This window comes from Nycticebus coucang, chromosome 8 (genome assembly GCF_027406575.1).
Source record: "Nycticebus coucang isolate mNycCou1 chromosome 8, mNycCou1.pri, whole genome shotgun sequence".
NCBI lineage: Eukaryota > Metazoa > Chordata > Mammalia > Primates > Lorisidae > Nycticebus > Nycticebus coucang.
In genome coordinates this window covers 83,924,718-84,068,896 of record NC_069787.1, presented here as the reverse complement: position 1 = coordinate 84,068,896, position 144,179 = coordinate 83,924,718, and the positions used below count along the sequence as shown (strand labels likewise).

At 39.2% G+C, this 144,179-nt stretch overlaps 1 protein-coding gene and 1 non-coding gene across 2 annotated transcripts; one reads left to right on the top strand and one right to left on the bottom strand.

The window, feature by feature from the left end:
• The first annotated feature begins 23,126 nt into the window (after positions 1–23,126).
• Positions 23,127–117,380, top strand: SCN11A (sodium voltage-gated channel alpha subunit 11). Its single transcript, XM_053599839.1, has 26 exons — positions 23,127–23,393; positions 26,786–26,904; positions 28,159–28,260; positions 40,297–40,425; positions 41,652–41,746; positions 43,398–43,574; positions 44,322–44,388; positions 48,029–48,173; positions 48,736–48,933; positions 49,776–49,949; positions 53,081–53,210; positions 54,332–54,570; positions 57,494–57,673; positions 59,633–59,998; positions 61,717–62,145; positions 76,859–76,957; positions 77,894–78,005; positions 80,050–80,204; positions 82,990–83,163; positions 84,458–84,559; positions 85,043–85,309; positions 85,912–85,965; positions 89,549–89,690; positions 107,885–107,985; positions 112,248–112,518; positions 115,831–117,380. The coding sequence occupies exons 1-26, from the start codon at positions 23,127–23,129 to the stop codon at positions 116,853–116,855; spliced, it is 5,319 nt and encodes a 1,772-aa protein (XP_053455814.1). The 3' UTR covers positions 116,856–117,380.
• LOC128592873 (U6 spliceosomal RNA) lies at positions 91,107–91,213 on the bottom strand. The gene has a single exon (XR_008382085.1). It is a non-coding gene; the product is annotated as a U6 spliceosomal RNA (small nuclear RNA).
• Positions 117,381–144,179: the final 26,799 nt, after the last annotated feature.

Sequence of the window (144,179 nt, the reverse complement as noted above, 5' to 3'; positions counted from 1 at the left end):
CTGGAGAGGTCTATTACAATGGTCTAGATGCCAGAGAACAATGGAGATTGGCAGTGAAGATGAAAACAAAGCACACCATGCAGACTTGGCAGAGAAATGATCATAATTTTGGTGTTTTATGAAGAGTAAAGTTTAAAAGTTCATGTAATTCTACTTTAAACTTTATTAGTTACATATCTATTTTTCCATGTGGAAGCCCTGCCTATTTGTCACAGCCTCATGCCAATGACATGGCAATGATTCGCAGAGAATGGGAAATGGCAGTATCTGGAGAACTCCAAAGATCTGCACAGCAATTGTGAGCAACACACCCAGCTGTGTTTCTGCTGCCAAGGAAGCAGTGGTGGTCTCACTGGAGACAAGTTACAGTATCTCTCATGCCACATAGTTAAATCAGAACACAGGTGTTAAGTAGGCAGAGAAAAGTTATGCCCACAAGGAATTGCAGGACTTTGCTATCTATGTCACAGAAATCTGGGAATCATTCATTCATTCACTCATTCATTCAGCAAATACTACTAAATGTCTACAGTGTATCATGCATCATGCTCAATTCTGGAATTTCAGTGGTGAGCAAAAGTTCAGGCATGGTCATAGCCCTGGAGGTATTTACAGAATCTAGAGGGAGAAACAGATTTTTTTTTTTCAAAGAACAGTAAGTATATTCTTTTTTTTATTATTAATATTAAATCATAGCTGTGTACATTAATGTGATCATGGGCACCATACACTGGTTTTATAAACAGTTTGACACATTTTCATTTTCATCACACTGGTTAACATTGGAGAAACAGATGTTGATCAATCCCATAAGCAAATGAAAAATGGCCACTGGAAAAAGTGCTATGAAGTAAAGACCCACAATGCTCTGAGACCAAGGGTTGGAGGATATGGCCCAGTTAGGAGGTTTTTGAAAGTTTCTGGAAGAATCTTATACTACAATTTGAAGGGGTAAAAGGAGGTAAGTAAGCAAAGATGTGGAGAAGAGGGTTCTAAGTGAGAGAATAGCATGTGCAAATGCCTTGTGGCTATAGAAGCTGTTGTGACTGGATCAAAAAAAGCAAAGGGCTGAGGAGAGGGGTCAAGGCCTGAGAAGCCAGGGCTAGACTACACTGGGCCTATGAACCGCATCAGGGGTTTTCTTTATCTTTGCTTATTATGTTTAAAATTTAATCACATCCTATTATCTCCTCTGTATTATTTTTAGCATTACTTCCTACTCTATTTATGACAAGTATTATCATGTGTAATAGATAGTAATGACATACAGAATTTTAAAAAATATATTTAAGATTAAAAATTAACTTGATGTAAATAAAAATAGTAAGTTAGTAGCCATACGGATGGTAGGCAGAACTGGCAAAAATTGCAAACCTCGCACAGAGATGCAATGGAATGCGTGTGGGTGCTGAAGGAAGTGGATCTGGAGGTGGACCCTAGCTACTTTACCACCAGAGGTGCTGTGGTCTTGGTGCTGAGTATCAGTTTTCTTGCCTGTAAAATGGGGATGATAGTATCTGCTTTAGTGGGTGGTTGTGATGAGTAATAAAATTTTGCAGATGGTTCTAATGGTGCTTAGCACATCATACACAGTGAATGTATGTGCTTCTAGGGAAAGTAATTTGCCAGAAGCATTGAGGAAAATTCTTGTGGTATTGGCAGTGGGAGGTTGAGGTTGGTTTGACTATTTAAAAATTCTTGGTAAGAAGTGATGCATATTTAATATAGGAAGGTGGCAAGAAGAGGAAGGTCCATGGAGGAGGTTAACTGGAGCTAATGCCTTCAAAGCTTATCTGCTGATTGATCAAAAGGTAGAGAGAAAAAACACCCACTGCAAGAAGAATTCAGAGAGTGAGTAAAGTGCAGAAGTGAAAATTCATAGGCATGTTTGGGGGAGTGGAGAGGATTCAGTTTTGGTCACAGTGAGACATAGGTCTAGAAAGGCAGGTGAGCTTAGGGCCATATTCTGCAGTTTTACCGGCAGGGCAGAGTTGTGATCAAAACAAGAGAAGAAACCAGCACTAACAGTGGTAATGATTTATATCTGTTAAGTACTTATGATGTGTCAGGCAATGTTCTAAAGGCTTTTAAGTATTAACTCTTCCTGCTTCTATCGAACTCGCCACTGCTTACAAGGTATTGTTTTCTACAATTCATAGATGAACAAACTCAGGAAGAGGGAGTTAAGCAGCTTGTTCAGGTTGTGTAACTTATCCAAGCTAATAGTTAATATTAGCTAGTAACTAAAAGTTAACGTTGATTTTTTTTTTTTTTTTTTGTAGAGACAGAGTCTCACTGTACCACCCTCGGGTAGAGTGCCGTGGCGTGACACGGCTCACAGCAACCTCTAACTCTTGGGCTTACGCGATTCTCTTGCCTCAGCCTCCCGAGCAGCTGGGACTACAGGCGCCCGCCACAACGCCCGGCTATTTTTTTGTTGCAGTTTGGCCGAGTCTGGGTTTGAACCCACCACCCTCGGCATACGGGGCTGGCGCCCTACTCACTGAGCCACAGGCGCCGCCCGAGTTAACATTGATTAATAGACTTAATCCGAAGTCTTCTGAGAAGCTACAGTGTGGGGCGGGGGTGGGGCGATGGTGGGAGAGGAGGAGTCTGTAGGCAGGCCGACCAAGGCAGAAACCACCGCAACATTCCAGTCAGATTGCTAGAGCTGGAGTAGGCTGGTAGAGTCAAAAACCTACTCTTCTTTTCTTCTTGTTTTGAGTGATCACAATCTACTCAGCAACAATTGTTTCTTGCATGTTTTCTTTTGGGCAGAATTCTCCAAATCCACTGTAAAAGGTCTGATTAAGAGGGTCCTCAGGGAAATTTTCTAGAGGTTTGATTCTCACTGTGAGTTAAAACCACTTCTCTTGAATAATCCACACTCTGGGCAGTACTGGATATTGAATATTTTCCCCATCACTTCTAGTTCTACATGTAATAATAAATGACTACCTTCTGAGGAGGAAGGTTCTTATTAAGTAAAAGGCCTGTCAATACTTTGAGAGTTTATATGGATTTAAACGTGAACTGGGCTTTGCTAGAGCAACTGAAGAAAGCTGAATTGCTTAGTGTGAAGGACAAGAAGAATTAGGGACTGAGAATTAGGGACCTTGGGTGCAAGTGAGGGTGAGAGGGGAAGGAAGAAGGAGAGCCTTGGGGCTATGGAGTGAGTGACCAAAGAACTGTGAAGATCAGTAATGTGCAATGTTTGCTTTGAAATGGTTTGTATTTTTGTAACGAAAGTAAAGTACACAGTAAAATCCGCTTTATTCACTGGGTTTTTTCCTCTACTCAGTACACTGCACATTTTTTAAGTGTGTGAAAGCTGAGAAACAATCCTTATAAATATGGGAACTTGATTTTTGACAGTATATATATTTCTGTTCTTTGATTTTTAATATTTCTGTCTTATATTTTAACTGTGTCTATGAGCATGTAACTGGATTTTAATTTTCAATCTAATATATATATTAATAAAAACATTCGTTGAAACTGGAGAGTCCAGTCTATTTAACTTTATAGTGATTGCTGATATATTAATATATAACTATGGTATCTTATGTTTTCTTTCTATACTATATTTTCTGTTTATAATTTTTTCAAACAATCTCCACTTTTTTTCTTTTAAAAAAATTGTGGTAAATACAGCTAACATAAAATTTATCATCTTAACCATTTTTAATATTCAATACTATTAAGTACTTTCACATGGTTGTGAGACCAATTTCCAGAAATCTTCCATTACTATGTATCTACCTAGAAGAAAAGAAATTATTTTACTATAATGAGTTTTTGCACTAGAACGTTCATTGCAGCTCAGTTCACAATTTCCAAGATGTGGAATCAACCTAAATGCCTATAAAAACATGAATGAGTTAATAAACTGTGCTATATGCATACCATGGAATACTATTCAGCCATAAAAAGATAGAGACTTTACATCTTTTGCATTTACCTGGATGGAGTTAAGAACATTCTCATTAGTAAAGTATCAAAAGAATGGAACGGCAAGTATCCATGCATGCAATGCTAACATGAAATGAATAGATAAGCAACTACACCCCCCACTAGAGAGAAAAACACAATTAAATTCAAGTGGGAGGGAAGGGCAAGGAGGGAAAGGGAAGATAGGAGGAGGGTGGGGGATTGGTAAACTCTCACCTAATGGGTACAATGTAAGAGTATACAGTATACGCCTTGGGTGAAGGGCTGAACTATGACTTGAACTTTACCTAACGAATGTAAACAATATAACCTAATCATTTGTACCCTCATATTAATATAAAATAAAATTAAATTAATATAATGAGAAAGAACTTTTAAAATGTTCTTATTTTTCACTTTTGATATTTTGTCCCGGATTTTAGTTTCAATAACAAGAATTATTCAGGTCATTTAACTCTTTATATAGCTAGATGTGTACTCTGGGATTTTTTTTTTTTTTTTTGTAGAGACAGAGATTCACTTTATTGCCCTCGGTAGAGTGCTGTGGCATCACACAGCTCACAGCAACTTCCAACTCCTGGGCTTAGACGATTCTCCTGCCTCAGCCTCCCGAGTAGCTGGGACTACAGGCACCCGCCACAATGCCCGGCTATTTTTTTGTTGCAGTTTGGCCGGGGCTGTGTTTGAACCCGCCACCCTCGGTATATGGGGCCGGCGCCCTGCTCACTGAGCCACAGGCGCCGCCTGACTCTGGGATTTTTTTTAAAGCACCACAGTTTCTCAGCATAAAAATCATTATCTCATATTCCTTTCTTTGTTAGCATTTCTGTTTTGTTCTATATTTATGTATATGTATACATATATATGTAATCTACAGACATCACATATATATTGTGTTGGTGTTAACTTCTGAGTGTAAGAAGAGATTGTGGTTCTTTTATTAACAGACTTGTGAAAAAACCTTTTCTCTTGAGATAACATTTCTATACTCAAAAGCTTCATTCAAAGGAGTATAGCAATTAAAAATCTTTTCTTGTGATACAATTGAGGTTGAGAATAGTCTAAAAACATAAAATTAAATAAAAATTTAATTGCATTTTTAAAAATGTGACATAGTCTTTAAATTTACCTGTGGTATATCTTAGAATTTTCTTTTTCTATTTCTATGATTGTTTTTATAATGACTTTGATAATATTTGTTAAACTCTCTTATAGACAAGCAGACCTCAACATTTCAATGCAGGATTTTTCCTATATAATTTAGCTAAAACTTTCCTAGCCTTGTTAAATAGTTCTCAGGTGAACATAACATGGTGCAATCCTGGTCTGAACAACAGTTCTGTATGTTCTTAAATTTCTTTCTTTGCTCATGATATTATCTGGCTCACTGGGCCTGCATCTCCTCCCTTTGGCCACAGGATTATTAATAATATACCAAACTCTAACAGATTCATTGTCTTAAATTGTCACAATGATTTTTTTCCCCCTATGTAGCCCACAAGGAGTTCAATATGCTTGTATTTGTCTTCCCAAGTGCGTGAAAGTAGAAACTGTATCTTACTCATTTCTGTGTCTCCTCTTTGACCTCCTTCCCACTAAATGGTTTATAATTTAGTGCTAACTCAATATATACATATACACACAGAGGGTGCCAAAAATGTATTCACATTTTAAGAAAGACAAAAACTGTATTAAAATTATAATACCCAAGTCACTTTTGACTTCTGCAATTATAAGCGATAAAAGATACAATATAACAAACATTTTCAGTATATATTATTACAATTTTAACAGTTCCTTTCTTTTTTTATTAGATCATAACTGTATATTACTGCATTTGTGGGGTACAATCGGCTGACTCTATATACAACCTAGAATGTTCACATCATGGGACCTCACCTATATTCTTAAAATGTGTATATTTTTTGGGCACACTCTGTATGTGTGTGTGTGTGTGTATGTGTGTGTATGGAAAAATAGGGGGAAAAGTCACAATCCATGTTTTTGCAGAGAGGTTAAATCTGCTGTTGAGGCTGCCTGGCTTTCTTTTAGGGTGTGAGACATCCGAGCAGGGCTCAGGTGGGCCTGGTTGGTGTTCAGAGCCTGGTGCATCATTTAGGTGCTGTCAGGCTACTTGGCCCATCTCTCAGATTCTCTCTCCCTTAGGCCACCTGGCTACTAAGGCTCTGGTCCCCTAGTAGGCTACTCAAGCCTGCTAGGAGACCAGAGTGTAGATAAATGGGACCTGGCCACTGCAGGAGTCCAGGGAGTAGGTGATGGCTTGCCAGCTCTTTTTGTAGGCTGTGTGGTCCTAGAGAAGCTACAGGCCTGAGCTTCTAGGAGGCTCCCATCCCCAACCCCCATTTAGGCAGCTGCAGCTCAGAGACTCTTCTCTGCAGCATTTTGTTCCCTCCAATTAACTGTGCATAACAACGAGTGAAACCAAGTGATTTAAGTAATAATTTATCATATTCAGTTCACCATTAACAGCCATCTAGTGTTTCCTTTGCCCTTTTAAATGAGTCTTTGTTCTAATGCTTGGCACTTCTGTGTATTCTGCAAGCTTTTAGTGAGTGCCTCCTCTCTCTCCCTCCCTCCTTCTTACCCTCTCTGCCTCCCTCCTTCCTCCTGCCTTCCTTGAGCTCTGAAGCACAAGTGTCTTTCTGGAAGCTGCAGAGCCATCTTCCATCTAACATATTTTGCCCCAGTTAATAGGGAATTGATCGTTAATACATGAGCATGAACTCCAGGCTGGGTATTGGGAGATACAGGGAAGAGGAGACAGTCTTTGCCTTGGACCAACTTTCAGCCTCACTGGGAGGTGAGGCTCACCTAGCATGAAACAGGCCAAGGAACCAGGAACAGGCAGTGCAGTCAGTATACGTGGCCCTGTTGTTAGGGCCCCACGTAGGCCAGATCTTGCAGTGAGAAAGGCTCAGTTCTCAATGTTGGTGTGAGATTGGGGAAGAAGAAATAGAGAGGGCAGCTCATGCAGGGGCGTGGTGGGAGTTCAGGGGTGGATTTTGGAATAAGCCCACAGGGCAAGAGGGCAGGTGAGGTCAGGATAGGGAGGTGAGCCTTAACCAGGCCAGGGTTCGGTGAGGAAAGTCCTTTACCTGCCTGCTTGCTACTTTGTCTCCTCTGTGGGATCAACTGGCCTGTAAGCTTTTCTTTCTTAACCCCATGGTTTCTGGAGTGCAAGGAGCTCAACTTTCCAGAGGAAATTAGGAGGTGACCCCAGCCAGGTCTGCTTCTTTCACATCTTTCTGCTGGTCCCTGTGCATGTGTATGTAAATGTCTGAGTGAGGGGGAGTGCACGTCATGTGTGTATAAGTGTATGAGTGAGGGTGAGTGCACACGTGGGCTCTCAGGGGCCCAGGTCAGACTCTCAGGTTTCTAGATTTGGGGCTGGGGTGGTATAATAGGACCACAGCAGTAGGGACTATAGCTTTGAGTTGCTGAGGCCATGAGACCCTGGGCCCTCTTCAGGGGCCATGGTAGCAGCTTTGCCCCCACCTCAAGGCCTTCTGGGTTCCCTGATGGTGGACCTTCAGAAGGCCTTCAGAGTGGTTGAGAGAGTACCCACTTTTTGATCAAGGCCCCACAGCCCCTGTGTCTTCTCAGAAGGCAACACCATGCTGGTTGTTGTGAAGAAGGAGTCCTGCTTGCCTTCCAAGGAGCTGAGAGGCTAATAGTCTGCATTTCCCAGGCCTCAGATCACATAACCCAAGAGAGTAGGCTGAGGTGGGATAGCCTGCAGAGGCACCCCAACATGACAATCTTCAGCTGTCTATAAGCAAATGCACATACACACAAACCCCTCAGTGTCTCTTGAGTACAGTGGCTTAAAAACCAGGCCCCAAGAAAAAATATTAACTAAGATTTTCAGGATCTGTTTTTAATTTCCAAAAGTAAGTATAAAATCAATAGCAAACTAACAAAAAACAGTGTTCCCTTTAATTCCAAATTATGGCCATTCGATGAACTGAAGATAAATTTCTTAACTAAAATTTGTTTTGGAGAGGGTATATATTTGAAAGAAATACTCAGATGAATTGCTTGAGATGGATGGTACAATCCCAAAGCCATGCATAAAAAAAGAAGAGGGGGAGCATCTTTAAAACTGCCATGCTCACATTGTTGTAAGAAATTTGTCTCATTCTTGAGAGGAAAGATGATAGGAAGTTGACGTGAATAGAGAGACTAAGAGTCAAGTAATGTTAAGGAAGAGCAAGAGAGATACCCCTTCGTGCTATGGGTTGTACAGTAGAAACTCCCTCTGTTGTTCCCCTCCCCATAGAAACATTACTGAGATCTACATTGCCCACTAATGCTTTCCTGAGAGAAGGCTGTCTTAAAGGCCAGAAGCCAGGGGCTGCAGGAGGGATAGAGGTGACAGAAGAGAGACAGTTGAAAGGGAACATTCTGTAGATAACCACAGGGTCAGGCATTCCTGGGAGTTTTAATTGGGTCACCTGACAGGGGAGGTAGTTGGAGGCTTTGTGTTCACAATTTTAGAAGACAGAGAACTTAGTCTCATTAAGATCAAACTTTGGTGTTAAGCAGTTAACCCAAGGTTGTGTGAGGAGCTGATCCTGTGACACCCAATCATCCTGCTTCTGAACTTGAACATCAGTTATCAAACATTGTCTCTCTTCCTACGTACATTGTAAATTCATCTCCAGATGCTTTTAAAATTGCTTCAGAATACCAATATCCACTTCTGCCTGGTCATTAAAAAACAAAGAAAGAAAGCTGGAATGACTGCACAAGTGGGGCATCTTGAGGCAATTCAGCCTCAACTCTCCCTGAGACACCAACCTGCAGCCCCTGGGTCCTGGGGCCTAAAGAAGCAGCTTCCCAGCCAGCTCAGATGTGTGTGTTTCTTCCTGTCTCTGTAGTTCAACTCCAATTGCTTGGCTGGGTGTGTTCCTTCAGGAGAGACCCTGCAGATATGTTGATGTGATGGCAGGCCACTGGGATTTTATTCACTGCTGAGACCTGTTCCTCCTTTTTCCAAACTGGAGGGTGCTGCTCCTTTAAGACCTTTCCTTACCATTTCCTCATCCTTCCTCCCCAGTCACTGCAAACCAACTCCAGAATAATGAAGCAAGGGTAAATTGAGAAAATATTTGAAACCTATTAAGTGTGGCAACAAGTTTATCGTGACTCTTAAGTTAATTATATCCTTTTTGACTTCCAGCCAGTCCCTTCTCTGAGCTTGCATGTAGACTTGGCCACCTCTCCCAGCTTCAGCCTGGCAGCTTGCCTGCCAGCCTTTTCCTTCCCGCCCTTCTCCAGCCGCATCTTCCTTGCTCCCTCCTGCACTGTAAGTCAGCACTCCGTGGTACTACTACTTGCTAAGGCTTCAATGTGGCAGGGGCTGTGGAGGGTATTAAGAACGGAGTACATGGGTATTTGTACACATGTGTGGTGTAGGGACATGGTGCCTAGTGGGAGGCCACACATGTAAACACTAACTCTAACCACAGCTGTGTGTTTTTATGTTGACGTGTACTTTACAGTTTACAATGTGTTATGCCCTGATTGTTTACTGTCATGAATACCTTACAGAGTAGATGGTATCCGTGCTATTTTCTGGATGAAGAAACTGAGGCTTAAATTTAAAAGGTGATCTCACAGCTATTAGATGGGAGTACAAATTGGGCTTCAAGGCCAGGTTTTTGATTTTAAGTTGTGAGTGTGTGTGTTTCACCTCTATGTTATACTGATTTTCAAATACAAATAAAATTGTACATTTGTCTAACACTTTAGACTGCACAGAGGGAAGAATATGCATATTGCCTCATTCAATCCTTAAGACATTGGGCTGTGTTGCCACCCCCATTCAGGATTTCTTTAGGGATCACTTCTTCCTGATCTATAGGCAGGCTGGCTGTGGGTCTCGCCGACCTCTGTTGGTTTGTTCAGAGTCAGGCCCCTGAGCCTGGGGGGCTTACGCAGTCCCTTTCTAGGAATTTTGTATATGGGAATGAAAGAGATCAGCATGTCAATGGTTGAGAGTAACCATTTTTTGTCTAGTTTACTGGGATCAGAGAAAAGCAGTGTATAGGAGAAACAGAACGTCCTGAATTCTGCAGGTCTCAGTCTTTGCTTATACTAGCTGGGGTTAGGATTTTATTACTTGCAACCAAAACAATCCTTAAAAATATATATTTGAAATTGGAAGCAGAGGGAACTAAATACATGGTGTAGGTATAAGGAATCAACAATAGACATCAGAGGATGGAGAAATTTTCTCTCTTGCATTGCAGGAGATCTCATGAGCTGTCAATAATCTGTATGCTAAGTACCTGCGTGAATGTGCAGCCCTTTGAAGGGGAAAAAAAGAATATAGGGAAATCATCTTTTTGGAAGTTTCTGAGAATAGTAGCTGATTTTGATAACTCTGCCGCATTCCTGCAGCCCACCTTTGATTTCAGCTAAAGCTGTGCCGGACAGTTTCCTTACATACAAACAGCACCCTACCTCAAGGATCATCTGCCTTGCTTCTCAGCTTTTCTATATCAGTGCTTTCTCCAAAGCTTTGGGAATTCTCTCAGCCCATAAGCAAGCATGGCTCTAGGATTTGGAGATGGAAGGGATATTAACTTCCCAGACTTCAGGATCTGCTTCTAAGATGACTTACATACATAGCTGATGAGCTGGTGCTGGTTATTAGTGAAAGGCCTCAGATCCTCCTCATGTGGGATCTCCACAGGGCTGACTGAGTGTACAGAATGGAAATTCTTGGAGAGCAAGACAAATCCACAATGTCTTTTCTAACTGAGCCTCAGAAATTACACCATGTCACTTCTACAATATCCTGTTGGTTACACAGGTCAGCCATGTTCAAATTGGGATAGAACTACACAAGAACATGAATATCAAGAGACAAGGATCATTGGACCACTTCAGAGGTTGGTTTCCATGGCACCCCTGCCAGTAGAGGATGCAAGCCAGTGGATAAATGCCTCAGCATCCTAACACTCAAGTACTACATGCTCCATATTTCCTCAGAGGGGTCTCAGAGGGGCTGAGCCAGAGTTAGTCATAATAGTGATTATCTCTAGTGCACACCCTTTGATTGCTTTTCTTTCTTTTGAGACTTCCATTCCTCATTCCCTTACTCCTGTTTCCTGTGATCACCTCCCAAATAAACTCCTGCACTAAGTGCTTGTCTAATGCTTTTGGGGGACCCAAACAAAAATGCAAAAGTAGCAGCTAAAATAATCTTGAAATGGGGTAGAACAGATTATGCATAGCACAATTGGAGCATTGATGTTGATTATATAGAGGGATCTCACAGAGCTGAGAAAGGCTTCACAGAAACAGCAGGAATTGGAAGTTGGGAAAGGCAGTGAGAAAAAAGGCAAGAGGAGAGCTTTGTAGTTTTCACCATATTCAGAGTGGGAAAGGGCTGGTCATGCTCTCTCTTCTGGAGACAGAAGAGTGAGATGTGGCTGGGACAGAGGTGGTCAGTGCATGGGACAGTCTACCAGGAGGGGACCGGAACTGACTTTCTACTTGGAAGGCCTTCATGTCAGGTGAGGTGAGAGAAGAGAAGGGCTTGTACCCTGTGAGACTGGCTGGAATGAAAGATGGAGTGAAGAGCAAGACCATACAATGGTCTTACAGGGATCTGCAAGTATTCCTTCCTAGGACCAAACATCTAGGATTGAGGGGCCAGAGCTGGGCTCAGAAAGGACTGTGAGGAGGTTAGCAACTCTTATGTTTATTCATAAATAATCATTAAGTACCTATTAAGTAAGATGCACTGTTGTAAGCATGGGACACAAAAATGGACAAAATCATGAAACTCTGTGTCTTTGATGAATATGTTTTCTATAAGAATCTACCTTGGAGTCTCCATTTGAACCCTGAGAACAAGTGCTTCCTAGAAATGGATTCTGTACTTTTTCAGAACTATGTCCCCAGAATAAATCACAGAAAGTTCTCCCTGGTTTGTTCACTCCAAGTTTTCCCACAAAATAGCTATGTTTACTTTGGTGTTCATCTTTTCTGCTGTGGCAGACTTCCTCCTTCACCATTGCCCATTAACATCTGCTTATTTGCTTAGATATCTCATTGTCAGGGAACTGTCAGTAGTGGCGCAAGTTAGGGAAGAGGAAGATGGTGGTTATGCATAAAGCAATCAAAAGCTTAGGATGGTGCCAATGCTGACTGTTGTGTGTCTCGATGCAAATTCAAATCCAAACTCCTTAGTATTCAAGGCCATGCAAAGGATACTTTCACCTTAGCCTCTTCTTCAATGCACTTCCCCTTGCCAATGCTCCCCCCTCATGGAACCACTTGAGATCATCTACACATGTCCAGTATTTCCAGGTCAGTATGTACTAGCTCCTGTTTTTTCCTGGAAAGCTCATCTCTAAACAAGTTCTTATTCTAAGCCTCAGTTCAAATTCCACCCTTTCTTGGAAGCCAGCATAGAATGAGCTGGTTCCTGTTCCATGCTGTGAAAGCTCTTGCTGGCAGCTCGTGTGTGCTCCACAGCATGTTTTATAGTTCCTTTTACACCTTTCTTTCACATACAGCAGACTGTATGCTCTTCAAGGGCTCAGGTCTTATTTTTATATTTTCAGGACTTAGCACAGTAGTCTGTAGAAGTGGAGGCTTGATGTAATATTGATAAATGAATAGATAGCAAGATGTGGCTGCTAAAGTTGATGGGCCTTACCCATCACCTAATGTCACTTATTAGGTTAGAAAAATAATACTTGCAAAGAGTATTTATTTTAAAAGACAGGGCTTTTTAAGGTAATGGATATAGAGGCTTTGTGCCTTTTCAAATGCATAGGTGTTTTTATTAATGTAAAAAATGCTTATTAACTCTAATGACGTCTATCATTCTTTGGTTTTCTCTTATTCTGAGAGCCACCCTTAAATCAGACAAGGCCTTAGAATTGCTGATCCCTCCTTTAAAAAGACAGGTCATAGACTGGGTGCCAGGCCAGGTGCAGATGGTGATCCCACGTCTGTGGTTTCAGTTCCTCTCCATGGGATCTGGGTGATAGGTGAGGAGAGAGAGAAAAGCTACCAGACATTTTTCCTCTTAAAAATCAACAGATACTGGGCAGTGCCTGTGGCTCAAAGGAGTAGGGCACCAGCCCCATATCCCCGAGGTGGTGGGTTCAAACCCAGCCCCAGCCAGAAACTGCAAAAAAAAAAAAAAAAAAATCAACAGATACTCAAATCTGGCATTTGCTATCACCACAATTATTCCTTAATAGTAAGGGTAGAAAGAATTCTCTCATTTTACATGGAGAAAATGAAAGCTCAGAGAAATTAAGTGATCCATTCAATATCACACAGTTTATAAATGGTGGAGATGAAACTGGTATTCAGTGTCCCTTCTGAAAAGGCAGAAAGTTGCCTGTGATTCCCTGTCCATGCTCGTTTAGTGGTCTACTTCTTACCTCTTGCCTTCTGGTAAACACTCATACTGTTCCCTTTCTCTCAGTTGGTTGTCAGTTGTTGTCTCCTGAAGGTGACAGTGGCTGACAACAGTTTATGATGTGTTACTTTCCAGAGAGCTTTAAATTTTCCCGGGGAATTAAAAAACCCATAGTTTATTTTGGAAAGATCTGGATTTGTGGCAGATCCACTGTGGAGTTGCTTTGGTGCCCAAAGTGTCTTCTTGGTACTGCTATGGCCACCACGTAAGCAAGTATGTTATTTTCCTAGGACTGATCGTTAGTGTCATTGGCATGGAGAAAACTTAAGGAAAAGATGCTGAGTGGGTGCCTGGGGAGCAATTTCATGTTGTGTGGGCCTTGGTAGGTCCTAGGGGCCAGGCCCCAGAGCCCCTGGGTTAGGTGGCCTACAGGTTCAGCTGAATGCAGAAGCGCAGCATGGCTGCTCAGATAGACTTTTCTGTCACCACTTGGATGAGGCCAAAGAAAAAAACAACCTGTTTTTTTATTAATGATGCTTTCTGCAGAGTTAGATTAAGCACTGATTAAAGGCAGCTGCTTCCAAAGTATAAATGTAAGTACCCTCTCAGTCACTTCTCCAGTTACAGGGTTTCCTACACGATTCTTTAAAATCACTTTGGCTGTCTTCCCGTTTGCCGTCCTCCACGCTCTCCACCCAGCTTCTAAGCTGCCCCTCCCAGAAGGGCTCCAGTCAGCTGCCAGGAGCAGGAGCTCGGACGCCGGTGAGAGACTGGCTCCATAGAGAGCTTCTCGAGATAATCACTACAGCTGCTGTTAGGAGCTGCCTCACCAACCAGAAAGGTAAGTCCTCTGGGCTGGGGGCAGCCCTGCTTTGTTCTTTCAAGCCTGGGACCTGCCACTGTGGAACTTGTTTTGTTTTGTTTTTCATCAGGCTGGAATACAGGCCGCTTATGATGATTTCCTGCTCATAGTAGAGACAGAGACCAGGTAGGAAATATGTGCATGGCTCAGGTGATGGGGTACCTTGGGTGGCTCTCCCTACTTTCAAATAGGCTGAGAGGTCACAGGAACACAGGGACAGGAGATGGCTGGTTGGCTGGCTTGATAGGTGCAACCCCGGACCTTGTGCCAGCAATTAAACTTTTCTAGAAAAGATGTCCTCAAATCTTGTCTCCATCTGAAGTATAGTACAATTCCTCTAACATTGTCTGAAACCAATTAACTTAATCAGAAATTGTTGAACAGTTTTTTACTGAAGATCTAGCAAACTAATCTTGGGGTTGGCTTTGGATAGAGATCAATTGTGTTAAAATCTGATCATGTTCATTTGCTTTCATGAGATCTATAAAGGGGAAGGGAATGTTATTTTTTTGTAACCCACATTAATAAACATGGCTTATGTGTCACCAAAGTTAAAAACTTGTTCACATCACTACTCAAAGTGAAGGCAATCCAAAGGCACAGATACTGTTGGGCTGTCTGGTGTGGGTGGTGGGCAGACGTGTCATCATGGAGCCTGCAGAATGTTTGTGGGACTATCGTGTGGATAGGAAGGTGCCCGGGAGGCTGAGGTCTGGGAGGCCTGTCACACACAGTGAGGCTGCCATGACGCAGCCCAACCCAGGTGGAAGCTGTATGGCTTTCTCTTTCTTCTGCCATCTCTTTGGGGGATGTCTTAGCTTTAAGTTTGGAGTGGTAGGCAAGTAGGTGGAATTGCATGGTGGCTGAAGAGGATGACGCCTGGAACATGTTTGCTTCAGTTTGAGATTTTCGGGCACTTATGAGATCGCAGGCAAGTTTCAATTTCTCTAAGCCCTCATGCCTTCTTTTGTTTTGTTTTATAAAATGGGGATGATAGAATAATGCCCACCTGTGGATTTCTTGGGAAGTTATGAGAGATGATTCATTTAAAGCATTGGATGCCATGTGGAGCCCATAGCTCACAACTCTTATTACCCTCAGTGTGAATCTTTGGCATGCCGGGTTGTATGGGCCGGATCCACTCTGAAGTGCTCTGGGTGAGCAGATGCAGGCCTTTTGTGACTTTCCTTACTGGTTAGGGTAAAGCACAGGGTCGGAGAAAAAAAATAGAGAGAAACATTAGTCGAGGAAGGTAGAAGGTTAAAATCTCTGCCTTTTAAGAGAAGGTCACAAATAATTCTCACCTTAATTCCAGATGAACATTTCTTTCAGAAATTTTATTTATCTCATGAGATTGTTTCAAGGATTAAATGATATAATGTATGTTAATGCACGCACATTTTTACCTGGAGCAGGATTGTAGTTCTCTTTTTTTTTTTTTTTTATTGTTGGGGATTCATCGAGAGTACAATAAGCCAGGTTACACTGATTGCAATTGTTAGGTAAAGTCCCACTTGCAATCATGTCTTGCCCCCATAAAGTGTGACACACACCAGGGCCCCACTCCCCTCCCTCCGTCCCTCTTTCTGCTTCCCCCCCCCATAACCTTAATTGTCATTAATTGTCCTCATACCAAAATTGAGTATATAGGAGTCATGCTTCTCCATTCTTGTGATGCTTTACTAAGAATAATGTCTTCCACGTCCATCCAGGTTAATACGAAGGATGTAAAGTCTCCATTTTTTTTAATGGCTGAATAGTATTCCATGGTATACATATACCACAGCTTGTTAATCCATTCTTGGGTTGGTGGGCATTTAGGCTGTTTCCACATTTTGGCGATTGTAAATTGAGCTGCAATAAACAGTCTAGTACAAGTGTCCTTATGATAAAAGGATTTCTTTCCTTCTGGGTAGATGCCCAGTAATGGGATTGCAGGATCAAATGGGAGGTCTAGCTTGAGTGCTTTGAGGTTTCTCTATACTTCCTTCCAGAGGGATTGTAGTTTTCAACATTACTTTTGAGATGCAGCTCTTCAGTTTTTTCCATCATTTGTAACAAATTTTAATATGTGCAGTTTCAGGGGTTGTCAGTTTTAGTTTGTATCATTAATTTTTATCAAGTCTCTTTTCCTCAAGAACCCAGGCAAAATATCCCCCAGGATCAAAGTGTCTAGTTTCTTTATTAAATGGTAGCCATTGTGAGAATGTTTGTGATACAAGGTTAAGTGAAAAGATCACCATATAAAATTGCTGACATAAGATAATGACAGCCATGCAAAATATATGCACAGAAAGACTACTGACAAGAAATACACCAAAATGTTAAAGCTTGCATGTGTTAGGTGGCTAAGGCTTATGTGGTATCATTTCCCTTTCTTGTTTTCTAAATTGTATTTAATGGATGACTCTATCAGCCAGGGCCACAGCAGGAAACAGATGGCGCATTCAAATTGGGTGTTTTGAGGATATTTTATTAAGGGGACTTTTTGCAAAGGCATGGGCAGAGTTCACTAACAGAAACAGGTGATGGTATAGTTCTCAGGTTGGTGAGAGGGGGATCCCATCACACCCCATATATGAAGGGGCAAAGGAGGGAGGTGAAGCAGAAACAGGGAGAGAGCCATGTGGATGGGTCACCTCACAGCAGCTGTGGCCATGGCCACCACTGGGGAGAGAGCTGGGGAAGAAATTTCTGATGTTGCTCTCCCACCACAGGCTGGGGCTTCCCACAGGCCAGCACTAACTAGAAGCCAGAGTACAAGGGATCCCCCTGAGGGGCTCCACGTGGGTTGGCTTTGTGGGCACTGAGCAGGGTGGACGAGGGTGGAGGTGAGCTGGAGGGCACAGTGAGGCTGTATGACTTTTCTGATTATGGGAAAATTCACACATAAGAGCCAAAAGCCCTTGTGCCACCCTCAGTGCTTTCCCACTGCACTGTCTCCTCCCAGCTAAAGGACTTGGAGTCCTCATAAACATGCCCTCCTCTGGGCTCCCACAGTGCTCCATGCTTACCCCTGGTACAGCCATACACATTTGTGGTTTCAGCATTGATTGTGGGTCCAAACACATATACTACTTGGTTCTGGAGAATAGTTGCTGCAAAATCATTATATCATAAAGCTTTTCTTTTTATTAGTTTTAAATTTTAATGATCATTCTATAGATAAAACAGAATTAATTATACCTGTAGAGTACAAATGCTATAAATATCGTAAAATGTTATTGCAAGTGGATTCCCCACAGACTGTAAGAACGTGGAGGGCTGGGAGGGTGTTTTATATCCCTTTGCCCAGCACATGAATGAGTGAGTGATGGGAGTTCAGATCTGAATCCTCCTAGGAAGCTTATAGATTGGAAGTAAGGCCTGGAGCACCCTAATCTTAACTGTGAGTGAATCCCTCAGGAGCTTGGGGTCTCTTCTTAGGGAAGTGAGGTCCTGGTCCTCTTTCCCAGATGAGTGTTCATTTTCTGTCCATTTAGTGGGAGTGGGTCTGGGAGGCTGCGGAGGGTGCCTGGTCCTCACAGGAGCGGGGGCACATCCTTACCGGACTGGCAGCCCCTACCTTACTGCCCCTCACTCATGCAGGTCTTCCTTGTGGCTCTCCCAGGCTCTGTGACTTCCCCATGCCAAATCATAGGTAACATGTCACTTCCCTCTGGGTGCAGGGCTGCAAATGGAGATCACGCTTGTTTCTTTTATGAGTCAAGGGGATTTAGAGCCTGTCATTGTGCCTGATATTTTGTCTATTTTGAATCAGAAGATGTTTTGAGGCCCTAAATGATTTTCACAATCCTTTTGTAAAACCTATAAAGGTAACATAAACACACAATTCAAATAGCTCTGTAGGAGAAAATGGTGGGAAGGATTTGACAGGAAAAATAAAATGCGCCCACCTTCATCTCTATGCCTAATCTCAGTTTTAACTATTTCGGTTTTCAATTCTTATGGCCCTTGTCTCTCTAACTTTATTTTGTTTTTAATTTTTAGAAAAGTTTTACTTTATTTTTAATTGACAAATAACAATTATATATATTTATAGCAGTCTTTCTAACCTTAAATTTGCTTTCACTGCTATTTTTTGAGTTATCGAGTAGAAATTGTTGAATGTCCCTATGGATAATAAGAAATTTAACTTAATTCTGACAGTAACCCTTTTGTCCTCCACATGTTTCTTCCAGTTTTTATCATCTATATTTTTAATTTGGTTTTGCACTTGATTACTTATATATAATTTTCAGGGATAAACTTATTCTCATATTGCTCCACCCATCAAACTTTCATAAAATATCTTGACTCCCCAAGTGTTTTAAGGTGAGGAAATTGGTGTCCCTGAGTTTCCCTCTATTTTTCTCCTTAACCTCAGCTTGCAATAACATTTTATGATATTTATAGCATTTGTCTTCTACAAGTCTAATTAATTCAGTTTTAGCTATAGAATGATCATTAACATTAAAAACTAGTAAGTAGATGACCTTTATAATATAATGACTTTGTAGCAACTATTCTCCAGAACCAAGTACTATATGTGTTTGGACCCACAGTCAAGGGAGGGACTCTGATGTCACAGACCTGCTACTGCACTATGGCTAATGTTCTAAGTGTCAAGGTCAAATCCATTCTTCTTTTCTTATTCTTATATTCTGTCAACTGCACAAATCATTTAGTTGGGTCCATATGTAAACCATAGCTTTTGAGACTATTTTGTTTAATGGCATTTCTAATTATTATTATTATTATTTTAAAAAACAGTTTCTTAATCGGGTTAGTTGTTACATAGAATTTTCTTTATACTATAAAGATTTTTCCAGGATTCTCTGATTTCTAATTCTACTTGGACTAATTGTTTTTTACATTCAACCACCTTGGAACTTCTTGGTGCACTCTTAAGTTAAACACACTATGTTTTGAAATTCTGTGCATCCTCCTTTTTTTGAATTTTCTTTTCATTGTTTGGGAGCATATACTTAAGTAATTTTTTTTGGTAAAGAATTTTTTAGCGTCTGAAATTTTTTCCTTTATATTTGATTGCTAGTAGGACTTGGGAAATAATTGCATATAGCCAATTTAGTTTTTTTTGAGACAGAGTCTCACTATGTCTCCCTTGGTAGAGTGCTGTGGCGTCACAGCTCACAGCAACCTAAAACTCTTGGGCTTAAGCGATTCTCTTGCCTCAGCCTCCCAAGTAGCTGGGACTACAGGTGCCCACCACAACACCTGGCTGTTTTTTTTAGAGACAGAGCCTCAAGCTGTCACTTTTGGTAGAGTGCTGTGGCATTACAGCTCACAGCAACTTCTAGCTCTTGGGCTTAGGCGGTTCCCTTGCCTCAGCCTCCTGAGTAGCTGGGACTACAGGTGCCTGCCACAATGCCCGGCTATTTTTTTGTTGCAGTTGTCACTGTTGCTTAGCTGGCCCAGGCCGGGTTGGAACCCGCCAGCCTGGGTGCATGTGGCTGGTGCCATAACTACTGTTCTACGGGCGCTGAGCCACCAATTTAGTTTTTTAATCAATTTTCTAGCAATGCAATCTATTTCCTATAGAGAAAATTTTCAAAATTAAATATTTTCTGTATAAATTTCACAATAAATATTTGAGTCATTTCGAATTTTACCAATTATAGTATGTACCATGTTGATTTTCTGTTAATTTATTAAGTTTATTAATTTTGTGGATGAAGCCTCTAGCTCCACAGTCCAATTTTCTTGAGTTTACTATATATATATTTTTGACACACAGTATCATTCTGTTGCCCTGGGTAGCGTGCCATGGCATCATAGCTTACAGCAACCTCAAACTCTTGGGTTTAGGCAATCCTCTTGCTTCAGCCTCCCAAGTAGATGACACAACAGGCACCCGCCATGATTCCTGGCTACCTTTTATATTTTTAGTAGAGCCAGGGTCTCGCTGGCTGGTCTGGAACTCCATGGCTGGGGAGATCTACTTGCCTCAGCCTCCTAGAGTGCTGGAATTACAGGCATTAGCCACTGTGCCCAGCTCTGAGTTTACTATTATTAAAGAATACTTGATCCTTCCATTATGTTTTTCTAGTTAATAAGCAAATTTTACTGCATGTGATTTTATTTTGTTGGATTTACTTGAGTTAATAATTTTCATTAAGTCCTCTCTTTCTGAGCTAAGTTTTGCAGTTTTCAATGTTACTTTAAGATGTGACTTTTCGGTTTTTCCATCATTTATAACAAACTTTAATATGTGTACTTTTGGGGTTGTCAGTTTTAGTTTGTGTGATTTATTTTATCAAGTTTCTTTACCTGGAGAACCCAGGCAAAAATATCCAGGGTCAGAACACAGGATCAAAGTGTCCAGATTCTTTTTTGATAGTCATATTATAATGACAGCAGCCCTCCATTGGGTTCCTTGCTATAACTTAGCATAGGGTCCAATTTTTGCCATCCAGAGTCTTTCTTAGCTCATCTATTTTGTAGAATTAATTGGAATCTATATGCTGTTGACTGCAAAAGATGTAATCCCTTTCTTAAATGTCTTTTGTGAGTTCTAGAGACAAATGCAGTAGAGCCTCATTATATGCTTATTTTATTTATACAAATTGAATTATATATGTTGATGAGCGGGAGAGAGGGTGGGGGTATGGGCAATTCCACCTTCCAGGCCCATCAATAATGAGTTTGAACTTGAATGAATGCAGAACAGAATGCAGTGAATCTGCACTCACATTTGGTTTTAGATGACCTGTGGCTTTCACAGTATTAGCATCACATTGCCATAAATATCACATATTTAAAAATACATACATTGCCTTTATTAGGGCCTTTAAACACACAAGCCAGCAACCTTGTTTGGGGTATAACTAAAGAAAGACTGCCTGTTTCTGGCACTGAAAGAAAAGCTTGCTGTAATGAACTCTTTGAGAAATGAAATGAAATACTTTGTTAGTGTGGTCTCCTCCTAAGGGACTCTCAAGAGAAATTTTGTTGACATTTTTCTTCTTTCATACTCTTTTTAGAACCTGACATGTGTACACTATGATTTCCTTGTATTCAAGTGCCTTGTTGTTCTTTACACTTGCAGGTCTCCCAAGCAGGGTCAACTCCTTGTGCTATGAACTGAGTTTGTTCTCACTCGGTGTCCTCCTTCCCTTCTGCTTTCTAGCTCAGTTAGTGGAATCACAGTTCTCCCAGCTGCCTGAGCCAGGAACCTTGGTAAGGACCATCTAGTAACTCAAATCCATCCATTTCCCTACAGCACCTTTGCAGTTCAATGGGCTGCACAGTTTCCAGCTTCATTTCTCTGATGTTCCTCCTTTTCTTCTCCCCTTCACCCTCATGTGTAAAGCCCTATCAATTTCCAGTAGTTAGAGGTTTGTTTTTTCTTTTTAACAAACCTGATAGTATTGCTTTTCTGCAATTATGATAATAATAGTAGTAATAAAAACCCCAACCTTTAGTAACTCCCCATTACCCTCAGAGAAGTCTGTGGTCTTTACCAAGTATACAGGCCTGCACGTGCTCTCTTTCTGCAGACTAGAGCCTTATGTGGCTATTGCACTCCACGAAATCTCCATCCTGGCAAACAGAACTAGTTGCTGGACATCATATTCTTTCTCACCTAAGAATCCCTGTATAATATTTGCTCTCCCTTTAACACCCTAATGTCCCAATTTTTCCCCTTAAGTCTCCTTCAGCTTTCAACTTAGATATTGAAACTTTAGAAGACCACCCTTTTTTTGTTTTGTTCTTCAGAATAATTATTTATTTATTTTTTGTAATTTTTATATATTTTTTTCATGTGTACATTACTGCATTTATGGGGTACAGTGTGCTGATTATAGAAGACTATCCTTGATTTTCCAGATGTGGTTAGAGATACCCATCTCATGCACAGACATAGCACTCTCTACTTCTCTCTATAGGAATACTTGTTCTATTGTAATTTCTTGTCTCTGCCTTCTCTACTACACCAGGACAGAATAAATGTAGGACTAGGGACTTTGGGGTTTTCTCACCATTAGTTCCTAGCACCTATGGCTAGAAAGACACTGGGCACATAGCCGTTGAATAAACAAACCAGTGGTATTCCCATTGGATTCCTCCCTGTAATTCCCCGGAGGGATGTGAGAGTCAATCCTAGATTAGCATTCAGTAAAAAAAAAAAAAAAAAAAAAAAGGAAGAGGATGCCTGTCATGGGGAATAAAGGTATTCAACCTGAACTGCTTTTTCTGAGTCTAGTTTTAACCCTGGGACTACAGAGAAAGTCCCTGCAGAAGCCATCATCCTATAATGGAGTGACCCTGTTACCTTTGGCAAATCCTTTCTGCTTTCTTGAGGTCCTGGAAGTAAGGGAGCTGTCATGGGACCATAGGTGTTAGTATCAATGTTTATGCCTATGTTTGTGGATCTTTTGTTTCCATTCCATCATGTTTTAAGACCCATGCACTTAACAGTTTTGCTTTTGCAACCCATAGCTATGGCCCATTTGATTCCCTATTCCTTTCCCTTCTATTTGCATCATGGCGTCCACTTGTCCGCAGGCCCCACTCACTGCAGGCCCCACTCAGCAGTTTAGCCAGGTTAGCCATATCATTTTGCTTGATGCTTGAGTCTCAGTTTTAGAGAATGGGTTTCCTCTGCTCACTTATTTCTGAACTCAACTTGCCACCTCACCATACAGTCTCCAGGAACAATGCCCTGCTTTGGTCTTGTCTATACCAAAAGTCCCTGCTACCCCCAGAGTGGTAGTCACCTCTTCTGACCTGCCCACTGCCAGTCAGCTCCCCACCCCCTCACCTCAGCCTCTACTCTTGCAGATGCCTGTTCACACCATCCTTTGAGAGTATAACCCCAGTCAGCCTGCTTTCTTCTTATCTACCATCTGAGAGCTCTCTGAGGATCTGTGGCTTGTCTCTGTCCTAAGGGTGAAGATGGATGACAGGTGCTACCCAGTGATCTTCCCAGATGCACGCAATTTCCGCCCCTTCACTTCTGATTCTCTGGCTGCAATTGAGAAGCGGATCACCATCCAAAAGGAGAAAAAAAAAACTAAGGAGAAAACAGGGGACGAACCCCCACCTCGGCCTCAGCTTGACCTGCGGGCCTCAAGGAAGTTGCCCAAGCTCTATGGTGACATTCCCTGTGAGCTGATAGCAAAGCCCCTGGAAGACTTGGATCCATTCTACAGAAATCATAAGGTGCTGGGATGTTCTAACCATGCAGTTATAACTGGTGTTACAGATTTTCCAACCCTGGGGTTTGCAGAGGGCAGGCTGTATCTTTCCTTTGCGCTCACCTCCTGTTATTGCCTTCACAGTCTTGAGAACCTCTCTGTCTCAGTTTCTCTCTGCAGTGCATGTATTGAGAAAGAAGGACAAAGAACCACAGACAGATTAAAAGGAGAACAGAGAAAACACAAATGGTATCTGGAGAGGGAACTGTACTAGCAGTCCCAGAAGTTAGGTATAGACCATTTCAAGAGATTTGCTAATTTATGGCTCTGGACCAGTCATTTCACAAACCTTCATTTTCTTAATTTGAGAAATGATAATAATGCCTGATGTTCCCACCCTATGGCATAGACATGCTAAGAAAGCACCATAACTGTAAAGCACTATGCTGTCCAGAAATGCTCATTTCAGCAATAAGATATTACCTTAAAAAGCTCTTTGACAATAGGCTTCTTAGGCTATTAAATAAAATTAATGAAGGTCAAATGAATACTTGATACATAGTAGGAGCTCAATAACTAAAGTCTAAGAAAATGATAACCAAGCAGATTGTATATAAATGCACATGCAGATTATATGTAAATCCAATGTGCTTATGTGAAACCTTGCTGTTTCATCTACCAGGATGTAGTTTTTCCAGGGAAATTCTAGTAAAATTTCCTTAAGAAGGCTTCTGACTATAAAAATGTGAACTTTGGGCTCTTCTGATAGCCTCTCTAGAGCCTAGGGCTGTGAGCACAGTTTTTTGCAGACTATCCCCTTTCTAGAAAGGCTCAGAAGACCTTGCCATCATCATCTCACTGTGCGATCCAGCAGATGATGCATACCCCACCCCCTTGTCAGATTGAGGCTGGGGGTGGAGGAAAGGGAAGCCTTAGAAATTATGGGGTGCTGAGAGAATATTTTGTTAGCAACTGTGAATAACTGACTTCACAAAGAAAGGTTGCTTAGTTTGCATGTCTTTAAATTTAGAGAGACTTAGGGTTACCAGGACAAATGAAAACCATGTGCAGAGAGGAAAGTAGAGTGCAAGTAGAAAAGACAGACAAGGGGAAGAGAAATGACAGAGCAAAACACTGTAACATTTCTCCTTCTCTTGATGCCCCCAAATTCCAGGGGCTTGTTGGAAATGAGTTAACTGCTGGAGGTCTCCCTTTGCCTTAATGCTGCATAGGAGACTCATGAGTCAGGCATCATCTTGGTGTGCTGCAGACAGTCCTGGGAAGAAAGGCTCTATTCCAGCCTAGGGGGATATTCTAGGACCACCTCTTTTCACCCCTTCCCTTTAAGACATGACATTTGTTAAGAGCTCTGCACACCCATGATCTCACATGGCCAGTGCTCTTGACAGTCATGTGAGGTATGTGTAGTCATACTTAGCACTTCACCTTACAGATGAGGAAACCAAAGCCTGGGGAGATGGGGAGTTTGTTTATGCCTACTCAAATAGCCAGTGAGTGGTGGAGCAACACAAGGGCTTTTTCTATAGTTCCAGCCCATGTCCTCTTAAGAGGGTCCTGTTTTTTTTTTTTTTTTTTTTGTAGAGACAGAGTCTCGTTTTATGGCCCTCGGTAGAGTGCCATGGCCTCACACAGCTCACAGCAACCTCCAACTCCTGGGCTTAAGCGATTCTCTTGCCTCAGCCTCCCGAGTAGCTGGGACTACAGGCGCCCGCCGCAATGCCCGGCTATTTTTTGGTTGCAGTTTGGCCGGGGCCGGGTTTGAACCCGCCACTCTCGGTATATGGGGCCGGCGCCCTACCGACTGAGCCACAGGCGCCGCCCAAGAGGGTCCTGTTTTGAAGAGCAATCAGTAAAAGGAGTGAAGTTGTGTCAGCAAGCAGGCAGAAGGAACCAGTACCTACCATTTTAATCATTAAAGCCCTGGCAAGTATAGTTAAATACACCATTAGTTAAAATATTTACAGCATTAAGAAGAAGCATCAATAAAATATCAAAACCAAAGGGCACAGAAGCAAAGTTATATCATGCCACCTATCAATCTGGGGTGACTCACTCAAAGAGAGGTTTGCTTCTGTCCTAAAATTCTCTGTCTATTCAAAGGAAGGGCACAGCATCCCTGAAGCAGGTGTTAGACTCCTGGAATCATAGCTTTTAAAGAGCTCTGCATCTTGTTTCATTGCTTTGGAGGCAAAGGAAAATATCCTAGTCCACTATTTTCCCTTCTACTATTTTCCCTTACAAGGCCAGTAAGTTCCAGCAACTCAACTAAAAGAAGGTTAAAGGCTGGCAGTGGCTGAAATACTAGAACCTGAGTCAAGGCAGAACTTGCTCAGGTGTCTTTGATTCTGGGAGCCAAGGGCTGTCTTGGTCAAGTACTACTTTTTGTAAATCTGAAAGGAGTTGTGAGATGAGAGACAGGAGTGAACCTCATTCTGTGAAGGCTTTTGTAATTGATGGATTTGGGAATACATAAGGGGACAGTCTGATTAGAATTAACTGGAAAGAGGGAAGTCTTCAGTGTTGATGTGAGTGACAGGTTGTTGTCCAGGGGCTGCTTCTTTCCCAGAGCCCAGGAAGGCTAGAAGGAAATGAGATAGGTACAGTGTTCTTCAATAGGGCTCAACCGGGAACTTTGGGTGGGACAAGGTACCATTTGCAGGTCTGTTCTGGGTTTGGCATCCCTGGACCTTCCCACTAAAAGCTGGTAGAGCCCCCAGTCATTGTGACAGATGACCCAAACACTCATGGACATTTCCAAATGCCTTCTGTAGGGGCAGCATCCTCCTCTACCAGCAGTTAAGACCAACAGGCAGATTTGCCTCCATGCCCATGGTGAGAATGGGAGAGCAAGTCTGGGAACCTTGGTGACCTTTTTTTTTAAAGATCATCAAGGTTGGAATTTATTGGTTATTTTATGCTCAGATCAGAGGCACAACAAAATGGACTCTCTTAAATTAAGGTCACTTAGTATTCTGAGATTCATTACAAACTTTTCATTAATAATCAACTTTCTCTTCAAATTCTCTTCTAATATTGGTCTCTGCAGATACATACCATGGAGTACAATATTAGGGGTTTTGCTTTCCCCAATTACTACTCTATACTTCTATTTTTGGTATTTTTAGAGCTTCTATTTCCTATCTCTGGTTCCTCCAGAGTATCCCATCAGGTGAATAGACCACAGCCTAACACTTATCTTGAGGGGCTATATGAGGGTTCTACTGGTCTCCAGAGTCACAGGTAACTGATCAGAAAGACTCTGAAATTAGAAGCAGTGGTTCTCATAAGCCAAATCAGGCCTCAACCCATGGTCCTACTGAACTTTTGCTAAATGAATTGATGATAAATATTGTTTTGTCACTGCATTTAATTCCTATTGTGTTTGATTTTTTGCAGACATTTATGGTTCTGAACAAAAAAAGAACAATCTACCGCTTCAGCGCCAAGCGTGCCTTGTTCATTTTGGGGCCTTTCAATTCAATCAGAAGTTTTGCCATTAGAATCTCGGTCCATTCATATCCTTTTATTGAACCTTTTGCTAAGTCCAGGTTAAGGGAAAAGTGTACGAGATCTAGGGTGTTCACATGTTTGTTGAGTGGAGGCAAATAGCTCATTATTTCCATATATATTGGCCAAGTGCCTATGGCTGCATGGCAGGAACAATGTTGGATTCTGGGTGTGAACAAGATGTGGGGGGTGGGTCCTGCCCTGGGGTCCTGGGGCTCAGAAAGAGATAGACCAAAAGGCAGGCAATTTCTTTACTGAGGTCAGTAGTACGGAAGTGGCCACATGGAGAGGTACTGCTGTGCTTTAGAGGCATCAAGGGTGGCTTCTTGATGGAAAGAACATGTAGTTGACACCCAAACATGGGTTGCAAACTGGCAATCCATGCACCACATTTAGCTGATAAATCTATTGTGTTGGACCTACATAGTATTTAACACTTTTCAGAAACATTTTCTAACATGGATACTCTAGATTTCCAGCTTTTCTTGAAAAATGGAACCTCTGGCAAGAGTAGGCCATATTCCTATGTGGCAAAAATTGGTGTAGTGAGAAACTGATACCTTCTCTAGAAGGAGGGTGTAAATTCTGCTTCACTTCATCTATACCCCTCCTGTGGCCCAACAGCAGCCCATTGTACCCTTTATGAGACTTTCCAGGCTCTTAAGACTTAGATTTTTGAAGCTCAGTCTAAAAGGATAAAGGCAGATAGGAATTTTTCAAACATTTCTGATATATGCAAAGGGTGGAGGAGATATTTGGCAGTTTTAGACAGGGGAGGAGAAAAAGACATGGATTGGTAGACATAAAATACTGATGAGAATGGTGATGAATAACTATTTAGGTAAGGGTTCCCTAGAAATAGAGCCTGAGATGGAGATTCTTATTTAGGTGATTTAATGGAGGAGCATCCTGTGGTGAAGGAGACAGGAAAGAGGTTGGGCAAAAGGCAGAGCCAAGCAAGGATGTGGTCTCAGCTGGGTCTGTGTCAGCATGTTCCCACGGCTAACTCTGGATCGTGCATTGTCTAATTTTCAAGCAAGGGTCTGAGTCAGCCAGACATGAGGAAGAGGGAGTGTAGCTCTCCAGGTGAGGAGGCTGACATTCAGAGAAGACAGAGGAGGAGATAGTTCTCAGCCAACACTTACAGTCAGGGGATAGATGCACCTACAGAAAAGGGGACCTGGAGGGGCGCCCACAGCCTTCACCACAATACAATGACACATGCCACATGCAGTGTATCTGCCTTAACGGATGCTGGCCACATTGTTCAGCATGTTCATCATCTGCACCGTTATCATCAACTGTGTGTTCATGGCGAGATGTGGTAGTAAGGACAATAATAGCACAGAAACTCACAGTGCTGAGTAAGTGTTTTCCCTTAACTCACCTGTGCTAAGGTTCTCAACAAAAACAACTAAAAGAGTTATGATTACAATAGAGTTTATAGAAAGAGAGAAAGAAGTCACTAATAATCCCAATTCCCCAATACTAATGACGGCAGAGTCAGTTTTATTTTCGTACGTATTTTAACAATTGTCTTTAGAAGTTTTTTAAAATTACATTTATAATAAACACATAAGATTTTAGGTTTAGATTTAAGTAGTTCTTTTTGTGTTTATATAAGAATTGATTTTGATGGCTATACAATATTTTATCAGAATAAACCATTATATTCTTATCTAATATTTTAGTAACATAAATGGCATTGTCACAAGTATCTTTTGGCATAAAGCTATTTTTAAATTATTATTTTGTCAGGATAGATTCTTAAAAATGGAATTCCTAGATCAAAAAATGCATTTTAATGCTTTAAAAATATATATAGATAAAATATTTTTCAAAAAGCTTTTATCATTTTACTTTGCTACCAGCAGTATATTTTAATAACTAATCATATTTTATTTTTGCCAACATTAAATTTTTTCTCTAATTTATGGAATTAACATATTTAAATTTCTTTAATTTCCAGATGGCTTAGACTTTTTTTTATGGTTTTGCATGTGAATTGTGTATTCCCATCTCTGCCCATGTATTGTTCTTATTTATTTCCTGATCAGTTTGAATGAATTCTTTATATATTTAAAGTATTAATGTTTTGTCATTTTAATTGGCTTTCAAGACATACAAGTTCATTTTTTAACTCAGAAAGCTTTATAGATTGGTAAATATTTTCCTCTATATCTAGTTTTTCTACTGTAACATATTTACTACTTTAATCTTTCAGGAATAGATTAAATAATAAATTCAGCAAGTAGATCTTTTTTTTTATCACATACTTAAATGTATGGTGAATATTTTCTGTATGATGAAAATCATTGCAATCAACATTTAAACCATTTCTATTACCACAAAAAATTTCCTCATGCCTCTTTAGAGTCAATACCCTGACCCCCATTCCTAGCCCCAGGCAAAAACTGATTTGCTTCTGTCATTCTAGACTAGATTGCCCTTTCTAGAATGTTATATATATGGAATCATATCATATGTATTATGCCACACTTTTGTGTCTGGTTTCTTTCACTTAGCATAATGCTTTGAGATGCACCCATGTTGTTGTGTATGTCACTAATTATTTTTCCTTTTTGTTGCTGAGAAAAAACAGCAAAAAAAAAATATATTATATATAATATATCTATATCTATATATTATATATAGATATATATTATCTATATCTATATTATATATATATATATATATATATATATATATATATATATATATATATATATGGCACTGTGATTTTTTCAGGAGACAGCATAGCCAGGAACCTCCATGGTCATTATTCCAAACTTAGTTACTTTTGGTGATCACCTGATTGTTTTCTCTGCATTCAGATCCTGTCAGGTTGGAATCTTAAAGCTCACAAGAATCTTTCAGGGGCAGGTCTCACAGTGCCTCCCTGACTCCAGTTCCCCTGGGGTACAGGAGTGCCTCAGCCTGTCCCAAGAGTAGAGTTCTGATCCCAGCAGGCAGAATTAAGATGGCCATCCTTTAGGCCCCTGCAAAGATCTTCTACTGCCCTTCCCACAGTGACAGCCACCTGGCCTCCGCAACCTTCTCAGTATGGCTGCCTCACCAGCCACCAAACCTATGGCAAGTCCACTCTAACTGCCATTCAAATCTGGTTGCTGTGTACTGTTCAAGTCCACCCACTCTTCCAAGCTTTCCACTCAATGCACGGCTTCCCCCAACAACTGAAAACTCCAGAAAGGCTTCGTCCCATCCTGGGCCTCTGTGGGCAGTCCGCTGATAAAAGCCAGTTGCAATCGCTTGCCTAATTCATTAGATTTCCACAGCTCTAGATCATATGCTGTATCCAGCTCACCATCTCCTCACTGTTTACTTTGATTTTAATTTGCTCTTCTGTTTCTAGCTTTTTAGGTAGAAGCTTAAAAAGTTGGTTTACGTCTTTCTTCTTATACAATTGTATAAAGCTATAAATTTTTGTCTAAGAACTGTTTTAGTTGCATCCTACAGATTTCAATACATTTTGTTTTGTGATTTTATTACCTTTCAGTTAAAAATATTTCCTACTAATTCCTCATGATTTCTTCTTTGTTTCATGTGTTATTCAAAAGTATGTTTTTAAAATTTCCAAATGTTTCATGTTTCTCTACTTGTCAGATTTTTATTGATTTTTAATTTAATTTAGTTCTGGTTAAAGAATATATTCTGTAGAATTCTAATTTTTCAAATCAAGTCTCATTGTTTTAGAGTCTTTCTTGGGAAAAGTTTCACATACATTTGAAACAATAACTGTATTCTGCAGTTATTAGGTATGATATTCTATAAACAGGTTAAGGTGGCTGACATTATTTAGGTCTTTTATATCTATACCAATTTTTTACCTACTGCTTTTAGGAATTACTGAAAGAGAGGCTTGAAATATCCAGCTATGATTGTGAATTTGTCTATTTTTTTCACTCTTTCTGAAAAATTTTGCTTTGTGCATTTTGAAGCACTATTATTAGGCACATACAGACTCACAATTATTGCACTTTCCTGAATGTATATATTCTTTCATCATTATTAAATGTCTTTTTTGTCTCTAGTTATACTCATTTTAAGGTTTGTTGATTTTTTTGTTTTTTTTTGTCTTTACTTTGATCTTTTTTTTTTTTTTATTGTTGGGGATTCATTGAGGGTACAGAGAACCAGGTTATGCTGATTGCATAACCCTTATAATTGTGTCCTGCCCCTAAGAGGTGTGTCACATACCACTTAAAGTTTGTTTTGTCTGATACTAATATAATCACTTCAGCTTTCTTTTGCTCTTTATTTGTACGATATATCTTTTCTCATCCCTTTACTCTCAAACTGTTTATGTCTTTGAACTTATAGTGTGTCTCTTATAAAACAGCATATAGTTAGTTGGGTTTTGATTTTTATGCAATCTATCAATCCAATATCTTTGCCTTTTGATGGAATGTTTAGTCCATTTAGATTTTATATATATATATACATACCTTAATAGTTAGATTTAAGCCTATCATTTTTTATTTTTTTTTATTTATCTCATCCTATTTCCTTTGCTACTTCATTGATCTTTCATTGCTGCCTCCTTTTTTTTAATCAGGTATAGCTTAGTATTTCACTTCAATCCTCTACTGGCTTTTTAGATTTAAACTTGTGCATTAATTTTTAGTGGTTGCCCAGGAATTAATATATGTATTCTTAATTTATCATAATACACTTAGAGTTAATATTGAATCATCTCAGGTAAAATACAAATTCTTGTCACAGTTTTCTTTTCTGTTTGTTATGTTGTCATTTACTCATATCAACATACACAACAAACTCAACAACATCATTTATAACTTTTGCTTTACATGGAAACTTGTCTTTTAAAGACATCTCTTCCTATGGATCAAAGTTAATCTTTCTTTCAACCTGAACAACTTTCTTTCATATTTCTTGTGGTTCAGTTATTTGGCAACACATTCCCAATTTATATTGATCTGAAATGCCTTTATTTTATATTAATTTTTGAGCAATAGCTTCATTATAAATAGAATTTATAATGTTTCACATTTTTTTTGGCACTTTGTCATTCCCTTATTTTCTAACCCCCATTGTTTATCTGTCTCCACTTGCTTACAGGATTTCCTCCCTAGATTTCTAATTGCTTTGCCAGCTTTGAACCCCATCCTCTGCCATCTTAAATCTTCAGGGCTGAAGCCACTTACCAATGTTGAGGTGTGAGGAGGAATTTGGAAAACATTCTCAGACCAAAAATGTTAAACATTCTCACAATTCTTATACATCACATTACTTTCCTTTAAAATGAATCTCTGCTTCAGTTTCTGCCTCCTTTTGTTTATTTTCCAGGGTCTTTCAATAGCTGTCCATATATATTTTGCTCACTTTAATACTCATTATCATAGAAGAGTTTGCCCAACTGCTTTATACCTCCATCACCGGAAGCAGTTGTCAATTGTCTCTTTAATTTTGCTTTGGGTGATTTTTTTCTCATGTAGTAAAATTTAACAAACTTTCTCCTTTTGCCTGTGGATTTTGATTTGTAGTTAAAAAGACTTTCTCTATCCTTAAATTTTTAAAGAATGTTCCCACATTTTCTTATAGGGCTTTTATGGTTTCTTTTTTAAAAAAACTTAAATCTTGACAGCAACCAAAGCAAATACACAACTATCAGAATGGGAAAACATATTTGCATATTATGAATTGGACAAATCTTGCTAACTAGAATCTACAAAGAACTCAAATTAAGCAACAACCACCACCACCACCACCACCACAACAACAACAAAACCAACAATCCCCTCTATCAATAGGCAAGAGAGATGAATAGAATCTTCTCTAAAGAAGACAGATGAATGGCTAACAAACATATGAAAAAATGTTCGTTGTCCCTAATTATCAGAGAAATGCAAATCAACCCAGAGATATCACCTAACCCCAGTGAGAAAAGCCCGCATCACAAAGCTGCAGATGCTGGTATGGTTTTGGAAAGAAGGGAACACTTTTGCACTGCTGGTTGGACTGCAAACTAATACAATCCTTTTGGAAGGAAGTATGGAGAATCCTCAACAAACTCAACCTAGACCTCCCATTTGATCCTGCAATCCTATTACCGGGCATCTACTCAGAAGAAAAAAAATCATTTTATCATAAGGACATTTGCACTAGACTGTTATTGCAGCTCAATTTACAATTGCCAGATTGTGGAAACAACCTAAATGACTACCAATCCAGGAATGGATTAACAAGCTGTGGTATATGTATACCATATAATACTATACGGCTACTAAAAAGGATGGTGGCTTTACATCTTTTGTATTAATTTGGATGGAATTGAAATACATTTTTCTTAGTAAAGCATCATAAGAATGGAGAAGCAAGAATCCCATATACTCAATTTTGATATGAGGACAATTGATGCTAGTACATTGTAAGGGGAGGAGGAATGGGAGAGAAGAGAGAGAAAAGGAGGGAGGGGAATGTGAGGCCATGGTGTGTGACTCATCTCTCAGGGGCAGGACACTATTAATAGAGGGAATTCACCCAGCAAATGAAAGCAGTATAACCTGGCTCATTGTACCCTCAATGATTCCCCAACAATTACAAAAAAAAAAAAAAAGAACAAAACAAAAACCTTAAATATGTAATTAATTGGAATTTATCCAATTATAGAAAGTGATAAGTAGATCAACCTTCAAATTTCCATTTCAGATGTTTTTTTCCATGCCTTAACACCATCTATTAAGTAGCCCACCTTCTCTGACTCAAAATGTTACTCATGTATTTGGATCTATTTCTGGATTTTCTCTTCTGTTCCAATGTCTGAACTTTCTTATACTAGAACCATACTTTTTTTATCAAGGTATTTTATGTTGTAACATGTAGAAGTGCTGGAGACTTCATGTCATTTTTCCTTCTTTGAAGAAGTTTTTCAGCTCCTGTTGGTTTAATTTTCCACATGAATTTTATAATCAGCTTAATTAGTTTTACTGAAATAATGATAAAATTTATAAATTATCCTAGAGGGAACTGGAATCTTTATGATGTTGGAAATCATTGAGCTCATGCTATGTCTTTCATTTGTTAAAATCTTCTTTGTCCTTCAGAATTGCTTTAACGGTTTCTTCATATAGATCACCCACACTTCTTGTCAAATTTATGTTTGTGGATTTTATTATTTTTAGTTGCCATTATAAATGTAATCTTTTATTATATCTTGTAACTAATTGCTGCTGTTATATAAAACTATTGATATACATCAATATTATATATAAACATTATATACATATAATATTTTTGTGCTATCTTTGATAAAATTTGTTGTTAACGTTATGTTTCTTCTCTTGATGATTTGCACGGCTTCTCATCTTTTCCATGTCTTGAAATGTTTTCTGTGTTATGGAAATGAACCATTCTGGCAAGGAAAGGAAAGGAGAGAGAGGAAAAGGAAAGGAAAAGAGAGAGAATATTATCCAGTAAAATCATTTATATAATTCATATCTGAAAATATTTTTCTGGGGATGGAGTATGGTATAAGGAATTACATAGAGGAATGAAAAAATTTATTAATAACTTGTTAAATTTTTCCTTGGTAATTGATCCTCTTTAGTTTTAAGATTCTTCCGAGGCTGTGTGGTGGCTTAACCCCGTAATTCCAGCACTCTGGGAAGCTAAGGTGGTAGGATTGTTTGAGTTCAGTTCGAGACCACCCTCAGCAAGAGCAAGACCACAACCCTGTTGCTACTAAAAATAGAAAACATTAACCTGGCCTTGTGGTGGGTGCCTATAGTCCCAGATACTTGGGAGGCTGAGGCAAGAGGATCACTTGAGCTCAAGAGTTTGAAGTTGCTATGATCCATGATGATGCCATGGTACTCAATCCAGGGTGACAGAGTAAGACTGTCTCAAAATATTTTTTTTTTAATATTTTTGCATATCTTTTTCCTCGTTTATCATTTCATTCATATGTTTTCTTTTGTGTGTTTGGTTATGTTATTCTAAATCTCTCTCTTAAATTTCTACTTTTTTACAAGTGTAAAACAGAGATTGTTTCTTTTTTATTAAATCATAAAGAGTATATCATGTGTACATTAATGCATTTATGGGGTATAATGTGCTGATTTTATGTCTGAACACAATAATGACATGAAGTAAGTAAATGAGGTGAGGGATATATTAACCAGTAAGCATTCCAAATTAAATTTCTATTTTATTTCATAATCTTTTTCTTTTACCTTCTTTTATTTCCTTCATCATATATTCATTAGGACTTACCACTTTGTAAATTTAGAATTTGAATGTTTAGTTCATGCATTTTCCTTCATTTGGTAAATAATGAAAATATTTAAAGGGTCAATGCTTATGGCTAGAACTTCCCCTATGCTTTATAAATTTTGTGCAGAATTTCAATTATTAATACTTTCTAAATGTCTTTTGTGTTCTGTTTCTCCTTTCTCCTAGACTGTGTCTTGCAGACTCCTTTTTAAGGATCCTTTTTAAGGGTATTAATAGTAGTGTTCCTGGTGTTGTACTTAGCAAATTCTGAGTATTGTACTAACTCTCCTGCATTAGTTACCCTTGCAGCTATATATTTCCTTTTAGATACTCTAGTAATTCAGAGACCCACTCAGGCTTAGGCAGATTAAAGAAGCTTCTTGTGAGTGGAATGGCTCATCTAACATTTATTAAAAGTGGGGCAGCTTTGGTGCCCATAGCACAGTGGATATGGTGCCAGCCACATACACTGAGGCTAGCAGGTTCAAATCCTGGCCCAGGCCAGCTAAAACAACAACAACTGCTTCAAAAAATAGCCAGCTGTCATGGTGGGTGCCTGTATCCCAGCTACTTGAGAGACTGAGAATTGCTTAAGCCCAAGAGTTTGAAGTTGCTGTGAGCTGTGATGCCACAGCACTCTACTGAAGGTGACATAGTGACGAGACTCTGTCTCAAAAAAAAAAAAGTGACTAGGGCAATGACTCATTTACTCTCTCTCCGTTTGAGGGACTTGGGCACACAGATAAGAAAGTACTCATGCTAGGGGTGTGAAGGCAGGAGCTTGTGTCTCTAGTAGAGAAGGACCAAAGAATCCCAGACCTTGAAAGAATTAATTTGGGAATGCAACACCAGGAAAGTGGCTCTGTGAGGAAGCATGGATGCTCCAGGGAGAGTTGAGTTGATGACACTTACCTTTGCAATCTGGGTGAACCTCATTCTCATTATGCTTCTTTAGAAAATTCTTTTATTTTCAGATCATTCCACAGATTTTCACTGCAACTTTGAGAAGGTGGTCTCCAGTAACTTCCACATTACATTTTTCCTGGAAATATTCTCCAAATTATAGACTATGTCTGTATTACTTTACTTTGTTCTAGTGGTTTCTGGGAAATGGGTTAGAGATCAGGCTTTGGAAATTGCTCTTTCTTTTATTACAAGTTCTGATCTGGTCCATTTGTCTCTAGAAAATTCTTTTCCCTGCTGGGTGGGATCTTTGTAGGAATGGCCCCTCTCAGTTGCTGCCTGGAATCTGGAACCTGGTTAAGGCTAGCCAGCTTAGAGGATGTGCCTTGAGGAGGGCATGCATAACACAGGGAATGGAAACTCTCCTGGCAGCATCACTGGGGAATGTGGTCTCCTCTTTGGAGATTTGGCTGTTGTATGCAGAGCTAATTGAGAATGCAGGGGCTGATGCTCATTGCTCCCTGGAAGCCTTTATGATTAGTAGGGCAGGACCTGTGGAGGAGAAAGATCAGTAGTGGTTTGCCCTGCCCAGCACTTGTGGTGAGATGCAATGGGTCTTCTCTCTCTATTATGGGAAGAAGTAGCCCAGTTGGAAGCTGTTTGCTTTAAGGCCATTTTCATTACTAAAAGACCCATAAAGCAGAGATAGAAAAGAACACTTTTCTAGGCTATAGGAAAGCATAAAGGCAAGCGTAAAGTGAGGGAAAGCTATTGCTTTCCTCTGGAGGTGTTTGGACAGGCAGTTAGGCAGTGAACATATGAAAGTGGGAATGAGAGGAGGCTGTTGAAAATGTCCTCAGATAAAGAGGCATACAGCTTCCTTCTAGTGGGCATGGCTCCACTTTATATCAGATGTCATCTTGGTCTGTCTGTCCCACCATTGGCCAGATTTCCACTGGAAAATAGAGAATGAGGGGGTCAGAGGTGGGAAGCTAGATGATCAAGCAGGAATGGCAGCCAGGTTCTGCTGTCTCATTCAGTGGAACTCTAGATAAAGACTTGCAAAATCCCACAAACCTGCAATTACAGCCTTTTATCAAAGTACCTATAACTTTATAATTTATTCCTAGGTTTAAAAGATAGTATTTCAGAACAGATATTATTTAATCTGATGGGCTAACTTATCACCTAGAAGGAGAGCAGCCCAGAAAAAGCTTGAAGCAAAGACAGGCTCTTGCTTGTGGCAGTCGCATGACCATTTCTATTATTGAACTTGGCTTTTTGAGGGTTTTTCAGGTTCCCAAGATCTTGTTTTTTTAGCTTTGGGCACTAATAGTGGCTGGATAGTGTATCAGAAAAGGTCCACTTCTTTTACTCTGAACCAACTGCTTGTAAAGCTGAATTAATTGATTCAATCCCAGATGTGTGTGGTGTGTGTATGTTTGTGCAAACCCAGTATTTTTGACAACTTGGGATTATGAAAAAATATATAAGCTAAATTTTTGGAGAGGGAAAAGGAAAAAGGAAAATGAATGAGAGAATTTTTAGTCTTGCAATAACAGAATACCACAGACTGAGTAACCGATAAAGAACAGAAATGTATTATAACAGTTCTGGAGGCTGAGAAATCCCAAGTTGAGGGACAGTTTTCTGGTAAGGGCCTTCTGTGTGTCATCCCATGGCAGAAGATAGAAGGGTAGCAAAGCACATCAAGACAGCAAGAGCAGAGGAACCTGAACTTGCATTTTATCAGAAACCCACTCTTGAGATAAGGGCATTGACTAATCCATTCACCAGAAAAGAGCCTTCATGGCTTAATCACCTTTTAAGGGTCCCATATCTTAATACTATCACAATGACAATGAAGCTTCAACATAAACTTTGAAGAGGACATTCAAATTATAGCAAGGATTGTGGGGCCTTGGTGTGTGTCACACTTTATGGGGGCAAGACATGATTGCAAGAGGGACTTTACCTAACAATTGCAATCAGTGTAACCCTCAATGAATGCCCAACAATAAAAAAAAAAAATTATAGCAAGGATAAACATGATATAAGAGTCAGGGAAGAAAAAGGAAAACCAGTTCTTTTTTCTTTTTTTTTGTAGAGACAGAGTCTCACTGTACCGCCCTTGGTAGAGTGCCATGTTATCACGCGGCTCACAGCAACCTCTAACCCTTGGGCTTACGTGATTCTCTTGCCTCAGCCTCCCGAGTAGCTGGGACTACAGGCGCCCGCCACAATGCCCAGCTATTTTTTTGTTGCAGTTTGGCCGGGGCTGGGTTTGAACCTGCCACCCTCAGCATATGGGGCCGGCGCCCTGCTCACTGAGCCACAGGCGCTGCCCGGAAAACCAGTTCTTAAAAGTGCAGTAAAATACATATAACAAAAAATGCACCATCTTAAGTTCAGTGGAATTAGGTACACTCATATTGTTGCACAACATCACCACTGTCCATCTCTAGAACTCTTTTCATCTTGCAAAACTAAACTCTGTATGTATGAAACACTAATTTCCCATTTCCCTCTTCCCTTTAGCCCTGTCTCCTATAAGTGGAACCATACGTAGCTGTATTTTGGTGACTGGCTTATTTCACTTAGCACAATGACTGGAAGGTTTATTCATGTTGTAGAATGGGACAATTTTTCTTTCCTTTTTAAGACTGATTAATATTTCATCATAAGTATATACCACATTTTCTTCACCCATTCATCTGTCAAAGGCCAATGGGTTGCTTCCACCTGTTAGCTATTGTGAATAATGCTACTATGAACATGGATGTGCAAATATCTCTTCAGGACCCTGCTTTCAATTCTTTTGTATATATACATAAAAGTGGATTTGCAGGATCATATTGCAGGTCTATTTTTAATTTGGGGGCGGGAGTCTCCATACTGTTTTTAATAGGCCTTATACCATTTCACAATAGTGTACCAGCCTTCCAGTTTCTACACATCTTCACCAATGCTTGTTATTATTATTTTTTTATGTAGCCATTCTGACAGCTATTATAAGGTCATTCACTGTGGTTTGGATTTACTTTCTCTTATGATTAGTGATGTTGAGTATTTTTTCATGTGCTTATTGGTAATTTGTATATTATCTTTGGAGAAATGACTACTTAAGTCATTTTGCCATTTTTATTTGGTTATTTAATCTTTTATTGTCAAGGTATAGGAGTTCTTTATGTATTTTATATATTAATATCTTGCCGGATGTATGCTCTGAAAATATTTTCTTACGTTCATGTTTTTAATCCATAATGAGTTAATTTTTATATATGTTGTAAGATAAGGTGCTAACTTCATTTCTTTGCCACGTGGATATACAATTTTCTCAACACCACTTGTCAAAAGGTTGTCCTTATTTCATTGAATAGTCTTGGCCTTGTTGAAAATCATTTGACCATAGGAGTGAAAGTTTATCTGTGGGCTTTCTGTTATATTCTATTGGTTATATGTCCATCTTGATTTTAGTGCTACACAGTTTTGATTATGAAGCTTTGTAATGTAAGTTTTGATATCAGGAAGTATGAGTACTCCAACTTGGTTCTTTGTTTTCAAGATTATTTTGGCTATTCTGGGTCCCTTGGAAGTCCCAGTTTAGAATGAATTTTTATATTTTTGTAAAAAATCCCTTTGGGAGTTTGATAGGGATTGCACTGAATCTGTAGATCACTTTGGGTAATAAATCTTAAAAATATTAAATTTTCCAGCCTATGAACAAAGAACCTGGAAAGATCCAGGTTTTGCCTTATAATTTACTCTCTTTATTGTTCCTCAGAGTGATAGCACTGGAATGGTGGTGACAAAGTATAACCTCCAGTTGTAAGGCCTTATGTTTGCTGAAACTACTCTGAAGAATATGGCTCTAGTTGTTTATCTATTGGTTTTATATTAGTATTGAGTACATTGGATACTTGCTTTTCCATTCCTGTGAGGCGTAACTAAGAGGACTTCATCCTCTTATATCCATCTGAAAAAAAAAAAAAAAGAATATGGCCATAGGCTAGGTCTTAAAAATCAGCTTTATGACTTTATCTATGGGTCTGTATTTTGGAAATGCTAAATATTAGAACTTGCTTAAAGAACTTGCCTTTATGAACTCCAGCTTACTGAAGATTACAGTGTTAAATATCACACTGAAATGTAATATAATATCAAGGCCAGATATGACAAAAGGGCTCTTTGCTTTTCACATCATTTATAATGTTCTTTTTTCTTCTGAATGATTTTCTTTGTAGGTTTGTCTTCACTGGGATTTATATTTTTGAAGCTCTGATAAAAATATTAGCAAGAGGTTTTATTCTGGATGAATTCTCTTTCCTTCGAGATCCATGGAACTGGCTGGACTCCATTGTCATTGGAACAGCGTAAGAATTGAAGAGACTTGGGACGGGAAAGAAGCCTTTTTCTTCCATCAGGGCTCTGTGTGTCTGTGTGAGTGGTTGAGTGTGGCCTCGTAAAGATTAGAGTTCTGAGTGCTGTGTTGGTTGGCTCTGAATAAGACCACGTAGCTAACAGTCCAGAGGCCTCCATGCACAAACCCATTTCTAAGTCAATACTTGTGCTTTCATTCTTTAAGCCATTTATTTACCAATATTGAGCAATTATGGGCCAGGCTCTGTGCAAGATACAGGGGTTGTGACAATGAAAAAAAAAAAAGACATAGCTCTCAACCTCATGAAGCTCACAGTTGAGAGAGGAAAAGATATTATAATATGGTATGGAAGAGTAGCTGAATAGGGGGTGCTGTCATGAGCATGTAGAAGAAACAAAGGAGTATAAAGAAATCTCTGGCTACTGCAAGGTCACAAAGATTTATAGTTTTGGCTTTTACGTTTAAGTCCATGGTCTATTTTGAGTTAATTATTGTGTATGGTGTGAGGTAGGGATTGAAGTTCATCCTGAAGGAAAAGACACTAATTTGGCATATGTATCATGGGATGGAGTCAGTAAAATAAAAAGCCAGGAAAGTAATGGTCTATTACTAGCACAGCTATAATAAGTAATTATCATTACTTAATTTGTGCAAGGCATTGTGTTAAGCACTTTGTATATGTTTTCCTAATATCCACATAAGCCTTTGGAGGTAGGTGCTATTAATTTTCAAGTTTTACATTTGAAGTTCAATGGTTGTGTCCTCTTGGTTATTGAAAGATGGTGTAATGCAGTGGTTGAGAATGTGGGTTCTGAAGCCAGACTGGCTGGGTTCACATACAGGGTTGGCTACATAGTGGCTGGAAGACCTTAGCAAGTACAATGGGGCCTGGAACCTGAAAGCTAGTAAATAAATGTTTGGGAGGATTTCTATTATCTATGGATATAGCCATAATTGCATGGATTGTTCCAAGGAATCCTCATCTGTGCCTACATATAAAGATTAGCTGAGAATAGCCTCTTGTGTTATGCATGGTCCATATCAATGGGCAGTGATATTGCCAGATCCTGAGAAGAAGGTGAGGCTGCAGACTTGACCTAGGTGGATGCAGGCCTCAGGCTGAGTTTATTCATGTCCCTTGAATGGACATGTGTGGAGATGTGTGGTGCAGCTGCAGGACTGAGCAATCTTAGGCTTTCACTATGCTTTGTCTTGTAGGATTGTATCATATTTTCCAAGTATCAGCATCAACCTTTCCTCACTGCGTAGCTTCCGAGTGCTCAGAGCTTTGAAGGCCATTTCAGTAGTTTCAGGTAAGTCATTTGTAACTTTCAACACTCGCTCTCAGCTGAAGACAGGGTTATTTTATATTTAATTTTTTTTTTTCAAAATGTAGTTATGGAAACCAAAAACAAACAAACCCTACTCTGTACATTTACTTGGTGGTTCAAACAATAGTTACAGAGCATCTAATATGTCCAGGCACTGTGATCACTGCTTGGAATCTGTAAGTGAGCAAGCAGACAAAAACCCCTGTCCTCACTGAGTTGACCTTATAGGATGGGATGGGGAGATGGACACAAAGCAATAACTATGATAAATAATTATTGTGTGGCAAGTAAGAAAATACTATATTCCATGAAAAATAAAAAGGAAAGCAGACACCCTGAGGATAGGAAGTCACAGGGGCTATAGGAATCAGGTGGCAATTTTAAATAGAGTTATCAAGGCAGGTGTCATTGAGAAGGAGAGGTGAGCAAAGATTTGAAGGTAGTGAGGGAGTGGCACAATCAATATATGGGAAAAAGTGTTCTGAACATAGGAAACAGCCAGTGCAGAGACTGGGGGAAAGCAGTGATGGTGATGAGGCCAGAATGGGGGCAGTGAAGGGCCAGAAGATGGAGGTGAGACATTTTATGTAGAATTTATCCCACCTTCTGGTTTGGCTTTGGTTAGACATGCAGTGAATGTCCCAGTTCAGCCTCCAGCTTCCTTCCCATGTGACATCATGCTGTGTGAGGGAAGTTTTTCCCACCAAGGGCTTGGCCTCTCACCGATGCTGTCATGTGCTCTCATCTTTACCTTCAAGCTTATCATTCACAGTCTACACTGATTGATTGGAATTTTGTCCCTTAGAATCATTCCACACATTACAATTCACATCTGGGAATTCCAAGCCCATGTTCAATGACATCATGTTGGTAGCTTGAAATCTACCATGGCCATGAGAGAGCATCAGATAGATCCTTGTTCAGCAAACAAGAAAACTATAAACAGTAGTTTATAACATCTACCAGCATAGATCCTTGGCCAGCAAACAAGAAAACTATAAACAGTACAAATTAAGGCTTTCTTCACTCTACCCCCTTGAAGAGCCAATTTAAATCATTTACCAGGATACCACAAGATTATGCCCTTCTTATTTTGTAATATTGGCAGTTTAACAGTGTGCCATGGACATAGTAGGTTCTTAATAAATATTTCTTAGAGAAGTGAAGGGAAAGAAAAACATCCATTTGTAATCCCGATAATCTGAGTTTCCCCCCTAGATACCCTTATTTCTTGGAAAGCTCCTTCTTCTGTCCTTGCACATCCCAATTTGGCTGTGTCTCATGGCACCAAATGTGCCTTGATAATAGATTGGTAACTACTAAATTTTAAATATAGGTCTATCTCATTTCCTAGTATGGCCTCAGCTGTCGTTAAGTTTTGCCTTGTAGCTTGTGTGGCATGTTTCCACTCACTTGCTCCTCAGAGTGGTCCTAAAGCAGGCATAGGGCAGAGGGAAGAGGTCAAGTCTCAGAGTCTGATGACACACGGCTTCTAAAGCAGAGTTTTAACAAGAATTCAAGGTGCCAGAATCCTAGGCTAGGCCAGTTTCCTATTACTCCCTCCTTGCTCCCAGCCTATGCCTAGCTGTAGTGGGGATGGGCTTCCCTCCACACCTGTCTTCCTCCTCCCCAGGTCTGAAGGTTATTGTTGGAGCCTTGCTGCGTTCTGTGAAGAAACTTGTCAATGTGATGATCCTCACCCTCTTCTGCCTTAGCATCTTTGCCCTGATAGCTCAGCAGCTCTTCATGGGAGGCCTGAACCAGAAATGTATCAAGAAAGACTGTGATAGAAATAACAGTAAAGCTAACGGTAAATACCCTGCTGTTCACTCCTGGGCACGTGTGTGGTTCACATTGACTTACCTCCTCTTACTCTGATACTGCCTGCATGCCTGCATTGGGAGCAAAGGAGGACTTTACCTATCCTGGGTGCACATGTGAGCAAGGCATTCTCAGAGGACTGCCTCATTTTTTAGGTTTCCATGGAGAATGAAAAGCCTGAAGCCGCATCCACAAAAGCGCTTTCTGTTCCCAACCTTTGCCATATAGATCTCAGGCTACTTCTTTGTAATACCTTGCACATGCGTTTAGAATGCCTGGATTTCACCAAAGAGAACCAGCAACTTCCCAGTTCCATTCCTCAAATATTTTTTCTAATGACGCCTCTTTCTGTGCCCACCCTTTCCACACTGAGATAAAACCTACCCCTATTTCATGTGTCCCACATTTCATGTGACTACACTCTCTGTGTGTCTGTTGTGGGCTGAGTCTGTGTCCTGCTTCCTCCAGGGATAGTTTCCAGTTCAGTATTATGTACCAAGAGGCAGGGTGGTGGTGGCAGTGTTACTGTTTCCTCCTCCCATTTCTCCTTTCTTCTTCCTTTCCCTCCTTTTCTCTTGCTCCTTTCTGAGGGCTTTAACCCCAGTTTCTCTCTGGACACCCACTCAGATCATTTTAGAGGATGCAGAACCAGTCTGTTTTCAAGGATACGTTGGCATATTCTATTTAATTTCAGTGTTGTTTTAAAATCTGAATTTATGACTCTTTCTACTCTCAGAATCTTGCTTTGAAAAGAAAGAAAATTCCACTGAATTCAAAATGTGTGGCACCTGGATGGGTAGCAGGTAAGAGACTTATATTCTCCATTTTTCCCCCAGCAGAGTGCCTCTAGACCTTTTGGAATGATGTGGAAAAACAGTCTTCATATAATCACTGGTGGAAGCAATGATAATTGTTCTCACACAGTTTACTAATTGGGTCATGTGTCTAAGCAAGTTTGGACTTGTCAAATTAAATTCAAAATTATTTTCAAGTGTTCAGAGCAGCTTTTATCCTTAGTTATATTGAAGTAGTAGCTTATAGGAAACATACTGAAAAATTAGTGATTTTCCAACTTTATGGAATGAGTATTCAAGACTTTCAAAGGTGAGAAGTGACGTTAGACTGAGAGCCCCAGGAGGCCCTTGTTTCCTGGTCTATGACATCAACCTATTGCAAGATCCCTAAGCATGCTTCTCTCTGCTGATCACCACTGCCTCTAACTAGATACACACTTGTATGTGCATTCATACACACCCCCAGCAGGTAGGCCTTTGGTCCTGTGGGGAAAGATTCTTTCTTCTAGGATATCAGCATTCTCTGTGGTGAAATATTCAATTCAGCAAAGATTTATTGAGTGTATTTCAAGTTCAGATAATATGCAAGGCACTCTGATAAAATACATTACGTTCACTTCTCAATAACAAATAGATATCAAGAGCCTACAGTATGTCCAACTGTGAGTTAGAGCCAAGGAATGAAATTATGAACAAGGCAGCTCCACACTTGTGAAACTAATATCTTTCAGGGAAGATGGGCAGAGAGGAAATACAGTTATGTGCTGCATAATGATATTTAGGTCTATGATGGACCATATATATAACAGTGGTCCCACAAGATTATAATAAGTATTGTATATTATTATAATTTTTACTGCTCATTTTTTACATTTAAATACACAGATACTTACCATTGTGTAACAGTTGCCTACAGTATTTGGTACAGTACTATGATGGCAAGAAGCTCAGTGGCTTTTTGGGGCAGAAAGACAGGAGAGGAGGCAGGAGTAGAGACAGGAGTCAACTATGCAGTCTATCAGTCCATCAGTGCTAGAAAATTTGGCCTTAATCATAATGAACACAGGAAACATGGAAAGCTTTTAATGCAGGGAAATGACTAGGGGATACTAGAATTTTTGAAAAATCATGTGTGGTTGCTGTGTAGAGAATGGATGGATAGATGAGGAAGCCACTTATGAGACTGTGTTAATACAGGTGAGAACTCTGAAGCTATATAGTAGTGATATAGAAAAATGGGTGGATAAATTCTAGAGCCATTTAGGAGATAGAAAGAATAGGACTTGTAGACTGAAGAGGGATGTTGAAGTTACTTGCATGTACAAATGCATGTGTGAGTGAGTAGGTGGGAAGTCAACGGGAGAGAAAACTGTAATAGGAATTTCTCATTTTGGTATGAGTGACTGTGATGGGAATGCTGGAAGAGAGGGTTAATTAGCTATATAAGCTGATGAGAAGGTGCATCCAGAGAGGAGGAGATTGAACAAAATGGGCTTATATTTTGAATGATAAACAGGAAAGAAGGGAGACAAGTTATGGCAGGTCTATTCTCAACAGGCTCCTGAAAGTTGGAAGGCACTGGGACTTTACAGAATTTTCTTGAGATCTGGGGGAAGAAGGCAAAATGACTGCCCTTCTCCTCACTTACCCCAAAGAAAAGACCACCACTCACCAAGTCCCACACTGCCCACCAGACAGATCCCCATCAGCTTGTCAGGAGTCTTGATTAGTGCCACTGAATATCCCAGACTCACCAGGCTTACAGAAGCCTTTGCTAGTATAAAGGATACCAAGATAACAGAAAAAGTGGCCACGAGCAAAACCACAATAATTCAGAGAACCAAAATGGCTTTAAAAACTTTAACTTGTGTCATTAGTGAAACCAAAAGAGATATGGCATACAAAAAATACCTCGTTATGAAAAAAGAACTGTCATAAAACAAGAAAGATTTACTAGAACTTAAACTTGATTACAAAAATTCAATAATAGAACTGAAAGATAAAGCTGAGAAAATAGCCCAGAAAGTACTAAAGACAAAGACAGAAAATACAAGAATAAATAACAATCTAGTAGTTCCAATTTTTGACTAACTAGAAATTCAAGAAAGAAGGCTCAGGAAAAAAAAAAAAAAAGAAAGAAAAGAAAGGAAATCAGTGAAGAAATGTTATATAGAACCTCCCTGGAACTAAGCATGCAAGTTCCTCAATGCCTCGTAAACTGCCCAATGCAATGAATAAAAAAAGACAATGCCAAATAGATTATCATGGTATTTCAAAACTAAAATTAAAGGAGAAAAGAAACTCACCCACAAAGGAGCAAAGATCAAAAATTGCATCAGAATTCTCAATAGCAACTCAGGATAATAGCTGAGCAGTGCCTTCAGAGTTCTAAATGAAAAATTATTTTCAACCCAAAATTCTGTTTTTGGTTAAGCTATCAATTTATTGAGAAGGTGAATAAAGATATATTCATGTATGCAAAGATCACTCAATCTTCTTAAGAAACTATTGGAGAGATGCTCCAGAAAAATGAAGTAAAACTAGAAAAGGGCAACAAGCAAAAGCCAAGAAAAAAAGTCCCCAATCCAGGAGGACCATTGGTGGAGGTAACCACGTTTTTCTATAAAGAGTGATGTGAATAGTGATGAAGTGGTATAAGATGTGGGAGAGCTAACCCTCATCTACCATAAAGGGGAGTTAATCAACAAGGACTACGACTGACGAATTGAATATCAATGTAAGCACCGTATTTAGAGATACTGATATAAATGAGTTAAAAGTTGTTGAATTTAGGGTACATAAAGAATAATAAAATTATTTCATTACAAGATTTTTGGTGCACATAATTTTAAAACTCTGTGCACATATTACTTTGATTAACATACTATATTTATTAAAAACTAACAGTACATACCCTTAGTATACCCTATAGATACACTCAATGATATGTGCTTTAGTAATATAGGCAAAGACCTACATTCAAAGATACCCATTGCCCAAAAGTTTGTAAGAACAAAGGGCTGTTAATCACTGAAAGCTAAATATTCATCATTAGCTGAGCAGTTAAATAAATCATAGAAGTGAAGGCATGAGAGTAAATGAGATATCTCCTTGAATGTTGATATGAAATGACCTTTAAGCTATATTGTCCCACAGAAAGAGCAAGATGCCAGAGATTGCTCAAGGGATGCTCCCATTTGTGTTTTATAAAAGATGTATATAAATAGATATGTGCTTCTATAGTCATAGAAAATTTTTAGAAAGTTACAAAAGTAACTGTTACCTCTAGGAAGTGGAGCCAAGGGACTGGGGAGAGAAGGAGACTTATGATTTGTTGTGTGAGCTGTTGTAGTGTCAATTGTTCACTGGGTAATTGCTTTTAATTTTTCAGTGAAGAACTTGCTAATGAATTTATTAATGAATTAATGAATTTATTAATCAATCCATTGGAAAACTACCCCATTAGGGTCCACATTAAGGTCTGGGCTGGGAGGTTTGGCAGACAAGGGAATGGTCAGTCTAGAGATATTTCTTTCAGGAGGCTTCTAGTGTGAGTCCATAGTCCTGAAGAACCAGGCTAATGGGGAAAAAAGGGAAGCTGGGCCATGGGGTATGTAATTCTTTCTGTTTGCTTGTTTCCAATATCTAGAAATGCCTGTTCCGAGCAATTTGAATGCAGACACACCGACTATAATCCTGACTATAATTATACGAATTTTGACCACTTTGGCTGGTCTTTTCTTGGCATGTTCCGGCTTATTACCCAAGATTCGTGGGAGAAGCTTTATCAACAGGTTATCTATTTAGAGTCTCTCCTTTTTTCCCCCTTCTTCCTTTTCCTTCCCTCTATCATTTACCTATTTATCTATCATTTATTTATAACCTACTGTCTATCCTCCATTTTTGTAATCTCTGTTTCATCTTTAGCAGTGGTATTATTAAATTATGTTAGAAACTTTAAGAAAATTATAAATGTGATATTTGGAAGAAGGGTACAAAAACATTCTTCTTCTTATAAATAGTACCATTCTCCAGATGGCCTACTTCTGAAGTTTCACCACCAGCACTATCTCTCTTGCCTTAAATTTAAAAAAATGCAAATACCCTTGAGAAAGTCAGAGATAGTAAAGTCCCCCAAACTTCCACATGACACTATGGATGGCATCTCACCACTGAGAGACAGGGCATCAGGAGTCCTTGAGGAGCTGGGAGGCTGTAGACAATGCTGTGGTCCGTTGAGTCAACTAGTGCTGGGGGAAGACCAATTGTCTGCTCCTGTGCAATCCTGGCTTGAGGTGACAGTCACCACTCTGTGGATTAAAGCTTCAGATGAAGCACATGCTCTGTCTCTTGCAGACCCTGCGCACCTGTGGGCTCTATTCAGTCTTTTTTTTTGTGGTGGTCATCTTCCTGGGCTCATTCTACCTGATTAACTTAACCCTGGCTGTCGTCACCATGTCTTATGAGGAGCAGAACAGAAATGTAGCTGCAGAGACAGAGGCCAAGGAAAAGATGTTTCAGGAAGCCCAGCAGCTGCTAAAGGAGGAGAAGGAGGTAGGAATGTGGGGTCAGACAGTGGGTTCTGCTTGAGGGGGGGGGGGAGGATCTCCAGGTGGCCTGGAGTTCAAGTTGCCACCTGGAGCTTGGTCTCAGTGCTTCCTCTACTGGTGCTCTCCTGAGAATTTTAGCCCACTGTTGATTGGCTGTGCTGCTATCTCTCACACAGCCATCCAGGCACAGGGCTCTTTGAGAACAGGGAACATTTCTGAAGCCTGGGCCTTTTGGACATGTCCCACAATACTGACTAGAGGATGTAACTTACATATATGTAAATCCAGACTCTGATCCAGGCTTTCTTGTGGAAATCTGGAGAAATTTGTGTTTAGGACCTTTGCTTGAGGGGAGCCCTAGGGCAACAACCATGATCATCTTTCCCTCCCTGAAATCCCTGTCATATTTGTTAGGCCATTTTAATAGATTTTTTTTACATTTTTCAAGCTTAATTTTAAGACTTTCAGGTCAGGGACTGTGTTTTATACTCTTTCTCATTTTCAATAGGGATTTATCAGAGGGAAGTTTACCATAAGTGCTTAATATCTGTATCATGAATAAATGCATGAACATACTAGATACTGTGCTAAGGTGTAGTGATACAGAGAGATAAAAGACAGTCAATACTGCCTTTGATGGCTACAATCTCTGTGCAAAAGCAGATATGCTTCCCCCCACCCCCCCACATATGTAGTGACAGAGCTAGCATATTCCAGTTAGATGATGGGAAACCTAAATGGTACAATGCTACTAGAAGACAGGAGAGTTCCTGCATTGTAAGGTCAGGGTCATTTGCAATGCTTTATGAGGAGGTATAATCTGTTTGCTTTTGTTCACTTTATAAGGCTCTGGTTGCCATGGGAATTGACAGAAGTTCACTTAATTCTCTTGAAGCATCATTGTTTTCCCCTCAAAAGAGAAAGCTCTTTGGTTATAAGAAAAGGAAGTCCTTCTTTTTGAAAGAGTCTGGGAAAAATCAGCCTCTAGGATCAGATTCGGATGAAGATTGCTCAAAAAGGGTGAGTCTTATTCAAGGGAGTAAGGGTACCACAGTGCTGTTCAGGCGGTCCAGTTGCCAATACAATTGAAAGCATTCATTCATTCATTTACTTATTTATCCATTCATCCATTTGCACATATGTGCATCCTATGTCTATTCAATTACCTATTTATCTATAAGCATTTATTTCAAGTGTCAGTGTTTACTACCTGCTTGGCATTAGGACAGGTATTGGGGATACATGGTTCCTATACCACAGAGTTTATTTACAATTGATGATGAAGATACACTTACAGGGAGGCAGTTATAATGCAGAGTAATGACTGACGTGATGACCGCTGTGGGAGAACAGAGGAGGAGTGCCGTGTCAGTGTGTGTTCCTTCTGAAGCAAACATTGATGTGCAAGTAGATTATTTGGGAAGCAGTTCCAGAAAGCACTGAGAGGGGAGAGAGAAGTGATTTGTAGAAGGGAAAGTGCTCCATCAAGCCTGTTACCACTGAATGTAGTTGGAGTTCAATCCCTCTGGTGTAAGGGTACTGGACACACACACACACACACACACACACACACACGAACTTTGGTTCATCATTGGTTAAAGATTACTCGGTGCTAGAGAAAACCAGTTCCCTGTATTTCTAACTTGCATTCATTAGGGAAGATTTGGACGGTTGTCTGCTTCAGACAACCAACTTAGACTTGCTAGGGGCTGGGGGGAATCAGTGGATCAGAAAAGGGTTTCCAGAAGAAGCAGTCCATAAACTGAAAGGATGAATACACCTGGCAAAAGGAAGAATGGAGCATCATTGTAGAGGGAACAGCATGTGCAAAGGCTTGGAAGCAACGGTGAGCAGAAAAACACGACCCATTAGAAAACTTGCGTGTGTGTGTGTGTGTGTGTGAGAGAGAGAGAGATATGAAGTTGGGGGAGGGTGGGTGGCAAGAAGCTGTAGTGGTAAGATGGTGTGATCACAAAAGGTCTTCAAAACCAAGCTAAAGAATTCACCCATTGCATTGCTGGCAAGAGGTAAGCAGCATTGAAAGGTTTAAGCAAGAGATAGATATGACCAGATTTACATTTTTGAAATCCTGGCTGCACCAAAGAGAGGAGATTGGAGGATTGGCAAGACTAGAAGCAACCAATTAAGAGGTTATTACAGTAACTTGAGTAAGAGGTAGCCATGGCTTAAACCAGGGTTAAGGGAAGAAAAGAGATTAATAGAGTGCAATGAACAATAGGAGATTAAAATTTGACAATTGAATTGATGTTGAGGGTGGGGATGATTCCTGGTGTCTGACAGAGGTAGCTGACTTGATGGAGGGTAATTTTCTCAGACAATTGAAAGCATTGAAGAAAGGAACATGTTTTGAGGTGGGAAAGATAGCCATTTAGTTTTAGATGTGCCAATTTTGAGGTGCCCATGGGACATCCGAGTGGGAATGTTGAGTGGGCAGTGTGACATGCAGAAATGAAGCCATGGGTGGGGCACAGTAGAACAAGTTATTCTTATCATTAAGGCAGGAATGTTCAGACATGTTTTAATTGTAAAGAGAAAATTCAGAGGGAGGAAGATGTTAAAGATAAAGGCCAGGGAAGGATGGCAAGAGCTAATTTCCTGAGAAAGAAAGGAGATGAGGGTGGCACCTGTGGCTCAGTGAGTGGGGCGCTGACCCCATATGCCGAGGGTGGCGGGTTCAAACCCAGCCCCAGCCAAACTGCAACAAAAAAATAGCCGGGCGTTGTGGCAGGCGCCTGTAGTCCCAGCTGCTCGGGAGCCTGAGGCAAGAGAATCGCGGAAGCCCAAGAGCTGGAGGTTGCTGTGAGTCCTGTGACGTCATGGCACTCTATTGAGGGCGGTAAAGTGAGACTCTGTCTCTACAAAAAAAAAAAAAGAAAGAAAAAAAGAAAGAAGGACTCCCATCCAAGTACTAACCAGGCCCGACCCTGCTTAGCTTCCGAGATCAGACGAGATCGGGCGCGTTCAGGGTATGGTTATGGGGGGGAAGCAGAAAGAGGGAAGGAGGGAGGGGGGTGGGGTCTTGGTGTGTGTCACACATTATGGGGTCAAGACATGATTGCAAGAGGGACTTTACCTAACAATTGCAATCAGTGTAACCTGGCTTATTGTACCCTCAATGAATCCCCAACAATAAAAAAAAAAAAAAAAGAAAGAAGGAGATGAAGTGGGTACAAGGGGAGTATACATGCTTGATAATGGTGTGGGGAAAGGGATAGGGACCTTTGCAGAGTTAAATTGAAGCATCGCATCCTCTGTTACCGTCAGTTCTCTGCTGTAGTGATGGGGACAGGTCTCATGATTGAGAGACCACAGCACAATGAAGAGACTGCAGATATTTCTTTTGCTGTTTTAAAAGTTTTTCCTCACTTTACAAAATAGTAGGCAAAGTCCCAGGTACTTCATACAAAATGTCTTTTCTTTTTTACTAGAATAAGGAATTGTTATGGAAAAGCTACACAGATTAGCATATAATAAAGGGATAGTTCCCTTTGGGCTATGATTGGTCAGAACCTTAGGGAAATAAGCCATTATGTCCAGCTGTCTAGAGAGCTAAAGATTTATGCCCTTTAATCTCCAGTGACTTTAGAATTGTAGGTAAAGTAAGAATCAGTATGCCCTTGGATATAACCTGAAGGTGTGCTTGGGATTTAGTATATAGATTTTGCGATTTTGGTATTTTTGTTACTGAATCTTTTAAAATCTGTGTAGGCAATTGTTCAAGGCACTTCATTATCTGGCCCCAATTCACTTTTCTAAATTTGTTCTCCACTTCTGCCCTTTGCAAACATTATTTCCAAATTAGACTTTTAATTGCTTTCGTATCCTAGCCACCAGTCACTACTTTTTGCAAAATATTGTTCACTCTTTGTTGACAATGAATAAAGCAAATTTTTGTAGGGCAGACTCTTGAAATGTGCATGTAAAATAAATTTGAATGACCAAATAATATTTCTCTTATCTGTTAAATGTGAAACAAGAAACTTGAACATTTGTCATGCTGTAAGGGTGAGTAGACCTTTATAAATTGTTGAGTTCCTTAATTGCATGTGGCATTGAAACAAAGTAGTTTGTGTAGTTTTGAAGAGAGACAGCCCCTATCTTTAGAACATCCATCATGCCTTCTCTTATAGCCACATGTCCTAGAGCAAACCAAACGACTGTCTCAGAATCTGTCATTGGACCACTTTGATGAACACAGCGACCCCTTACAAAGGCAGAGGGCACTGAGTGCTGTTAGCATCCTTACCATCACCATGCGGGGTAAGTTCTGCCTCCCAGGACAAGAGAAAGCCTAATTTCAATGATGTCCTTCCATTCTCTCTTTCTCTGGCCTTCCAGAAACTTTCTGCCATGAAGGCTTTTTTTTGGAACCAACCCATTGTGCTGTCCTACAAAGTTACATCCTATGCCTCTGGAGCATGTCAGCTAAGTGGCTTACAAGATACTGAGCTTTCCCTAGGGACTCTGAGTTGGCATTTGGCTAGTAGTATGAACTGGCTAGACTTGGGCTTCAGGGATGTTGGATGAGAAGCATAGATAGGACCTCATAACCAGGCCAGGCATTCACAGGTATTCACAGCATTCACAGCATGTCTGAGTGACAGCAACTGCCAGCCCAAGAAGAGAAGACTTATATGTCTCCAGGAGGTGGCAGCTATCATCAAAATTACAGTCAGGAATCTGGTTGGGTGACAGAGGACCTCTGTAGACAGACTAGAACTATCTGATGGGCCAGATCAATAGGGCACCAACTAAGGGCCTGATGTTCAGGGGCAGGAGAAAGACCCTGCAAGGGTGAAGTCAGTGGGTCCCTTAGCACTCATGAACCTGTTGCATCACCTCACTTGCCCTGTGTATGTCCCTGGAATGGTTCCAGGGAACTCAGTTGGGCAGCTGCTTTATGGCCTGAACTCAGCCAGCTGATGGAGTACCTTTTATTGTTTTGGTACTTACAGATCGCTCTGCCTGACTATCTCTCCTTCCCCTAAGTCCTGGCTGCCCTTTATGCCCTTTACAGCCATCTCCATGGTCTATCTTAAGTGGACATAGCTTGGGTCTGCATCTATCTTATGGGTTCACAGACAGCTAGTGTTGACTTCTACATCTATATCTCAAATGTTCAGTCCAGCTCAGGGATGCTCAACACAACTGTAAAGATATAATGTACTTGACTATACCGTGTGCTAATTGTATGTTGGACATTGTCTCTTCTGCATTGTGATTGGTGGAAAAACCTTTCTGGCTACACAAGTCAGTGCCCTTCTCAAGTGATCATGTGTTGCAAGAAACCCTAGGGAAGTGGGAGGAAGGAAAGCCTCAGGCAAAGAGCAGCTAGACTGGTTCATAGCTAACTCCTCAGCTACTTTTTCATTCTCCTCTAGAACAAGAAAAGTCACAGGAACCTTGCCTTCCATGTGGGAAAAACCTTGCATCCAAATACCTTGTGTGGGAATGTAGCCCCCAGTGGCTATGCATTAAGAAGGTCCTGAGAATTGTGATGACTGACCCCTTTACTGAGCTGGCCATCACCATCTGCATTATAATCAACACTGTCTTTTTGGCCATGGAGCATGACAATATGGACAACAATTTTGAGACTATCTTGAATACAGGGAATATGGTAACAGGCTTTTAAAAAAATATAAAACCGTTTTTGGTTTGTTTTTATTTTTAATTATTATGGTTACATAATAGTTGTTTATATTTATGTGGTGCATGCAATATGTTGGCACGGGCATACAATGTGTAATGATCACATCGGGGTGAATAGGATGGGATATCCATCACCCATGCATTTATCATTTTTTTGTTTTAGGAACATTCCAATTCCATCCTTGTAGTTATTTTAAAATACATGATAACCCATGGTTGACTGTAGATACCCTGTTGTGCTATTAAATATTAGATCTTGTTCATTCTAACTGTATTTTTACACCCATTAAGCATTTCCACTTTATTCCTTTGTCCTTGCTAACCTTCCTAGCCCCTGGTAAACTTCATTTCTACCTCTATGACATGCAGCCAGTTCCTCCTACCAGGTCAGGGTCTTTTGGGCTCCAGGCCGGTGTATTCAGCTATCCTCTGCTGAAATATTCCAGAAATGAGCTGCAACATTGTTTCAGTTGGAGGCAGAATGCTGTGTCCACAGGGGCAGGGTCCTGCATTAATGGAGTCAGCTCATTTCACCTTTTAGTACACCCCGTGGAATGTGGTACTGGATTAGTTCCAGAGAGAACCCAGAGGCATTGCCCTGGACAGAACTTCTCAATTGCAAAGGTGGTCTGTCAATCACTTTAGCTGCTGGTCTAACAATAGGAAATGAGAAAAGCCCCCATCTTAGATTTCATACTGACTAGGCATCTTAATGTTGAGGTAAAGCTGCATTTTCCATTTGGAAGCTGACTGATTAAATGACATTTGTCTTTACTCTCTCCAGGAGCAGAGGGAGCCAAAGGAACATTGTTGTTTTCCAAGTACACAGGCAGGAGCTGCACCCTAGCTTCTAAAAATTGATAGGAAGCATGTAGTACTATCCACACAGCTTGCGTATCCATTTCATGTGCCCCATTTCCCTGGACATGCAATACAAAAAAAAAAGCAGCCACCTCATCTATTGCTTCCATGGTGGTAGTGGTGGGGGAGGCCTTGCAATGTTAAGTTCCAAGAAACACATCCAAACCTCCCACCTCTGGATGGACGAGAATAAGCCTCTTTATGGAGTTCTGTGGGACTGTACTAGGAAATGGACTCTTCAGGCTAAAGGATTGCTCAAATCAGGACAATACATTGGGCTCCCAAGAACCAATAAATAGAAATTGGATTGCATTGGTAAAACCAATTGTCCCAAGGTATCTAGGGATTCTGGAGAGCTAGATAACAAAAATGTAAAGGAGACAAAAGGAGGAGTAGTGAGTTAAAGGGGGAAGAAATTAGTCCACAATTATGTAGGTCAGGCACCACTGTATGCTTTTAGGTACTGGTGGTGACATTGAGCAGGGGTAGACAGTGTTTAAAGACAGAGTATGGAGATAAACTTGAATTTTCTTTGTCACTGTGATTTCTTTTTATTTGTCTATCTTGGATTTATCTTTGCCTACTCTTTTATTTATTGATTTTATTTCTGAATATTAGGGGGTACATGTGCTTTGTTTACATACATAGTTTTTTCCATAAATTGAGTAAAGGTTTCAAGAGTATCCCCCACCTAGACAGTGTGCATCATACCCAATAGATGTGGATTTACTTACACATTCTCCTCCCTCTTCCAGCTTGATTTTCATTGAGATTTACTCCTGTAAGTGCACTTAAATGTTGATCAATCAGATCTAACCTGGTATTGAATACATGTATTTGGTTCTCCATTCCTATTCTTTTATTTTTAATTTGTGTCATTTTATTTTAGGCATGTTTCTTATAAATCACTAAATAATTTATAAAAACAAATAAACTATTACTTTTAACAAAAGGGTTTAATCATTTAGAGTTTTTCCCTCCAGAACCCTAGTGGATAGTCTTGAAACTGACAATATTTTTAAAGGTTTTAACCCTTATAAGATTACTTTATTATTTTCATATTTTTACTTTTAAAATTTCTGTTTGTATATGTGTATGGGTTTGTGTGTATATGTGTGACAGAGAATGTGCTATTTGCTATGAAGAAATGATTTGCTTTATTTTTTGCAAAGATGTGGGAGAGATTTAGTTTTTAATTTGGATACTACTTATTCAACATTTTTACAAATGTCTTAAGCCTGTATTTATTTAATTTATCTAAAACAAAGGCAAAACCTCTTTTGCCCATGGAAAACACAACATTAAGCCATTTTGTAATTCTTGCTTCTCCTTTTTATTCTTTGTTATTTTCTTCTGGAGTTATGAACTCTGCATTTTGAATGAGTTTTTAGAATTATGTACTGATTCACTAATCCTCCTTTCAACCATAAGCAATCTCGGGCTCATCTCATGTACTGAGTTGCTCAAAGACATTTTTCTGTCTCTGGCAGTGTTTTCTAATTCTTTAATATGAGCCCCTTTTGTGTATTATTATTTTCTTATCAAAGTGCTGAGAAGGAGTGGTTAGGTAAACTTCTCCTGATTCCTGGTTGATGAAGGATATTTATCCTTATTTTCAGCATTGTTGTGTACCCTCCTTTACCCCCATTTTGGGGTTTTAACTTGTATTTTAAGTGAATTCAGAAGAAGAATTACCTGACACCTTCTGTCACTCTGACACCTACCAAAAAGCCAATTTTGCTTTCTTTTCAACAGAATGGGAAATAATACTTACTTTACAACCCGAGGTCTTTGAGCTTGAGAACACTGGGTTGGGCACCATGGAGGGGTTGGAAAGAGAAGCAAAGACTCAGTGAGGTTCATGTTGCAGCAGGAAATGTCTCTGTTGTATGGACTTTGGGATATAGAGTATCAACCATGAGAATACTTTTCATTTCTTTGTAACCTCTGTAATTCCCTTGAATCATTTTTAAAAATGGGTTTCCAGGAGAGGTAGCTTCCTTTTCTCATTCTTCTTTGTCCCACTGTAGGTTTTCACTGGCATTTTCATAGCAGAAATGTGCCTAAAAATTATTGCACTCGATCCCTACCATTACTTTCGCAGAGGCTGGAACATTTTTGACAGCATTGTGGCTATTCTGAGTTTTGCAGATGTGATGATCAATAAATGTTCAAAACCAAAATGGCAATTCTTGCGTTCCTTCAGAGTGGTAAGGCACCTTCTTATTTTACTGCATAACTTAGCTGTACAAATTTGAAAACAGTCTTGGGAGAGTTCAATTGCTATCTTGGACTAAACTTCAATTCATCTTACTTAACCCCCGAGCCAAAACTGTATTTCCTCCTCTTCCCACCCAGGTCTTTATTAGTTTCAGGAGTTCCAAGGGTGTTTTCTCTTGACTGAACCTTTGAGCACCCTCCCACACACACCCCCATAGATGACCCTTTAGGCAACCAGATGCCAAATTGTGTCTCCCAGTATCAGGACTCTCTGTCTTGCTTTGTGCACAATCCCTACAACACTGTCCAACCCCATGGAGCTCTGAGGCAGGGACCTTCACACTGGGTCCTCCTGGGGAGGTGAAGACTATAAAGCCCATGAGAAGAAGAGTGCTGCTAGCAAGTGCGCGCGACAACAAGGTCCCTTTTCACTGCTGCCAGGGGCACATTCCTGTTCCGTAGTTTTACTGTCTATTTGGAGGCATCTGGCAACCTTTGCAGAGTATCTAATATGGGTCAACATGAGGAAATATACAAAGGTAAAGAAGTCACCATCTTCAGGGAATTTGCAGCGAAAGGCTATATAAGACTGAACCAGAAGTGACCATAATGCACAGTAAAGTGTGACAGAGCCAGAAGAGGTGTAGATAGAAAACTACAGAGAAATCACATCTAAAGGGGTATTGGGAAACCTCTAAAGTGGGCTTTTGTCGTCTTTAAAAGATACTTATTTGGGGGGTGGCATGGATGACCGTTAGAATTTCTAAGCCTATAGACAAGACAGTCACTTGATTTAGTAACACTGCTCAAAGTCAGGTATTATTAGGCCTCTCTAATAATGCTTTATTGGTCCCCAGGTGAGCAAAATTGTATTTGCTTTACCATTATTTACACTTACCACAGCCATATTCTTTGTTCTTCTGCAGGGAACTCTGTGGCATTGTCTGTATATAAGAATACAGCCATGATTTCTTCCTAAGATTTCCCTAGTTCCTTTCTGAGGAACAGTTTTTCTCTTTAGGCATAAGTCTTATTGGCCTACAATATTTCTATCCCAAAATAGTTAATTCTTAACAGGATTATGCTTCATGGTGAAATCATCAGTTTACATTGAAAGCTACTACAAGAAACAACCTTAAAGCTAGTTGCTGTGTTTTCTCTAAGGTTGTTATTTTTTATGGTCTATGGGGTTCCATGAATGAAGAATGAAATTTCTCTTACTTGTCTTAAATAGCTATTTACCCTTCTTCTCCCAGATAAAAAAGTCACATTACTCTCATCATTGTTAAAAGGCTTAGATTCAAACTTTCAGCCTAAATTATATAATGCAGAAGTTAGCAAACTTCTTCCGTAATGGTCCAGATACTAAATATTTTCAGCCTTTGGTCTATAGTCTCTATTATAATTATTAGGCTTTACTATTCAGCATTAAAGTGATTGGAAAATCAACTATACTGGCTATGTTCTATTAAAACTTTATCGATGGACACTGAAATTTGAATTTAATGTGATTTTCACATGTCATGAAATATCCTTCTTTCGATTATTTTTCAACTACTTATATAAAAACCATTCTTATATTCATAAGGATATACAAAAAAAGTCAATGGGCTGGATTTGGTACTCAAGCCAGGGTTTGCTAACCTCTAACACATTATATAGAATGAAACATTCATTTTGTATGTATGCTCAATCACTAGGCTAATCACAAAGTCTTTATCATTAAAAAAATATAAGAATAAAATATTTCCACTTTTAAATCAAAAAGTAGATAGAGGGGAGTATGAGATTGGGACAGGGAATTGGGGACTATGTTCAAGATGGATCTTGCCTTGACAAGAGGTTTGAAAAGTGTTGTTTGGGAATATACCATTTGCTTTATAGATGAGACGATGGCGTTTTTCCTTAACTGACTTTTCTTTAATTTTGTTTGCTGTCTATTTTTACAGCTGAGGATTTTCAAGTTAGCCAAATCCTGGCCAACTTTAAACACACTAATTAAGATAATTGCCCACTCTGTTGGAGCCCTTGGAAACCTGACTGTGGTCCTAGCCATTGTGATCTTTATTTTCTCAGTAGTTGGCATGCAGCTTTTTGGCTCTACATTCAAGTCCATAAAGAGTGAAGAACCCTGTGACACTACAGACTCGTGCCGACGGCGCTGGCACATGGGGGATTTCTACCACTCTTTTCTGGTGGTGTTCCGCATCCTTTGTGGGGAATGGATTGAAAACATGTGGGAATGTATGCAAGCAGATGGAATACCATTGTGCATTATTGTCTTTGTGTCGATTATGGTGATAGGAAAACTTGTGGTAAGTTTATTAGATTCCCCCCCCAAAAAAAAAAATTCCTCAGCTTCTTTTGCAACACTTCACTGGTAAATGTTATTATTCTAAATATAATGCTAAACAAACATTTTAAATATCCATTTGAATTTAGTTAGAGGAAAGTGTGATGAGCATGAAACAAAATCTTCATGGCACATTTGACAGTGTTTCACATATGCTCTTTTTCAAAGCAAGAATTATTCCCAAGTTTTTGCAGTGTACATCTCTTTGCATGTAAAGAGAAGAACTAGCTTTGAGGATCCCTTGAGCTCAGGAGTTTGAGACCAGCCTGAGCAAGATTAAGAGCAAGACCCATCTTTACTAAAAATGGAAAAAAAAAATTAGCCAGTGTTGTGGTTTGTGTCCATAGTCCTAGCTGCTTGGGAGGCTGAGGCAGGAGGATCACTTAAACCCAGGAGTCTAAGGTTGCCATCAGCTAGGCTGATGCCATTGCACCCTAGCTTGGGCAACAAGTGAGACTCTGTCTCCAAAGGAGAAAGAGAGAGACCATCCTAAAACAAAACCAACATTGAGGAAACTAGAATAGAAAGAGGAAACAAACATGTCTTGATGTCATAATTGGTTCTATGTTCTATCTCCAAATTTCTTGTTATGCTATTGTGTAAGCTAGGTTGAGTCTGTTACTTGAAGCTAGAAGCACAGATATTTATGGAGAGTCTAATTAAGTGAACACTAGTGAAGATATGATGAGACAGAAGACACACAGGATGTGTGAGCACAAGATCTTCAGGATCAAGTTGGAGCTATTGTGAAAATATAATTAACTATCTACATATGATGGCTTTACCCTAAGTACCTAATAAATGGTATATGTAGACAGTAAATGATACAAAAGTTCAGAAGAGCAGGACATCACTACAGGGCATGAGAGGACGGCATTGGGAAAGGATGTGTGGAAGATGTGTATGTAATAAGACCACTTAAAAGGCAAGGAGGACTTAGACAAACAGAGGAGAACTTGAGTGAAGATCCAGAGATGGGAATTCTCATGGAACTGTGAGTCACAGTTCTCACCAATGGCTGTCTATCTTTGAGCTCGTAAGAACCACAAATAAAAGAATTTGAGATTAAGATAATGAATTGGAGGGTAAGAGTAACAAAAAACACCTAAGAAGGAAGTTGTTGAAATGATCTGAATTTAAAGCAGTAAGTGCTTCAACAGAAGAGTTGCAGATTGGTCCAAACCCCTCTGGCTCAGCCCCAATACCTCATGAAGGTTAAGGCAACAGGAGCTAAAGAAACTGTACAAAGTGTAACAGTTTAAATTCCTGTTTGAACTGTGCAAACAGGAGAGGACTGTACAACAGTCTTGGATATCAGATCCTTTTACCTGTGGACAATTCCAGTAATAATCCAAGCTATGATCCAGCTGAGTCCCACGGAATGCACACTCTTAATTTTGCCCCAGGATTATCCTGCTTTGTTTTACTCTGGCCAGGACCTACACATGCATCTTGTTTATACATAAACTGGATTTGGCTGTTTACACCTCTAACTTAAATTTTTCTTTTGTTCTATCTTATTATCTCTACCCCCTTCCTCAATCTTCTCTTATTTATTTTAAAGATGAACTTTCTTGGGAGACAGTAGAACATAGAACTCTCATACGATTATGTTTTCTGGAAATCCACTGTATCCTTTGCTAATTTTTTCATTTTCTTTGTTACCCAATCCATTCCCAGGTACTCAACCTTTTCATTGCCTTACTGCTCAATTCCTTTAGCAACGAGGAGAGAGATGGCAACTTAGAAGGAGAAGCCAGGAAAACTAAAGTCCACTTAGCCCTCCTTCGGTTCCATAAGGCTTTTTGTTTTGTGATACACACTTTTGCGCGTTTCTGTCGAAGGTGGTGCAGGACACAAAACTCACCAAAACAAAAAGAGATGAGAAGAGGTCCTGTTAAAGAGATCAGAGATGTCATTCCTCTGGTCACAGAGATGAAAAAGATCCCAGAGACCCAGGAATTTGGTATACTAACTTCTGCACCAAGGACCTTGGGCATTGGGCATGATCGTACTTGGTTGGCCCCACTTGCAGAGGAAGAAGTTGATGTTGAATCTCCTAGTGAAGAAAATGCACAGCCCATCACACAACCTAAGGCTGAAAGACAGGTATGAAGATTTATACATAGACTTAGAGCTTATACATAGTACAAAGCTAGAGTTACCACAGGGCAATGGATGTTATCGTCATCTATTCAAGCTTCCCTAACAAACTACCATAGACTGGGTAGCTTCTAAATAACAGAAATTTATTTTTCACAGTTGTGGAGGCTGGGAAGTTCAAGGTTAAGGGCCCTGCAGATTTGATGTCTGGTGAGGGCTTGCTTCCTGGTTCACAGATGGCGTCTTCTTGCTGTGTCTTTACATAGTGAGCAAACAAGCTCCGTTGGATCTCTTTATAAGGACACTAATCTCATTCATGAAGGCTCTGCTTTTATGACCTGATCATCTTTTGAGGGCTCCACCTCTTAATATTATTACCTTGGAGATTAGAATTTCAACATATGAATTTACGGGGGCAGGGCACAAACATTCAGACTATAATAGATGCATTACATAAACAACTGAGATCTTCATTTTGTCCTGGAGACAGCAAATACTTGGCCTTTATTTTTTTATACATTCAGCCATCTTATGTCTTTTGAGTGGGGAGTTCAATCCATTCACATTTATTAGACAGTGTCTCTGTTTTCCTATTGTGTAAAACTTTATTGTTCTGTTTTACCTCTTGAGCCCGTTTGGTGACTGGGCTCCAATCTTCAGTTTTTGGGGGTTTTTACACTGGTGAGAGTCTATTGTGCTGATCCATGTATAATGCGGGTCTGAGTACTTCCTGCAAGGCAGGTCTGGACTTGGCAATTTCCTTCAGCATTTGCTCATCTGGAAAAGACTTAAGACTTAATTTCTCCATCAATGTGAAAGTTAGTTTTGCAGGATACAAAATTCCACATTGGCTGTTGTTTTATTTAAGAGGACTGAAGATGGAGGCCCATTGCCTTCTGGCTTGTAAGGTTTCTACTGTGAAGTCTCCTGTTATCATGATAGGTTTTCCCTTATAAGTCAGTTGTTTCTTATATCTAGCTGCTCGTAGAATTTTTCTTTAACTTTGATTGGCCAGACTGAGTACTATGTGTCTTGGAGATGTCCTATAAATCTCTTCAGAGTTTGATGATCATCTTAATGTCTGGATGTCTGGATCTCTGGTGATACTGGGGGGAAATTTCCCACAATAATTCCCCCAAATGGATTTTCCATGCTTTCAGCACTTCTCCCTCAGGGATACCTATGATTTCTTTGTTGCTCAGTTCACATAGCTCCGTATCACTCTAAGTGATTGCTCCATTGTGGTTGTTCTCTTCTCTGCCTTATTATATGATTGGGTTAGCTTGAGAGCCTCATCATCAAACCCTGAGATTCTTTCTTTTACTTGGTTTATTTTGTTGCTGAAACTCTCTGCTGCATTTTGAAAATCTCTGAATGACTCTTTCATTTAAGTTCTGTTTTATCCCTTCTAATTTTGTGAACCCGTTTAGTGACTTTTTCTTTAATTTCCTGAAAATTTTTGGCTTTTTTTTGAGACAGTCTCACTATGTCGCCTTCAGTAGGTGCCATGGGGTCACAGCTCACAGCAATCTTAAACTCTTAGGCTTAAGTGATTCTCTTGCCTCAGCCGCCCAAGTAGCCGGGACTCACAGGTGCCTGCCAAAACGCCTGGCTATTTTTTTATTATTGTTGTTGTTTAGTAGCCCCTGGCTCGGTTCAAACCCACCAGCCCTGGTGCCTATGGCTGGCGCCCTAACCACTGAGAGTGGGTGCAGAACTGCTTTTTTGGCTTTTTGTTTTCAGCTTTCTCTCCAATTCCATTTATCTTATTTGTCATTGATATTCTGAATTCAGTTTTCTGTCATTTTAACAATTTCCTTGTAGTTGGAGTTTATTGTTGTACCTCTATTGTGATCTCTTGGAGGTGTTGATCTCTTTTGATTTTGGGGGTTTCTTCTCATCTGAAGTCTCTTTTTTCAATTTTGGGTTAATAGGTTTGTAGGCCTCTGGTTGTAGGATATTCAAGCTTAGAGCTAGACGAGACTCTCTTCACTGAGGTTGGTGTTGTGGGGATTGCTCTGTCAAGGGTCTCCCCACTGCACATCTTTTTTTTTTTCTTTAGCACTTTGAATATATCATGCCATTTTGTTTGTTTGTTTGTTTTAAACTTTATTCAAATTAATATGAGGGTAAAATTTTTAGGTCGCATTGTTCTCACTTCTAGGGTAAAGTTCCATTTGTAGAAGAGCCCCTCACCCAGGGGGCATGTTATACACCCTCACAATGTGCACATTAAGTGAGATCCCACCTCACACCCTCCCTCCTTCTGCCATACATCCTCCCCCCGCACCCCTCCCACTTCCCTCTATTCCTGAACTGGACTATGATAGTGAGTCATTGTTCTTATGAACATGTAATTGTTTATATATTGATTTTATATTAGCATAGAGTACATTGGATATTTATTTTTCTGTTATTGAGACACTTTACTAAGAAGAATGTATTTCAACTTCATCCAGGTAAGTGTGAAAGATGTAAAGTCTCCATCTTGTTTAATGGCTGAATAATATTCCATGGTGTACATATACTACAGTTTGTTGATCCATTCATGAGTTGATGGGCACTTAGGTTGCTTCCACGACTTGGCAATTATAAATTAAGCCACAATAGTCTAGTGCAAATGTCTTTGCAGTAAAATGATTTTTGTTCTTCTGGGTAGATACCTTGTAATGTGATTGCAGGGCCAAATGGAAGGTCTACTTTTAGATCTTTGAGGATTCTCCATACTTCTTTCCAAAAAGGCTGTATTAGTTTGCAATCCCACCAGCAGTGTAGAAGTGTTCCTTTGTCTCCACGTCCACACCAGTATCTGTTGTTTTGGGACTTCATGATGTGGGCTAATCTTGCTGGGGTTAGATGGCATCTTAGAGTGGTTTTGATTTGCACTTCTCTGATGATTAAAGGTGATGAGCATTTTTTCATGTGTTTGTTGGCAATTTGTCTGTCCTTGGAGAAATTTCTGTTCAAATCTCTTGCCCACTTAGAGAGACAGTTGTTTGCACTTTTCTTATTGTTTAATTTGAGTTCTCTACAGATTCTAGTTATCAGGTCTTTGCCAGATTCATAACATATAAAACTCTTCTTCCATTCTGAGGGCTGTATGTTTGCTCTGTTTATGGTACTCTTAGCTGTGCAAAAGTTTTTTAGCTTGATCAAGTCCTAGTTATTTGTTTTTGGTGTTGCTGCAATTACTGGGGGGAGGGGATGGGGTGGTGTCTTCTTTATAAAATTTTTTCCCAGGCCAATATCTTCAAGTGTTTTCCCCACACTCTCTTCTAGAATTTTTATTGTTTTGTGTCCTAAATTTAAATCTTTTATCCAAAAAGAATAGATTTTTGTGAATGGTGAGAAGTGTGGGTCCAGTTTCAGTCTTCTACATGTAGACAGCCAGTTCTCCCAGCACCATTTGTTAAATAAGGATCCTTTTCCCCAGTGCATGTTTTTTTGGGCTTATCAAAGATTAAATGATGATATGTGCCTGGGTTTATCTCTAGATTCTCTATACTATTCCATAGACCTATGTCGCTATTTTTGTGCCAGTACCATGCTGTTTTGATCACTATAGCCTTGTAATATAATCTGAAGTCTGGCAGCATGATGCCTCCAGATTTGCTTTTATTTCTAAGAACTGTATTTGCTATTCAGAATCTTTTCTGGTTCCATATGAATTGAAGTACTATTTTTTCCAGATCTTTAAAGTATTGTATTGGTGCTTGAATGGGAATTACATTAAATCTACAGATTGCTTTGTTAATTCTTCCCAGCCATGAGCATAGTATGTTCTTCCATTTGTTGACATCTTCTATTATTTCCTTTCTCAAAGTTTCATCATTCTCTGTGTAGAGATCTTTCATGTTCTTTGTTAGATATATTCCCAGGTATTTCATCTTCTTTGGTACTATTGTAAAAGGAATAGAGTCTTTGATTTCGTTCTCATCTTGACAATTATTGGCGTATATGAAGGCTACTGATTTGTGGGTATTGATTTTGTAAACTGAGACGCTGTTATTTTCCTTGATCACTTCTAAGAGATTTGTAGTTGAATCCCTGGGTTTTTTCAGGTATAAGATCATGTTATCTGTGAAGATACCTTCTCTGTACCCATTTGGATTTCTTTGATCTCCTTCTCTTGCCTGATTGCGATGGCTAGGACTTCCAACACTATGTCAAATAGCAATGGAGATGGTGGGCATCCTTCTCTGGTTCCAGGTTTGTGTGGGATTGCTTACAGTTTTACTCCATTCAATATGATATTGGCCAGGAGTTTGCTCTAGATAACCTCTATCAGTTTAAGGAGTGTTCCTTCTAAGCCTATTTTCTTGACAGTTTTTATCATGAAAGGATGCTGGATATTGTCAAAAGCCTTTTTTGCATCAATTAAAAGAATCATATGGTCTTCAGTTTTGATTCTATTTATGTAGCGTACTATATTTATAGATTTGTGTATGTTGAACCAACCTTGTGTCTCTGGGACAAAACCCAGTTGATCATGGTGTATAACCTTTTTAATGTGTTGTTGTATTCTGTTTTCTGATATCTTGTTGAATATTTTTGCATCAATATTCATTAATGATATTTTTCTATAGTTTTCTTTTTCTGTTGGATCCTTTCCTGGTTTGTGGATCAGGGTGATATTTGCTTTATAGATGTGTTGGGGAGGAGTCCTTCCTTCTCTATATTTTGAAAAAAATTATGCATTATAGGAACCAGTTCCTCTGTGAAGATTTGATAGAATTCTGGTGTGAAACCATCTGGTCCAGCAATTTTCTTTTTTGGGGAGATTTTGTATAATTGATGCTATTTCAGTATTTGACATTGGTCTATTCAAGATTTCTAAATCTTTCTGGCTGAGTTTTAGAAGGCATTGTGCTTTGAGATATTGTTCCATCTCTTCTACATTTTCATATTTCTGGGAATCAAGTTTTTTATAGTAATTGTTGAGAATCTTTTATATTTCTGTGGTGTCTGTTGTTATTTCCCCTTTATAATTTCTGATCTTGTTTTTATTAGAGATCTTGTTTTTATGTTTCTGGTTAGTCTAGCCAAGGGTTTATCAATTTTATTAATCTTTTCAAAGAACCAACTTTTTGCTTCACTGACCTTCTGAATAATTCTTTGTTTTTTAATTTCATTTAGTTCTGCTCTAATTTTGGTTATTTCTTTTCTTCTGCTAGGTTTGGGATTAGATTGTTTTTCCTTTTCCAGTCACTTGAGATAGCCCATTAGGTTGTTGACTTGCTCTCTTTCTGTTTTCTTGATGAAGGTATCTAATGCTATTAATTTCCCTCCAAGGACTGCCTTTGAAGTATCCCACAGATTTTGATAGTTTGTGTCTTCATTATTGTTTCATTTTAGAAATCTAATGATCTCATCTATGACCCAGCTATAATTTAGCATAAGATTATTTAGTTTCCATGATTTTATTTGAGTATGAATATTTCTGTTGCTGTTGAGTTCAACTTTTATTCCATGATTGTTTGAGAAGATACAGGGCATAATTTCTATTCCTTTGAATTTGTTAAGTATAGCCATATGTCCTAAAATATGATCAATTTTGGAAGATGATCTATCAGCTGATGAGAAGAATATGTATTCAGTTTTGTTAGGATAAAGTGTTCTATAAATATCTGTAAGTCAATTTGTTCTAGGGTCTTGTTTAAGTTCTTTATTTATTTGTTTAGTTTCTGCTTGGAGGATCTGTCCAATACAGCCAATGGGATGTTAAAATCTTCAACTATTATAGTGTGGCAAGATATCATATTGTTCAGATCAGTTAGGGTTTGTTTTATATATTCAGGAGCATTCAGATAGGGTGCATAGATGTTAACTATTGAAATTTTTTCTTTCCTTTGACCAGTATATAGTGTCAATCTTTGTTTTTAATTATTTTTGTTGGTTTGAATTCCATTGTATCGGCATACAAGATTGCAACCCCAGTTTTTTTCTGCTTTCTGTTTGCCTGGAATACCATTGCCCATCCTGTCTCCCTGAGTCTTGTTTTATCTTTTGAGGTAAGGTGCATTTCTTATAGGCAACAGATATCTGGCCTGAGTTTTTCTATCCAGTTGGCCAGCCTATACCTCTTTAAAGAAGAGTTCAAACCATTCACATTAATTGAGAGAATTGGTAGATGTGGCAGAGTTTTGGTCATCTTGTTTTTCAGAAGTCCAGATCTTTATTTTATGCCTCTCACTGTTGTGGAAGCTAGGCTTTGTTCTTTAATTTCTGGATAGGTTTACTTTGATGGTGTATTCTCCTGTTGATTGTTATGAAGAATGGGTCTGAGTATTTCCTGTACAGCTGGTCAAGTCATGGCAAATTTCCTCAGCATGTGGATGTCAGTGAAGTATTTGATTTATCCATCACAAATGAAACTCAGTTTAGCAGGGTATAAGATCCTGGGCTGGAAATTGTTTTGTTTAGAAGGTTAAAGGTAGGCAGAGCAAGATGGCAGCCAAGTAATAGCTTCTTTGCAACTGTGAGCAGTGAGACTGGGGAGAGAAGACTCCAGGCACCTCTGGATTGTGAGCTCTTCCCTTTGAGGATGCAGAAAGTCAGTGAGAGGCTTCTGGATCCCAGGAGGAGGACAAAAGCAGTAGAGAAGTGATAAGTGGTTACAAATGGGTTGCTGTAGCTGTAACTACAACAGTAGTGAGATTGCAGGCAGGGAAAGCCTTCCCTGTGGGTTGTTTTGTTAGTTTGCACTTGTTCACACAGTTGAATTACCTTGGGAGAACTTGGACAAGAGTGTGGGTGACTTCAAGCATTGTCTGGCACACAGGATTGAGCCACTGGGCAGAAACGGAGCTAATATTATTTGGCTGTAGGCCGTGTGTGCAGCCATTGTGGGGGAACTGCCCATGTAGGCTCCACCCTTAGGATCACAGAGCAAGGGTCAGGCTGGGAGACCTTGGGCAAGTGATCTAGTGACTGTGAGCAGTGTCAAAAGCCGGGACTGAGACACTGGGGAAGAGTGGAACTTTCAGTGTTTGGCAGTGGGAGGGCTGCCTTGCAGCTTGGCCCTCAGGGGCATAGAGTGAGGCTAGTTTTGGTGTATTGGATAAGAGGGCAGCCACTTCAGGAGAGATCCTAGTAACACGTGCTTTCCTGAAAAAGCTTCTGCTTAGCCAAGGTTAATGGTTTAAAGCAGGCGTCCTCAAACTGCGGCCCGCGGGCCACATGAAGCGGTATGAATTGTATTTGTTCTCGTTTTGTTTTTTACTTCAAAATAAGATATGTGCAGTGTGCATAGGAATTTATTCATAGTTTTTTTTTTTTTAACTATAGTCCGTCCCTCCAACAGGCTGAGGGACAGTGAATTGGCCCCGTGTTTAAAAGTTTGAGAACTCCTGGTTTAAAGTGTCTTTTAAGCGTGTTGAAGAGAGATTCAGGCTGTCAATCCTGCAGGGTTTGAGGGCAAAATAGTCAGCAAGGCTGCCAATCTCCATCTCCTACAGCTGTATCAGCATTGTGATTAGCATCTCATACCCCAGAAGATGAACTGTAGCCCAGACAATATTTAGCAAGATATATACACTGCTTTGTTTTGGGATTTGGTTTTATTATTATTATTATTTCAACTTTTCCCCTCTAGATTTTTCTTTCTTTCTTCATTTATCCAGTGTAAATATAATTTACATTGTTACTTTCTTTAATAATAAGAACTTCATTTTTGCTAGTGTTTCTGCCCATTATTTGGTTTCCCCCCAATTTTATCCTGTAAGGTTTTCTGTTTGTTTGTTTTGGTTGGATTTATACTATTTTTGTTTTTCTTCTCTATTCAGTAGAGGTGGAGTACCATGTCAGCTCAGGCTGGCAAAGAGCTGCTGCCTCCAAGGGAACCAACCACCCAACCCTGCAGCCCCAGAAGTTAGGGGTCTTAAGGTGTGGGTTGAAATACTCTACTGTACACTTTGTTACTCCTGTCTTTCTATTTCTGTGCCTCTCTTCTTTTTGTCAACATTCCTTTTTACTCACCCCTTCTAATTCTTTTTTTTACTTTTTATTTATTATTTTAATTAAAAAATTGTTTTCTTAATTAAATCATAGCTGTGTACAATAATGCAATCATGAGGTGTAATGTGCTGGTTCCATATACAGTCTGAAATTTTTTCACTGAACTGGTTAACATAGCCTTCATGGCATTTTCTTAATTATTGTGTTCAAACATGTATATTCTACACTTAGTAAACTTCACCTGCACCAATCCAAGATGCACCATAAGTGTGGACCCACCAATCATCCTCCCTTCACCCTTCCTCCCCCTCTTTTCCCCTCCCTTGCCCCTTCCTGGAATTCTTGTACTGACATTGGGTTATAGCCTTTGTATGAAAACTATAAATTAGTTTCAGATTAGAGCTGAGTACATTGGGTACTTTTTCTTCCATTCTTTGGATACCTTGCTAAGAAGAATATTTTCCACCTTCATCCATGTAAACATGAAGGAGGTAATAGTCTCCATCTTTCTTTACGTCTGCATAATATTCCATGGTGCACAAATACCACAATTTATTAATCCATTCATGAGTCGATGAGCATTTGGATTTTTTCCATGACTTAGCAATTATGAATTAGGCTGCAATAAACATTCTGGTACAAATATCTTTGTTATAGTGCAACTTTTGGTCTTTTGGATATATACCTAGTAGAGGAATTATAGGATCGAATGGCAGAACTATTTTTAGATCTCTAAGTATTTTCCAAAGATCTTTCCAAAAGGACTGTATTAGTTTGCATTCCCACCAGCAGTGCAGAAATGTTCCCTTTTCTCTACATCCGCACCAACATCTCTAGTTTGGGGATTTTGTGATGTGGGCTAATCTTACTGGAGTTAGATGATACCACAAAGTGGTTTTGATTTGCATTTCTCTGATGATTAAGGATGATGAGCATTTTTTCATGTGTCTGTAGGCCATGCACCTGTCTTCTTCAGAGAAGTTTCTCTTCAAGTCCTTTGCCCAGCTTGAGATGGGATCACTTGTTCTTTTCTTACTAATACGTTTTAGTTCCCTTGGATTCTGGTTATTAAACCTTTGTTGGAGACATATCCTACAAATATATTCTCCCATTCTGAGGGCTGTTTGCTTGCTTTACTTACTGTGTTCTTGGCTGTGCAGAAGCTTTTTAGTTTCATCAGGTCCCAGTAATGTATTTTTAATGCTGCTTCAATTGCCCAGGGAGTCCTCCTCATAAAATATTCATCCAGGCCAATTCCTTCAAGAGTTTTCCCTGCACTTTCTCCTACTATTTTTATAGTCTCATGTCTTAAGTTTAAATCTTTAATCAGCGAGAGTCTATTTTAGTTCAAGGTGAAAGGTGTGGGTCCAGTTTCAGTCTTCTACAGGTGGTCAGCCAGTTCACCCATCACCATTTGTTAAATAGGGAATCTTTTTCCCATTGAATGTTTTTAATTGGCTTGTCAAAGATCAAATAACAGTAAGTATCTGGGTTCATTTCCTGGTTCTCTATTCTGTTCCATACATGTACCTCTCTGTTTTTGTGCCAGTACCATGACGTTTTGATCACTATCAATTTATAGTATAGTCTGAGGTCTGGTAGCGTGATTCCTCCTGCTTTGTTTTTATTTCTGAGTAATGTCTTGGCTATTCGAGGTTTTTTCTGACTCCTTATAAAACGATGTATTATTTTTTTGATATCTTTAAAGTATAACAATGGAGCTTTAACAGGGATTGCATTAAAATTGTATATTGCTTTGGGTAGTATAGACATTTTGACAATGTTGATTCTTTCCAGTCATGAGCATGGTATCTTTTCCCATTTGTTAACATCTTCAGCTATTTCTTTTCTTAGAGTTTCATAGTTCTCCATAGAGATCTTTCATGTCCTTTGTTAGATAAACTTCCAAATATTTCATCTTATTTGGTGCCACTGTAAATTGAATAGAGTCCTTGATTGTTTTTTCAGCTTGGCTATTGTTGGTATATATATAAAGGCTACAGATTTATAGGTGTTGATTTTGTATCCTGAGATGCTGCTGTATTCCTTGATCACTTCTAAGAGTTTTGTAGTAGAATCCCTGGTGTTTTCCAGATATACAATCATATCATCTGCGAAGAGCGAATGTTTGATCTCTTCTGACCTGATATGGATACACTGATCGCCTTTTCTTCCCTAATTGCAATGGCTAAAACTTCCATTACAATGTTAAAGAGCAGTGGAGACAATGGGCAACCTTGCCTGGTTTCTGATCTAAGTGGAAATGATTTCAATTTAACTCCATTCAATACAATATTGGCTGTGGGTTTGCTGTAGATGGCCTCTATCAGTTTAAGAAATGTCCCTTCTATACCAATTTTCTTAAGTGTTTTGATCATGAAGGGATGCTGTATATTATCAAAAGCTTTTTCTGCATCAATTGAGAGAATCATATGGTCTTTGCTTTTTAATTTGCTTATGTGCTGAATTATATTTATACATTTACATATATTGAACCAGCCTTGAGATCCTGGTATAAAACCCACTTGGTCATGATGTATAATTTGTTTGATGTGTTGCTGGATTCTGTTTGTTAGGATCTTGTTGAATATTTTTGCATCTATATTCATTAGTGATATTGGTCTATAATTTTCTTTTATTGTTGGGTCTTTTCCTGGTTTAGGGATCAGGGTGATGTTTGCTTCATAGAATGTGTTGGGTAGTGTTCCTTCTTTTTCTATATTGGAACAGGTTGAGTAATATAGGTACTAATTCCTCTTTGAAGGTTTGGTAGAATTCTGACGTGAAGCCATCTGGTCCAGGGCTTTTCTTTTTAGGGAGATTTTGTATGGTTGATGCTATTTCAGAACTTGATATAGGCCTGTTCAACATTTCCACTTGATTCTGGCTAAGTCTTGGAAAGTGACGTGCTTCCAAGTATTGGTCAAGTTCCTTCAGATTTTCATATTTCTGAGCATAACGTTTCCTGTAATAAGGATTTTTTTAATTTCTGAGGAGTCTGTTGTTATTTCGTCTTTGTCATTTCTGATTGATGAAATTAGAGATTTTACTCTTTATTTCCTGGTTAAGTTAGCCAAAGGTTTATCTATTTTATTGACCTTTTCAAAAAGCCAGCTTTTTGATTTATTGATCTGTTGTATAATTCTTTTGTTTTCAATTTCATTTAATTCTACTCTAATTTTGGTTATTTCTTTTCTTCTACTGGGTTTGGAGTTGAAATATTCTTCCTTTTCCAGTTGCTTGAGATGTCCCATTAAGTTGTTAACTTCCTCTCTTTCTGTTCTCTTGAAGAAGGCTTGCAGTGCTATAAATTTACCTCTTACGACTGCCTTTGTGGTATCCCAGAGGTTCTGATAATTTGTGTCTTCATTGTCATTTTGTTCCAAAAAGTTGTTTATTTTTTTCTTAATCTCGTCTATGACCCAGCTATCATTCAGCATAAGGTTATTTAGTTTCCATGTTTTTGTATGAGTATGCAGGTTCTTGTTGTTACTGAGTTCAACTTTTATTCCATGATGGTCTGAGAAGATGCAAGGAATAATTTCTATTGTTTTAAATTTGCTGAGGTTAGATTTGTGACTTAAGATGTGATCAATTTTGGAGTATGTTCCGTGGGCTTTTGAGAAGTATGTATATTCAGTTTGTTGGGATGAAACGTTCTATAGATGTCTGCTAAATCCAAATGTTGGATGGTTAGGTTTAAATCTAAAATTTCTTTGTTCAGCTTCTTATTGGAGGATTGATCCAACACTGCCGAGGGAGTGTGGAAATCTCCGACTATTATGGAGCTGTATAAAATCAAGTTGCTCATGTCTGTTAGAGTTTCTCTTATAAATTGAGGTGCATTCTGGTTGGGTGCATAAATATTAATAATTGAAATCTCATCATATTGAGTATTACCCTTAACAAATATGAAGTGATCATTCTTATCCTTCCTTACTTTTGTTGGTTTAAAGCCTACTGTGTTCACAAATAGAACTGCAATGCCTGCTTTTTTCTGATTACCATTTACCTGAAATATGGGTGACCATTCTTTCACCCTGAGTCTGTATTTATCTTTTAAGGTAAGATGTGATTCTTGTATGCAGCAAATATCTGGCCTGAGTTTTTGTATCCAGTCAGCTAACACGTGCCTCTTTAGAGGACAGTTTAAGCCGTTCACATTAATGGAGAATATTGATAAGTCTGGTAAAATTTTGGGTATCGAGTTTTTTGAAAGTCCAGTGGACATTTTTAATCCTTTCACCATTGTGGAAGTTGGAGTTTGATCAAAAGTTTCTGAGTGAGCTTACTTTTGTGGTAGAGGATTGGGTTTGTCATTATGGAGGATAGGTCTGAGGATATCCTGAAGAGCTGGTTTGGTTATGGCAAATTTCTTCAACATGTGAATGTCATTGAAGTATTTAATTTCTCCATTATAAATGAAACTCAGTTTAGCTGGATACAGAATCTGGGGTTGAAAGTTATTTTGCTTTAGGAGATTAAAAGTCGATGACCACCCTCTTCTGGCTTGAGAAGATTCAGCAGAGAGATCTGTAGTCATTCAAATATTCTTCCCTTTGTAGGTAATGGATTTCTTACGTCTGGCTGCTTTCAGAATTTTCTCCTTCATATTAACTTTAGTGAAGTTAATTATGATATGCCTAGGGGATGTCTTATTCGGATTGTGTCATGCTGGGTTTCTGAAACTGTCTGCTATCTGAATTTCAGAATCTCTAGGCATGTCTGGAAAATTCTCTTTCATAATTTCATGGAGAAGGGCCTCTGTGCCTTGCGAGGCCACTTCATCACTTTCAGGGATTCCAATGAGGTGGATATTAGCCTTCTTCGAATTATCCCAGAGCTCTCTGAGAGAACAATCCATTTTTGCTCTCCATTTCTCTTCCTCTTTGAGAGTTTGGGAGCATTCAAAAGCTTTGTCTTCAGTGTCAGAAATCCTTTCTTCTGCTTGCTGTACTCTGTTACTGAGGGCTTCTACTGTATTCTTCAGATCTTTGAAGACTGAAAATTCTTGCTTTAGTGCATCAAAATCTTTGGTGGTTTTGTCTTTAAATTTGTTAAATTCTTGAGACAACTTTTGAATTTCTCCTCGAATGTCTAATTCCGACTTTTGAATTGCTCCTCGAATTTCTAATTCCAAATTTTCCTCCATTCTATTAATCTTGTTTGCAATCCAAATTCTGAATTCGATTTCTGACATCTTGGCCAGCTGTTTATATTTACATATGCCATATTTTCCCTTGCGGGGGTTGATCTATTCTGGTTATTCATGTTACCAGAGTTTTTCCACTTACTCAGTTCCATCATTATTTTACATCATTTGACTTTTCCCCTGGAGCTTTGTCGAGGACCTGTACAGTGCCAAGGCCTGAGAAACTGGAGACCTGTTTGGTGTGGTGGGGCTAAGTGGTTTTGTCTTGTTTTCAGCTGGTCTCTGTTCAAACCTAGTGAAACAGTTACTCTGGGTTGAAGTCTCAGCTGTGGATAAATACCAGCAATTAAGTCTCCCTGCCCCCCACAGGCAACAATTGGAAAAGGAAAATCAAACCTTCCTACAACCACACACCCAGGGCACCACTTGAATAGTCCTCAGGTGATTGGCTCAGTTCAAAGCTCTAAATCAATTGTCTCAGTCAACACCTGTCTCAGATGGGAGAGTTTAAAATGTCTCTGGCAACTGGATCGCAGGTGTCTGGTGACAGCTCAGATATGGCTTGTTCTGGTGCTCCGTGGAGTCAGGAGGAATCACCCAGCAAATAGATTAGTCTGGGAAGGTTGATGCCTCCTTCCCGACCTTGCACCTCTGTCACACCCAGTCACTGATAGCCCCGCAGGGCTGTGACCCAGTTCCCTCTAGTGAATAGATACTCCAGGAGTTTGCACCTGCCTGAATCACAAGGAAATCTATTTCTGCTCAGCCAGGCCACTGTGCTTTGCTCCTGTCCACCAGGGGGAGGTGAGGCCTGACAACCTCGGGTGCTTGATGGAGGCTGGGGTGTGTTCACTCAGTTCCAGCTCCACCCCTGATTGATGTTACTGACAGAACGAACTACTTTGTGGGAATTTGTTTCTGTCCCTGCTAAATTCCCCTGCAGAAGAGAACCTGTTTTGAGTTCCCAGAACCTGCGCCTCAGGCCCTGTCTTTGCTCCTGCAGGTTTGTATTCGAAGCACAGTTAGGTGTCAGTTCTAGCTTCCTGACTTCCTTTGTCTATAGGCTGACGATCCCCTGAGGGTCAGGTGCGTCTTAGGCTCAGTAAAGTGGTCCTCTGGGTCAGCCCCGCCCTGGGAATTTCCCAGCTCTGTGCATGCATTTTCTAGTCCCTGCACTCCACCCAGGCCGGTACCACCACAGGCAAACCCTTTACTCACAGGGCCTGCGTTTCAGTCCCAGATCTGTTCCATGGTGGTTACCACCTGAGAAGATGCCTGGTCTCCTCTGAATGCCCAGGGAGACAGGGGGTGTGGCTTCGGAATATCTGAGGGTGACCCCTATTGTTGCCAAAAATGGCTGCTGCTCTGTGCCTCGGGGCACCGCCGCTCTGGTGTGGTTCCCTCTCAGATGACGGTCCTCTCCTCACTCCTGTGCTGCAGAATCAGCACTAACCAGCTGCAGATCACTTTTTATAAAGAAAAGAAAAAGAGTAATACTGTCACAAACTATTCTCATGCCAAACAGAAAACCAAATATAATTCAAACTTATTTTATCTCAAGTGTGATTTCCCAAAGGAATATTAATTCTATTCTGGGATTCTCTGTGTTAGGCTTATGAACTCCATCAGGAGACCAAGAAATCTGCCAGCCCAGGAGTTCAAAGTGTGGAAATTGACATGTTCCCTGAATTTGAACAGAATCCCCAAAAGGTAATTTTTGTAGGAAAAGAATGTGTCTCATCCACACACCTCCAGGATAGCCATTATAAATATCACATTGATGCAGAAAAAATGGCCAGAATTGAGTCTTAAGCAAAGGTATAGGCCAGTTTTCTCAACTTTACTACTATGATAGGAGTTAATTGTTGTGTAGGCTTTTCTGTGAATTGTAGAATGTGTAGCAGCATCTTTAGCCTCTGCCTACTAGATTCCAGTAGCATCCCCCCAGTTATGATAATCAAAAATGTCTTTATACATGGCCAGTATGTCTCCTGGAGAACAAAATCAATGAGAGCCACTGGTTTACGGTTAGTATTCTAGGAGTTGAGATCGATGAAAAATTACACTATCTGGGGAGAAAGGGAGAGCAGAGAGTGAAAGAAGGAGGGAGGGGTGGGAAAAGGAAGAGCAGAGAGAGGCAAGGAGGGAGGGGATGGGACCTTGGTGTGTGCCACACCTTTTGAGGGCAAGACACGATTGTAAGAGGAACCTTATCTAACAAATGCAATCAATGTAACCTGGTTTCTTGTACTCTCAATGAATTGCCATCAATTAAAGAAAAAAAGAAAAGAAAAATTACACTATCTATAAACTAGCCTTTACTTCTTCACCACCTTGTTTCCATAATTGGTGTTAGAAAGCCCATGGTTATGAACTTTAGGAAGAAAAGAGTTAAGGAACTGTGTCATCATATGCTTTGTTCTTATTCATCCAAGAGAGTAGTTAGAGAACTCTCTTCTGAAGTTAGGCTTGCTATAGCATGTAGAAAGGGACTGAACAGAAGGGGTGGTTCCTTGGTACCCCTTATAACTAGAAGCCTTTGCATAGTTGGTTTCAACCCTGACAAATCAGACAATGAGGAATTAAGTATGACCATAGTGAGAGTCTTGATAAATGACACACATTTTCTTTTTTTCTGATATACAGAAGTCTGATGCCACCAGTATACTATCAGAATGTAGCACCATCGATCTGCAGTATCAATTTCAGTTACCAGAAGTGGTTCCCAAAAGGGAACCAGAGAGATGTTTGCCCAAAGGTAAGTGGCAGCATGCCTGCATCTAATTCACAAAATGTTTGGATGAGATTTTAGTTCTTTGAAACTCTGTGGTTTTGTAAATACTTCTTTCTATTTGTGCTAGTGACAAAAGCAAAGAGAAGGCATCTATAAATTCCTGGGGTCATTGTCAGATCCAGGCAGAAGGGATTTTGGGAAATCATTGATTTAATAGGCTATACTCATGCAGCCCAGCAAGCAGAATAAATATTCTAGAAAACTTGCCTAGAAATTCCACTGGACCAACATGTCTGCTACATGTATAATCCCCAGTACATCCACTATCAGGACGTATTTGAGGTCATAGGCCAAGAGAAGAGCTTGGCTATTGTAATCAGAATCTTTGGCTCAGGAGCTAGACTGCCTGAGCTTAAATTCTGGCCTCTCCACTTATGAGTTGTGTGACTTGTTCAATTTAGTTGACCTCTCTCTGCCTCGTTTATAAAATGAGGATAATAATAGTACATATGGCAAAGGGTTGTTATGGGTATTAAATGAGTGAATATAAATCACCTAGAAGAGTATCAGGTATATAATAAGCAATACATGCACCCCTTCCTAATTCCTTGAGTGGATATAGTGGCTTCTTTCTATGGGCCTTCCTTATGTTTTGCATTCATCATGAAGAATTTATTTATATCTGTCTTCCCCATGAGGTTCTTTAAAACAAAGGCAGTGATTTCATCAACATTGTATCTCTGGTGGGAGAATAGAATCTGATGCAGGTAATGGGCTCAACAAATATTCATAAATAAATAAGTGACTTAACAAATTAATAAAGTAATCTAAGAATTAAAAATTGCTGACTTGTAGTATATTCTTTCTTGCAAAATAGACATATTAATATGCTTGTGACAATGAATGTGCTACTGTCTTTGAAAAAAATGTTTGTCTCAATTTGAAATAATAAAAGATTCACCTGAGACAAAAAGAAATTGCTCTACACGTTTAGGACTAACCTATGCCTAGAAAGAACCTAAAGACTGAGTTTCAAACTCATAATCCAAGTTGTTTGACAGCCCCAAAGCTAGATAAAGGACAGACTAAGGATTTTTAATAGATTAAAGTTCTCCTGATTTACATTTTGACTCGCCCTGGAGGTATACAATATAGGTGTCAACCATGGAGATGGAGAAGAAAGGAGGATTTCTTGAAGAAGGGACAAGTAAGGAAAAATAGTCTTTTTGGAAGATGAACCTATTAATGTTCTGAAAGATGGAAGGAGAAAGGGGATAAAGGAGAGTTTATAGTTCACTTAGGAAGATGAGGAAAGGAGTGAATTGCTGTCACCACTATGAAGTAAGGATCAGCAGAATTTAGAGAAGAGGAAACAGAGAGTAGATGAGAAGGATGATGAGGTTCATGCTGAAGGCTTATGTGTGCTGAGAACAAATGCTCAGCTATTTGTAAACATCCTGATAATTGACCAAATTTTTTCATGAAGCTTAGGTGGCTCACAAAGCTTGTGGCTATTCTCCTCATTCCCCCAAATTCTTTAGACAAAATCTATTTACTATTAATGAAAAAAATGTGGCATGGAAGACAACCACAAAACCTTGGTGACATACAATAAAATAACATGTGCCTGTGTGATTCAGCTGATCTAGGTGAGTGATCTCTGCTAGCCTCAACTGGCTTTAGAGTGGTGTTGTTGCCTGGGAGTCAACTTATAAAGCCTGGGCCCAACTGGGCAGCTTGACTGTGCTCCATATGATTATCATTCTTTTCCCAGAACCATGAGGCTAGCCGGAATGGTTAGCATCTCCCTTGAGAGGTTGCAAGGGAGCACGTGAAACTTGCAAGGCTTTTCAAGGCCTGGGCTCAGAACTGGCACTCTGAGATTTCCACTCCACTCTGCTGGCCAAAGCAAGTCACATGGCTGAGCCAGGATTTAAGGTTTTAGAAATCTACTCTACTTCTCCCATTAAAGAGCAGTCACATGCAAGGGACATGAACATAGGAAGGAGCAAAGTGTGGGAGTATTATTACAGATACTAATAATATTGCTATTGTTGATTGCTTTCAGGCCTGGGTTGCTCCTTTCCATGTTGTAGAATGGAAAAGACAAAGTCCTCCTGCATCACTTGGTGGAACCTGCGGAAAACCTGCTACCAAATCGTGAAACACAGTTGGTTTGAGAGCTTTATTATCTTTGTGATTCTTCTGAGCAGTGGGACACTGGTAAATCATCATGGTATCGTGGGGATGTTGGGCATCAGGGCAGCTGGGGGAGCCACATTCTGACTTTATCCCTTACAGAGTGCCATGGATGTACAAGACCAGGTGAAAGTGGGATCTTCTTGTTGTTTCTCTCACCGGGTGGGGATTTGCACAACTTTTGGAGTCATGCTCAACCCTCAAGCCAAAGATGTGTTATGTGGAAGAGTAACCCAACCCAGAGCTTCAAAGTGGCCACTATGGTCTGGTCCTTGAGCCCAGGCCCATTACTCTACCCCTCATTCTTGGAAGATTTTTAGACGTTTTCATCGTATGCTACATATTTCCTCCTCTAGGCAGCAATCCTCATACTGTCCTTTTTCCTGAAGACCACAGTGCTGCTTTCTAAAACATAAAATATTAGGGGAGATGGCTACAGGATCCAGATTAAGATATGATAAGTTGCTTTGGTATTTTCCATCACTCATGATCCCTTAATACGAAAGATAATGAGATACCTCTGAACATGTATGGTCCTTCTGGATTGAAGTGTGGTGTGAATCCCAGTGATGTTTGTAAACAACTCTCAACCCAACAGCTTCCACTCCCATAGAGTCATTAATTCCTTGCCCCCTATCCACACCTTCTGGTCTTTCTTGCCCCATTTACCCTCCTTTCTTGGAGGACAGTATCTTTCCTCTTACTTCCTACGTATGTTTTCCCTCCCTTTCCTCTCTCCTTCCCTTTTACCTGTGCCTTTCCTTATAATGGTCGTAAGTAATTTGGAACTAAACTTACTTGCTATTTGTTATGTCAAATGAGTTCACCTTTATTATTGCACAAAATGTCACTAGGAAATGGAAGGGATGGGACATGTTTTGCTCTCCCACACCCATACCTTTTGGTTTGTGCTTTACACTTCTGCAATCTCTAGGTGAAAGATGAATATATACCAGATCCACTGGGGATTGTGATCAACATAGACCTCCATTTATCTACTTACTGCAATATAAATTATTACTCAAACAGAAAAGAAAATTTCTCTAAAACATCCAGATTAATTTTTAGTGCTAGTCTTGGGTCTAGGTTTACCTATAATCTTCTGGTGATTATGTTTTCACTGACCATCTACTTTTATTCAAGTGGTAGGGTTTCTTTTATTCATTCCACAAATGGTACTTTTGATAGTTAGTGGGAAAGCAGTGGTGTTGTCAAAAGGCCACATGCAAATGCTCCATGGTGCCGTAAAGAGATAATTTATAGCCAGAGATACAGCAGAGAGCACACACAATCCTGGTTCACATCTGCCTTCAGAAAAGCAAGTGTAGGCTGGGCAGAGCGAGACTGAAAACACAATGCAGAAGGTGCCAAGAGAGGGACCTAGCCCCTGTACATATTTGTAGAGAATTGAGGACAAGAGACATCTAGTCTTTGACACTGGTAGGTAGTCTATGGACCAGTAGCATCAGCATCACCAGAAAGAGTCTTAGAAATGCAGTTTTACATTGTAATAAGTTCCCTAGGTGATTTGGGCTCGTTAGAGTTTGAGAAGCTCTGGTCTAGGCAACTATGCAATAATGGGAGCTTCCTGGGTCAGAAAATGGCCTAGTTACAAAGCAGAATTTTCTGAAACTCAGTTGCTGATATCAGTCTGCTCATCCCTTGAGCTAACACAGACTTGCTGAGTCAGCTTACTGCCAAGCTTCCAAAATAAGGGAGGAAATATACAGCGAATATCATTCTAATTTGTCTTTCCTTAAGAGGTAAACAAAACAACAAGTCTTTCACCTCCACGAGCTTAGAGTTGAGTAGAAAAGATAGATGGAGCAATTATAGACCAAGATAGAGTAGGAAGTTAAATGATATACTCAGAGAAACAGGGGGTAGCATGGGGGCCTGTAGGGTGCATCTAACCCAGTCCTTGGTTAGGTTTCCTACAGCAGATATCAGCTAGGCTGAGATCTTAAGGTTAAAGAGGAGCTGACAGGGCAGAGAAGGAGATAGTGGGCCTTCTCCAGCAAAATCCCACTTGGCAGTTACAAGTGAGACTGTTTTTCTTTTTTTTCCAGGGATGTGGGGCTGCAAGCTTACCATGGTACCTGAGAGAAGGGCTGATTTCTTTCCTGCCTTCAGTGTTGCCCTAAATGTTTGGGCCAATTAAGTGCCAGACATTCTCCCTTTCTTTCGTCTCAGCAGCCCATAATGCTCAAAAGGACAGATTATACCCTAGTTCTATAGACCCGACCCTGAATAATCACCCATACTTTGGGTGAGGTAAATGTTTGGATAGAGCATGAAAAAGGGTCTCTCTGAAATTCAGGATGTCTCTTTTTCATAATCATACTTAATGAATGTTTAATAGTACAAGTAATTTTCACTGGGTGCTCGAGCCCAGAGCTTCCCAAATTTGATATGTCACGGTGTACATACAAAATGATAATATCTGTAGGGAATTCTGGGTTGAGGGGATGAGGCTATTTGTGGCAGGAGATGATGGGCCTTGTGGTTGGAAGAATCTAAAGTATAGGCTAAGGCATTTGGGCTCAGTGCTGTAAGCAATGGAAAGGCATTGAATAGAGCTGCTATGGCAGCTGGGAGAATGAAAATAGAATTTTCGTTTTCCATTTTCATTTGCTCAAGGAATTGGTTCCATTGGAAAAGTTCAGCCTTCTTATCTTTTGAGGAAAACCTCATCACCAAGAGAGATACTAGTTTTTATTCATACAAGGAAGAAAAGTAAAAAGTGAAGTGAACAAGGAGTTCTTTATAAATAATCAACTCAGCCTATGGCTATGTTTTACCATTTCAGGTATTTGAAGATGTTTACCTTAAAGAACGACCCCAAATCCAAGCACTACTAAATTGTACTGACAAAATTTTCACACATATTTTTATTCTGGAGATGGGTCTGAAATGGGTAGCCTTTGGATTTACAAAGTATTTCACCAGTGCCTGGTGCTGGCTCGACTTTATCATTGTGATTGTAAGTTTACCATTTCTGTGTCCCATACAGGCCAGGGTGGGGATGGGGAAGGGGATGTCTCATGAAAGCTGTTTTCCTGAGTGTCTCAGATAGATGCTGCTTTAAAATGTTTTTCTTGTTGTCATTGCTCCTTCACAGTACTTGTAATTATTAGTAGTTATTGTTTGTCCAGCAGCATCTAGCCTTTCCCATGTCCTACCCTTCATACACTGCACTTCACATGCTCACCACCCAATCTTTCCCACGATAGCAGCTATGTCCAGCTGAAACTGACCTTTTTCAAGTTGAACATCTAATAACTCTCCATACCTAATAAAAGTGGCTAAAGATCTGCAAAGAGTGGTCTTCAACTTAAGTGCAGAATATTGTTAGGTTTTTTTTTTTTTTTTGGCCGGGGATGGGTTTGAACCCACCACCTCCGGCATATGGGACCGGCGCCCTACTCCTTGAGCCACAGGCGCCGCCCATATTGTTAGGTTTTAATTTCACATACTTAACAAAACTTTCCAATCCTCAGTCCTGTCCTACTCGTGACAAGTATTTTGGGAGAAAAAAATGCATGTAATTCTCCTAAAAGGAGCTGTGTGAATGAGGAGAAATATTAGCAAGTACATAATTAATTTTTCTTTGTTAATTTTTATTTTGATATCATTCCAAGCTTAACAAAAATATTGCAAGAACTAGCACAAAGTAATCCTCATACTCTTCCCCATATTCACCAACTAATTACCATATCACCCCTCGTTTTCTTTCACTCTGTCTTTTTTAATCTAAACTGCTTGAGATTAAGTTGCAAGTGTGTGTGATTCCTAGTAAGGAAATGTCTCACATATTCACAATCAATGGTTGAAATTAGAAAATTTAACATTGATTCAATACTGAAATCCACATTCATTTTCAAATTTTGACAATTGTCACAAGGTTCTTTATGGCTAATTCTCTCCATCCATCCATCCTTTCCCCACACACCAGTCCAGGTTCCAGTTCAACATCCCATTCTGCATATCATTGTCATGTCTCTTTGGTTTCCTTTAATTGACAACAATTTCTCATCTTTTCTTTGTCTTTCATGAAACAGACAATGATAATGCATTGTTCTTACCTTAATGGGCAGTGGATTTGCCAGGCAAGGAGAAAAATAGACCCTCCATCTGTTCTCCCCCTTCTAGCAGGGTCTGATTTGTTAATATGAGCTCAGTGCATTCTGCCTCTCAGAAAGAGGGCTCCTCAACCCCTCACTGGCTTTCCCAGACACCAAGTCAGGTGTACTACCTGTGACCTCTCTTCCCACCAGGTCTCTGTGCCCAGTCTCATTGACTTAAAGGGGCTGAGGTCCTTCCGGACTCTACGAGCACTGAGGCCTCTTCGAGCACTATCCCAGTTTGAAGGAATGAAGGTATATTCTCCAGGGGTATGGGTGGAAGTTCAGCTAACAGGGAAAGGCAGAGAGGACAGCTGCTCTACTTAGGCTGGAATTTTCTTAAATTGCCAAGCTTTTCTGGGCTGCTTCTCACCCAGCCCAATGCTTAGAATTTGAGAGATAGAGAAAAGTCTAATACACTTTCTGTCCGGAAAGAGCTTCTGTGACATCTGTGAAGAGCTCTGGCTTCCCCATCAGAATCCTAGGGCAGGTGCTGCATAAGTCTCTAACACCATCTTCACCGGGCACTTCGTAAGTTGTCCTTGATGGCAACAGAAAGGATCCATTAGGTATTGAGCTGACAGCAGGGTTTGTCGTGGGTTGGGGGTCTGGGGTGTGGACAATAAAGATCGAGCTGTAAGAAATCTAGCCCTAAACATCAGGCCCATTCTGGGAAGATGAAGAGCGTGTTGAGTCCTACCCATCTGTTACATTTTTCTTCCACTTTGTTTCTTTAAGGTGGTGGTCAATGCTCTCATTGGTGCCATACCTGCTATTCTGAATGTTTTACTTGTCTGCCTCATTTTCTGGCTCATATTTTGTATCCTGGGAGTAAACTTCTTTTCTGGAAAATTTGGAAGATGCCTTAATGTAACAAATACAAATGCAGTGAATTTTTCTATTATTGCTGACAAAAATCAATGTGAGAGCCACAATTACACCTGGTACAATTTGGAAGTCAACTTTGACAATGTGGGGAATGCTTACCTGGCTCTGTTGCAGGTGGTAAGTTATGCTGTCAGTACGCTTTTCACTTTGAGGAGAGAAAACTTGAAAGAATAATAAATCATTTATCAGCCAGTAAAAATGCAGTGATTCCACTGAGATAATGGAATCAAATCCTAATTCCTCATGTTGGAGCCAGTGCCTTCTAGAATTGTCCCCTACTGAGCTGCACCACCTAGTAATACTCCTATAAAGACCTGTATATACCACTTTGTCCTTTATGGAATCTTGCTCGCTCTTGAGAGCTCCAGCCAGAGAGAAGTGGAGCTTCAGATGGTCATGACATTTTGAGCAATTCCTTGTTCAAACCACAGTTGCCAGGTCTCCAGTAACTTCTGTCAGTGGAAATTTATTTTATTTTTAAATTTTTTTATATCATGCAAGTGGAGAAGAAAAATATTAAGATATGTATCCTAGAAGCAAAAAAAGACACATATCCTAGAGTTCCCTTGTACCATTCTTTTATTTGAATACTCAGTCTTGGAAGCTTGGAACATCATCTTATAGACATAAGCCCACTGGGCCTTGCCTGCTTTTGCATAGCAGGTGTCTATGTATGGCAAGTCTACAGTTGTGCTTATGTTTATTTGCATTTGTTGCAGGCAACATTTAAAGGATGGATGGATATTATGTATGCAGCTGTCGATTCCAAAGAGGTGAGTCTGTGTTCCATCATGTTTTAGGGTGTTAGGGTCAAATTAGGAATATCATGGCTACATGGAAGTCCATAATTTCCTACATCATAGTGTCAGTGACCAGGGTTCTCCGCCTTGTTTTCCTTAGGACAAAACACTATGAAATACCACTGCCTAATAAAAGGGTTCTTATGCATCCTCTAGTGAACATCTGACACCCCAGTATTCTCTAAAGTCCAGTCCTCTTACTCTATGGTGGACAAACCATTCTTGTAAAAGATAGGGTCAAAGTAACAGAAGCATAGGATGCCTTCATTTTCCTCTTACTTCTTCTCCAAATTGCTAGAAAGATAGAAACCAAATTTCAAGGAGTGCTTGTTTTAGACTGTGAGAAAACCTTAAGACTGGACTAAATATGAGCAAGAGAGACCCTCCCATGGCTCCAGCCTCCCTGGAGACTAGAAGGGTTTCTAGTGATTGCCAACCATTGAATTCTAGTTGAAGAAAAAATAATTATAAATTCCCAAAGTTGAAAAAGTATTCAGGAATCTAGTCAAGGTTTTATTTTTCAGCTGATAGAATTGAAGAATAGAAACGTAAGAGAGTTGCCCAAAGCCGTAGAGTGATCAGATGGTTGAGTCAGGAATGGGATCAATGGGGAAAAGAAAATATTTACTTTTTCCTATCATAGCACATGTGTCTTGTTCTGTTTGGGAGTCTACACAGTCAATGCCTAAAACATGATGTGTTCAGTACATATGAGTTGGTACAGACTGAGTATCCCTTATCCAAAATGCTTGGGACCAGGCTTTGGATTTTAGATTTTTTCAGATTTTGCAATATTTGCATAATAGTTTCCAGTTGAGCATCACTAACAATAAAATCCAAAATCCTAAATGCTTTAGTGAGCATCATATGGATGCTCAAAAAGTTTTAGATTTTGGAGCATTTTGGATTTTGAATTTTTGGATTAGGGATGCTCAACCTGTAGTAGCAATAGAGGTGGTCTGAGTGTTCCAGCCCTCACTTAGAAATGAGAATGAGTCTTTATTGCTATTCTCGTTCTCATTATGAAGTCACTGTCATCACGAGTTAACATCTCTAGGTATGTTAATGAAGTCAAGTTTCTGGAAAGGCAAAGATAATAGTAGATACCTGTTTATAACTATTATAATTTATATTTTAATATTTACATATTCAATGAATATATCATTATGTAATGATATATAATATAATTTTATAATTATAACTTAAAACAAATGAAATATTAAAAAATATTAATGTACTCATTTCTTTTGTTTTTTTGAGTACATGACCTTCACCCTGGTTTGACTTAGGCATCCATCTGCCTTGAGATAGAGTTGGGGTACAGAAGGAAAGCTTTGTAGATGTATGGTAGATCAGGTGGGTGGCTTACATATGAGGTCAGACAATGAAGTTTGTGAACTCATCCCCTCAAAAGTGCTACATACCTCATTGGCTATCACTATGGTCATCTTTGAAGTACTCTCCTTGCAAAGCTATGCACTGACACCAGCACCTAGTTCACCCTTCAAAGCACTTTTTCTAGGATGAGATTGTGAGCTTAATTGTCAGATCTCATATGCTACTGTAGTGAGTGATAGGCAGGTAAAGGTGTGTGGAGGGGTGCCTATTTTGATGCTCATCCTAGTATGTGCTAGCTATTGTATGTTAGCTTCTCACATGATATCCCTTCTCTGTGTAGCCACAGAGAACCCTGATGGCCTCAAATGATGCTGTGACTGGTGAAACTGTGAGCCATTCTCCTTCTCAACTCTATTTTCCCTCAAGTACTGACTTATGACATATTCTCTGCTTGGACCCTGGCCCAGGAGTCTACTCCTATCCCTTGCTATGAGGCCCACCATGGCATGTCTATGGCTGTCAACTCCAGCCCCTTACGTCAGCCTGCCTTCCCAATATATCCCAGGCCTTGCCAGCAGCAGTTTCTTCCCAGAAAACACGGAAGCAAAGCAAGAAACACCCTCTTTGCCTTCCATGTTCCCCTCAATTTACTGGACTCCAATTACCCTCTCCAGACCCAAAGAGGGAGAATCAGAACACATATCTTATAGTTCTGATTTTTTTAATGGGGTACAATGTGCTGGCTTTATATACAATTTGAAATACAACAAACTGGTTAACATAGCCTTCACTGCACTTTGTTAATTATTGTGTTAAGACATTTATACTCTCCACTTAGTAGATTTGATAATGTACCCTTGTAAAATGCACCATAGGTGTGGAGGATGGGTGGAAGGAGGGTAATTGATTGGATTATAGCTCTGATTTTTTGTCTTTCTGGTTTTTTGCCCCCAAATGCCCTAGGGATAAATGGGGGGGATTTTGTATTTTCCTTTTCTGTATGAACTTCTCTTCCATAAACTCTTCCCCTTCAAGTCCTTCATATACCAAAGAGAGACACAAAGGAATATAAACATTCTTATATATCAAAGCAACAACCTAACTTGCAAGACTCATAGCCCACTGAGAGATCTTATTTTAAATGTCTGGTGGTAGATACTAATTCTTTTCCGTACTAATACCTATCTTTTGTCCAATTTTTAAATTTTTGGATTAGGGATGCTCAACTGATAGTAGCAGTAGAGATGGTACAAGTAGTGTTATAGCAGCACTGAGGAATGAGAATGCATCTTTATGGCTATTATTTCAAAGGACAGGCATTAGTATAGAAAGGATTCCTCATGCCAGCTGGGACTAAGGTCAGATACTCTTCATGGCAATAGAGAGAGATAATACTTTCAGATAATTACCTCCATTACACTAGTCTATATGATGGGTATTGAATAGCAAATATCATGAATACGTTCAAGATATAATAGAACTATTAATGCTCAAACCTGTATCTCTGATATCACTGGGGAAAGAAAAGTGAAATCTCTCCATCTTCCCCAAAACACATAAAGCCAAAAGGGATCTCAGCTGCTTTTGAACATACCTTGAGCTAGGAAACAGTGGTTATAGTCAATTTGTGTACATTTTGGAGACTAATAATTTATTCATGGATTTAATCTATGTATATTGAGAGTCTATATACCAGAAGGAATTCTAGGCATTAGGAATTCAAGAGTGAGAGAATATAATAACAAATTAAATAGAACAGTGCTCTCTGTATGGAAGATGTAGTAGTTAAACAATGAGTAGTGGTTTAGTCACCTCTTCTCGGGGTGAATGTGCCCCTTCTCTGGTGGCCTCACCTTCAGTCTGGCTACCTGCAATTACAAACCCATGCAGACATCCTATATAGATGACTTTTTCACAAAACAAATGTGATCATGCCACTCCTCTCATGCAATCCCTCAATGATTTTCCACTGATAAGATGATAAAGAACAATTCTCTACCACCCCAAATCCCCACCACATGGTACCACTCAAACCAAGCTAGAGAAACTAAAAGATGCTCCTATCCCTTCACTCAGACCCATGGCTGTTGGGAGGAGGCTATGCAGCCAATGTTTCTCAGGCTGCTGAGAAACACTTCGATCTTCTAAATAAGGCAATTAGGTAATTCTTTATTCTCCAGTAACTTTTTTTTTCTCTTATTAAAAAAATCCATAACAGAAAGGACAACAGCCAAAATTTGAGAATAATTCACTCATGTACCTTTACTTCGTGGTTTTTATCATCTTTGGCTCATTCTTCACTCTGAATCTCTTTATTGGTGTTATTATTGACAACTTCAACCAACAACAGAAAAAGATAAGTATGCATGTGGTCTTGATTTGATAATTTCATCTCTGTTCTCCAAAGGACTTTAATGAATCATAACTCTGGTCTAGATTGTTGTACAAAGTAGCCTTTATGATCTGCATGAGAACAAAGCAGCCTACCACTTCTGTCCTGAGAAGATCCTCAGAAATGAGGCTGAAAGGGCATTGAAAACATCCAGGTTTTATTAGGTCATTATTTTCACTGTCTTACTCTCTTAATTAATGGACATTGCTATTGTTGAGATTAAGCCTGATAATTAAACTCTAATAGAATAGCCACCACTAGTATTAGCATTTATGAAACTATACTTATATTTTAATAACATTTCAAGTGTATTTTGATATCCATTATGAAAATAATGGATTCTCCTCTTTCAGTAAACTTGAATCCTAGCTCCCAATGCCCAAGCCTCAACAGATCTTGGAAAGATGATTGAAGAAGAGGCTAGGCTGCGGGGGTTATAATACATTACACTAAACAGATACTTATTTTGATAACTCTAAAATCCATAAGAGCTCTGTAGTAAATATGGAAATTTAAAGAAGATAAAAACAAAATTAAAAGCACCTTAAGGCAACCATCAAAAGATAACCTCTTTAGACAGTGCCTCTTATTGTGTTAGTACAATTACCTCTAGGCACGTTTCAACAAGGTACAAACTCCTTTTACAAGGAGGGGATCACCTTATGTTTTTAATTTTGTAGTTTATGAGCTCAGTAATTATGACCCTATGTTATAAAATCATCCTTATTATAAGAATTTTTAGGGCTCACTCTTAAGAACTGAGATAGCTTCCTAAAACGTGTAAAGGAAAATGATCAGAGAAAGAAGGGAGCCAAAGAGAAAGGTACCAGGGTTTGACCAAAGTGCCAGTCTGCTCCACCCAGAGAAGCACACTTTGTGAGAACCAATGAAAGGAGCCTGAGATCCTGGAACCTATTCTCTATGAATTCATGGCACAACTGGCATATAGCATAGCACACAGGAGAACCAAGAGAACCAGGTGAGCAGAAGCATAAGGTTCTGGAACCTATTCCTCATTAATTCATGGCATAATAGTCAGAGCAAGCTTTGCCACGTTCAATGGAAAGGTGTCTCTGTGAGCTGCTGGAAACTTTTCTCTATGAATTCATGGCATAATAGGTATTAAAAACAAAAGGCTACTGTAAAAATAAATAAATAACAAATAAATAGCCAGGAGTGCAGTGCTAGTTGCATGCTTAATTGTATATGAAACTTGCCAATGGTTTTCCAAAGTAACTGTACCATGTTACGTTCCCACTAGTAATTTTGAGTGATTAAATTTCTCTATATCTTCAAAAAAAAAAAAGAATTTTTAGGGCTGAATTATACCCCATGTTACAGATAGACCACAATTTATAATGATTATTCTTTTCTTTTTTTTTTTTTAAATATGGAACACTTCACGAATTTGTGTGTCACCCTTGCGCAGGGGTCATGCTAATCTTCTCTGTATCATTCCAATTTTAGTATATGTGCTGCTGAAGCGAGCATGATTATTCTCTTCTTTTTGGATATTTAAATTGTTTCTAAATTTCTTGCTCTTCTGAAACAGTGAACGTTCTTTTCTTTTTTTCTTTTTTTTTAACTAACAATTTCCATTTTATTTATTTATTTATTTTTCTTTTATTTTAAATTAAATCATAGCTGTGTACGTTGACATAATCATAGGGCATCATTCACTAGCTTCACAGACCATTTACCAAGTTTCACATATACCCTTGCAAGATGCACTGCTGGTATAATCCCACCAATCCCCTTCCCTCTACCCACCTCCCTCCTCCCTCCCCTCCCTTTCCCCCTTCCCCCTATTCTTAGTTTGTAACTGGGTTATAGCTTTCATGTGAAAACCCTAAATTAGTTTCATAGCAGGGCTGAGTACATTGGGTACTTTTTCTTCCATTCTTGAGATACTTTACTAAGAAGAGTATGTCCAACTCCATCCATGTAAACATGAGAGAGGTAAAGTCTCCATCTTTCTTTAAGGCTGCATAATATTCCATGGTGTTCATATACCACAATTTATTAATACATTTGTTGATTGATGGGCACTTGGGCTTCTTCCATGACTTAGCAATTATGAATTGGGCTGCAATAAACATTCTGGTACAAATATCTCTGTTATGATGTGATTTTTTGGTCTTCTGGGTATATGCCCAGTAGAGGGATTACAGCATTGAATGGCAGATCTATTTTTAGATCTCTAAGTGTTCTCCATATCTCTTTCCAAAAGGAATGTATTAATTTGCATTCCCACCAGCAGTGCAAAAGTGTTCCCTTTTCTCCACATCCACGCCAACATCTCTGGTCTTGGGATTTTGTGATATAGGCTAGTCTCACTGGAGTTAGATGATATCTCAAAGTAGTTTTGATTTGCATTTCTCTGATGATTAAAGATGATGAGCATTTTTTCATATGTCTGAAGGCTGCACACCTGTCTTCTTCAGAGAAGTTTCTCTTCAAATCCCTTCCCCAGCCTGCGATGGGATCCCTTGTTCTATTCTTGCTAATGCATTTGAGTTCTCTGTGGAATCTAGTTATTAAACCTTTGTTGGAGACATAACCTGCAAATATCTTCTCCCATTCTGAGGGCTGTTTGCTTGCTTTACTTACTGTATTCTTGGCTGTGCAGAAGCTTTTTAGTTTGATCAGGTCCCAGTAGTGTAGTTTTGAAGCTGCTTCAATTGCCCGGGGGGTCCTCCTTATAAAATACTCACCCAGACCGATTTCTTCAAGGGTTTTCCCTGCACTATCCTCTAGTATCTTTATAGTTTCATGTCTTAAGTTTAAATCTTTGATCCAGTGAGAGTCTATCTTAGTTAATGGTGAAAGGTGTGGGTCCAGTTTCAGTCTTCAAAGAGGACTACAAAGGTTGCCAGCCAGTTCACCCAGCACCATTTGTTAAATAGGGAATCTTTTCCCCACTGAATGTTTTTAATTGGCTTGTCAAAGATCAAATAACGGTAAGTAGCTGGATTCATCTCTTGGTTCTCTATTCTGTTCCAGACATCTACTTCTCTGTTTTTGTGCCAATACCATGCTGTTTTGATCACTATCGATTTGTAGTATAGTCTGAGTTCTGGTAACGTAATTCCTCCTGCTTTGTTTTTATTTCTGAGTAATGTCTTGGCTATTCGAGGTATTTTCTGATTCCATATAAAACGAAGTATTGTTTTTTCAAGATCTTTAAAGTATGACAGTAGAGCTTTAATAGGGATTGCATTGAAATTATGTATTGTTTCGGGTAGTATGGACATTTTAACAATGTTGATTCTTCCCAGCCATGAGCATGGTATGTTTTTCCATTTGTTAATATTTTCAGCTATTTCTTTTCTTGAAGTTTCATAGTTCTCTTTATAGAGATCATTCATGTCCTTTGTTAGATAAATTCCCAAATATTTCATCTTCTTTGGCACTACTGTGAATGGGATAGAGTTCTTAACTGTTTTTTCAACTTGACTATTGTTGGTATATATAAAGGCTACCAATTTATGAATGTTCATTTTGTAACCTGAGATACTGCTGTATTCCTTGATCATTTCTAAGAGTTTTGTAGTAGAGTCCCCAGTGTTTTCCAGATATACAATCATATCATCTGCAAAGAGTGAAAGTTTGATCTCTTCTGACTCTATATGGATACCCTTGATCACCTTTTCTTCCCTAATTGCGGTGGCTAAAACTTCCATTACAATCTTAAAAAGCAATGGAGACAATGGGCAGCCTTGTCTGGTTCCTGATCTGAGTGGAAATGATTCCAATTTAACTCCATTCAATATGATATTGGCTGTGGGTTTGCTGTAGATGGTCTCTATCAGTTTAAGAAATGTCCCTTCTATACCGATTTTCTTAAGTGTTCTGATCATGAAGGGATGCTGGATATTATCAAAAGCTTTTCTGCATCGATTGAGAGAATCATATGGTCTTTGTTTTTTAATTTGTTTATGTGCTGGATTACATTTATAGATTTACGTATATTGAACCAGCCTTGAGACCCTGGGATAAAACCGACTTGGTCATGATGTATAATTTGTTTGATGTGTTGCTGGATTCTGTTTGTTAGGATCTTGTTGAATTTTTTTGCATCTATATTCATTGGTGATATCGGTCTATAATTTTCTTTTCTTGTTGGGTCTTTTCCTGGTTTGGGGATCAGGGTGATGTTTGCTTCATAGAATGTGTTAGGTAGCCTTCCTTCTTTTTCTGTCTTTTGGAACAGGTTGAGTAATATAGGTACTAATTCCTCTTTAAAAGTTTGGTAGAATTCTGACGTGAAACCATCTGGTCCTGGGCTTTTCTTTTTAGGGAGGTTTTCTATGGTTGATGCTATTTCAGAACTTGATATGGGCCTGTTCAACATTTCCACTTGATTCTGGCTAAGTCTTGGAAGGTGATGTGCTTCCAAGTATTGGTCAATTTCCTTCAGATTTTCATATTTCTGAGAATACAGTTTCTTGTAATATTCATTAAGGATTTTTTTGGATTTCTGAGGAGTCTGTTGTTATTTTGTCTTTGTTGTTTCTGACTGATGAGATTAGAGATTTTACTGTTTTTTTTTCCTGATTAGGTTGGCCAAAGGTTTATCTATTTTATCCACCTTTTCGAAAAACCAGCTTTTTGATTTATTGATCTGTTGTATTATTCTTTTGTTTTCAATTTCATTTAATTCTGCTCTAATTTTGGTTATTTCTTTTCTTCTACTGGGTTTGGGGTTGGAATGTTCTTCCTTTTCCAGTTGCTTGAGATGTCCCATTAAGTTGTTAACTTCCTCTCTTTCCGTTCTCTTGAGGAATGCTTGCAGTGCTATAAATTTCCCTCTTAGAACTGCCTTTGCGGTGTCCCAGAGGTTCTGATAGTTCGTGTCTTCATTGTTGTTTTGTTCCAAAAATTTGGCAATTTCCTTCTTGATCTCATCTCTGACCCAGCTATCATTCAGCATAAGGTTATTTAACTTCCATGTTTTTGTATGAGTATGCAGATTCCTGTTGTTATTCAGCTCAAGTTTTATTCCATGGTGGTCCGAGAAGATGCTGGAATAATTTATATTCCTTTAAATTTACTGAGTTTAGACTTGTGACCTAAGATGTGATCGATTTTGGAGTAAGTTCCATGGGCTGATGAGAAGTATGTGTATTCAGTTTTGTTGGGATGAAATGTTCTGTAGATGTCTGCTAAATCCAAATGTTGGATGGTTAGGTTTAAATCTAAGATTTCTTTGCTCAGCTTCTTGTTGGAGGATCGATCCAACACTGCCAAATGAGTGTTGAAATCTCCGACTATTACGGAGCTGGAGGAAATCAAGTTGCTCATGTCTGTTATAGTTTCTCTTATAAATTGAGGTGCATTCTGGTTGGGTGCATAGATATTAATAATTGAGATCTCATCATATTGAGCATTACCCTTAACAAATATGAAGTGACCATTCTTGTCCTTCCTTACTTTTGTTGGTTTAAAGCCTATTGTGTCTGCAAATAAAATTGCAGCACCTGCTTTTTTCTGATTACCATTTGCCTGAAATATGGATGACCATCCTTTCACCCTGAGTCTGTATTTGTCTTTTAAGTTAAGATGTGACTCTTATATGCAACAAATATCTGGCCTGAGTTTTTGTATCCAGTCAGCTAACCTATGCCTCTGTAGAGGACAGTTTAAGCCGTTCACATTAATGGAGATTATTGATAAGTCTGGTGAAGTTTTGGGTATCGAGTTTTTCAAATGTCCAGTGGGCATTTTAAATCCTTTCACCAGTGTGGAAATTGGAGTTTGATCCGAAGTTTCTGAGTGAGTTTACTTTTGTGGTATAGGATTGGGTTTGTCATTATGGAGGATAGGTCTGAGACTATCCTGAAGAGCTGGTTTGGTTATGGCAAATTTCTTCAACATATGAATGTCATTTAAGTATTTATTTTCTCCATCATAAATGAAACTCAGTTTAGCTGGATACAAGATCTGGGGTTGAAAGTTATTTTGCTTTAGGAGATTAAATTCGGTGACCAAGCTCTTCTGGCTTGCAAAGCTTCAGCAGAGAGATCTGCAGTCATTCTAATATTCTTCCCTTTGAAGGTAATGGTTTTCTTTCTGCTGGCAGCTTTGAGGATTTTCTCTTTCATATTAACTTTAGTGAAGTTAATTTATGATATGCCTGGAGGATGTCTTATTGGGGTTGAGTCGTGCTGGGGTTCTGAAGCTGTCTGCTATCTGAATTTCAGAATCTCTAGGCATGTCTGGAAAATTCTCTTTCATAATTTCATGCAGGCCTCTGTGCCCAGTGAGGCCACTTCATCTGTTTCTGGAACTCCTATGATTCGGATATTCGCCTTCTTTGAATTATCCCAGAGCTCTCGGAGAGAATGATCCATTTTTGCTCTTCATTTCTCTTCCTCTTTTAGAGTTTGGGAGTGTTCAAAGGCTTTATCTTCGATGTCAGAAATCCTTTCTTCTGCATGCTCCATTCTGTTGCTGAGGGATTCTACTGTATTTTTCATATCTTTGAGGGCTGTAAATTCTTGCTTCAGTGTGTCTAAGTCTTTGGTGGTTTTGTCTTTAAATTCGTTAAATTCTTGAGACAACTTTTGAATTTCTCCTCGAATTCCTAATTCCACTTTGTTAATCTTGTCTGCAATCCAAATTCTGAATTCGATTTCTGACATCTCAGCCAGTTGTTTATGAATGGGATCTTCAATTACATCTGCCATATCTTTCCTTGGGGGGTTGATCTATTCTGGTTATTCATGTTATCAGAGTTTTTCCACTGATTCCTCCCCATGGTTGTTTTACTCCCTTGATTTTTTCCTCTGGGGCTTTGTCGAGGGCCTGTACAGTGTTGTGGCCTGAGAAACTGGGGCCCTTTCTGGTGTGGTGGGGCTAAGTGGTTCTGTCTTGTTTTCAGCTGGTTTCTGTTCCACCCTAGTGAAACAGATACTCTGGATTGAAGTCTCAGCTGTGGAGAAATATCAGCAATTAAGTCACCCCACCCCCCACTGGCAAACAATTGGAAAAGAAAAATCAAACCTTCCTACCACCGTGCACCCAGGGCACCACCTGATTTGTCGTCAGGCGATTGGTTCAGTTCAAAAAGTCCAAATCAATTGTCTCAGTCTGCACCTGTCTCGGGTGAGAGAGTTTAAGAGATCTCTGGGAACTGGATCACAGGGGTCTGGTGACTACTCTGGTGTGGCTTGCTCCAGTGCTGCGTGGAGTCAGGAGGAGCCACCCAGCCAATAGATCAGTCTGGGAAGGTTGATGCTTCCTTCCCCACCTTGCACCATTGTCACACCCAGTCACTGATAGCCCTGCAGTTGGCTGACCCAGTTGCCTGTAGTGAATCGGTACTCCAGGAGTTTGCACATGCCTGAATCACAAGGAAGTCTGCCAGGCCACTGTGCTCTGCCTCTCTCTATCAGGAGGAGGTGAGGCCTGACAATCTCAGGTGTTTGATGAAGGTTGGGGGGGTTTCACTCAGGTCCAGTGCCCCTGATTAATGTTACTAACAGAACAGAAAAGAACAACTCTGTGGTTCCCCTGCAGAAGAGAAGCTGAATTGAGTTCCAAATCAGCTTGTCTTTGCTCTTGTATTGTCTATAGGCTGACGATCCCCTGAGGGCCAGGTGCGTCTTAGGTTTAGTAAAGCGGACCTCTGTGTCAGCCCCGCCCTGGGAGTTTCCCTGGTTTCCAAGTTGGAGTAGCCTCAGGCAAATCCTATACTCAGAGTCTCTGGTTGCCCAGGGAGACAGGGGGTGTGGCTTCAGAATATTCGGTAGTGAGCCGTATTGCTAGCAAAAGAGGGCTGCTGTTTTATGGCTCAGGCAACCGCTGCTCAGGCGTAGCTCCCTTCCATCCAACCGTCCTCTCTCCGCTCCCGTACCCACAGTGAACGTTCTTAAAACTATGTGTATCTCTCACTATTTGTTCAGGAGGTGTTTCCAGAATTAGAATATTTAGGGCATTAAAACATATGGTCAAATTACCTTGCAGAAATCCTGCGTCAGATACCTTATTTCTATAGGAAATGAGGATGCCTGGTTATTGTAACTTTAATTATCTTTTCTAGACTGATGGGGAGAAGTGTTATTTCATTGTTTTATATTTATTTATTTTATCACTAGTGGGGCTATGCACTTTTTTACAGGTCATTGGTTGTAAGTATTTTCCCCTCAGGAATGATCTTTATATCTTTTGTCTATTTTTAAGACTGAGATTGTCAGGGGCTCCTGTAGCTCTATGGTTAGGACGCTGGCCACATGCACCAGGGCTGGTGGGTTCAAACCCAGCCCAGGCCTTCTAAACAAACAAACTACAACAACAACAAAAATAGCAGGCGTTGTGGCAGGCGCCTGTAGTCCCAGCTACTTGGGAGGCTGAGACAAGAGAAGTGCTTAAGCCCAAGAGTTTGAGGTTACTGTGAACTATGACATCACAGCACTCTCCTACACTGGGTGACAAAGTGAGACTGTCTCAATTAAAAAAAAAAAAAGACTGAGATTGTCACCTTTTACTTATGTTTTTTTATGTGGTAAGTGCAATTTGTGGTTTGCTACTTAATTTTTTTGTAATTACATTTTTGATTTATGGACATTTCCACAATTACTTATTTTCTTATTTTTCTATAATTACTTATTTATTCTACAACACATATAGAAGAGTTCAAATAAAAAGAACTCCTAATCTAGTTCTTTTTGGCTTTTTGTACTTATGAACTGAGGCATTTCTTAATCCCAAAATCAGGTAACTAAATATTCACCTTTTGTTTTCCTGCTGGTTTTATGGCTCCAAAATTTTCCTTTGGGACTCTTGTAATTCATCCAAAATGTGCCTTGATACCAACTAGCCTTCCTAGCATCTGCTGGGAAAGTCATTTGCCATTGTTTCATAACTACATGGCTTTTCCTACTCAGGAGTATTGACTGGAAAGTCCCCTTTGTAATATGCATATTGATTGGAATCAATACTTGTATTTTGGATGTCATCCCTTATGGTTTTATTTTTTTATTAAGTCATATATACATAGATCATGAATACATTTATGCCTTTCTGGGATTCAATGTGTTGAGTATTTGTACAAATTGGAGTGATTACATCCTACTAATTAACATAGCTTTCACCTCATTTACTTAATCACAGTGTTAAGATATTTATGTTCTATACTTGGTAGATTTGACTCGTACCCTTGCAATATGCTCCATAGGTGTGGTCCCACCATTAACCCTCCCTCTATCAAGCCACCCACTCCCTTCCCATCCTCCTCCCCTTCCATCCTTCATCCTGGCCTATAGTTGTGATTCATCTCTCATATGAAAATGTGAGTGATTATAAATTGGTTTTATAGTAGTACTAAGTACATTAGATTTTTTTTCCATTCCTGAGATACTTTACTAATAAGAATATTTTCTATCTCCATCCATGTAAATATAAAAGAGGTAAAGTCTCCATATTTTTTAATGCTGCATAATATTCCATGGTATACATATGCCATAATTTATTAATGGGCACTTGGGCTTCTTCCATGACTTGGCAATTAGGAATTGAGCTGCAATGAACAATCTGGTGCAAATATCTTTGTTGCCAAGTGATTTTTGGTCTTTTAGATATACACCTACTAGAAGAATTGCAGGATCAAATGGCAGGTCTACATTTACATCCCTGAGTGTTATCCAAACTTCTTTCCAAAAGGAATGTACTAGTTTGCATTCCCACCCAGCAGGCAGAAGTGTTCCCTTTTCTCCACATCCATGCCAACATCTGTAGTTTTGGGATTTTGCGATATGGGCTACTCTTACTGGAGTTAGATGATATCTCAAAGTGGTTTTGTTTGCATTTCAAAGTGGTTTTGGTTTGTATTTCTCTGATGATTAAAGATGATGAGCATTTTTTCATATGTCTGTAGACTGTGCTCTTGTCTTCTTCAGAGAAGCTTCTGTTCATGTCTCTTACCCACAATGAAATGGGATTGCTTGTTCTTTTCTTATTAATAAGTTTGAGTTCTCTGTGGATTCTGATTATTAAACCTTTGTTGAAAATATAACCTGAAAAAATTCCTCTCCCATTCTGAAGACTGTCTGCTTGCTTTTCTTACTGTGTTTTTGGCAGTGCAGAAGCTTTTTAGTTTGATCAGATCCCAGTAATGTATTTTTGACGTTGCTTCAATTGCCCAGGGGGTCCTCCTAAAGCAGGCCAATTTTTTCAAGTGTTTCCCCTGTACTCTCTCCAAGAATTTTTGTAGTTTCATGTCTTAAGTTTAAGTCCTTTAACCAGTGGGACTCAATTTTGTTAGAGGAGAAAGTTGTAGGTCCAGTTTCAGTCTTCTACAAGTTGCCAGCCAATTCACCCAGCACCATTTGTTAAATAGGGGATCTTTCACCCAATTTATATTTTTGATGGGCTTATCAAAGATCAAATGATGATAAGTGTCTGGGTTCATCTCTTGGTTTTCAATTCTGTTCCATATATCTACCTATTTTTGTGCCAGTACTATGCTGTTTTGATCACTATAGATTTATAGTGTAATCTGAAGTCTGATAGCATGATTCCTCCTGATTTGTTTTTATTTCTGAGTAATGTCTTGGCTATTTGAGGTTTTTTTCTGGTTCCATATAAAATGAAGCTAATTTTTTCAAATATTTAAAGTATGACTGAGGTACTTTAATAGAGAGTGCATTAAATTTGTATGTTGCTTTGGGTAGTATAGACATTTAACAATGTTGATTCTTCCCAGCCATGAGCATGTTATATTTTTCCATTTGTTAACATCTTCAGCTATTTCTTTTCTCAGAGTTTCATAGTTCTCTTTATAGAAATCTTTCACGACCTTTGTTAGGTACAGTCCCAGATATTTCATCTTCTTTGGCACTATTTTAAAGGGAATGGTGTCCTTGATTGTTTTTCACCTTGACTATTGTTGGTATATATAAAGGCTACTGATTTGTGAGTATTGATTTTATAACCTGAGATGCTGCTGTATTTCTTGAGTTGAGTAGTTGTAGTTGAGTCTCTGGGGTTTTCCAGATATACAATCATATCATCTGTGAAGAGTTAGAGTTTGATCTCCTCTGATCCTATTTGGATACCCTTGATCACCTTTTCTTGCCTAATTGTGATGGCTAGGACTTCCATTACAATGTTAAAAAGCAGTGGAGACAATGGGAAACCTTGTCTGCTTCCTGATCTGGGTGCAAATGTTTTCAGTTTTACTCCATTCAATATGATATTGGCTGTGGGCTTGCTATAGATGGGCTCTGTCAGTTTAAGAAAAGTCCCTTCTATATTTTCTTAAGTGTTCCGATCATGAAAGGATGCTGGATATTATCAAAAGCTTTTTCTGCATCAATTAAGAGAATCATATGGTCTTTGTTTTTTATTTTGTTTATGTGATGTATTATATTTATAGATTTATGTATATTGAATCAGCTTTGGGACCCTGGGATGAAACCCACCTGGTCATGGTATATAATTTGTTTGATGTGTTGCTGGATTCTGTTTGCTAGGATCTTATTGAATATTTTTGCATCAATATTAGAGATATTCATCTGTAATTTTCTTTTCTTGTTGGGTCTTTTCCTGATTTGGGGATCAGGGTGATATTTACGTCATAGAATGTGTTGGGAAGTATTCCTTGTTTTCTATGTTTTGGAAAAGGTTAAGTAATATAGGTACTAGTTCCTCTTTACAAGTTTGGCAGAATTCTGATGTGCAGCCATCTGGTCCCAGGCTTTTCTTTTTGGGGAGATTTCTTATAGTTGATGCTATTTAAGACTTGTTCAACATTTCCACTTCTTTCTGGCTACGTCTAGGAAGGTAGTGTATTTCCAAGTATTGATCTGTTTCCTTCAGATTTTCATACTTCTGAGAATAAAGTTTTTTGTAATATTCATTAAGGATTTTTTAAATTTCTGATGAGTCTGTTGTTATTTGGCCTTCATCACTTCTGATTGATGAAATTAGGGATTTTACTCTTTATTTCTGGTTAGGTTGGCCAAAGGTTTATCTATTTTATTGACCTTTTCAAAAAACCAACTTTTTGATTTATTGCTCTGTTGTATAATCCTTTTGTTTTCAATTTCATTTAATTCTGCTCTAATTTTAGTTATTTCTTTTCTTCTGCTGGCTTTGGGGTTGGAATATTCTTCCTTTTCCAGTTGCTTGAGATGTCTCATCAAATTGTTGATGTCTTCTCTTTCCGTTCTTTTGACAAAGGCTTGCAATAATATAAATTTCCCTCTTAGGACTATTTTTGTGGTATCCCAAAGGTTCTGATAATTTGTGTCTTCATTATTGTTTTGTTCCAAAAATTTGGTAATTTCTTCCTTAATCTCATCTATGACCCAGTTATCATTCAGCATGAGGTTATTTAGTTTCCATGATTTTGTATGAGTATGCAGATTCCTGTTGTTACTGAGTTCAACTTTTAGTCCATCATGGTCCAAGAAAATACAAGGAAAATTTCTATTCTTTTAAATTTGCTGAGGTTAGACTTGTGACCTCAGATGTGATCAATTTTGGAGGATGTTCCATGGGCTGATGAGAAGAATGTGTATTCATTTTTGTTAGGATGAAATGTTCTGCAGATGTCTGTTAAATTCAATTGTTGAATGGTTTGGTTTAAGTCTATAATTTCTTTGCTTAGTTTCTTATTGTAGGATCTATCCAACACTGTCAAAGGGGTGTTAAAATCTCCAACTATTATGGAGCTGGAGGAAATCAAGTTGCTCATGTCTGTTAGAGTCTTTCTTATAAATTGAGGAGCATTCTGGTTGGGTGCATAAATGTTAATAATTGAAATCTCATCATGTTGAGTGTTTACTTTAACAAATGTGAAGTGACCTCCTTACCTTTCCTTACTTTTGTTGGTTTAAAGCCTATTATATGTGCAAATAAGATTGCAACACCTGCTTTTTTCTGATTTTCATTTGCCTGAATTATAGATGAACATCCCTTCACCCTGAGTCTATATTTATCTTTTAAAGTAAAATGAGATTCTTGTATGCAGCAGATATCTGGCCTGAGTTTTTGTATCCAGTCAGCCAATGTATGCCTCATTAGAGCACATTTTAAGCCATTCACATTAATTGAAGGTATTGAGAAGCCTGAGTATTTTGGGTATCAAGTTTTTCAAAAGTCCAGTGGACATTTTTAATCCTTTTGCCACTGTGGAAGTTGGAGTTTGATTCAAAAGTTTCTGAGTGTGTTGTTTACTTTGGTGATAGAGCATTGTGCTTGTCATTTTGGAGGATGGGTCTAAGAATATCCTGAGACCTCTTTCAGTTATGGCAAATTTCTTCAACATGTGAATGTCATTAAAGTATTTAATTTCTCCATCATAAATGAAACTCAGTTTAGCTGGATATAGGATCCTAGGTGGAAAGTTATTTTGTTTTAGGAGGTTAAAGGTCAATGACCATCCTCTTATAGCATTAAAAATTTCATCAGAGAGAGCTTCAGTCATTCTAATATTCTTCCCCTTGTAGGTTATGGTTTTCTTATGTGTGACTGCTTACAGAATTTTCTCCTTCATATGAACTTTGGCAAAGTTAATTATAATGTTTCTAGAAGATGCTTTATTTGGATTGAGTCGTGCTGGGGTTCTGAAATTGTCTGCTATCTGGATTTCAGAATCTCTTGCCATATTTGGGGAGTTCTCCTCTATTATCTCTTGGAGTAGAGCATTTGGGCCTTTTGAAACAACCTCTTCTCCTTTAGGGATTCATATAATGTGAATGTTTGCTCTTTTGGAGTCGTCCCACAATTCTTTCAGGGAATGGTCCATTTTTGCTCTCCACTTCTCTTCCTCTTTGAGCATTTGGGAGCATTCAAAAGCTTTGTCTTCAGTGTCAGAGATCCTTTCTTCTGCCTGCTCCATTCTGTTATTGAGGGATTCTACTATATTTTTCAGATTTTTGAGGGCTGCAAGTTCTTGCCTCAATGTGTCAAAATCTTTGGTGATTTTGTCTTTGAATTCATTGAATTCTTGAGACAAGTTTTGAATTACTCCTTGAAATTCTAATTCCATCTTTACCTCCATTCTGTTGATCTTATTTGCCATCCAAATTTTGAACTCAGCTATTTGTTTATGAATGGGATCATCTGGTGTGTCTGTTTTGTCATTTCATGGAGGGGGAGAGTTGATCTACTCTGATTATTCGTGTTGCCAGAGTTTTTCCACTGATTCTGCCTGATGATTATTTTTCACCATTTGGCTAGATGGGCAGGTAAGGTGAAATTGGACTGGGGGCTCCTGAAGTTGTGGTTAACCAGGCCTTTGCCAAGAATCTGGGACTGGTGACTAGCTTTTCCCCCTACAGCTTTTCAGAGGACCTGTACAGTATTACAGTCTGAGGCTCTGGGGACCTGCTTGGTGTGGTGAGGTTAGATGGCTCTGTCTTGTATTCAGCTAGTCTTTTTATGATCCTAGTGGATGAATGACTCTGGGTTGAATTATCAGCTGTGGAGAAATACAAGCAACTAAGACACCCCACCCACCATGGGCAACAACTGGGAGAGGAAAATCAACCCTTCCCATTGCCACACAACCAGGGTATTACATGAGAGGGTCCTTGGATGATTGGCCCAGGTTAGGAGCTCCAAACCAATTGACCCAGTCCGTACCAACTCTCAAGTGAGAGAGGTCGAAAGGTCTCCAGCAACTAGATAGCAGAGGTCTACTGGCTGCTCAAATGTGGATCACTCTGGTGCTCTGTGGAGTCAGAAAGACCTGCCCAGTAGCAGAGATGGACCAGAGAGCTGGGTATCTCTTTCCCCACCTTGTACCTCTTTCATGCCCAGTCACAGGTAACCCCATGGGGCTGTGGTCCTGCTCCCTCCAATAAGCAGATGTGCCAGGGCTTTGCATCTGCCAGAATCAAAGAAAAGCAGTGCCCCCCTTGGCCTGGCCACCAACCTCTGCTACCTGCTGGATGGGCATAGGAGGCCTGCCTGCCTTGGGTACTTAATGGCAACTGGGGAGTGTTCCACCTGAGCTCAGTCTGAACCTGAAGATAGCAAGTCAGCAAATGATTTTCCCCCTCAGCCACCACACCTTTGCCCCAGCTGCTCTTCAGAACTGGTATCCCTATAAGGCGAGGTCTGGCTTCCTCTGGCAGTCCTCAGAGTTGGGGAAGTGTCTCTCTAAGATTAGACCCTGGCGGGATCACTCTATTGTTGCTGAATCTTTGTGGGAGGTGTCCCTGAGCAGCTCCCAGGTGGCTCCCACAGCCAGGGAGGAGGCTGTAGCAGCAGCTCCAGCAGCAGGGCAGTGTACAGCACACAGTTCTGGCAGAGCAGAGTGGAGGCACGGTGGCTCCTGCAGGGTGGGGTGCATGGTGGGTGGCTCTGGGTGGGGTGCAGGGTGTGGGGTGGAGTGTGTGCCTAGAAAGCCTTCTCCCACAGCTGATTTGCACTTTTGCAGAGCCAAGCCCAACAGCTTCCCCCACTTTGTCTGCACTACTGCTGGGCTCACTGTTACAGCAAAGCTTTTCTACCATGGCCCTTGCAGTGCCCAGACTGCAATGAACCACAGACATTCTGGTCTCTTCAGGGGTTAGCCTTCTCTTCTGGACCATCAGGCGAGAGGGGATGGTGGACTGCAAATTCAAAATGGCAGGGAAAATGTTAGTTCAACTTTCATGCCTGGCAAGAGAGTGCTCAGTGTCACAGCAGGGTCCCTCTGGAGAAGTACTCCCTACTTCCTGCAACTCTCTCCCATGTGGTGAGAGAGTTCACCCCTCACCTGTAGAAAACCTACAGCAAGCAAAAACAAACAAACAAACAAAAAACTCTCTTGGGGGAGGGGATGGATACTTTTCCTTTGGGATGAGTTTTGTACCTGAAATTTGCTTTCTTGGGGTTGCAGCTTGCCTCAGCAGAGGTGACGTGCTGTTATCACTCTTCTCTCTCAGATCGGCTCCCAGTCTTCAGCTTTATTGAGTACTTTCTGGTCATTATCCTTCCTTCTGGATGGGAGCTTCTGTGGAAAGCTGGCTTCAGTTGGCCATCTTGCCCCTCCTCCTGCCTTGTGATTTTTAGACTGAAACTTACATTAGAAATTATTTTTTTGATCAGTCCACAGTATCCTTTTATTTTGTTTTTATTTTACTATGAAGCAAGTATATGATGCCCCATGATCATATCAATGTATACAGTTATGATTTAATAAAAAAAAAAGAATTTCAAATATGCCTGAGAATATGCTAGAATAAAACTAATATGCCCCTTATGCAACACAACTTTTTTTTAACTTAAGATTAATAAATTGTGGTATATGTACACCATGGAATATTATGCAGCCTTAAAGAAAGATGGAGACTTTACCTCTTTCATGTTTATATGGATGGAGCTGGAGCATATTCTTCTTAGTAAAGTATCCCAAGAATGGAAGAAAAAGTATCCAATGTACTCAGCCGTACTATGAAACTAATTTATGGCTTTCACATGAAAGCTATAACCCAGTTACAACCTAAGAATAGGGGGAAGGGGGAAAGGGAGGGGAGGGAGGGGAGGGAGGGGTAAGGGGAGAAGAGGGAAGGGGATTGGTGGGATTACATCTGTGGTGCATCTTACAAGGGTATATGTGAAACTTATTAAATGTGGAATGTAAATGTCTTATCACAATAACTAAGAAAATGCCAGGAAGGCTATGTTAACCAGTGTGATGAAAATGTGTCAAACAGTCTATGAAACTAGTGTATGGTGCCCCATGATCACATTAATGTACACAGCTATGATTTAATAAAAAAAAAGTACATCAATGCCTATACTGTACTCTGTCAGTCACAGACGCCAGATCATTTCATTAGTAAATATTTCAGACCATATCTATTTTTAAACACAGCCACAATTCCATTATCACACCTAAAATATTTAATGTGAATTCTTTAGAGTCATCAAATACCTGGTATATGTTCAAATTGTTCCAAGCCTTAAATTTTCAAACAATGTTTATTTGTTAATTCTTTATTTCATTTATTTATTTCCATTAAAGCTCTTTTTGTGTTTCTGTTTGTTTTGTTTGTTTTTAAACCAGATTCAGATATATAAGTTCTTCCCATTTGACAGATGTCATGTTCTTTGAAATGCTCACATGATCCAGGTTTAGGATGTATGCTACTTGCTCTATATCTGAAATCAGCCATTCCTCTAAAAAGCACTGTTTTCTTTGTGGGAAGTGATGCATCGAGATCACAGTCTGGGATGCTCATTGTCATAATTTCTAGGCCTTTTCAATACACAAAGCTACTTCAAATCCAAGAATACAAAAACAATGTGTAGAAATATGCATACTTATCATTCAAATTTGGGACTACAAAGTTTTCATTTAAGCTCTTCTCTTACACATCTGTGTCTCCTCTTTTCCACACTGAAATACATGATTCTTAAGGGCCCAGGAGATGATGTCAGTAAACATTTCCACAATTACTTATTTCCTTTATTCTACAACACATATACAGACACTATAGTCTCAGAATAATATTATTAATGTTATCATGACAAAGATGATTAGTAAAGAACTTATTTTTGCTCAGCATCCCAAACAACCTGGTTAACTTTTAGGTAAACTTCTCGGTCTACATATTTTTTGGTTCATACTGGTGGAATAAATCCAAACTGCAAACCCTCATCAAAGTAGACCTGATGTTGCAAATTATCAGGGAAAATAGGGTTTTTGCTCATAGTCCAGATCAAGACAATTTCCTGGTTGTCTTCCAATACCAACAGATAGAGTCTGTGTTTTACTTTTTTTTTCCTTCATCCTTTTATTCGCAGCCCTTGGATAATCTCAGACTCTTACTGTGGCCTCTGTGCTTTCTGTCCCTTTGCATAATCCCTCTGACTTTTTTTTTATGATGAGTTCCCTACAGTTATTAAAATCCAAGATTCTAGTTTACAGAGATTAGCAAATAATCTTAGGCCAGCCTTGGTTTGGGGGCTTATTTGTTGTTATCTTTTTAATCTCTTAATTTTTAGACTCTGAAATTTTTCCTGTTTTGCAAGTTCCTCAACTTAAACCTTGTTTCTTGTCAGCATCTTCCCTAGAGTCCAGATTCTTTCACTTCTCATTGTAATTTTAGCATTGTTAATTGAAATGTAATATAACTTTAATATTGTTTCTAAAAATTCAGAACTTGATTCCAAAACAATCCTGTTAAAGGTCATTAGCATTCATCTTTTCCTTATACTTAGGTGGCCAAGACATTTTTATGACAGAAGAACAGAAGAAATACTATAATGCAATGAAGAAATTAGGATCCAAAAAACCTCAAAAACCCATTCCAAGGCCTCTGGTGAGAGAAATTGAATAGTTCTAAATACATAAAACAGTTGGGTAACTGTGAAGAACTCAGATTTCTGCACTTCCATCCTTCTTTATTTTTTAAATAAATATCTAAGAAGTGAACAAAAACCCAGATACATTGAAGTCCTTAAGAAGATTAGATATTCAAATTTAATAGTAACAGCCTGGGCAATAGCTTAAATTTATTTTTTAGTGAACATGCATCAGGGGCTTACTAAGTACTTATTATAACAACATGAACTTAGCAGCTTGTTTAAACTTAATTTTGACCAATTTAAAATGTATCTTTGGTGTGATGTTCAGTATATGCATACTCACTTCCATTTACACATATTTATGATAAATTTTGTATATCAAGAGTTGGCAAACATTTTCTTAAAGGAATAGATAGTACATATTTTAGGCTTTGCTGGCCATAAGGTCTCTTTGGCTACTATTCAACTCTGCCATTTTGGCACAAAAATATCCATAAACAATACAGAATAGGTGAATGTGGCTGTGTTTTAACACTATTTAGGGACATGGAAATTTGGATTTCATGTAATTTTCATGTTACAAAATTTTATTATTCTGATTGATTTTTTCCCAAACATTTAAAAATGTTTGGAGTTCATGAGCTGTGCAAAAACAGGTTGTTGGGTAGACTTGACTGTGGGTCATGGTTCTCTGACCCCTGATCTCTATCAATCAATCCTCTTGTATCAGATATCACAGGGCAAGTCAGATGTACTACAAGCTGTTCCTTGCTGCAATTTAATTGAAGATCTGAGATGCTATGTACATTTTGAGAACTTTAGATTATAAAGTAATACAGCAGGCACATTGGTGATTTTGACAAGTGAGTTTGAAAGCTTTCAGGGCAAGGAGGATTAGAAGGGAAGTCAGAGAAACAGGGCTTATAATCTCAAGCATGTAGAAGATTTGGAGATTTTTATTCCAACACGACCCCCATTAATCAAAGATATATTTAATTTACTACTATTCATAGCTTTCAGATTGGCATAACTTGTATTCTCAGTAATTATTTGTTGAATAAAAAAATATGTTTTAGAGCACAGATTCCATTCCACTAAGATTAAATATTTGTGTTGCACTAAAATTGTCTGTGGATGTTAGAGCTCAGTATTTAGAATTTGTCCTTTATATAGTGAAGGATTTTTGACCATACGGTTAATGATAAAATTGTATTTGGAGAGGTTTAATTTATCCACAGTATATGAAACTTCAATTTACCCTAGTTGAACCTAGCTTTTAAATACTAATTTTACTTTACAGTACCAATTTCATTTTGAAGGTCTTATTTGAACTTGAGTCAGCAAAAAGAAAATAATAATAATAAAAAAGAGAATTTTTCTTTCTGTGTACATGCCACACAACCACTGGCTTAATACCAGTCAGTTCTAGGTTTGGAATTAACTAAAAGATCCACCAGATACAATATGTTCCCACATATTTACAAGTGTATGCCAAGTAGTGTGGCACACAGTCAAACAGAAGTTGCAGCAACACAGACATAGCTTCTTGGCCCCTCTTTTGCATAGGGGGCATGCTGGGTTGCAAGAAATGAACTAAAAGTGGGTGTGGACTACTTTACCACAGGAAAGCTGCCACCTGCACTCCTTAACTATCTTTTACAGCATGTTTATCACATGGCTCATCTGGGAGAAGGTGCCAAGTCACAGCCCTCCCTGCATAGCTATAATTCACCAATGAAACTATCAATGAATGATTTGATAACCAAGTACAATTATCACCAGTTAATGCTGTACATTTATCTTAACTTTCATATTTATATCTTAACTCTCATGTTGCATGAGATAAATCGAACATATCTCCAGAAGTCCCTGAGTCTAGGCTAAGGATTCAAATCAACAGTTTGCCTTTGACCCACAACTTTACCTCCCCAGAGATTTTTTTTAATCTCTAAAATCTAAATATCATCTTTGATCTTTGGAACAAATGAATAGCAATTGCACAGAGAGAAAAATTAAACTGAGTATTGATGCATTTCATTTCTAGAAATAGAACAAGGAATTTAGGACCATTTCTGATTTCTCCTGAAGCACCTCCACAGGATGGCTTTATTACTTAGTTTAAAATTCATACTGCAGTGTAGGCGTCTATACATTATAAAGTGACATAGAATGCTTTTTGATCATCTAACACTTTAATTTATAAACTTAATCTTCTTTGTTTCTCTAAATGTTAGAATTAACTATAAAACCAAAGCTCACCTTTCCTCACATTTCTTTTTGCCCTTTATTCTGCCTCCCTGGAGTGTATCCTTAAGGGTATCTTTCCTTCAGCTCTTTCTGAATGCGTTCTCATGTAGGAAAAGCACTTGACTTTTTTTTATTAATATTAAATCATAGCTGTGTACATTAATGCGATCATGGGCACCATACATTGGTTTTATAAACAGTTTGACACATTTTCAGCACACTGGTTAACATAGCCTTCCTGGCATTTTCTTAGTTATTGTGTTAAGACACTTATATTCTACATTTACTAAGTTTCACATGTACCCTTGTAAGATGCACCGCAGGTGTAATCCCACCTATCACCCTCCCTCTGCCCATCCTTACCCCTCCCTCCCCTCTCTCCCCTCCCTCTCCCCATTCCCCATATTCTTAGGTTATAACTGGGTTGTAGCTTTCATATGAAAGCCAAAGGAAAATGCCCAAGTGCCCATTGATCCACAAATGGATTAATAAATTGTGGTATATGTACACCATGGAATATTATGCAGCCTTAAAGAAAGATGGAGACTTTACCTCTTTCATGTTTACATGGATGGAGCTGGAACATATTCTTCTCAGTAAAGTATCTCAAGAATTGAAGAAAAAGTATCCAATGTACAAAGCACTTGACTTTTAAGTGTCTTCTCTAATTGAAATGTGTGTCTCCCCAGTATTGTCCCTACCCTCCTTCTTATTACTCTTGCTGTCCCTGAATGATAAAATTTACTCTCATGGGTTTAAGAAATATCTGTATTAATGCTATAGAACTCCATACCTGTATTCTAGCTTTTTGCCCGAGCTGCAAACACATATTTCTACCTGCTCCCAGCTTTGGATGTCCCACTGGCTCTTCCATCTCAACATGTTCAAGATAGATCTCATCATCTCCCTTCAATACTCCTCATTCTTTGATCTCTGCCTGGTTAAATGGCTCCATCAACTAGAAACAATAGCCTAAGCCTTAACTTTTCCCTAGCCCACTACATTCAAATACTCCAACAGTTCTTGCTTCTACCTACATGTTAGCTCTTAAAGTTACATGCGTCTGCCTTTATCTACTATCACCACCATAAGCCATCATTATCTTCTTCCTGGATTACCATAACAAATCTCTGAGGAGGTCTAAATGTTTGGAGGGGTTTATGAGTTCTCTAAATAGAATAGCATATACTATTTTGATTAGATGATACACATAATGAAACACAATCCAAAATATGTACATATTATAAAACAATCAACAAGTAGTCCAAGAATGCCATACAATTTCAATAACTAAGTTTGTGTTTAGAAATAATTTTCTACCTTATGAAGAGCAAAGTAGTGCGTCAAAGCACTTACAGTAAAGAAAATTATGGAATAATTGAGTCATTTCACTACCCATGCTAGATTAGCCATGCAAACTTGAGTTAGAACCTATACTAGAGCAATCAACACATATTCACTATAGATGGACAGTGTGGTCATTTATATAGGAACAAATATGCAAGTTCACCATCAGTAATAATATTCAGTTATCAGTTTTTCTGATTCCATTTTTAGTAATCATTGGAGATGTTAATTCTATTTTGCCCAACATACTTATGTGAACAGGTGTTCTCTGCATTAATATTTTTCAAGTAAAAATGCAGAAACAGATGAAACATAGAGACCAAGGTTCATCTTTTTATTTATCCATTATGCACTATTTTATTTCAGTGAAGCAACATCATCAATCATATAAAAGTTATGTTGTTACTAAAACTTTTTTTTTATATTTTTGTTTTAAAATAGAATTAAAGTTATAAACCTTAAAACCAGCTACCTAATTAAATTTAAATGAAAATATATAAAGCAACACTGGGAATCTATAAGAATTTCTTCCCCTTTCTAAAGGTCTGTACATTTTTTAAGGAACTGCTTTCATTGAAAGAAAAAACAAACTCTCTATTATTAATGTGTCTTTTTAATGTAGTTGATTCTATTCTTGCAACTCAAGGTGATCTAAGAATTCTTTTTTTTTTTTTTCCCTCAGAACAAATGTCAAGGTCTCGTGTTTGACCTAGTCACAAGCCAGGTCTTTGACATCGTCATCATAAGCCTCATTATCCTAAACATGGTTATCATGATGGCTGAATCATATAACCTAACCGAAGACACAAAAATCATCCTTGATAATCTCAACCGGGCTTTTGTGGTCATCTTTACAATAGAGTGTCTCATCAAAATCTTTGCTTTGAGGCAATACTACTTCACCAATGGCTGGAATTTATTTGATTGTGTGGTTGTGGTCCTTTCTATTGTTAGTAAGTAAAATCAGGAGCCAGAAGGGTTTTAAACTGAGAACCAGAAGTAAAAGTATAATACTTCTCATTTGGAAGTAAGTCCAAACTATCTTCAACCCAGAATATTAGGCATAATGTGGTTTCTGAAAAAACAGGGGTACTAACACCATTCTTTGCTGGGAGGATGTAAGGCAATAGAGTAATTTCCATCCCCATGACTATCTACACAATTGAAATTGAAAGTTAAATAATTACATCAGTAATTTATTCAATGCAGAAAGACAAAATTAGATGACTCAGAAGTCTTTGTGGTGGTATCTGGTTTATTCAGGTAATTGAGTCAAAGTTCTAGCTTTCTGGGACAAATATAAAAAAGCCCTAATAAACAATTTATAGTTTTAAGCATTTGGCATTTAGTGCCCATGTTTTCTTTTCTCCTTTGTGAACAATTTGTAATGCCAGAACTTAATCATTGTGCCCCTGTGGCATTTTTGTGCCTTCCTCACCTCCCATTCTAGATTGGGCTTCCAAGAGGTACTTTACAGAGAAGCAGTGTTCTTACCTTGTCCTATAACCTATGTTAACTTAAACAACAGCATGAACTATGCTTATACCATCAGTTTTGATCCCATTTTCCAACTCACCAAGCAAGATTAACTATAAGGTTTACAGAAGAAGAATAGTGAATAAAGAGGGTTATTACCATACACTTTTTTCAAAATTTAATAATATTTTTGTTAACATATTTTGTTTTTGTATACAGATTGAGTCAAATTTATACATGTTATGTGAGCCCTTCACCCAGATAGTGTGCCCTGTACCCAAAAGGTGTGAATTTACCAATCCTCTACTCCCCAACCATATATCTTTTTATAAAACACACATGTGCACACATCAGCTTTGTAATCAATTCATCATGGCTAAATCATGAGAGTTTACTCTGGCTTTTTGAAGTCTGGTTTGAAATAAACCATTAATTTGACTTTTTATAATAATGTAAAACTGTCCAGAAGGCCTTCTCATAGTTCAAAAAGCAATGAACATAAGGAAAACTGACTTTACAAGTGGAAGCTTTTATGCAGTCATAGAAAGGATACATCAAATAAATATGTTGAATCAAAATACTTTGGTTCCTACTGCTATCACTGCAATACAGATATTTCAGAGAGCAAGAAAATGCTACAGTGTGTAGTGGGTTCTGGTTTCTAAGCTATGAAGTTAGTGTAGATAAAATTTAGCAGTAGATTTTTCTGTGTGTTTGCAGTTAAATAGACCTTTAATTTTTATCAATAAATTCCAATCACAAGTCCTGGCAAAACTGACAAAAGTAAAAACAGTTAGAAAATGGTGGTACAATGAGTCTGAGGCAGCCAACTGAGAGCTCAAAGAGCCCTTCCTCTGATAGGTGAAAAGTAGTTCATTCATTCGATAGCCCCTTCCAGGCAGTGACACACATTGTGCCATTTGTGAGTTTGTATAAATATCTCTGACTTCTGTTCTTTAAACGGCTGCTAGCCAATTGCAATTAAACTTATTGAATAGCATTTTGCTCCAATGGATGAAAGAATCTCATATTAAGTCAAATTCTACTCACCAGTATAGGCAGAATTTTATGTGCCTTTGCCAGTATGTCTACCATCCAACAACCCAGCCTCAATATTTTCATAAGCTGCTTCTGAAGCTGAGTGTGAATTGACAAGCATCTCTGTCTTAGAGTTAACAATTCAGTTGTAGTATTAACACCTACTCACTTTAAAGTGTCAGAAGAAAATAGAAAGGAATTGAACACCAAATCACATGGTACACAGTAGAATTGAGCTCATAAATGACAGATTACCATAGGCTCAATTAGCCAAAGAAACATTAAGGGAGGCAACAGACCTTAAGAGATAGACCTTCTTCAGTTGTTGCTGAGGTGGCACTTAACAAATTTCATATATTACTGTATTTAACTTCCCAATTAATGTATGAATTCAACTTCTTTGGCACCAGTGGGCAGTCAGTGAAATGTATCAACTAGTTCTGTTTGGTCATTAGGTATTGAAAGAAGCATTTTGAGTACCTATGACCCTTAAAGACCTTAGAGGATCCTCAGTGCAAGAAAAAGGTCATGTCCATACAAGGCAAACATGTTCCAGCCATGCTGTAATATTTGTGCTAAAATGTGAGTTATTTTAAATCCTTGTATCACTTGCCTGCAGAGCAGGCAATGAGAGAACAGGGTGACATTTTAGGCCAAATATTCAGTTGTTTGCACAAACCTCTGCTTGAGATGCCATTTCTGGGATGTTTGCAGCAACAGAGGAAGGATCTCCCCAATTTTGTCCCTTGAGCTTGTTGAGTTTGGACCTTGGGAGCGAGCATAATGGTAAATATGCAATATTCAAGGGCAGCTTTAGACTAAAGATGAGCATTCCAGTACCACCATCTCCCTCTAGCTGTACATACATTGTGGCTCTTTCAGAAGGTAAGTCTTCACCTGTAGCAAGGCTGTATTCAAATTTCTCTAAACAGGCCAGGAGTGGTGGCTTACATCTGTGATTCTGGCACTCTTGGAGGCCAAGGCAATTATATTGCCTGAGCTCAGGATTTTGAGACCAGCCTGAGCTAAAGCAAGAGCCCCCTCTCTAAAAAAAAAAAAATAGCCAAGCATTGAGGTAGATGCCTGTAGTCCCACCTACTTGGGAGGTTGAGGCAAGGGGATAGTTTGAGCCCAAGAGTTTGAGGTTGCTGTGAGTTATGATACCACAACACCCTACTGAGGGTAGGGTGTTGATACTCTGTCTCAAAAAAAAAAAAAATTCCCTAAACAAATAAGAACCTGCATTTTGGAGTAGAACTTTAGAGCCAAAGGTTCTACAATTTCCCTAAGTAGTTCAGGCTCAAGAGAACCTTCAACAGCAGAAATTTCTCCTTCTACTTTACTCTAAATGACTCAAGCTATAGTTTATCTATTTTACATCCTATGTATTCGGTACATACAGAAACCTATCTTACTGTTTACTCCGTAAGTGACTTTAAAAATCCAACATAGATCACATACTTTAAGTACATGAGATAATTTACAAAATAACTCTTGTAAATTGCATTTGTTTCCTTGCTGTTGTCAATATTTTAGACATCCTCTCCAATTTAAAGTCTCATCCAAAACTGTATGGCTCTTGGAAATTATTTTCCAAGTTAAGGTACAGGTAGATACTTTCTCTGATACTGGTAAAGAAAGTTCTTAGTTTTGTGCATAATTCACAAAGTATTGATAAAAAGTTGACTCTAGTGGGATTCTGAAGCCAGTGTGCCTGCTGGAAATTTACTGACTTTTCTCCTTCTCCCGAGGTACAATTGTTTCTGAGTTGGAACAGAAGCTCATTAATTTCCCTCCGACACTGTTCAGAATTGTCCGCTTGGCTAGGATTGGCCGAATCCTGAGACTTGTTCGGGCAGCCCGAGGAATTAGGACTCTCCTCTTTGCTCTTATGATGTCTCTTCCCTCTCTATTCAACATTGGTCTTCTACTCTTTCTGGTGATGTTTATTTATGCCATTTTGGGCATGAACTATTTTTCCAAAGTGAAACCAGAGTCTGGAATTGATGACATTTTCAACTTCCGAACTTTTGGCAGCAGCATGCTCTGTCTCTTCCAGATAACCACATCAGCAGGTTGGGATGCCCTCCTCAAGCCCATGCTGTCAGAAAAATCTTGTAATTCCTCTTCAGAGAACTGCCGCCACCTCCGTGCCATAGCCATAACCTACTTTGTCAGTTATATCATTATCTCCTTTCTTATTGTTGTCAATATGTATATTGCTGTGATTTTAGAGAACTTCAATACAGCCACTGAAGAAAGTGAGGAACCTTTGGGTGAAGATGACTTTGAAATATTCTATGAAGTCTGGGAAAAGTTTGACCCAGAAGCAACCCAATTTATAAAATATTCTGCCCTCTCAGACTTTGCTGATTCCCTACCTGAGCCTTTGCGTGTGGCAAAGCCAAATAAATTTCAATTTCTAGTAATGGACTTGCCCATGGTGAGTGGAGATCGCCTCCACTGCATGGATGTTCTCTTTGCTTTCACCACTAGAGTATTAGGTGATTCTGATGGCCTGGATAGCATGAAAGCAATGATGGAGGAGAAGTTCATGGAAGCCAATCCTTCCAAGCAGTTATATGAACCCATAGTCACTACCACCAAGAGAAAGGAAGAGGAAAGAGGTGCTGTTATTATTCAAAAGGCCTTTCGAAAGTATTGGAAGATGACCAAGGGTGACTTGGAAAACAGGCCCCATTCACCACTCCAGACTCTTTGCAATGGAGACTTGTCTAATTCCGGGGTGGCCCAGGGCAAGGTCCACTGTGATTGAGCCCCTTATTTTCACCCCTACCTCACAGCCACACAGTCTTGCCTCCAGCCTCTAGGCTCAGTGTATGAACAAGCAGTGGACTCACTAATTTAGCCATTCCATTTGTTTTCTAGCTAAATATAATGATATATTTTTATTTCATTTTAAACGTCTTACAGAGATAAGACTTTATCTCTGGTACTACTTTATTAAAGAAGAGGACACTAGAAAATGCTGTAAAGAACATGCTAGTGTTGGGATTAAGACATAGTTCAAATCATGTCAAAACAAAAGAGTAAGAAACAGAAAATACATTAAAATTTTAAGTTGTGTTTTTCCTTATGTTTCTAGGTATATTGCCCAAATACCTTCATTTAATGTTTTTCCCAATGCAAGTGTGTGGTTTATCATATAGCTCTTTTGCATGCTAAGTAAAATAATTCAAAACCTGCCAATAAATGAATATCTAATTGCAAATGTTTGTTTACCAACATTAAATATTTGGGACTTATTTAAAAACTAAAGACAAAATCATGACTTGTCATTTACCACTCTATCTTTCATAAGCTCCAGTCTCTGTTATATACATCTGAAAATAAATAAGACTTTCAGTTTGTCTTTCTTTATTTTCCTCTTGTTGAGTGGTTGTGTATGTAGTGGTTTAAATGTGGTGTTTTGCTTGGAATTAAAGATTGGAGCCAGGTGTGTGTATGATATGTGTTTAACAGTTGGCTCTTCAGGGTAAATGCTTTGTAGCATTCACTGATTTCTTTGGTGTGAATGCTTCCATCATGGCTGATTTTCAAGTCACTGACGTGATGTTACCAAACATGGAGTTAGGAAGAAGCGCTTGTAACAAGTTCTTGAGAGCTGGCCCAAGTTGGCTCTAGCACACCATTGCTGGAACTCATTAGAGAGCCCTACTTGAGTTGTTAAAATATTTGCCATAGATTCCTTGGATGGAGAGAGTGTCATCTAGCAATACCTGGGCCACAGGGTTGGGGAGCTGAAAACATACTGCTTAGTGAGTGGGCTTAGCCATTTGATGAGCCCTGCACTCAGTTATGGCTGAAAGTTTACATGAAATGCAGCCCTGAGAAAAACCCAGGCTTACCAGATGGGCTTGGCTCTAGGATTAGCCTAGGTCTTCCCTAATTTCCTAAAAACTGGAGACACCAAGAAGCCAAACAAGGCATTAGGCTTTCAGCCCCCAAAGAGGGTGGGCTAGGGTCAAAGAACCCACATTGTAATAATCTAGATGTAGTGAAAAACCCCACAGAAATAGGCCAGGAATCCTGTATCTCAGACAGATAGGAAGAACTGATGTGTCTGTCAGCAGCCTGGAGTCCGGGGTCTCAGCCTCTTACCTACCCCCACTGTCTAGTGGAGGAAAGGGAAGCACTGGATCCAAGCTGAGCTGTGGGGTAATTATTTTCAATGTGTATGAGATCTAACCATGACTTGATGTATTCATATCCAGGGCCTGAGTTTTATGAGTTTTGTAGGCAGCCTTGTGCTCTGGAACACTGGAAAAAAAAAATATCATCTAGTATTTATTTCATGGCTGCTGAGCATCAGGTGCTGGCTAAGCATTTGTCATTAATAATCTCATTTGTACCTCTTAAGAACTCAATGAACCCAATGAAAAATGAGAAAACCAAGGGACAGAGAGGCTGAGTGATTTGCACTCATGCACGTGGCAGAGCCTGAGCATTTGTGCCATGCTGGGAAGGGACCATAGGGGCTTTTGTGAAGTACTGCCAATGACTCATGGAAATCACCAGTTCTAAAGTAATGGCCAAGTTCTTCTTGAGGCTCTTGGAATGACCTATGTCTTCCTTAAAAGATGCCTCTGATTATAAGCTCTGGGCATTTTATAGATTCCTACCAGTTTTCTGAAAATAAGGGCTTGTCATCATCCCAGTAGGGGTACCTCTTCACTAGAGATAAGGGACAATCTAGAAGGACATGGATCTTGCCTTTCTAGACTACCATTTAGGGATGTGAACTGCTCTGTATAGATTTGCCCCACCTCACCCCACTCTACCCCACACGCGTGTCTACCCTCACAAGGTTCATTTTGGCCAGGTCTGGATTCTTGGAGTCACCTAGAGAGAGAACAGGATCTGCTTCACATTAGCAGGAGGTCGAACCATGCTTCCTTCACTAGATGGCAGCAAATGTCTAACATGTATTTTTCTGAGTGCACTGTACAGCAAGTGTATGTGGGCCTGTCACTTACAGCGCCAGAGGGATGAGGGCAGGAGAGCCAAGGCAGGAAGTGGTGAATTTCCCAAACCCTAGATGAGTGCTAGAAAGCTCACAGAGATATGCGCAGAGGTATTGCTCACTGTGTAAGGACCCTGGACACCTTCACGAGACAGAGACAATGGCCTGAACTCTGTTTTCCTGGGACATTCTAATTTTTCATGGCAACAGCCCTCCAAGAACATGAGCCAGTCCCCTGTCCTCTGAGTCTTTTCTCCAGGTAAATCACCCCCTTCATAATTCAATCAATAAACATACTTCTGAGGACCAGTATGTAAAATGCTTCTAACCAGTGGTTGTTAACCTCAAGAGCATCAGGAGAATCAGATGAGTATTTGTGTGATGATAATGCAATACATGCTCTGAGGATGTGAATGGTGATGCTCATAGGAAGCCTTCATGAGAGAGGAGCATCTGAGATGCACTTGACAGATGTGCAGGATTTTGACAGATGGAAGCAGTTTGGGAGGATGTTTGAAGTGGAGGAGGCAGCACGGGGAGCACCATAGAAGCCAGAAAATGCAAGGAAGTATGAGTTACCCAACTGACTGGACTTGGAGTATAGACAGTAGAGCAGTAGCAACAGAACATTGGAAATGGACTATTTGTGAAGAGCTTCAAATGCCAGAGTGAGAAGTTCCAGCATATTTAGATAATGGGGAGGCACTGAAGGTGTTTGAGCAGGGAAGAAAAATTAACTGGGTAGAGTATGCAAGGTGGAATGGAAAATGAAACCCAGCAGAGAAGAGGCACTGAGCCAGAAAGGAGGTGGGAGAAATGCAGTGTGATTCTAGGAGGCTTGTGCCAACTGACTCGCCATGAGGCAGGAGTCTAGGGGAGCATTAGAATTTTCAACCAGGTGACAAGATAAATGAAAATATGAGTTACCAAATTAATGAGTGTAGGAGGAGCAAGCAGTGTTTTTGTTGTTGTCTTTCTTTCTCTGTTTTTCATGGCTAAGGAGGAATAAACCCTAAAAATTAATTCAATTTTTAAGTAATTTAAAGATTTAAGATACTAAGTCCAAATGATGACTGTCACCCAGCACTAGCATGTTAGGACAGGTGTGGACAGCAGTCCTCAGCCCAAAAGCAATGTCTGAAACCCCAGGAACAGATGACGTTGTAGGAGAGAGAGCATACCCAGATCAAAGGAGGCAGAGGACTTGCCCAGGGCAGCAGGGGAGAGAAGGCGTGCTTTTAAAGAATAAAGATGAAAAGGAGTGAGAGAGTGTAGAGAAGCATGTGGGGAGGTAGCTGAAGGTAAATATCATGACACATAGTACAGGCACAGAGCAGTCTTCACTGAAGAAATTCAGTCAGTAAGATGAAGTCCTGCCTTTTCATCCCTTCCACCAAGAAGCATGCAGAATCCAGGAAAGGATCACTTTTTATAGGGCAAGAATGAGAGCTTGCCTTATAAATAATGAGGCTCAGGAGTCAGCTGTTCCAGGGAGCACTCTTGGAATGTCAGCTACTAGTAGCCAATGCCCCCGAGGAAGTTGAAATCCTGTACAGCTCCTCCTCCTGATAGCTTGTTGCCTGGCAACCACACAGAACCTCCAGGGTCACTGAATGGGCAATTCTGTCTCTTGATACATAAGAGTATTCAAAGTGGCAGTGAGGAACAAAAGCTAACATTTATTGAGCACTTACTCTAGGCCGGGTAGCCACTTTACAGGCAGTACCCCTTCACAGCAGCTCTGTTAGGTAGAAACAATTTTTAACCTTCATTATACAGATGAGAAAACTGAGGCAATTAGAAGAAATAAGAGGCTTATTCAAGGTCACGCAGTCCATAAGTAGTTCTGTCAAGATTCAAACTCAAGCCTCTGGCTCCAGATCTCAAGCTATCAACCACTACACTGCACTGTTCCACAGAGAAAAAGAAATTTCATGGTTGAAGTTGAAGAATGGGAACAAGGGTTTCCTGATAGTGTCGGTAAACTTTTCACCATATATTTCTTGGGGAGCCATAGAATTTTTATCCTCTGGACATAATGTATATTTTTCAAGTTCTTTTGACAGTATAGTAATCTGCTTTGAGGAAATGTTGTGCTTCCCTCCAAATTTAACATACTCAGTTCTATGGATGTATTTGGTTTCCTAATATTTTGTCAGGTTCCACTCTTTTACCTTTCTCTTTCTCCATCTCCAGGCAAACTCTGGTTAATCTATCTCCTCTAATACCAGGTGCACAGGGACCAGTGGAACCATGTCCTCCTTTTGGACAATGTACCTTCATTAATGTAGACTGTAAATGTGCTAGAAAAGCATTGATGGTAACAAGAGGTATCCTAAGGTTATCAGTTTAGGCTCTTTTAATCATCACCAGTTGCCCCAACTCAACATACTCTGATTGAGCACACAATCTAAGTAAAAACATTGTGTCTGCTGTCACAATGCAGCTTCAAGTTCCCTTACCCCTCTTTCCATTCTCTAAGATCTTCTTTTATTTTAAAATCACTTCTAGAGCCCAATCACACTGATGACTCATATTTTACTGATTCATAAGACTGAATAAGACTCCTAAATAATTTTGCTCATAAATTAATGCTTTAAATTGCAATATTTGAGAAAAAAATTCTTTGGCTCTAACTGGAGGTCTCAATAAGGTTCTGGATCACCCATTTTAGTACTAAAGTTCAAAGGGAGAGTTCCTACTATTCCACAAGAATCCATCAGAGCCTCAAGGGATATCCCACCAATCTAGGTAGACTTACCAAAGGAAATGTACTTTCTAGAGCTGGGAGTGACAGCTCTAGGACTGGGCAACAATACAGGAAGGTATACAAGACTTGAGCAAAACTATTAGTCAACTTGGTCTAATTTATATTTATAGAATTCAACAAGAGTAAGATACAAATTATTTTTAAGCATATGGAACTTTTACCTATATAGGGCCATAAGATGTCTCAATAAATTTTAAAATATTTAAATCTTAAAAATATGCTGTCAGATCATAATGGAATTGAATTAGAAATCAACAGGAGAAAGATATCTACAAAGTCTGTGAAACAAAAGTAAAAATTATATACTTATAAATAACTCATAGGTCAAGATGAAGTCAAAAGGAAAATTAGGAAGTACTTTGAACTAAGTGAAAGCAAAAACACAGCATATGAAAATGTGTGTGATACAGCTAAACCAATATTTAGAGGGAATCATGCAGCACTAAATGCTATGTTTAAAAACTAAAAGCTCCCAAATCAACTACTTAAGTTTCCATCATAACAAATTAGAAAAAAGAATAGTAGAATAAAGTAAACAGAAGAAATTAAATAATAAAAACAAGAGAGAAATTAATTACATGGAAAACAAAAATAATCAAGAAAAATTAAAGAAATCAAAAGATGGCTCTTTTGGAAGATCAGGAAAGTTGATAAACTTCTAGCTAGACTGATCAGGAATACAGAGAAAAGACATAAATGACCAATATTAGGAATGAGAGCAGTGATGTTGCCATAGATTCTATAGATAATAACAAGATAATAAGGGATTATAACAAACAGTTTTATTCTGATAAACTCAATAATTCAGATGAAGTGGATAAATTACTTATAAGATACAAACTAATCTCACTCAAGGAAAAATGACTTTAATAGTGCTAGCTTTATTTTAACAATTGAATTTGTGGTTAAAGCATTTTCCATAAGAGGTCTGTACAAATGACTTAATAAAAAAAATAATAAAAAGGTCTCTTTATCACATAAACTCCAAGACAAGGTAATTTGAAGCAAAGAAGGAAAAAGGTGTACAAAGAGGTGAACAAGAAGAAAGCACATATGAGGAATAACCAACAGAAAAATTCAGGCACCATGAAACACCAAAATAGAGCAACTCCTCCAAGGGACCATGACACAGCTTTTACAGAAGATTCATCCTATAAAGAATTAATGGATCTCACAGAAAGAGGATTTAAAATATGGATAATTAAGAAAATAAAGGGAATGGATGAGAAAATAGAAAGACAGAACCAAAAGTCAGAAAAGAGATACATAGAATATAGAAAAGTCATGGAGGAGCTTAAGGAAATGAAGGAGACAATCAGGGAATGTAAAGAAGCAATAGAAAGCATCAAAAATAGATTAGACCATGGAGAAGAAAGAACATCAGAGTTAGAGGATAAAGTCTTTGAGTTAACACAGGCAGTTACAGAGTAAGAAAAGAAGAGAGAGAAAACAGAGCAGGTGCTTAGAGAACTATGAGACTCCATGAAGCATTCAAACATATGGATAATAAGAATCTCTGAAGGGGAGGAGGCGGAGCAAGATGGTGGCCGAGTAACAGCTTCCTTGCATCTGGGCACCGTGAGTTTGGGGAGATAGGACTCCAGGCATCTCTGGCTAGTGAGATCTGCCTATCATCACACCTGTGAGGATACAGGGAGTCAGCGAGAGACTTCTGGACCCCAAGAGGAGGACTAAAAAGGTGGAAAAACAGCAAGTGGTTGTGTGTGTTCAATCCGTCTAAACCCGCCCGCAACTATAAGTTCAGTAGCAGCAAGACTGCAAACCAGAAAGGCCTTACCTGTGAACTGTTATGGTGTCTTTGGAATTGGCACTCAGTTGAACTGCCTTGGGGAGAGCCTGAGCGGGAGTGCGGAGAACTTTGGCCATTGCCTAGGGCAACAGTCTGAGCCGCTGAGCCAGACGGAGCTAATAGTGTTTGGCTGTGGGTCACAGGGAGCCATTGTGAGCGATCTGCCCCGGCAAGCTCCGCCCTCAGGGTCGCAGAGCTGGAATCGGGTGGGAGCTGTTACCCAGCAACCAAGTAGCCTACGGGTGGGGTCTGAGCCACCTTGCAGCCCTAATCCTCAGGGGCAGAGTGAGACCGGTTTTGGCACACTGGGTAAGTGGATAGCCACTTCAGCAGTGATTTCAGCGACAAGCACTTTCCTGGGAAGGCTTCTGCTCAGCAAGTTTACAAGTTCAAAGTGCCTTTTAAGTGGGCTGAAGAGAGATTTAGGGTGTCTACCTGCTGGGGTTTGAGAAATCAGCAGCCTCCAGTCATATCAGAACTGTGATTAACATCTCATACCCCAGAAGACCATGTGTTGCCCAGACAATATTCAATAACATATACATACTGCTTTGGTTTTGGTTGTGTTTTTTTTTTTTTTTTTTTTGTTTGGTTGTTTTTTTTGATGTTGTTGATGTTGTTTTGTTTTTTAATTTCAACCTTTTCCATACAGATCCTTTTTCTTTCTCAATTTTTCTAGTGTAATTATAATTTCCCATGGCTGCCTTTTTCAATAACTACAATTTCATTTTTGCTAGTGTTTCTACCGCTATTATTTGTTTTTTCACCCAATTTTATCCCATAAAGTTTTCTGCTTGCTTGTTTTCGTTTGATTTATAGCATTTTTGTCTTTCCTCTCTACTTGGTGGAGGTGGAGTACAGTGTCTGATCAGGTCAGCAAAGAGCTGCTGACCTCAAGGGAACCACCCAACTAGGGACCCCCAGAGTGGGTTTTTTTTAGGGTTGTGTCAAAGTACCCTACTGTACACCTATATTGCTCTGTCTCCCTCTTTCTGTGCCTCTCTTTTTTTTTTTGTCAATATTCCTTTTACCCACCCCCTCTCCTTTCTCTATTTTTCTTTTCACTCGGTCCTCCTTTCTTTCATCCCTTTTTTGCTCTTTAACCTTCTCACACTTCTGGTCCTGTAACCCTTAGTCCATAGGCCCAAGAACTTAAAGAGCAAGAGGAAGTGAAAGAAAAATTAGGGCAAGGAAACAGATAAAAGAAATCACTGATGAGGAAGTATCAGCAGAAAACTCCAGGCAACATGAAGAACCAGTCCAGAACAACCCCTCCAAGGGACCATGAGGTAGCTACTGCAGTGGATTCCACCTGTAAAGAAATGTTAGGAATGACAGAAAGGGAATTTAGAATACACATGTTGAAAACAATGAAAAAAATGATGGAAACAATGAAGGAAACTGCTAATTAAGTGGAAAATAACCAAAAGGAAATCCAAAAACAGAATCAAATAAGAGATGAACGATCTGAAGAATATAAAAAGGATATAACAGAGCTGAAGGAACTCAAACAGTCAATTAGGGAATTTAAAGATGCAATGGAAAGTATCAGCAACAGGTTAAACCATGCAGAAGAAAGAATTTCAGAGGTAGAAGACAAAGTTCTTGAGATAACTCAGATAGTAAAAGAGGCAGAAAAGAAGAGAGAGAAAGCAGAACGTTCACCATCAGAATTATGGGACTTTATGAAGTATTCCAACATACGAGTTATAGGAATTCCAGAAGGGGAAGAAGAATGCCCCAGAGGAATGGAAGCCATACGAGAGAATATTATAAAAGAAAATTTCCCAAATATCACCAAAGATTCTGACACACTGCTTTCAGAGGGCTATCGGACACCAGGTCGCCTCAACTCTAACCAAGCTTCTCCAAGACACATTGTGATGAACCTGTCCAAAGTCAAGACAAAAGAAAAGATTCTGCAAGCTGCTAGGAGTAAGAGCCAGTTGACCTACAGGGGCAAATCCATCAGAGTGACCGCAGACTTCTCTAATGAAACTTTCCAAGCAAGAAGACAATGGTCATCTACATTTAATCTACTTAAACAGAACAATTTACAGCCCAGAATTCTGTACCCTGCTAAGCTAAGCTAAAAATTGACGGAGAAATCAAATCATTTATGGATATACAAACATTGAGGAAATTAGCCACAACAAGACCAGCTCTACAGGAAATACTTCAACCTGTTCTGCACACTGACAACCACAATGGATCAGCAGCAAAGTAAGAACTCAGAAATTAAAGGACAGAACTAACCTCCACACTGATGCAAAAGATAAAACTAAGCAATGGACTCTCACCAAATAAGACGAATAGAATACTACCACACTTACCAATTATTTCAATAAATGTTAATGGCTTGAATTCCCCACTGAAGAGACATAGATTGGCTGACTGGATTAAAAAACACAAGCCATCCATTTGCTGTCTGCAAGAAACACACCTGGCTTCAAAAGACAAATTAAAGCTCCGAGTCAAGGGTTGGAAGACAATTTTTCGGGCAAATGCAATTCAGAAGAAAAGAGGAGTTGCAATCTTATTTTCAGGTTCATGTGGATTTCAAGCAACTAAAGTCAAAAAAGACAAAGATGGTCACTTTATATTGGTCAAGGGAAAAATACAACAAGAAGACTTTTCAATTCTAAATATTTATGCACCCAATTTAAATGCTCCCAGATTCTTTTTTTTTTTTTTTTTTATTGTTGGGGATTCATTGAGGGTACAATAAGCCAGGTTAAACTGATTGCAATTGTTAGGTAAAGTCCCTCTTGCAATCATGTCTTGACCCCATAAAGTGTGACACACACCAAGGCCCCACCCACCTCCCTCCTTCCCTCTTTCTGTTTCCCCCCCATAACCATAATTGTCATTAATTGTCCTCATATCAAAATTGAGTACATAGGAGTCATGCTTCTCCATTCTTGTGATGCTTTACTAAGAATAATGTCTTCCACGTCCATCCAGGTTAATACGAAGGATGTAAGGTCTCCATTTTTTTTAATGGCTGAATAGTATTCCATGGTATACATATACCACAGCTTGTTAATCCATTCCTGGGTCAGTGGGCATTTAGGCTGTTTCCACATTTTGGCGATTGTAAATTGAGCTGCAATAAACAGTCCAGTACAAGTGTCCTTATGATAAAAGGATTTCTTTCCTTCTGGGTAGATGCCCAGTAATGGGATTGCAGGATCAAATGGGAGGTCTAGCTTGAGTGCTTTGAGGTTTCTCCATACTTCCTTCCAGAAAGGTTGTACTAGTTTGCAGTCCCACCAGCAGTGTAAAAGTGTTCCCTTCTCTCCACATCCACGCCAGCATCTGCAGTTTTGAGATTTTGTGATGTGGGCCATTCTCACTGGGGTTAGATGATATCTCAGGGTTGTTTTGATTTGCATTTCTCTAATATATAGAGATGATGAACATTTTTTTCGTGTGTTTGTTAGCCATTCGTCTGTCCTCTTTAGAGAAAGTTTTATTCATGTCTCTTGGCCATTGATATAAGGGATTGTTGGCTTTTTTCATGTGGATTAGTTTGAGTTCTTTATAGATGCTAGTTATCAAGCTTTTGTCTGATTGAAAATATGCAAATATCCTTTCCCATTGTGTAGGTTGTCTCTTTGCTTTGGTTATTGTCTCCTTAGCTGTACAGAAGCTTTTCAGTTTAATGAAGTCCCAGTTGTTTACTTTTGTTGTTGTTGCAATTGCCATGGCAGTCTTCTTCATGAAGTCTTTGCCCAGGCCAATATCTTCCAGTGTTTTTCCTATGCTTTCTTTGAGGATTTTTATTGTTTCATGCCTTAAGTTTAAGTCCTTTATCCATCTTGAATCGATTTTTGTGAGTGGGGAAAGGTGTGGGTCCAGTTTCAGTCTTTTACGTGTAGACATCCAATTCTCCCAACACCATTTATTGAATAGGGAGTCTTTCCCCCAAGGTAAGTTCTTGTTTGGTTTATCAAAGATTAGATGGTTGTAAAATGTTAGTTTCATTTCTTGGTTTTCAATTCGATTCCAAGGGTCTATGTCTCTGTTTTTGTGCAAGTACCATGCTGTCTTGAGCACTATGGCTTTGTAGTACAGACTAAAATCTGGTATGCTGATGCCCCCAGCTTTATTTTTGTTACAGAGAACTGCCTTAGCTATACGGGGCTTCTTCCGGTTCCATACAAAACGCAGAATCATTTTTTCCAAATCTTGAAAGTATGATGTTGGTATTTTGATAGGAATGGCATTGAATAATTAGATTGCTTTGGGAAGTATAGACATTTTAACAATGTTGATTCTTCCCATCCATGAGCATGGTATGTTCTTCCATTTGTTAATATATTCTGCTATTTCCTTTCTGAGGAGTTCATAGTTTTCTTTATAGAGGTCCTTCACCTCCTTCGTTGGGTATGTTCCTAGGTATTTCATTTTTTTGAGACTATGGTGAAGGGAGTTGTGTCCTTAATTAGCTCCTCATCTTGACTGTTATTGGTGTGCACAAAGGCTACTGACTTGTGGACATTGATTTTATATCCTGAAACATTACTGTATTTTTTGATGACTTCTAGGAGTCTTGTGGTTGAGTCTTTGGGGTTCTCTAAGTATAAGATCATGTCATCAGCAAAGAGGGAGAGTTTGACCTCCTCTGCTCCCATTTGGATTCCCTTTATTTCCTTGTCTTGCCTAATTGTATTGGCTAGAACATCCAGCACTATGTTGAATAGTAAAGGTGACAGAAGACAACCTTGTCTGGTTCCAGTTCTAAGAGTAAAAGCTTTGAGTTTTACTCCATTCAGTAAAATATTGGCTGTGGGTTTGTCGTAGATAGCTTCAATCAGTTTTAGTAATGTGCCACCTATGCCTATACTCTTCAGTGTTCTAATTAGAGAAGGATGCTGGATTTTATCAAATGCTTTTTCTGCATCTATTGAGAGGATCATGTGATCTTCATTTTTGCCTCTGTTAATATGGTGGATAACGTTTATAGACTTGCGTATGTTAAACCAGCCTAGCATCCCTGGGATGAAGCCTACTTGATCATGATGAATGACTTTTTTGATGATAAGCTGTAATCTATTGGCTAGGATTTTGTTGAGAATTTTTGCGTCTATGTTCATGTGTGAGATTGGTCTGAAATTCTCCTTTTTGTTTGGGTCTTTTCCTGGTTTTGGTATCAGGGTGATGTTTGCTTCATAGAATGTGTTGGGGAAGATTCCTTCTTCCTCAATTATTTGGAGTAATTTCTGCAGTACAGGAATAAGCTCTTCCTTGAAGGTTTGATAGAATTCTGGTGTGAAGCCATCTGGACCAGGGCATTTTTTGGTTGGAAGATTTTTTATTGTTTCTTTGATCTCAGTGCATGAAATTGGTCTGTTCAGGAGGTCTACTTCTTCCTGGCTGAGTCTAGGGAGAGGGTGTGATTCCAAGTATTGATCCATTTCTTTCACATTGTCAAATTTCTGGGCATAGAGTTTCTGGTAGTATTCAGAGATGATCTCTTGTATCTCTGTGGGATCAGTTGTTATTTCCCCTTTATCATTTCTGATTGAGGTTACTAGAGATTTTACTTTTCTGTTCCTCATAAGTCTGGCCAATGGTTTATCTATTTTATTTATTTTTTCAAAAAACCAACAACTTGTTTCATTAATTTTCTGAATGATTCTTTTGTTTTCAATTTCATTGATCTCTGATTTGATTTTGGATATTTCTTTTCTTCTACTGAGTTTAGGCTTAGGTTGTTCTTCTTTTTCCAATTCCATAAGATCTCTTCTGAGATTGTTGATGTGCTCTCTTTCTGTTTTTCGAATGTAGGCATCTAAAGCAATGAATTTTCCTCTCAAAATTGCTTTTGCAGGATCCCACAGGTTTTGGTAGCTTGTGTCTTCATTGTTGTTATGCTCAAGGAAGTTAATGATTTCCTGTTTTATTTCTTCCTGCACCCATCTGTTATTCAACAGAAGATTGTTTAATTTCCATGCCTTTGGGTGTGGTCGAGCATTTTTGGTAGAGTTGAGTTCCACCTTTAGTGCCTTATGGTCTGAGAAGATACAAGGTAAATTTCACTTCTTGTGATTCTGTCGATATTTGTTTTGTGTCCCAGGATATGATCAATTTTGGAGAATGTTCTATGGGGTGATGAGAAGAATGTATATTCTTTATCTTTGGGATGAAGTGTTCTGTACATGTCTATCAAGCACAGTTGTTCTAGGGTCTCATTTAAATCTCTTATATCCTTGTTTAATTTCTGTTTAGAGGATCTGTCCAGCTCTGTAAGAGGAGTGTTAAGGTCCCCTGTTATTATGGTATTATCAGATATCATATTCCTCAGACTGAGTAAGGTCCGTTTCAAGAATCTGGGAGCATTTAAATTGGGTGCATAGATATTTAGAATTGAAATGTCTTCTTGTTGTATTTTTCCCTTGACCAATATAAAGTGACCATGTTTGCCTTTTTTGACTTTAGTTGCTTTAAATCCACATGTATCTGAAAATAAGATTGCAGCTCCTCTTTTCTTCTGAATTCCATTTGCCTGAAAAACTGTCTTCCAACCCAGGACTCGGAGCTTTAATTTGTCTTTTGAAGCCAGGTGTGTTTCTTGCAGACAGCAAATGGATGGCTTGTGTTTTTTAATCCAGTCAACCAATCTATGTCTCTTCAGTGGGGAATTCCAGCCATTAACATTTATTGAGATAATTGATAAGTGTGGTAGTATTCTATTCGTCTTATTTGGTGAGAGTCCATTGCTTAGTTTTATCTTTTGCATCAGTGTGGAGGTTTGGTTCTGTCCTTTAATTTCTGAGTTCTTACTTTGCTGCTGATCCATTGTGGTGGTCAGTGTGCAGAACAGGTTGAAGTATTTCCTGTAGAGCTGGTCTTGTTGTGGCGAATTTCCTCAATGTTTGTATATCCGTAAATGATTTGATTTCTCCATAAATTTTGAAGCTTAGCTTAGCAGGGTACAGAATTCTGGGCTGTAAATTCTTCTGTTTAAGTAGATTAAAGGTAGATTACCATTGTCTTCTTGCTTCACAGTTTCATCACAATGTGTCATGGAGAAGCTCGGTTAGAGTTGAGGCGACCTGGGGTCCGATAGCCCTCTGAAAGCAGTGTGTCAGAATCTTTGGTGATATTTGGGAAATTTTCTTTTTTATAATATTCTCTAGTATGGCTTCGATTCCTCTGGGGCATTCTTCTTCCCCTTCTGGAATTCCTATAAATCATATGTTGGAACGCTTCACAAAGTCCAATAATTCTGACAGTGAACGTTCTGCTTTCTCTCTCTTCTTTTCTGCCTCTTTTACTATCTGAGTTATCTCAAAAACTTTGTCTTCTACCTCTGAAATTCTTTCTTCCGCATGGTCTAACCTGTTGCTGATACTTTCCTTGCATCTTTAAGTTCCCTGATTAACTGTTTCATTTCCTTCAGCTCTGCTATATCCTTTTTACATTCTTCATATTGTTCATCTCTTATTTGATTCTGTTTTTGAATTTCCTTTGGTTATTTTCCACTTTATTAGCAGTTTCCTTCATTGTTTCCATCATTTCTTTCATTGTTTTCAACATGTGTATTCTAAATTCCCTTTCTGTCATTCCTAACATTTCTTTACAGGTGGAATCCTCTGCAGTAGCTACCTCATGTTCCCTTGGCGGGGATGTTCTGGACGGGTTCTTCATGTTGCCTGGAGTTTTCTGCTGATACTTCCTCATCAGTGATTTCTTTTATCTGTTTCCTTGCCCTAATTTTCCTTTCACTTCCTCTTGTTCTTTAAGTTCTCGTGCCTGTGGAAGTTGAGGGCGGGTTTAGACGGATTAAACACACACGACCACTTGCCGGTTTTCCACTGTTTTAGTCCTCCTCTTGGGGTCCAGAAGTCTCTTGCTGACTCCCTGTATCCTCAGGGGTGATGATAGGCAGATCCCACCAGCCAGAGATGCCTGGAGTCCTATATCCCCAGACTCACGGTGCCCAGATGCAAGGAAGCTGTTACTCGGCTGCCATCTTGCTCCGTCTCCCCATTGCAGCCTTTTTAATAACTAGAACTTCATTTTTGCTACTGTTTCTACCACTATTATTTGGTTTTTCACCCAATTTTATCCCGTAAAGTTTTCTGTTTGCTTGTTTTGGTTTGATTTATAGCATTTTTGTCTTTCCTCTGTACTTGGTGGAGGTGGGGTACTGTGTCTGATCAGGTTAGCAAAGAGCTGCTGACCTCAAGGGCACCCCAAGAAGGTGGGTTTTTATTTTAAGGTTGTGTCAAATTACCCTATTGTACACCTATATTGCTGTTTCTCCCTATTTCTGTGCCTCTCTTATTTTTGTCAATCTTCCTTTTACCCACCCCCTCTCCATTCTCTATTTTTTTTTCTTTTCACTCAGTCCTCCTTTCTTTCATCCCTTTCTTGCTCTTCAACCTTCTCACCCTTCTGGTCCTGCACCAAAAGGACTCATCTAACCCTTAGTGCACAGGCACGAGAACTTAAAGAGCAAGAGGAAGTGAAAGGAAAATTAGGGCAAGGAAACAGATAAAAGAAATCACTCATGAGGTAGAATCAGCAGAAAACTCCAGGCAATATGAAGAACCAGTCCAGAACAACCCCGACAAGGGACCACGAGGTAGCTACTGCAGAGGATTCCACCTGTTAAGAAATGTTAGGAATGACAGAAAGGGAATTTAGAATACACATGATGAAAACGATGAAATAAATGATGGAAACAATGAAGAAAACTGCTAATTAAGTGGAAAATAACCAAAAGGACATCCAAAAGCAGAATCAAATAAGAGATGAACGATATGAAGAATATAAAAAGGATATAGCAGAGCTGAAGGACCTGAAACAGTCAATTAGGGAACTTAAAGATGCCATGGAAAGTATCAGCAACAGGTTAGACCATGCAGAAGAAAGAATTTCAGAGGTAGAAGACAAAGTTCTTGAGATAAGTCAGATAGTAAAAGAGGCAGAAAAGAAGAGAGAGAAAGCAGAACGTTCACTATCAGAATTATGGGACTTTATGAAGCGTTCCAACATACGAGTTATAGGAATTCCAGAGAGGAGGAAGAATGTCCCAGAGGAATGGAAGCCATACTAGAGAATATTATAAAAGGAAATTTCTAAAATATCACCAAAGATTCTGACACACTGCTTTCAGAGGGCTACGGGACTACAGGTTGCCTCAACTCTAACCGAGCTTCTCCAAGACACATTGTGATGAACCTGTCCAAAGTCAAGACAAAAGAAAAGATTCTGCAAGCTGCCAGGAGTAAGCGCCAGTTGACCTACAGGGGCAAATCCATCAGCGTGACCGCAGATTTCTCTAATGAAACTTTCCAAGCAAGAAGACAATGGTCATCTACATTTAATCTACTTAAACACAAGAATTTTCAGCCCAGAATTCTGTACCCTGCTAAGTTAAGCTTCAAAATTGATGGAGAAATCAAATCATTTACGGATATACAAACATTGAGGAAATTCGCCACAACAAGACCAGCTCTACAGGAAATACTTCAACCTGTTCTGCACACTGACCACCACAATGGATCAGCAGCAAAGTAAGAACTCAGAAATCAAAGGACAGAACCTAACCTCCACACTGATGCAAAAGATAAAACTAAGCAATGGACTCTCACCAAATAAGACAAATAGAATACTACCACACTTATCAATTATCTCAATAAATGTTAATGGCTTGAATTCCCCACTGAAGAGACATAGATTGGCCGACTGGATTAAAAAACACAAGCCATCCATTTGCTGTCTGCAAGAAACACACCTGGCTTCAAAAGACAAATTAAAGCTCCGAGTCAAGGGTTGGAAGACAATTTTTCAGGCAAATAGAATTCAGAAGAAAAGAGGAGTTGCAATCTTATTTTCAGATACATGTGGATTTAAAGCAAATAAAGTCAAAAAAGACAAAGATGGTCACTTTATACTGGTCAAGTGAAAAGTACAACAAGAAGACATTTCAATTCTAAATATTTATGCACCCAATTTAAATGCTGCCAGATTCTTGTAGCAGACCTTACTCAGTCTGAGCAATATGATATCTGATAATACCATCATAACAGGGGACTTTAACACACCTCTTACAGAGCTGGACAGATCCTCTAAACAGAAATTAAGCAAAGATATAAGGGATTTAAATGAGACCCTAGAACAACTATGCTTGATAGACGCATATAGAACACTCCACACCAAAGATAAAGAATATACATTCTTCTCATCACCCCATAGAACATTCTCCAAAATTGATCATATCCTGGGACACAAAACAAATATCAACAGAATCAAAAGAATTGAAATTTTACCTCGTATCTTTTCAGACCATAAGGCACTAAAGGTGGAACTCAACTCTAACAAAAATGCTCGACCCCACCCAAAGGCATGGAAATTAAACAATCTTCTGTTGAATAACAGATGGGTGAAGGAAGAAATAAAACAGGAAATCATTAACTTCCTTGAGCATAACAACAATGAAGACACAAGCTACCAAAACCTGTGGGATACTGCAAAAGCAGTTTTGAGAGGAAAATTCATCGCTTTAGATGCCTAAATTTGAAAAACAGAAAGACAGCACATGAACAATCTCACAAGAGATCTTATGGAATTGGAAAAAGAAGAACAATCTAAGCCTAAACTCAGTAGAAGAAAAGAAATATCCAAAATCAAATCAGAGATCAATGAAATTGAAAACAAAAGAATCATTCAGAAAATTAATGAAACAAGGAGTTGGTTTTTTGAAAAAATAAATAAAATAGATAAACCATTGGCCAGACTAACTAGAAATAGAAAAGTAAAATCTCTAGTAACCTCAATCAGAAACGATAAAGGGGAAATAACAACTGATCCCACAGAGATACAAGAGATCATCTCTGAATACTACCAGAAACTCTATGCCCAGAAATTTGAGAATGTGAAGGAAATGGATCAATATTTGGAATCACACCCTCTCCCTAGACTCAGCCAGTAAGAAATAGACCTCCTGAACAGAACAATTTCAAGCACTGAGATAAAAGAAACAATAAAAAAGCTTCCAATTAAAAAATGCCCTGGTCCAGATGCCTTCACTCCAGAATTCTATCAAACCTTCAAGGAAGAGCTTATTCCTGTACTGCAGAAATTATTCCAAAAAATTGAGGAAGAAGGAATCTTCCCCAACACATTCTATGAAGCAAACATCACCCTGATACCAAAACCAGGAAAAGACCCAAACAAAAAGGAGAATTTCAGACCAATCTCACTCATGAATATAGACGGAAAAATTCTCAACAAAATCCTAGCCAATAGATTACAGCTTATCATCAAAAAAGTCATTCATCATGATCAAGTAGGCTTCATCCCAGGGATGCAAGGCTGGTTTAACATACGCAAGTCCATAAACGTTATCCACCATATTAACAGAGGCAAAAATAAAGATCACTTGATCCTCTCAATAGATGCAGAAAAAGCATTTGATAAAATCCAGCATCCTTTTCTAATTAGAACACTGAAGAGTATAGGCATAGGTGGCACATTTCTAAAACTGATTAAAGCTATCTATGACAAACCCACAGCCAATATTTTACTGAATGGAGTAAAACTGAAAGCTTTTCCTCTTAGAACTGGAACCAGACAAGGTTGTCCTCTGTCACCTTTACTATTCAACATAGTGCTGGAAGTTCTAGCCAATACAATTAGGCAAGACAAGGAAATAAAGGGAATCCAAATGGGAGCAGAGGAGGTCAAACTCTCCCTCTTTGCTGATGACATGATCTTATACTTAGAGAACCCCAAAGACTCAACCACAAGACTCCTAGAAGTCATCAAAAAATACAGTAATGTTTCAGGATATAAAATCAATGTCCACAAGTCAGTAGCCTTTGTGTACACCAATAACAGTCAAGATGAGAAGCTAATTAAGGACACAACTCCCTTCACCATAGTCTCAAAGAAAATGAAATACCTAGGAATATACCTAACGAAGGAGGTGAAGGACCTCTATAAAGAAAACTATGAACTCCTCAGAAAGGAAATAGCAGAATATATTAACAAATGGAAGAACATACCATGCTCATGGATGGGCAGAATCAACATTGTTAAAATGTCTATACTTCCCAAAGCAATCTACCTATTCAATGCCATTCCTATCAAGTACCTACATCGTACTTTCAAGATTTGGAAAAAATGATTCTGCGTTTTGTATGGAACCGGAAAAAACCCCGTATAGCTAAGGCAGTTCTCTGTAACAAAAATAAAGCTGGGGGCATCAGCATACCAGATTTTAGTCTGTACTACAAAGCCATAGTGCTCAAGACAGCATGGTACTGGCACAAAAACAGAGACATAGACACTTGGAATCGAATTGAACACCAAGAAATGAAACTAACATCTTACAACCACCTAATCTTCAATAAACCAAACAAGAACTTACCTTGGGGGAAAGACTCCCTATTCAATAAATGGTGTTGGGAGAACTGGATGTCTACATGTAAAAGACTGAAACTGGACCCACACCTTTCCCCACTCACAAAAATTGATTCAAGATGGATAAAGGACTTAAATTTAAGGCATCAAACAATAAAAATCCTCCAAGAAAGCATAGGAAAAACACTGGAAGATATTGGCCTGGGGGAAGACTTCATGAAGAAGACTGCCATGGCAATTGCAAGAACAACAAAAATAAACAAATGGGACTTCATTAAACTGAAAAGCTTCTGTACAGCTAAGGAGACAATAACCAAAGCAAAGAGACAACCCACACAATGGGAAAGGATATTTGCATATTTTCAATCAGACAAAAGCTTGATAACCAGGATCTATAGAGAACTCAAATTAATTCACATGAAAAAAGCCAACAATCCCTTATATCAATGGGCAAGAGACATGAATAGAACTTTCTCTAAAGACGACAGACGAATGGCTAACAAACACATGAAAAAATGTTCATCATCTCCATATATTAGAGAAATGCAAATCAAAACAACCCTGAGATATCATCTAACCCCAGTGAGAATGGCCCACATCACAAAATCTCAAAACTGCAGATGCTGGCGTGGATGTGGAGAGAAGGGAACACTTTTACACTGCTGGTGGGACTGCAAACTAGTACAACCTTTCTGGAAGGAAGTATGGAGAAACCTCAAAGCACTCAAGCTAGACCTCCCATTTGATCCTGCAATCCCATTACTGGGCATCTACCCAGAAGGAAAGAAATCCTTTTATCATAAGGACACTTGTACTAGACTGTTTATTGCAGCTCAATTTACAATCGCCAAAATGTGGAAACAGCCTAAATGCCCACCAACCCAGGAATGGATTAACAAGCTGTGGTATATGTATACCATGGAATACTATTCAGCCATTAAAAAAAATGGAGACTTTACTTCCTTCATATTAACCTGGATGGACGTGGAAGACATTATTCTTAGTAAAGCATCAGAAGAATGGAGAAGCATGAATCCTATGTACTCAATCTTGATATGAGGACAATTAATGACAGTTCAGGTTATGGGGGGGAAGCAGAAAGAGGGATGGAGGGAGGGGGGTGGGGCCTTGGTGTGTGTCACACTTTATGGGGGCAGGCATGATTGCAAGAGGGCCTTTGCCTAACAATTGCAATCAGTGTAACGGGCTTATTGTACCCTCAATGAATCCCCAACAATAAAAAAAAAAAAATTGACGGAGAAATCAAATCATTTATTGATATGCAAACATTGGGGAAATTCGCCACAATAAGACCAACTCTAGAGGAAATACTTCAACCTGTTCTGCACAGTGACCACCACAATGGATCAGCAGCAAAGTAAGAACTCAGAAACTAAAGGACAGAATTAACCTCCACACTGATGCAAAAGATAAAACTAAGCAATGGACTCTCACCAAATAAGATGAATACTACCTCTCTTATCAATTATCTCAATAAATGTTAATGGCTTCAATTCCCCACTGAAGAGGCATAGATGGGCTGACTGGATTAAAATACACAAGTCATCCATTTGCTGTCTGCAAGAAACACACCTGGCTTCAAAAGACAAATTAAAGCTCCGAGTCCAGGGTTGGAAGACAATTTTTCAGGCAAATGGAATTCAGAAGAAAAGAGGAGTTACAATCTTCTTTTCAGATACATGTGGATTTCAAGCAACTAAAGTCAAAAAAGACAAAGAAGGTCACTTTATATTGGTCAAGGGAAAAAGACAATGATAAAATGTTTCAATTCCAAATATTTATGTACCCAATTTAAATGCTCCCAGATTCTTGAAACAGACCTTACTCAGTCTGAGCAATATGATATCTGATAATACTATAATAACAGGGGACTTTAACACTCCTCTTACAGAACTGGACAGATCCTCTAAACAGAAATTAAACAAAGATATAAGAGATTTAAATGAGACCCTAGAACAACTATGCTTGATAGACGCATATAGAACACTCCATCCCAAAGATAAAGAATATACATTCTTCTCATCACCCCATGGAACATTCTCCAAAATTGATCATATCCTGGGACACAAAACAAATATCAACAGAATCAAAAGAATGGAAATTTTACCTTGTATCTTCTCAGCGCATAAGGCACTAAAGGTGGAACTCAACTCTAACAAAAACGCTCGACCCCACACAAAGGCATGGAAAATAAACAATCTTCTGTTGAATAACAGATGGGTGCAGGAAGAAATAAAACAGGAAATATTTAACTCCCTTGAGCATAACAACAATGAAGACACAAGCTACCAAAACCTGTGGGATACTGCAAAAACAGTTTTGAGAGGAAAGTTCATTGCTTTAGATGTCTACATTCGAAAAACAGAAAGAGACCACATCAGCAATATTACAAGCCATCTTATGGAATTGGAAAAAGGAGAACAATCGAAGCCTAAACTCAGTAGAAGAAAAGAAATATCCAAAATCAAATCAGAGATCAATGTAATTGAAAACAAAAGAATCGGGTGGTGCCTGTGGGTCAGTGAATGGGGCGCCGGCCCCATGTGCCGAGCGTGGTGGGCTCAAACCCAGCCCGGCCAAACTGCAACAAAAAAAATGGCCAGGTGTTGTGGCGGGCGCCTGTAGTCCCAGCTGCTCAGGAGGCTGAGGCAGGAGAATCGCGTAAGCCCAAGACTTGGAAGTTGCTGTGAGCCGTGTGACGCCACGGCACTCTACCTGAGGGCGGTACAATGAGGCACTGTCTCTACCAAAAAAAAAAAAGGAAAAGAAAAAGAAAACAAAAGAATCATTCAGAAAATTAATGAAACAAGGACTTGGTTTTTTGAAAAAAGAAATAAAATAGATAAACCATTGGCCAAACTAACAGCAAACAGAAAAGTAAAACCTCTAGTAACCTCAATCAGAAATGATAAAGGGGAAATAACAACTGATCCCACACAGATACAGGAGATCATCTCTGAATACTACCAGAAACTCTACGCCCAGAAATTTGACAATGTTAAGGAAATGGATCAATATTTGGAATCACACCCTTTCCCTAGACTCAGCCAGGAAGAAATAGAGCTCCTGATTGATTCAAGATGGATAAAAGATCTAAATCTAAGGCATGAATCCATAAAAATCCTTGAAGAAATTGTGGGGAAGACATTTGAAGACATTGGCCTGGGGAAAGACTTTGTGAAGAAGATTTTAGTGGCAATTGCAACAACAACAAAAACAAACAAATGGAACTTAATTAAACTGAAAAGCTTCTGTACAGCTAAGGAAACAACAACAAAGCAAATAGACAACCATCAGAATGGGAAAAGATATTTGCATATTATGAATCAGACAAAAGCTTGATAAGTAGAATCAACAGAGAACTCAAATTGAGCAACAACAACAACAAAAGCCACCATTCCCCTATATCAATGGGCAAGTGAGATGAATAGAACCTTCTCTAAAGAAGACAGACAAATGGCTAACAAGCATATGAAAAAAATGCTCATCATCCCTAATTATCAGAGAAATACAAATCAAAACCACCCTGAGATATCACATAACCCCAGTGAGAATAGGCCACATCATAAAGTCTCAAAGTTGCAGATCCTGCAAACTAATACAACTCTTTTGGAAGAAAGTATGGAGAACCATCAAAGAACTGTGGGAGGGGGCTGTGGGGTCATGGCTTGTGATGCATCTCTTGGAGGAGGGACACTACTAATAGAGGGACTTCACCCAGGAAATGAAAACAATATAACCTGGCTCATTGTACCCTCAATGATTCCCCCAACAATTAAAAAAAAAAAACTTTTTCCATAAAGAAAATTTTTGGTCTGATGGTTTCAGATGTTGAACTCTGTCAGACATCAAAGGAAAAAATAATTCCATTTCCACACAACTCTTTCAAAAAGTTGAAAGTTGGTAATATTTTCACTTCATTCTATGAGGCCAGCATTACTCTGATATAAAAAAAAAACTGACAAAGACATATCAAGAAAAGAAAACCACAAAACAATATCCTCATAAACATAAATTCAAAGATGTTTTATAAAATTTAGCAACTCAAACCTGTAAATACAGTTTTAGAAATACATTTATCTCTGAAATACATGGTTGGCCTAATTCTAAAAAGCAATCAGTGTAATGAATTATATTTGTGAACCAAAGGAGAAAAAAGTATTATTATCTTAAACGGTGCAAAAAATGTCATTTATCAAAATCTAACATTCATCCCTTAAGTAAGGAATAACATGCCTAGATTTCAGCAAATTGTGCTAAAAGAGACTTTTCTCAACTGATGAAGGGCATAAAATATATGAGAGCTAATTATACACTGATGTACTTTCATCTTAAGAGCAGAAACAAGGCAAAGAAGTATGCTCATACCACTTTTTCACAATATTATACAGAAAATTCTACCTAGGGAAATAAAGCAAGAAAAAGTAAAAGGCATACAGATAGATGAAAGAAGGGAAAGAAGTGTCAATTATATTTCTATATATTAGCAAAGAACAACTGCAAGTTAAATATACTGTTTATAATAGCATGAAAGGACTAAAATATTTTGAAACAAATTTGACAACTGAGGTACAAGACTTGTGTACTGAAAACTACAAATATTGCTGTAAATAATTTAAAGAGATAACACCATAGTCGCGGATCCAAAGATGCAATATCATTAAGATATCAATTTTCCCTCAAAGCAATTCTAATTGAGGTCCCTGCAAATTTTCTGTAGAAATTAACAAGCTGATTCTAAAATGTATAAGGAAATGCAAAGGACCTAGAATAGCAAAAATAATTTTGAAAAAGAAGAGAAAAATTGGAGAAGCTAACACTACATGACATTATATATAGCTATAGTAGTCAGTACAGTAAACATGGACAAACAACAAAATAGAACAGAATACTTAAAACAAATAGACCTACCTGTATATATCCAACTGATATTTTTTATTTCTAGTAACTTTTTTAAAATCTAAAAGTATTACAGAGATACAAATGTTTTTGATTATAGGGTTCACTTTTGTAATGCTTGAGCCATTTTAAGTGTGCCCATTACCCAGTGTTCATTGTTCCCATGAAGTGGGTTTCTCCTATCCCCTCTAAGTGTGCCCATTACCCAGTGTTCATTGCTCCCATGAGGTGGGTTTCTCCTATCCCTTCTTCCCCATTGCTTTATTTCCACTGGGTTTTACTTCCCTTTGTAGGGAAGTGTGTACTCGTTGGTTAGTTTCAATTTAATAGTGGGTACATGTGATATTTGTTTTGTCATTCCTTAGATATTTCACTTAGGATAATGGACTTCAGTTCCATCCAAATTGTTGCAAAAGGCAATAATTAATCCCTTTGATAGCTGAGTAAAATATTCCATACCACATTTATTAATCCACTCATGATTGATGGGCACTCACATTAATTCCACATCTTTGAAATTGTAAATTGTGCTGCTATAAACATTCTAGCGCAGGTTTCTTTCTGAGAAAATAACTTATTTTCTTTTTGGTAAATAGCCAGTGATGAGATTGCTAGACAGAAATTGTAGGTTTACTTTTAGTTCTTTGAGGAATCTCCATATTGTTTTCTATACACATTGTACTAATTTTTAGTCCTAACAACAGCATATAAGTGTTCCTTTCTCTCTGCATCCATGGCAGCATCTGTTGCTTTTTGAACTTTTTAATAAAAGCCATTCTATGGAGAAATAAACTATGGTGTATGTATACTGTGGAATACTATTCAGCCATAAAGATAGATGGATGGGAAGATGGCCTATAAGAGGCAACTTTAGCCAGAAGCCCCTGACCAGAAGGAGAGATTCTGGACAGATTTGGCCTCTGAAACTGAAGGAGGGGAGCTGAGATAGGAAAGAAAGTAGGCAAGTACACATCATCTCAGCTATGGCAATCTGTGACTCCAAGAAGAGGATCCTAGTGAACAAATTCCAGGTACAAAGCCCAGTGCCAGGAGGATGAGAGACCCCTCCCCCAAGTGGGAGGATCACTGTGGCCTCTCTGCAAGGGAGCAGGGGACAAAAGACCACTCATTTTATCCCACTGGTGAGACCCCAAAAATATTGGACATCCTCCCCCAGATGGGTCTCACCTGTGAGCCTAGGCATTATTCTGTCCATCATAAAACTGAACAAATACTCTTCCTGCAATACTGAACTTGTGGTACACCCTTCCACCTTGCCCGGTGGTAGGAAAGTCTACCCCCTGCAGTGCGGCCATACCCTAGGAGGTCTGGGCATTGTACGGATAGAAGAGCTGAAACAGTGACTCAAGTGGAGTCAGGGGGCATGGGAAGAGAGGGACTTAAAGAGAGAGAAACGAACGCAACATTATGCTCCTGGCAACAACCCTGACGCCTGCTCAAACTTTCAAGGGCGGAACCTCTGAGGTCAGGTTAGGGCTGCAGGGGGCAGGTGAACTCACCCTATTGGGACTTTTAGGGGTGGAGCCACTGAGTTGGGGTGGAGCCAATGGGTTGGGACTTTAACGTGTGGGGGGGATGACCCCTGTTTGGACTTTCAAGGGCAGTGCCATTGGCACCCAGTTTGGATATTAAAGGGAAGAGCTGCTAGCACCAAATTTGGACTTCCAAGGATGTAGCTGCTGGTGCCAGGTTTGGACTTTCAAGGGTGGATAAACTGATGCCCAGTTAGGACTTACAAGTGTGGAGGTGCTAATTCCTTTGTCCTGACTGTGGCTAGTGATCTGTCCTGAGTTGGTGGTCCACTGGAGGGGACCAGGGGCCATACCCTGTGTATGCTGGTTGAAATTGTCTGTGGATTTCCACTATTTGGATATTGGAGACTCTTTGAGCTCTCTCTATTGGGCTGTCCAGGTCAATCTGTTTAGAACTCTAGACCTGAGCTGTCCACCTGGAATCCCTCTGAGGTTGAGTCTGGTTGTTTTAAGGTGTGAAAGTACTAAATCTCCTTCACCAGCTGTTGCTGGTGGGGGGAAGGGCACCACAGATGCTTATATTTCTCCCAAGATGAGGTTTAAGCCTAATACCTTGACTTCTTAAAATTGGGTAGAAGTGGCTGATTTCAGGTCAGAGCCAACTTGTGTTCTCTTACTAAGCAGGTCTTCAGAGTCTTAGACTTAATCTCTTAAAGAGACCTTCATAAGGATCTTGGGAAAAACCCACCATCACAAGTCCCAGCTCATTGGTTAAGGGCAGAGTAACTCTACTTCTTGGGGTCCCCAATCCAATCTTATTCTTTCACCATTAATAGCCAAATTGCAGACAATACTCATGGAATGGAACCAGAGGAAGAACTCTGGCAACATGAATAATCAGAGTAGATCAGCTCCACCAAGGAATGACAAAGGAGATAAAACAGAAGATCCCATTTATAGACAAATGGCAGCAATGTCAGAAATTGAATTCAGAATATGGGTGGCAAATAAGATCAATATATTGGAAGAAAAGTTGGAAATAGAAATTCAAAGAGTAGTTTAAAAGTTGTCTCAAGAAATCAATGAATTCAAAGACAAAATCTCCAGGGATTTGGACATATGGAGAAAAGAAATAGCAGAGCTCAAAGAAATGAGAAAGTTATTCGAGGAGCCTTGTAATACAGTAGAATCCCTCAGTAATAGAGTGGAGCATGCAGAGGAAAGCATCTCTGAAATTGAAGACAAAGCTTTTGAATGCTCCCAAATGCTCAAAGAGGCAGAGAAATGGAGAACAAAAACTGATCATTCCCTGAGAGTTGTGGGATCACTCCAATAAATCAAACATTCCTCGTATAGGAATTCTGGAAGGATAAGAGGATGCTCCTAAAGGCACAGATGCCCTACTTCAAGATATAATGGAGGAGGACTTCCCAAGCATGGCAAGAGATACAGAAGTTCAGACAATAGAAGTTTCAGAACCCCAGCAAGACTCAATTCAAATAAAGCATCTTCTAGATATATTGTAATTAACTTTGTCAAAGTTAATATGAAGGAGAAAATTCTGCAAGCAGCCAGATGTAAGAAAAGCATTACCTACAAAGGGAGAAATATCAGAATGACTGCAGATCTCTCAGTGGAAACCTTTCAAGCCAGAAGAGAATGGTCATCAACCTTCAATCTTCTAAAACAAAAGATCAGCCCAGGATCCTGTATCCAGATAGAATGATTTTCATTTGTGATGG

What these genes read in the sequence shown, in the direction of transcription:
- SCN11A (XM_053599839.1), top strand. Translation starts at nt 23,127, where the DNA reads ATGGATGACAGGTGCTACCCAGTGATCTTCCCAGATGCACGCAATTTC. An exon ending in CCTTACCATCACCATGCGGG is followed by an intron (nt 53,211 to 54,331) that starts GTAAGTTCTGCC and finishes ATTCTCCTCTAG; the next exon opens with AACAAGAAAAGTCACAGGAA. An exon ending in TCTTGAATACAGGGAATATG is followed by an intron (nt 54,571 to 57,493) that starts GTAACAGGCTTT and finishes GTCCCACTGTAG; the next exon opens with GTTTTCACTGGCATTTTCAT.